Below are 143341 nucleotides of genomic sequence, written 5' to 3'. Positions count from 1 at the left end.
TTTGAAATGGGGTTTGAAAGTGGAGATGCAGGACTTGCTGTCAGATCTGGGGGAGAGGGAAGGGCTAACTCAGCATCACCACTCTTAGGGTTTGGTGTCATTGCCCAGGGTGTGGAGGACCTGGGAACATCCGTTTTGGGAAAGATCTACAGCTGGTCTTCGGTTTGTTGTAGCAACTATTAGGGAGCCAAAAGGTGGGCTGCATTTGGAGAGTGTGAACCCCACATTCTTACAGCTGTTCAAATGTGTGAACTGGAGTTTAAAACACACATATTAGAGATTCTTCCAGAATGTGCTCCGGGATCCATGAGAAAAAGTAGAGGAGAATTGCCTAGAGAAGTGTAAGTCTCCTCCCTTGTAACATGGAGCATGCAGAGGGATTGCTTAGACAAAGGGAACCTGAAATGAGCAGAGCTGAAGATGCCAGCAGAGGGGCTGGTACTGTGACATGAAGCCTAAAAGGGCCATGCTCTGGAACCAGCTGCTGACTGACTTTCCCTTCCAAGTCATTTGTCATAATCTTAGATATGTTAGGTAAATTAATCATCCTTCAAAGAATATGATTTTGCACATTATCACTGGATAACAAATGAGTGGAATATTTCCCAGGCTGTGTATGTAGAAAAAGTCACTCAAGCCTCCAACATCCTAGCCTCACCTCGTAGCATATTTTGGGTCTGAGTGTTCATGGTCCTAGAATTTCAGCTGACTTAGGTTTTTTCTTCATTTATGGTTCCTTCTAAGCAGTAGAGTATGTAGGCTCTACAGACAAATGCTGCTTTGTGATCTAGACAAACTATTTAACTTTGCTACATCTCAGTTTTCCCATTTGTAAAATGGGCTAATAGTTGTCCCTACCCTATAGAGTTTTTGTCAGCATTACATGAAGTAATGCATGTAAAGCTCTTAGAACACTGACATGTAGTCGGCACTCAGCACATGTGGTCTGTTACTTATAATTTGTTTTGATCAACTTTTACCCATTCCAAAATTTGGAGAAATTGAGATTAAGGAAGTTTTCATTCTTAGTAAAATTTTAAGTGAATTATATAATATTATTATTATATTTATATAATTATTATATTTATATAATTATTATATTTATATAATTATATTTATATTATTATTATATTATATTATTTATATTATTATCATTATTATATTTATATGATTATTATATTTATATTATTATATTTTTAAAATAAAGTTTTATTTTAGAACAGTTTTAAATTTTCCTAAAAGTCGTGAGGGTAGTTCAGAGAGTTCCTATATGCCCCACACTTATGTAGCATCTTACATTAGTATGATTTATTTGTCACAATTAATGAGCCAATATGATTCCATCATTATTAACTAAAGTTCATACTTCATTTGAATTTTCTTTGTTTTTACCTAATACTCCTTCTCTGTACCAGGACTCCATCTAGGATATCACATTACATTTAGCCATCATGTCTTCTCAGGCTCCTGTTGGATACAATGGTTTCTCATAGTGCCCTTCTTTTTAGCGGCCTTGACAGCTTTAAGGAGCCTCAGTCAGATATTTTTAGACAGTCTCTCAACTAGGACTTGTCTGATATCTTTCTCATGAAGATAAATTTCTTTTTAAGCTAAGTTTAACATAAAATTGATTATAATTATGCAATAAACCAAGTGTTCACTAATTTTTACTATTGTTCATATAAAGAAAATTAGCCAGATAACTGACAAATCTCACTTAAGTTTGAACTGAGTAAGCTCAATAAAAAGGAAAGCTTCTTTTTAAAATGAAGCAAAGCAAACATTTCTAATTAGTAAGGGGCTACTCAGGTTAGCATCGTGCAATCACTGTGAGTATTAGATCGGCAACAGAGACCAAGAAAGCACTGAGCCCCTGTTTGGGGCAAGTGTAGACTTGAACCCACTCTCCTCCCTCCCTAAGATAAGACAAGCCAGCTTTTGCTCACTCTGTGGACAGGTGGGAGTCCTTCGTAGTGTGGCCTGAGCTCTCCAGGGAAGTGGTTCAAAGCAGCACATTATTTTTCTTAGCAAAAAAAAAAAAAAATGACCTATGAAGAAGCCTGGTCTCCAAGTATGCTGGACTTTCATATTGGATGGAAGTACACCCTTCTCTGGCCTCTTCATCCCAGTTTGTACCTCAGATTTGGCATTTATGCCAGGCTGTCCTTGGATAGAGAGAAGTAAGAAACTCTTCTGCCACCTAAGGAGGTGGCCTTAAATGGTCTTGGCTAAGAGAGTCCCCAGGTCAGGAAGTGGACAGAATGAACTGTAAGACCACTGTGCAGAAAGGGCAGCAACTTGGTGGAAACAAGATTAAGGAACAAGGACAGGCCAGTGCCTGGGTGAGGTGGAGGGTGGATATGCTGTGAGGACAGCTGCAGGTAAGGGTTGAGTCAAGCTGATGGCGGCAGGGAGGGCTGTGGGTGTCAGGAGAGGTGGGATAAGCTGGAGGAGGGGCAGGGGTGCACTTATTTCTCTGGCTTGGGAGTAGCTGGCTTAAAGATGGCTGTTATTCTCACTAGTTGGATGAACTGATATGAGACAGGCCTTAAATCAGTATAGACTCTCTAGGTATAACAGCAGGCACAGAGCCCAGACACACTCACCTCATCATGGTGGCTATGCAGCTCAATCCTAAAAGAATGATCAGAGTTGTAGAGGACCCATGGAGGTTGTTAGGCACCTGAACTATAGGGATGTCTCCCCTCTCAGTACCCCAGGCCAAGGGGGCTGACTCTACTTCCCTAGGCAGGAGGGGAATTTGCCCTCAAAGAGAGAAAAGTTTTCCTATGAGAACAAAACTTTTTAGAAAGAAAATAATGTTGAAAGAAGATTTTTTGGAAGTTTAGCCATGTAAACCCATTGATGTCACTATAAGGAAAGATGGATGCCAGCCAGGATGGGCATATCTTGGCCTCAGGCAGGCTAAAATCGTCTCCTTTCAATGACCTCCCAAATGAGGATGGTAATGACTCATCCAGATGAGGAAAGAGACTGTGAGATGGGGGAAGAGGTACAACCCCAGGATGGTGATAGGAGATGACAGACACCTGGGATCTACAGGTGAAGGTGGTCACACTCTCAGACATCACCGGAGTCCTGAAAGGAAATCCTCCACAGCCTCTCCCATTCTTAGAGGGGAGCCTGTGTTTGTGCTCTAAAAGCAAGGAGGAAAAGCAACAAAGCATTGTATTTAGGCCACGGCCAATAGAGAAAACTCAAATGTACTGTAACTTCTAAGCTTCGGTTATTGTTCATGAAATCTGTGGGGCATTTTGTCTCCCAGACAGAAACGTCTCTTTAAATTAGCGATAATTTACAATACGCACTTAGCATTCCCCAGCACAATTTTAAATAAACATAGTAAAGCTGCCTTCGCATCTTAACTACAAGATGGAAGTAATGCCAAGGCCAGGGTTCTCATTAGCTCTTTAAGGATTTCAGTTGCTCAGGGCTGGCGGATGGCAGTGGGTAGAGGGGCTTGAGCAGGTGTCCAGAGTAGACATGGGAAGGACGCTGGGAGGACTCTAGCAGGCATGGATGGCAATCTGGCTCACTGTGATGAGGAAAACCTGTGCTCTGTAGATGGACACGGGCCCTAGTTTAATAGCCTGCTCTACAATGCAGCAGCCATTTAACCTTGAGCACTAACTTGCTAGAACTACTGGAAAATTGGGATCAGGGCAGTGATCTCCTCCAGGATCATCATAAGGATTAAGTGACATAATGAACCACCTTGCTCTGTGCCTGGCACATGGTTAGAGGTAGATAAATGCTGATTATTTTCCGTTCTATGAACTTGGGGCTGAAAATTCAGAATCTAGGTGGGACTTCTTTCTATCCTGGCAACTGGATCAGCTCATCCAGGTCTCAAAGTGCTGGAAATCCAATCATATCCGACTTCCCCAGGCTATATGTGTCCCAGGCCACACTCCCTTGGGCAGCAACCCCAGATGGAGAGGCTGCCTAGTCGTGCCTCTGAGCCCGCCCAGCCCACCCTGGGAGCCTCTGTCCACGTGTCTCTCTTCTCTGCAGCCAGGCCTGCTTGCCCAGCTGGCTTTGATCAAGTTCTTACTAAGCCACATTTCTCTGTCTCCAATTGTTCTTGTTTATGTTTCCTTGCAAACAAATGTCATGTATTTCCCACGGGGCTTCTTTCCAGCGAGTTTATTTTAACACTGTGTGAACATGAGCAGATTTCTACTCTTTGCTCCAGCCCTATTTTCTGTACCCAGTGAGCCAATGCTGCCCTCTGACCCAGAGGCTGATGCCTTGGGCTGAAGGACGTGCTCATGGGACCAGGTGTGGAGCATCTCAGGGATGGATGGGCAGGGGGCATGGGGCATGGGGCTTTGCAAAGTGAACTTATATTTTATTTTATTTTTTAATTTCATTAGTATTTAAATAAAACTAGAAGTAAAATAAATTAAGTAAAGAAGTAAAATAAAATAAAGCTTTTAAAAACATTTTCTTATATTTATTGTGCAAAAATTAGAAAATAAAGATAAATAAAAAGATGAGAAAACTCCTTTCTCAAAGATAAATGCTGTTCACATTTTGGTATATATCATTTCATTTCAAACTTTACATGTATGTGTGAGTGTGCATACACACACACACACACACACACACACACACTAGGTTTATAGAACTGGGATTACGTGATATGTTTTTACTTATACTGTGAACATATTTTTCCATGTTTTTTATGAGCTATATTGTGTAGTTGTCCCATAATTTATTTACCCCAGGGGTTCTCAAATTCTAGCAGGCATCTTAATCAATAAAAGAGAGGGCTTATTTAAACCGAGACTGCTGGACTACACTAGGGTAAAGCCTGAAAATTTACATTTTTAACAAATTCCCAGGTGAGGCTGATGAAACCCAATCAATTTAGCCCTCCTCCTGCTTGGGACACAGGTTGTTTCTGAGTATAAATAACACTACTAAAAATGAGCTAGCAAAATCTTTGGCACACTTCTAATTTCCTCAAGAATACATTTTTAGAAGTGGGATTGGCAAGACAGATGGTATCTCAGAGATGGTATCTCAGGTTTAAAGTTGTTGCTACATATTGCCAGAGAATCTGTTTCAATTTATTTTCCCACCAGAATATACCAGTGCTAGACCTGTGTTTAATTCTTTTTTAAAAATTTTTTTTAATAAAATGTGCTCACTTCATCTAGTTAATATAGTCAAGGAAGTTAGGTTCCCATCCTACAGAGTGTGTGAACCCAGGAAACCTCCTTTACCTTTCTGAGGCTCAGTTTCTTCATCTATTAAAAGGGAAAGAATACTCCCTTACCCACATTTCTAAGCTGCTGTGGAATTATAAAATGATGGATGGGAGTGCCTTTTCTAAATTATAATCCACTTGTAGGTGGAAGAGACCTGAGCACTTGTCTGAAGAATTAAGATGCGGCCTGTATTGTGGAAACTTAATTCCAGAAGGTTAGAGTTGGTGGGGAACAGGGGAGTTTCCTGAAGGGCTTGTCTTCACAGCCAGAACTGTGGGCTCCTGGAACTGGCTGTATGAGCCCCAGTGATCTGAATGTGTGAATGTTTCTCAACCCTTTCCCTGCTTGGGGTTAGGAGCAGGGTTAGAAAGACCTTGGTTTTAGCCTTCGCAGAGGACCATTGCATCAGTCTTTCCTCTAAGCACTCTTATAAGCTGCCAAAGTGTCACGAAATGTAATAAAATAATTAGGAATTGATGAGTTTTAAGTATTTACTACTTTTGTGTTTAATATAATTTGATTGTAAATTTACATGATTTTAATTTTGTTAATGACCACGTTTAGCAACTGGTTTGCAAAAAGGTATTAAAAGATTTAACAATTGGCTCTCAGAGCTAGTGCTAGCTGGCCCCATCATAGCACTGGAGGTCCCTCTTGGCCATGAACTCATTAAAGTCACTTTTCCATCCTCACGGAAGAATAATTCATGTTTATACTGATTTCATTTTTTTTATATTTTACTGAGGGCTACACAGTGGCAACCTGAATTATTTTGGTTTCAAACATTTGGCATTGTATATTAAAATAGTCCAGTATCAGGCTTTGTAAGAACTGAAATTTGGGGGCCTGCTAAGATGTCTGGCTCTTATGCAATGCAGCCAAGTTCCCAAGCACATGACTTGTGTGGAGAGAAATCTGGCAATTTGGGGAAGCATGTTTTGTTTCCAGAACCTCATCAGTGAGGTCTTAAGAGATCAGTTTTCAATTGCTGCTATTCTTGCCTTTTAATTTTCTTAGTTTGGCTTTATTGTGATCAACTTAATTTGCTGTGGGTTGGGTAGTGAATCTCATAGTGTGACTGTTCCTTATCACTAATATTTGTGGACTACAATTTTCCAATAAGCCAACTTGAATTTGTATATGCGCTGTGGTTCAATAAACCATTCATGCCATTTTCACTAAAGCAGATAAATAATGTAAAAAAATTTTTTGGCCTATACAGTGATGTTTCACTGGAATGTACCATTGCCTGTGAATTTGTGCTTTGTAAATAGCCTATTATATGTTGTATCCAATAAAGTAATAATGAATTTGCTGGGTTATCTTCAAGTTTTGGGAATTATTTTAAAACTTAAAATTTAAATAATATGCAAATGTTTATAGTCTTCTCCTATAAATAATAAATAATTCATACGTGCTCACCTTTGATCTTTAACATACAGTAGTCCCTCCTTATCCACAGGGGATATGTTCTAAGACCCCCAGTTGATCTCTGAAACTGCATATTTCCGAATCCTATATATACTGTTTTTCCTATACATACATACCTTTTCACTTAAAGGAAGCTCTTTGGCATATTCAAATTGCTAGCATCACTATTCTTGCACTTTGAAGCCATTATTAAGTAAAATAAGGGTTATTTGAATGCAAGCACTATGATACTGAGACAGGAGATCTGATAATCGAGAAGGCTACTCAGTGACTAATGGGTGAGGAGCATACACATCATGGATACGCTGGACAAAGGGATGATTCATGTCCTGGGCGGGATGGAGCAGGATGGCATGAGATTTCATCATGCTACTCAGATAGCATGCAATTTAAAACGTGTGAATTGTTTACTTCTGGAATCTTTCATTTAATATTTTCTGACTGCGATTGACTGCGGGTAAGTAAAACCACAGAAAGCAAAACCATGGATAAGGGGGGACTAGTGTAGTTGTTAAATTTCTGACAGCCAGGTGGATGAGGGACTGCTTCTGAAGATAACCATCTTTCCCTTGTAAAGTGAATCAAGTGAAGGTGACGACCTTATCGCCAACACAGGCAGGGAGGGCATCTCTTTCCTCCCCAGGAGTGGGTGTCCATAGTGCCCATACTGGTAGCTGGTTCAGGTGACAGGTGGCCAGGAGGGAAGCACACTGCTCTAGTCACCTTCTTCCCATTCCCTGTGCACTGTGGGCATGTCAGAGCCTAGTTCTGCCTCATCGAAGCCATTTACCCTGGCTATGAGCTCTTCTCACTCCGCTAACCTGAACGTACTTATTAAAGGGAGCAAAAAGGGCCTTTAGAACAAGACCCCCCTACTGGAGCAAAGCCAGGTGGGATTTATCCTGGATGCAAGAGTAATTCAACGTTTGAAAATCACGCCACTTAATGCACCACATTAATAGAATGAAAGGGGAAAAAAACCTATACACATAATTATCTCAACTGATGCAGAAAAAGCATTCAACAAAACCCAACATCCTTTTATGATAAAAATACTCATTGAACTCAGTTTAGAAGGGAATTTCCTCAACATGAAAAAGGCCATATATAAACACCCACAGCTAGCAACATACCCAATGATAAAAGACTGAAAACTTTCCCCAAAAGTAGGAACGAGACAAGGATGCCAGCTTTTGCCACTTAATTTCAACATTGTACTGAAGTTCTTGCTCGAGCAATTAGGAAAGCAAAAGAAATAAAAGGCATCCAATTTGGAAAAAAGAAGTAAAACTATGTTTGCAGATGTCATGATTTTATATATAGAAAATTCTAAAATATCCACCAAATCTTTAGAATTAATAAACAAATTTAGCAAAATTGAATAACAAAAAAGTTACTTCTGCATGACGGTAATAAACAATCAAAAAAATAAGAAAACAGTTCCATTTACATAGCATCAAAAAGAATAAAATATTTAGGAATAAATTCAACTAAGAAAGGACAAGATTTGTACACTGAAAAGTATACCCTCCTAACCCTGGTGTGGAAGAAAGCTAGAGCCAGTTTCACTACACTGCAGAGGTGCAGCTGACAGCAGACTGGTGTGGCTGAATGGGCTGCCTCACATCTGGCTCTTAAGTTTTGGCCTCAGATTCCTTTCCTGGGAATTTTCCTGTGGGAATTTCATGCAGCCTAATCTAGCCTTCCCAGAAGTCCCCACCTCACCCCTACTTCATTCCTGGAAGGCCTGGAATCAGATACAAGGCTTTGGGTGGTGTGCTGGAGAACGGACAGTGGCTAATCTTCTCTGCCATTTATTAAGGGACTGCATCATCTCACAAAAGAGAAATTTTCTCTAAAGGCCTGAACAGGAAGAAGGCAGTCAGAAGACGATGGTCTGCAATAGCCATTCTAATTATGGGGATAAAAAGAAATCCCCCCAGTTTTGTTCTGGTTATATGTGAGCACATATACTACTTTCCAGTGGGCGCTGATAATACTTTGGATGTGAGCTGAAAGCTGCACAGGACCAAGCCCAGAACACTTAGAAATCATGGTAACTCACTGTTGGCCTTTGAAGTCCTGGGACCTCACTTTCCAAGTTGGAGCCAATGTTTCCAGAAGTTCACTTAGGATGAGTTAGCAACTGGTGGCCTGAGAGCTGTGTCTAGGTTAGCCTATGACCAGCACATTTTGGACATGGAGCAAGGGAAGACCCTCCTCTTCTCCCAGAGTTCTCAGCATGGCTAAGAACATGTGCAGGGTGTGGCCGCCTGCTGGAATACTGGAGCTCCTGGGTCACATGTGTGGATTCCAGAGTGATGCCCTACCTCCCAGATGAGATCACCCTTCTGAGGAAGCATATATTGGAAAAAGGCACTTCGGCATCCAGAAATCTCGTTGAACATTTGCCATCCCACTGAGCCAGAGTGGAACATAAGAGAGGCAGGCTCTGGGCCAGGTTGGGGCTCTGGAGCCTGGAGCTCAGCCACAGACATGCTCGAGGGCCTAGCCTGAGGGGCGCCCTTTCCCTGTTCCCTGATGACAGAGAAGGCCTAAGCTATTTGTGTGGGCACTTTGAGGTTAAGGTCAAAACCCTGAGACAGCTCCAAACAAACCACGAGAAAAAGTAGCCTGTTATTAAGTCAGAAGAAAACAAAAGCAAAACTCCCGTCCCCATCTGCCTGGGGAGCCTGAAGAAGAGCCCTTCGTATTACATTTCTCTGTGGCTGAGTTTTTCCTTACATGGTCCACTGACTCACTTCTTTTTAAATAGTTACAAGAAGCAACAGAAAAGAGTAATACTTCCGTACTCTAATCCTCAAGGTGTCTGATAGCTTCTGGCACTTTCTCTGCAGGCTTGGCACAAGGTTGCAGTTGTCAATAAGTCCTGAAGATTGACCTTCACATAGTAGAGAAATTCTCTACTGTGGAGCCTAGCCTATACCTGGCTGGTAGCATCTGGCAGCTCGCCACTTATTTCTCTCTCTCGGGTTAAGTCTGATCACAGGAGTTCTTTGAGGAAGGGAATGGCAGAGTGGTTGGTTCCTAACTCCCTCTCCAGGGTGAAGAGAAGAGCATTGCCCATTTAAAACACTTGACGCAGAGGCTCAGCCACGTCAATGCAACCACCTATGCATGACCCAGGTAACATCAGGCTCCTTGGCCAAGTGGACATTTGGCTATTTCTGGATGCTCATTGCCTCTGGGATGAATGCTTTGATTCTCCCTGTAGCCTTGATTGTGGCACAAGCCAAATTCTGGAGTGAGAAGTTAAGGGAAGTGAGAGGTGGTGTCTCTGCTTCCTGCTGTGTCTGTGGCTGGTTTGTTTCCTGTTAGCCTCTGCCCAACTGAGAAAAACAGAGGCTGAGAAGATTAGGTTTTAGAAGAAAAATTAAGACTGGAAAATACTCCAGTCTTCTTGATGAGGTTTAGGGCTCGCATGCGATGTGTGAAATGAGTTGGCCAAGAGCTCTAACAAAGTGCTGTGTTGGTCCTTTTGGGATTTTGCACACTATCCCTGCTGGCTGCAGCAGTGAAGCATGGAAGTTCTTGGCAAAGCTGGAGAACCAGCTGGAAAACTGCGGGGGCTGGGATGCAGGGGGCTGGGCTGGCTTGGGTCATAACCAGCCTCCCCTCCCTTCCCTTGGTGGGCAGAAACCCTATATGGGTGGCCTCTGATATATATCTGCATGGAACAAAAGGAAGGGCTAGGATGGAGGGTCTTCCAGTGGCCAAGGCCGGAAGCAGCCCAGAGGCTATATGAGGGTGAAGGACATTGCACACCTGGTGGGGCTTTGCTCTAAGCCACCTCTGGAAAGCAGCCCAAGGAGACAGCTTAAAGCAGCCTGACAAAAGTAGCCATGCCTCTGGGCTTGAGATGTTAGCACCCCGCCTCATCCTTTTCACCTACTCCATCACTTAACTCTCAGAGCCTCAACATCCCTCTGTAAGGTAGAGTTAACAGTGCCTACCTGGCAGAAGTGTTGAGAAGGTTGGAAAGAACATACGTAAATTCTGGGGGAAAAAAGAAGCTGATCCAAGTAACTTTGGAAAATGATGCTTTGCCTAGGAACTGTAAGGCTAAAGACCAAAGTAACTGTATGTAAACACTGTATTTCTCATGGGGGTGCAATTTAACAATTCTGTATAGGAATTGCTGTATAGGAATATTGGCATTGAACAAATAAGTGGATGCTGGTGGGTGGTGGGGAACCACAGTGCTCAGGTGGGCCAGAAAGGCACACTGACAGTACAGATGCTGGTCAATGAGCTGCCTCACTAGAACATATTTAAACAGTACAAGGACAAAGTCCATCAAATTACTATGACTATATAACAAGTTGTCCCCAAATGTAGTGTTTAAAATACATTTTATCCATTGGATTAAACATGATGGAGTGAGAGACGTCCCCAGATCTCTTCCTTTGAAACAACAATAAGCTGAATATCTAAAACTCAACAAAAAACACCCAAACTGCATACCAGCATGTCTGAGCATGGGATCTGCACAAAAGAGCTACCACAGGTCAGAACCCCAGGCATCGAGTGATGGACTGGGAGAAATAAAGAAGCTGCCTCTCGTAGCGGCCTGAGCTCTCTGCAGGAGGAGGGGGAGGAGACAAGGTGTGGCAACTTACCTGAACAGCCCTGCCTGGGAGTACTGTGATCTCCATGCAGCCGACGGCAGTGCCGGGTCATCAGGGCAAAAAGCAGAGAAACAGGGATGTGGGGATGGCAGAGGAAAAAAAAAACGTTGATTTTTGCCAGCCACAGTTGCAAAACTGAAGCTGAGCCACAACCCCCATTCCCCAACCCAGAAGGCCCTTCCCCGCATACCCTTCAAGATAGATCACTGCAGAACTCCAGGGGAATATGAACAAACACTACCGAAACTGTCGCTAACACTGACAGGAACAGAGATTGAGGATAGTGAGGGTGATTAAACATCTATAAGAAAAGAAAAAAAAAGACTATATAAGCAGAGATCCAAGAGGATTAAATGCCACCTACTGGAAACCAAAAGAAAAACAACTTCTTTGCCGCAGGCTAGGGACCACTATATAATAAATCTTCTTTCTGGAAAAAAAAAAAAGCAGAACACAATTCCATTAATGCCCAGGCATTAATACCATGAATAACCAAGGTTACAAGGCATCTCAGAAAGCAGAAAGAAAGAGAAAAATCTCCAGAAAATAAGCTTACAGACATAGAAATATGCAACTTAAATGACAGAAAATTCAGGATGGTACTTCTGAAAAGACTCAATGAGATCTGAAATCAACAATTTCGGGAATTGAAAAAGAACTAGGTGAGAAGAATGAATTCTTTAGCAAGGAGATTGAAACCCTCAAAAAGAAAAGAATAGACCTTCTGGAGATAAAGAACACACTGCAAAAGTTGAAAAATGAAATAACAAACATGGAAAATAGAGCCGACCAAATGGAGGAAAGGATCAGTGAATCGAAGACAGAAATCTAGAAATAAATCAGAAGGAAGAGGAGAGAAACCAAAGAATGAAAAATAATGAAAGAGAAATACAAAAACTACCTGATACCATCAGGAGAAGAAACATAAGCATAATGGGCATTCTCGAAAGGGAGGAAAAGGAGCAGGAATTAGAAAGCATTTTCATACAAATAGTTAACAAGAATTTCCCAAATCTAAGGAATGAGCTGGAGCTTGGATTCAAGAAGTAAATAGAACACCCAATTATCTCTACCCAAAAAGGCTTTCACCAAAACACGTTGTATTAAAATTATCAAAAATCAATGACAAAGACAGAATTCTCAGGGCAGCCAGGGAAAAGAAGTTAGTAACCTACAAAGGAAAACCCATTAGATTATCATCAGACTTCTCAGCAAATACCTTATAAACCAGAAAGGAGTGGAATTAAATATTCAAACTATTAAATGAAAGGAACAACCAGCAAAGAAAAATAAATCCAGATAAGCTCTCCTTTAGGTATGAAGGAGAAATAAAGACCTTTCCAGACATACAAAGATTGAGGGAATTCTCCACTACGAGACCTGCACTACAGGAAATACTAATAGGGGTCAGCTCACCTAAAACAAAATGACAAACAAACAAACAAACAAACAAACAAAAACAAACAAACAAACAAAAATATTAGGAGTAAGGTGACTAGCAGGCTGATAAAAGCAGAAGAGTGCAACCATTACTAAGACAGGGCATTATAAGCTTAAGAATAAGAAGAGATTTGCTATAGCAAGATAGTAATGAACATTCAGCATACATAGGGACAAAGTGAGACAACAATGACTGAAAAAGGGAGGATTCGAAGATCCAAATTTGCAAAGGAGAATGGAGATAAAACACATGGAGAAGAAAACAAACAAATAAATATATACATACACACACACACACACACACACACACACTATCCTTTACATATTCATAATGATAACCACACACCAAAGATTCAGAACCGAAGTATATAACATAAAACGAGAAGAACCAGAGGGAAAACTCGCAAAAGCCAAGCAAAATAAAGAAAATAGAAACACAAGGAAAAGGAAGCAATGAAAACACTGAGTTACCAGAAAGCAAAAGATAAAATGACTATAAGAAGACCTCATATTTCAATACTCACCCTAAGTGTAAATAAATTGAACTCACCAATAAAAAGGCACAGAGTTGCACATTGGATCAAAAAACAAAACTTAACCATATATTGCCTCCAGGAGACACATCTCAGTTCCAAACACAAATATAGACTCAAAGTGAAAAGGTGGAAATGATATTTCAAGCAAATGACATTCAGAGAAAAGCAGGAGTAGCGGTACTAATATCAGACGAAATAGACTTCAAAATAAAAAATGTAAAGATACTGAGGGACACTTCATAGTGATAAAGGGAGTCATGCACCAAGAAGATATAACACTTATTAATACCTATGCTCCCAGTCAGGGAGCCCCAAAATATATAAATCAATTACTAACAGAATTAAGAGAGAGATAGACCAAAACACTATCATAGTAGGGGACCTAAATACCCCACTGTCAGATATGGACAGATCATCCAAACAGAAAATCAATAACATCCTTAAATGATACATTAGACCAGCTGAACATAATTGACATATACAGAGCCTTCCATCCCAACAGCTGCTTATACATTCTCTAGAGCACATGGAACATTCTCAAGGATTGATCACATATTTGGACACAGAGATAGCATCAAAAAATATAAGAGGGCAGAAATCATACTGACCATGTTCTCTAGAGATCAACTTGAAACTAGATATCAACTGTAAAAAGAAAGCGGAAAGAACCACAAATACATGGAGATAAACAACATACTAGTAAAGAACAACTGGGTCAGAGAAGAAATAGAAAAACAAACCAAGAGATACATAGAAATGAATGATAATGAGTACAACATATCAAAACTTTTGGGACACAGCAAAAGTGGTCATAAGAGGAAAGTTCATATCATTACAGGCCTATCTCCAAAAACAAGAACAAGCCCAAATAAACAACCTAATGCTTCATCTTTAAAAACTACAAAAGGAAGAACAGATGGAGCCTAAAGTCAGCAGAAGGAAAGAAATAATCAAAATTAGAGCAGAAATATATGAAATTGAAAAAAAAATAGAAAAATATATGCAACAAAGAGCTGGCTGGTTCTTTGAGAAGGCTGAAAAAATTGACAAACTTCTGGTGAGACTCACTAAAGAAAAAAGAGAAAGGATACAAATAAAATCAGGGATAAAGGAGGGGAAATTACGACTGACATTGCAAAAATACAGAAGATCATACAAGGATACTATGAAAAAGCATATGACACCAAATTTAATAACATAGAAGAAATGGACTAGTACTTAGAAAAATACAACCTTCCTAGGCTGAATCAAGAAGAACTGGAAAATCTAAATAGACTGATCAGTAGTATGGAAATTAAAACAATTATCAAAAATCTATCAAAAAGGAAAAGTCCAGGACCAGATGGCTTCACCACTGAATTCTACCAAACATTCAAAGAAGATTTAATACCTATTCTCCTCAAATTCTTCCAAAAAATTGAAGAGGAGGCAATACTTCCCAACACATTATGAGGCCAATATTACTCTGATACCAAAATCTGGTAAAGATAACATACAAAAAATAAAATTATAGAACATTATCTCTCATGAACACAGACGCAAAAGTCCTAAATAAGATACTAGTGAACCAAATACAGCAACATATTAAAAAAATTAGACACCATGATCAAGTGGGCTTTATCCCAGAGGCACAAGGATGGTACGACAAATGCAAATTGATTAATGTGATACACCACACCAACAAATTAAAAAATAAGAATCATATGATCATATCAATAGATGCAGAAAAAGCCTTTGACAAGATACTGCATCCATTTATGATCAAAACACTTAACAAAATTGGTATAGAAGGAAGTACCTTAACATAATAGAGGCCATCTATGACAAACCCTCAGCCAACATTATACTTAGTGGTAGAAAACTAATAACCTTTCCTCTAAGATCAGGAACAAGGCAAGGCTGTCCATTATTGCCACTGTTATTCAATATAACATTGGAGGTCCTAGTGAGTGAGTGCAATCAGGCAAGAGAAAGATATTAAAGGCATCCAAATAGGAAACAAAGAAGTCAGACTGTCACTATTTGTGGATGACATGATTCTCATTGTAGAAAACCAAAGAGACTCCTCAAGAACACTACTAGAAACAATAAGGAAATACAGTAAAGTTTCTGGATATAAAATCAATGTTCAAAAATTTATAGCATTCCTATACACTAATAATAAAGTGTCAGAAAAAGAAGTGGAAAAAAATAATTCTTTTTGCAATTGCAACAAAATAAAATAAAATACCTAGAAATAAATCTAATGAAATGTGAAGGACCTATACAAGGAAAACTACAAGACCCTATTAAAAGAAATTGAAGAAGATACAAAGAAATGGAAAGATATTTCATGTTCTTGGATTGGAAGAATCAGCATAGTTAAAATGACCATATTACCGAAAGCATTATACAGATTTAATGCAATCCTCATCAAAAGCCCATCAGCATTTTTTAAAGAAATGGAACAAAAAAATCATCAGATTTGTATGGAAGCACGAAAGACCCTGAACTGCCAAAGCCATTCTGAGAAAAAAGAATGAGGCTGGAGGCATCACTCTGCCCAACTTCAAATTATACTATAAAGGGACAGTAATTAAAACAGCATGGTATGGCAGCAAAACAGACACATAGACCAGTGGAATGGAATCGAGAGTCCAGAAGTAAACCCACAATTGTATGGGCAAATAATTTTTAACAAAAAAGCCAAAAACATAGAGTGGAAAAAGGAAAGCCTCTTCAATAAATGGTGCTTGGAATACTGGAAAGCCACCTGCAAAGGAATGAAACTAGACTGTTGTCTATCACCACACACCAAAATTAACTCAAAATGGATTAAGGACCTGAATATAAGACCTGAAACAATAAAATGCATAGAAGAAAACATAGGAACTAAACTCAAGGTCCTTGGACTTAAAGACTCTTTTATGAATTTGACCTCAAAAGCAAGGGAAGTAAAAGCTAAAATAAGTGAACGAGACTACATTAAACTAAAAAGCTTCTGCTCAGCAAAAGTAATAGTCAATAAGACAAAGAAACAACCATCATAATGGGAAAATGTATTTGCAAGCAATGCCTTCAATAAGAGCCTAACATCCAAAATATATAAGGAACTTATACGACTCAACAACAAAAAAACAAACGATCCAATCCAAAAATAGGCAGAGGACCTGAACAGATACTTCTCCCTAGAGGACATACAGATGACCAACTTATATTTGAAATGATGCTAAACATCGCTAGCTATTAGGGAAATTCAAATCAAAACCACAATGAGATATTATCTCACACCTGTTAGAATAGCTATAATCAACAGGACAAATAATAAAGTTGGAGAGGATGTGGAGAAATAGGAATCCTCATACACTGCTGGTGGGACTGCAAATTGGTACAGCCACTATGGAAAACAGTATGGAGGTTCCTCAAAAAACTAAGAATTGACCTATCATATGATCCAGCAATCCCTCTACTGGGTATTTATCCCAAAGACTTGAAAACTCATATTCGTAAAGATATTTGCACACTGATGTTCATAGCAGCATTATTCACAGTGACCAGGACATGGAAGCAACCAAAGTGTCCTACGATATATGATTGGCTAAAGAAGCTGTGGTACATATATACAATGGAATATTACTCAGTCATAAGAAGAAATGAAATATTGCCATTGCAACAACATAGATGGACTTTGAAATAATCACACTAAGCAAAAAAAGCCAGACGGAAAAAGTTGAAAATCACATGATATTACTTATATGTAGGATATAAACCTAAAAGCAACAAATAAACAGGACAAATTAACAGAGACTCATAGACATGAACAATGGACTAGTCGTTACCAGAGGGGAGGGATGGAGGGGAGAGAGGAAAGAAGTTGATGTGGGGGGGATTTTAATCATTTCTCCATTTAAACGTAAATAACTAACAATTAAAAAAATAAATAAAATACATTTTACTATGCTCGTAGTTTCTGAGAATCAAGACTTCAGTCAGGGCAGATGGCTGAATTCAGCAGGGATATCTAGTCTCTGCTCTAAGTTGTCTGGGGATCCAGCTGGAAGACTCAAAGGCAGGAAGCAAAATTTCCTGAAAGTCTCGTTCAGTCACACCTCTGGTAGTTGGTTGGAACTTTTGCTGGGGCTGTTGGCTGGAACACCTCCATGTTGCCTCTCCATGTGACCTGGTCTTCCTCAGAACATAGTGGTTGAGTCCAAAGGAGAGTGGAGAGAGTAAGAGGAGAGAGAGAGAGAAAGAGAGAGAGAGAGAGACAGAGAGACAGAGAGAGACAGAGAGAGAGAGACAGAGACAGAGACAGAGAGAGAGAAGAGAAGAATGGGGGAGGCAGAGGTAGGGGCAGAGACAGATAGGAGGAGAGGAACAGAGACCTAGGAAGAGAGCAGGCAGGAGAGAAGGAGAGAGCAGAGACAAAGGAAAGGAAGAGAGAGGAAAAGGAGAGAGAGAGAGAGAGTCATATCTTTTATGATCTAGAATCAACTATCTCCAAACATCACTCTTCTGCATCCTGTTGGTTGAGGCAAATCCATCCTGGTTCAGGAAGAGAAACCCTGTCTCTCGAAGAAGTATCAATTCACGATTTCACGTCTTGTGAAGAGCATGTGGGATGGAAGATATACTGGGATGGCCACCTTTAGAAAATACAATTTCCTACAGCCCCGCCTAATCTTTCTTCCCTGAGGTTATCATTACTCCCATTTCTTTATATCTCCTCTGTGACTTTACATACATAAGTAATATAGAATTTCATTTGGGGCTTTGGTGGGGAGGAGTTAGATGTAAGTGAGATTCCCTTGCATCTTTTTCACTTAACAGAATTTATTAGTACATGTAGGTCTTTTTCTATTTGTGACTATATAATATTTTACAGCTTTGTTATGCTGTAATTTATATTTTTGATGGACCTTTGAAAAGTTTCTTGTTTTTTCCTATTACAAACAATACTACAGTAAATATTTCTCTACGTGTTATTTTACTCACATAGCACAAAATGTAAATGTTTCTCAGGAAATACTTGACTAGTACAGTGCTGAAAAAGGGGTATGTCCACTTTTAATGTTAATAGGTAGTACCACATTCCCTTTGAGAAAGACAAGTTATACTGTTATCAAAAGCATGCAATAATGTTTATGTCCTCATGTCCTCATGAGGATGCAGTATTGTCAATATTTTTAACTCTTGCTTTATGGGCGAAAATGATACCATGTATATCATGAATTTTTAATTTGTAGTTTCGTTATTATAGTAGGTTGAACATTTTATATGTTTATCAGCCATCTGCATTTCTTCTCCTGGGAATTGCTTTCTCATTTCCTTTACTGAACTGTTCCTTTCAGTTTGACTAAAAATCAGAGAAATGCCAATTGAAACAGTAAGATTTTTTAAGCAATGAAGTTAAAAAGAAGATAACGAAGACTAAAAGATGTTTGTGAAGACTGATATCATTTAAGTATAGAAAAACACACTTTCATTACGAATGTTAGGTTTTACTTTCTTTGCCTACTTAAAAATATAAAGGCCTTTCAAAGTGAGAAGCAAACAAGCTTTTATTTGAGATAAATAAAAATAGCTACAGGAATCATTAATTAAGGAAGAAGCCCAAATAATGTTCCTATCAGAAAACAAAGGCAAGGGTTATTTATGAGAAAGGAAAGGGGAACAATTACATCAATAGAAGGAAGGCATTTCTATTGGTGCAGATAATATAACATAGTGATTTTAATTCTAAACAATGTTTTTAATTTTCAGTCCAGTAGCCATCAGTGCAGTAGTCACAATAACTGCTTTCTTGTTGTCTTTGCAAAAAGTTCTCTGGGACACAAAGTTGACCTAAGCCTAGTCTAGTAGAAAGGTTATTTGACCTGTTTTAACATTCCAAGGTTTGAGGCATAAGACAGGGAAAGCAATTCCTCTGGCACAGGAGCTCTGGCTTCATTTTAAAGTGGCCTCTTTTATGTTATTGTTTACATCTTTGTAAACATTTAAAATTAAAACATAACCCTGAACCATATGAAAATATTCTCAGTTGTTTCATATGAGATGAGATCAAAGTTGATTTAATAAGAATTGTCATTCTCATTTATTGACTGAGTCTTCTTTTCCTCTCAGACTTTTATTTACTTTCTCTGTTAAAGACTTGAATATATAATGCGATCTTTTTCTGGGCTACCTTTATCTTCCATTGATCTATTTATTTTTTTCTGCTGGTACCTCCTTGTTTTTATAAGACAAATCTCTGGATTTATTTGGTAAGAAATAACACATTTCCAGTATTTTCCTCTTCCCACAAGAAAACGCTGTCTTTGTTGGTGTATGTGAATTTCATCACTCTGTAAATTTCTGTGGGGTTTTCCTCCACACAGTGGCCTCTCATTCTGGAGAGGAATATGTTCCTAGGTGCTGGCTGTGGTGTCATGTTACTTTTGAAATATTGGAATAACTTTTATTCCATCACTTTTTGAACTATTTAAACACTAGGATATCCTGGAGCAAAGACAGATGGCAGGTGGGATGTATCTGGAGTGAGGTTTGTGCGGGTGGAGAAGCAGGGGATTATCAGAGTGGTAGGGTGAAAACAAGCTTGCCCAGGGCTGCAGAGATCTGAGGTGCAGAGAGAAGGCAGCGCCACTAGGTAAGCACATCCTTGTCAACAGCTCCTAAGTATTCATTTATTTGTTCCTTAATTTGACAATTATTTCTAGAGTGCTTGTTAATGTGTCAAACATCATTCTAGATGTTAGGGATATAATAGGGGAAACAAATGAAGCCTCCTCATGGAGTTTACATTGAAGGCAGTGGCAATGAATACAGAGAAGCCCATCATGCAGGTACACGCATCTGAGGGTAATAAATGCTATAATGAGAAATAAAGAAGGGTAAGGTGACAGAGGAAGATGGAAGCTAAAGAGTGCTGTCTTCTTTAGGGTGTCCAGGTGGGCTGCTCTGATAAGGTGCTGTTTCAGCAGAGACTGAAGTAAGAGAGTAAACCACAGGAGTCCTAGGGGAGAGGGATCCTGGCAGACAGAAGGGCAAGTGCAAAAGCCCCAGGAAGGAGCATCCTGTGTGCTGGGCGAATGTGAGAATCCAGAGAGGGGACTTGAAAGACGAGACGTGCCTGGGGACCCAGGCCATGGAGGGTTAAGAGGCCTAAGTGAGGCAGAGGTGGGAACTTTGGAACAATGTGGAGGAGACAAGATTATTCATTGCACACTGTTTCCCCAGTGCAAAGTAGGCCTATTTTGATGTTGGGGGATGACAGTGTGTATGTGAGTGTACGTGTGGTTTAGTGAATCTAGTGTGAATTTGTGTGCATGCATGTAAGTAGTTGAATGATATGTGTGTATCTGTGCGTGAGTATGTGAGTTTAAATGTGTGTTTTTATGCATGTTTGAGTGTGTGCATGTCTGACTATGTATGTGTGTCAGTGTGATTGAGCATATGTATGTTTATATAAATAGCTACGTGGGTGTGTTTAGGCATTTGTGTCTTTACGTATTACATGTTTACTTATGTCTGTGCTTTGTGTTTTTGTGTGTCGTTATAATATACAAGGCAGAAAAGATCCCAACGGGAAATGAGAACCTGGTGGGAAGCCTCTCCTGGAATCCTAGCTGGGTTTCTGTCTCTGCCATGGGTCATAGAACAGAACAATGTCACTGATGAGGTCACAGAATAAAGCTGGGATCCTAGTGACCATGGGGGCCCCAGTGATCACTCAGGCTGGGGTCAGTGGAGGGCTTCAGCACAACCCAAGCCAACTCTCAACAAACAGCTGGAACACTGAACCCCCTGGGCCTGGTGTCAAGTCATGAAACGCCACTTTACAGACCATAAGGGAGAAGAGTCACCAACAGATGGGGCCACCCTCAGCTTGGCCAGCCTGGAGCTCACAGAGGAGAGCGTGGAAGTATGCTGGCCAGGTAAGTCCAACGAAAGAGCTAAAGAATGTGGCAGGTGTGTTCCCTGGGAGGGAGGTCCTGGAGGAAGAAGATTAGGTGCCAGGTCACTCCTTGATACTGCTATCAGATTGTTGCTTTGGCCATTAAAATAGGTGGTGAGTATAACTGAGGCCAATGTGAGTGTATGAGGTGATTTCAGGAGGTATGAGGATGAAGATGTAAAATGTTAATCATTATGTGTTTTAATGTGCATTGGAAAAACTGAGTTGACATGTCAATCCTATGATTTCGGCAGTGATATAGAACATTCCTTTATAATAAATTGATTAAAGTTAATCTAGAACATCAATTCGAAGACATCTGTGAAGTGACCATGGGCAACACCTAAGGGTAACACACAGGCTCTCGGGGTGAACTGCTTGGCACCACCAGCTTTGGCTCCGTCGGTCATTTAAATGCTCTGTGTTTGTTTCCTTATTTGTCAGGTCGGAATTATAACAATGCAATTTCTTAGGATTTTTTGAGTACTTAAAGGAGTTAAAACATGGCAAACACTTACATGGTGATGAGGATACAATGAGAGTTCAAGGAGAGGGCAAGATGCTCCCTGGGTTAAGGTGGACACACATCAAAAATGCTAAAGGGGAAGGTGGAGCTGGTCGGCCTGGCCAAAGCACTTCTCATGCCTTTTTAAATTGGCTTTACTGAGCTGTAATTTCTATACACAAACCTCAGCAATCGTAAGTGTACCATCTGAAGAATTTTGACATGTGTACATTTGTGTAAGCACTACCACAATTATGATAACAGAACATTTCATCACTCTAAAAAGTTCCCTTGTCATCCTTTATGGTCAGTTCCCCTGCTGCCCAACATCTTTGTAACCTCTGATCTGTTCTCTCTTTGGATAGTTTTACCTTTTCTAGAATGTCAACTCAATAGCATCATATACTCTATGGCTTTTTTACCCTGGCTGCTTGTATGGAGAAGAGTGCATTTAGAGATTCACTGATGTTTTGCGAGCATCTGTAGTTCATTTCCTTTGGTCACTGAATAAGTTTGCATTGTACCATAATCTGTCTATTCACTAGTCAATGGCCTTTTTGAGGTTGGTTAAGTTTTGGGCTTTTACATTCATACATTATTTGATCTTTGTCATCATGTCTGTAATTTATAAAACATCCGTCTATACATTATTTGATCCCTATCAATACCCCATAAGGTCAGCATTGTTATCACCTCTATTTTATGAAGAAACAGGCACAGGGAGGTGATGTTACCTGCCTAAGGGCTCCTGGAGCCAGGATCTTTTCAGAGTCCTGAAGGTGGGTTTGGCGCTGATCTCTTGGAGACACTGATGAAAATCTTCTTTCACTTTTCAGGGAGCACAAAGAGGGAGGAGTTATCTCCACAGCTGGGGCCAGCTATTCCCCACCAGGAGGACATCTGTTTCACCTCCAGAGCCCAGGGGATGCTGAGCTGGAGCAGCTCCCCATCGTCCCAGTCCTCCTCTGAGTATCAGTCCTATTCCCAGTACCAGTCTTGCTGCTCCTACCCGTACGGCAATGAGGACACGACCAAGCAAAGTATGTGTGCCTTCTACACCCACGTGCAAACAGTGCAGGGTGTGGCCGTGGCCTGGGAGACTGAGGCTGGCTTTGAGCCCATCAGCAGGAAGCCCCGCATTCATGAAGCCGAGTTCATCAAGAGGCAGAGAAGGAAAGGCTCCTCCTTTGAGGTAGCTTCCAACACCGACCTGCACTGGGATCTGGAAGCCAGCAAGAACAACTGCTGCGCAGAGCAGGATGACACAGAGCTGCTGGGACCTCTGGAGAGCTGCCTGCAGGAGCTGCGGGACACCCCGGACTGGCTGGTCACCACCAACTATGGGCTGCGCTGTGTGGCCTGTTGCCGGGTCTTCCCCACGCTGGAGGCACTGCTGCAACATGCCCAGTATGGCATCCAGGAGGGCTTCAGCTGCCAGATCTTTTTTGAGGAGATGCTAGAGAGAAGGCGGGCCCAGAGCAAAGAACAGGAGGAAGAGGAGGAGCAGAACTCTTCAAACAGCAATAAACGTCCAAAGCCCCACAAAAGGGTGCTTCCATCGCAGCAGCGGAAGCAGTGAGCTGAAGGTGATGTGCCTAGCCCTGTCCTTACTTCCTGTATCTCGGTTGTTCCTTCCTCAGCCAGCAGGATCAGAGCCACCACTGGGGCAGGAAGAGAGGAAGAGGGCTGGCAGAAGGAACCAGCAGAACATAGAGCTGGGAGGGCCATGACAAGGAAAGGAGAAGGAACCCTTCCAACAGGCACAGCATTTCAAGAGTCCATTTCAAAATCTGAATCCAAAGAGGAGAGAGCTTCAAGTGTTTCTGATGGCAGATGCAAGATCTGAAGCCCATAGCATGTGGCCATGGAGATTTCTATTTTTGCTGGTGGATCAAGCAGGTCATGATTCACAGTAGAGCCAACTGCAAATGAAGCTTTGGCCCTAATATTTTCATTGTTTGAACCTATCATAGTCCCTAGTTCTATGTCTTATTATAGTAAGATTAAACTTTAATAACTCATAATTTATGGCAATGACTAATTGAATGAACCATGTTATTAGATTGAACCTATAGGAAATTGCCATTTCTGTAGGTTACACGCTAGCACAGACACCTGAAGACAGGCAGCTTTCCATAGGTGGAGATGGGGGCTGGGTGAGTCCTGCAGACCCATGAGTTCAGATATGTCAACTGTATGTTTTAAAATGTTGCTACAAAATTTTTCTTCACCCTCCTAATCATTTCTAGCTAAAGAGAGAGGAGGTATTCATTTAAGAAAATACATGGGCGGCCCACTGTGTGTTTGGCATGCTGATGAAACATACACTCCAACCTTCCAGTGTGAGGCAGATAGAACAGGCAATTGCAATGCAAAGGGGATGAATCACATAAACTCTTGCTTGTTGTTGAGGAAGGAAAACGTTCCAAAAGAAGTGATATTTACAAAGGCTTAGAGAATAGGTTTCTCAACCTTAGCACTGTAGACATTTTAGGTGGAATAAATGTTTGTCTTGGGGACGGTGGTGGTGGCTATTCTGCCCAGTGTAAGATGTTTAGTGACATCCTTGACCTCTCCACACCAGATGTCAGTAACACTTCCTCACCTACAATTGTGCCCATCAAAAATGTCTCCAGATATTAACAAATGTTCCTTAAAGGCAAAATTGCCTGTCGATTGAGAATCATTCAACGAAGCTAGACAATGATGAAGATTTTGAAGAGGGAATGGCACAATATATTTGGGCACTTGCCAGCCATTTTGCCTGGCTGGAATGTTTGAGACATATTTTCTTTCATGCACTCCACAGAGATTTAGCACCTACTATGTGACAGGCAATGTTCTGGGCATGGGGAATAAATTGAACAAAAGAGGCACAGATGCTTCTCTGTGGTGCTATGGCCAGTGGGCAAGAGTAGACTACATATTATTGGAAATAATTATGAAAGTACCCATTTCATTACCTACAGGGTCCTGCATGGCCTAGCTTTTGCTAACTTCTCCATTATCATTCTTAGCATTTACTACTTCACTCCAGTCTCATTGGCCTTAAATGCTCTAAGTTTTCATACTCAGGGACTTTACACTTGCTCTCTTCTCTGTTGCTCTTGTGGCTGACCCCTTGTTCCTCTTTGAGGTTTCAGCTTTGTCACTTTTTCAAATCATTCTACCTTACTGTATGACTTACTTTAAGTGCAAGTGGCTTTAAAAAGAGAATGACATGATCAGATTTATGTTTTAAGAAGCTCACTCTAGTTGTATATGAAATATGGATTGGTATAATGGCAAAAGAAGAAAGAAGTGGGAAGGTCACTTAGGCTGTTCCAGGTGAAGGACAATGTGGCTTGGATAAGGCTGGTCACAAGCCAAGATGGGGAAAAGTAGATGCATTCAAGACATATTTGGAAAATAGATCCAAAAGGCTTGATGGGTGGATGTGGAGTGCGGAAAAGGAGCTTGTCAAGGTGGACTTCCAGGTTCCTAGCAGGAATAAATGGTGAATTTTTTTCCAGAACACAATAAACACTTTTATTAAAATGGTAGATGGTTTTGCATTACCTGACATGGGAAATTTTGGAAGATGATCAGCTGTGTATACATGTACATTCGTGTGTGTGAACATATGTGTGTGAGTGTGTACGCACATGTGTATGTTTGCATGTGGATATACAGACCTAAATGCTGGGAGTGAGGGTGATAGAGGTTAGTCAGGACATGGTCAATTCTAAGTGCTAACGGCACATCCAATTGGAGCTGTTAAGTGGGAAGTGGTTTATGATTAGAACCCAGAAGATAAGTCGGGATTGGAAATATAAATTAGGAAGCTAAGAGCACATGGGTGGTACCATATTTAAAACCACAATAGTGGGGGGACGAGGCTAACTAGGGAGCTGGGGCAGAGTTAGAGTGTGGCCTCTGAAAGAAGGAGAAATGGGGATGGCGGATGCATTTCTCAGGAATATTCTTCAAAGTCAACAAAACTAAGAAAGATTGTTTCTAGGAGGGGTGAGCAGTGTTAAATATGGGAGAGTGAGAGTGAGCTGATGACACATTTTTATTTCATTTGGCACATAGAGGCTATTGATACCTCTGATAAGAGTAGTCTCAGGGCCCGAGTTGGGCAGAGGTCAGACGGGCATGATATGACAAACCACTGGAGACAAGCGTTAGACAACTCTGTTGGCAAGTTGGTTTATAAAGGAAAGCAACAATGGCTGTAGCTGGACAAAAGGAAACAAAAAGACAAAGATGCAGGAGAAAGTGAGTTTATAGGCTAATGTGAATGATGCAGTAGAGATGGGGAGACTGAGAGTGCAAGAAAAAAGTGGGGAGATCAAAGGAGTCAGCAGATGAGAGTGGGTTGAATCCTGAACAGATGTGGAGGAACTGGCCCTTGACAAAAGCACCTTTGTGTTCTGTGTTTTGCTCAGATGGGCAGTTAGGTCAAGTAGGACTTTGGAGCCAAAATTATGGAACTTGATTTTTTTCCCCTAAAAACTGTAAGGAGCTCCTGAGGAATTTTAAGCAAGTCAGGCTTGCTTTCATAAAAGGTTGCACTGGTGAGCCAAGTCAAGAGTGGATGAGAGAGAATTACTCGTGACAAATAGTGCAGTTAAAGAGTTGGAGGTAGGATAAGTTCAAGAGCTATTTAGGAAATGGACATCTTAGATTTTGGCTAGTGTTTGATGAGGGCAGTAAGAGGAAGGTGTCCAGAATGACTTTCAGGTTTTTTACCTGGGTGGCTGATTGAATGTTGGTGCCATTTGCAGATATGGAACACTGAAGGCAAAGATTTTCTGGGCTGCCAATAAGTACACTTTTGAATAAGCTCAATTTGTGGTAGAAACATTCCAGGGTTTTAGAGGGCGTTAAATGGAATGAAGACAGATTTGCAGTCACCTACGTTTGTGTGGTTAACTAATGTCATGAATATTTACGTGGGCCTCATGTTGGATGCATTCTCTCTGTTGGTCCCGGTGCAACAGGAAGCCATGAGATCATCTTAGAATGGACACCAGCCATTTTCAAGATGCTGCAGAGTCAAACATTCTAAAATCACCATGAAAAGGGCTGGAGGATCTTCGGGAAGAGAAAATAGATGGGGCAATGGCCCAAACTTTGTTAAGCTCCACTCAGAAGAGCATCTGGTGTTTGAAGGAGCTCAGTAGGCAGGTAGAATCCAAAAACTGTCTAAGGGAGGGTGGAGGAGCTGAGCCAGAAATAGTGAAGAGGAGAACACTTCCATTTAGAAATCAGTATGCAAGGGAACAGAAATGAGGCATAGCATCTTAGCTCTGGAATTTCAGTCTTTAAAAGACAAATGTGTTAAACTGTGATATTTCAAGGGCCAAGCATTGTTCTAAACACTTTACAAATATTAAGTCATGTAATGCTCTCCACAATCCAATGAGGTGGTTCCTATGATTAGCCCTGTGTTATAGTTGAATAAGCTAAGACCTTGCAAAGATAGTTCAGCTGGTGTACAGTGGAATAAGCCTTCACAGCTAGGCAGCTTGGTTCCAGAGCCTATGCTTTAAACATCACTTGAAAAGTCAAATTTTAACATAAAGACAGATGCAAGGTATTTAGAAAAGCAAACGTCAATTCCACTGGCCATATTTTCTTTAAAGTAGCAGCACCTGGAGATCAGGTGGAAATGGTGGGTAATCAGGACAAATGAAAGATGACAAGAACCTTGTGTAAAGAAACTTTTAATGTAGAGGATAACTTTAGGAGAGGGTACAATTGTCCTTAAGATAGTAACTTGTTCTTAAAACATAACTTAAACTCTGACTTAAGTATTCATTTATGATTTAAACGTATCACTTTGCAGAGACCTGGGACCTTCACCAAATAAGACAAGTATCAGGGTGTAAGGGGAAATCTTCCAGAGGGTTCAAGGGACCTCAAACATTTTAGATCTTGAACTACTTCAGACCCTTTATTATCTCAAACAATAGAAAAATTTGGAACTCATTTTATGAACCTTACAGAATGCTGACAGAGATGGCACTAAAAAGTAAGCAATATATTAATCTCACTTATAAATACAAAGTAATAGCTAATTGAATTTAATAGAGTATGAAAACGACAATTTACCATAATCGAGTTAGGGTTATCTCATAACTATAAAGACAAAAGTTATTAAACCTTGCAATACTTCATATTGAAAGAAAGATCTTATGATCATCTCAGTAGATACTAAAAACACAATATTCAGAAATAAGCCTACACATTTATAGTCAATTATTTTTCAGCAAAGGTACCCAGATAATTCAATAGGGGGAAAGAATAATCTTTTCAACAGATGGTGCTAAGACAACTGGATATCTGTACACAAAAGAATGAAGTTGGATTTCTACCTCACACCATATATAAAAATTAAAATGAAAAATATCTAAATGTAAAAGTTAAGACTATAAAACTTTTAGAGGAAAACATAGATGCAAATTTTGTGGCCTTGGATTAGGCAATGGTTTCTTAAACATGACACTGAAAGCACAAGACAACAGGAAAAATATATAAATTGGACTTTATTAAAATTAAAAACTTTTGTGTTCAAAGGACATTAATAAGAAAGTTAAAAACAATCCACCAAATGGGAGAAAATGCTTTCATATCACATTTGATAAGGATCTAGTATCCAAAATATATAAAAAATTCAACAATAAAAAGTCAAGAAAATTAAAAAATGGGAAAAAGATTTGAATAGACATTTCTTCAAAGAAGATACACAAATGTTCAATAAGCACATGAAAAGATGCTCAAAATCATTAGTCTTTAGGGGAATGCAAATCAAAACCACAATGGGAAACAATTTCATACCCATTGGGATGGTTAGAATTAAAAAAAGACATAATAATAAGAGTTGGTGAGGATGTAGAGAAATTTGAACCTTCATACATTGCTGGAGGAAATGTAAAATGGTACAGCCACTTTTGAAAACATTCTGGCAGTTACTCAAAAAGTTAAGCATAGAGTTACCATGCAACCCAGCAATCTGATACTTAAAAATACATGTCCACACAAAAACTTGTACATGAATATTCTTAGCAACATCATTTATAATACAAAAAAGTAAAAACAATCTACCATCCATCAAATAATGAATGGATAAACAAAATGTGGCATCCATCAATGGACTATTATTTAGCTATAAAAAAGAATAAAGCCCTGATAACATGCTACTACATGAATGAACCTTAAAAACATTATGGTAAGTGAAAGTAGCCAGACACAAAAGGCTATATAAGGTATGATTTTATTTATATGAAATATCCAAATAGGGAAATCTGTAGAATTAGAAAGCATATTAGTGATTGCCAGAAATTCAAGGAAAGGAAGTAATAAGAAGGGACTGCTAATGGACATAGGGTTTCTTCTTGGGATGATGAACATATTCTGGATGACAATGATGGATATACAACTTTGTGAATAACTACAAATCACTCTATCATATGCTTTAAAAAGCTGAATTTTGTGGTATACAAATATATCTCAATTTAAAAAGATATGTGGTAAAACTACAATCATTCCTATTATAAACTTTTTAGAAATTAAGAATAGAAATTTTCTTCAGATGATATGGAGTATTAATCTCAAACTAAACAGCACTGAAGTCAAGTAAAATACATCATTGATTATAATTTTTATTTAATATTGTGCTGGAAAGACAGAAATTTTATATATAATGGACAAGAAGTTATGATTTTCAGAAAAAGACAATATACTTATCTTGAAAACTCAAATAAATGAACTAAAAATTATTGTGGGGGGAGGTAATCAAAGGATTGGAATATAACATGATATCAAAAGCTTTCTTTTGTATAGATGTGACTTATTAGAAAATAATATGGAAAGTATTCCATTCACTAAATAAACATATTCCTGGAAATACTATGAATGCAATGAAATGTCAATGTGATTAGCTCTAGCTGAAAATTATTGATAATTTTTTATTTTTCTGTAATTTGCAGTATTTTTTTAGAGTTTTATATATTTATCAAGTATGACTTTTATAATAAAAAGGCAATGAAACATTTAATTGAACATTACCACAGGTTAGAAATGACTTTAGAGGCCTTTCCCATCCATATTTGTGGTCTACAAACCACATTTTGAGAACCCCAGTTCTTAATATCTTAATCCTTGGTCCTTCAGAATTAAGTTAGCTTTGATTTTAAGTATACTTATAGTGGATGAAGACAAAGCTAACTCAAGATAGTTAAATTACAAAACTCTTTTTGTGGTGTGTCCTCATTTCTTAAAAAGGTTTAAAACTGTGAGTGAGAGGGAGAGCTTGAGAAAGAATGGTGGTAGGAGCTCAATGGAGAGAGAAAGGGTAAAGAAAGTGAAACTGGGAAAGAAAACAGGGCCCTGCAGGAAGAAGAAGGGGAAGGAGTTGAAGGAAGATGAAGAAAAGTTGAGGAAGTTGGAGAAGAAATATAGAAGAGGAAAGAGAGAAATGGCAGATGTTAAAGGATAATACATTGACTGGGGAATGTGACATCACAAAGGAGGTCCAGGTAGAAGGCCGATGGGGAAGAAAAGGGTCCCTGATTCATCTTCCATAGGAGTCAGCGGTCTCTGAGGTGCACAGAAATGGATGCTGTTTTGGACTGAATTGTGCTCCCTTCAACCTTCCATTTATATGTTGAAATCTTAACCCCTAGTACCTCAGAATATGACCATTTTTGGAGATAGGGCCTTTAACAAGGTAAATAAAATAAGATTATTAGGGTCGTCCCTGCCAACACCTTGATCTTAAACTTCTGGACTTCAGAACTATGAGACAATAAATGTCTGTTGTCTTAGCCTCCTACTCTGCAGTATCTTGTTATAGCAACCCTAAGAAATGAATACAGATGCTGAAGAAGAGAAACCAGAGGCAGGAAGGCAGCAACCAGCAAGGCTGGAGTAGGTCCATGTTTTCAGTATAGAGTCTTCCTGGTCTTAGGTCCTTAAGGGAGCAAGCATATAGTGTGTGCTCAAGCAGTTTTTGTTGATTTGAATGGCCGGAATGGCATAAGTACATTTGGGAACAAGCAGCTGACCTTTGGCAACCACAGAATGGCCTACTGGCCCTGAGCACTCAGAGTGCTTTGGGCAAACACAGAGAGTTTTACAGAAGGAATCTAGTGTGTGAGTGTGGGATGGCATGGAGATTGGTGAAGAAAACATAATATGTTCTTCTTGATTCTCTTCTAAGACTCACCTGAAGGCCCCATGGGAGAATGAGCTGGGCACAGGGACAAGGAGGACCTGGATGTACTGAGTTGTAGGAAAAATGGAACAAGCAGTTAATGAAAATACCCTGTCTAGAGCTCAAAGTCTGGCACCAGGAGCAGACCACATGTGCACACATGTGTATGTGCATGAGCATGAGTATGTATGTGTATGTGTGGTATGTGCTGCTCTATACTGGGTCCTGCTGTACCTGGCATGGGGCAGAGCACAAGAACCTGGAGAGAAGGTCCATGAATGATGCTTGAACCCCTCTGAAGGCTTGTTGATGCTCTGCTGCTGGACTTCTGGCAGTCCCCCCACCCCCACTCCCACCTCCAGCGTTCACCCAGGAAGTGCAGAGCTGAGGTACCACCAGTCTTAAGAGAAAAGAATGACAATTCTTCTTGACAGTGTTTTGCAAACCTGAGTATTATCCTTTCAAAGTCCAAGAACATTCTTATAGAGCCTGTGCTGACTTAAGTTATTGCTGTTAAACAAAGATTTAACACAAATAAAACACTCGAGCTTGTAGTTGCTTTAAAACAATAAAATAAAAACAAATTTATAAATTAAATACAAACATGTTTACAACAGCAATAAAATTCAAACTAACAACATTAATTTTATGTGACTATTGAGTTTGGTGTTTACAAAACCAAGTTGTCTCCTAAGTGAATATGGGGCTGAATATGAAGCAGATTCTTCTTGAGGTAATTGCTCTTCATTGCTAGGGGCTGAGATGACACAATCTACCAATCTACCAGTATGAATGTTTAAAGCCATAACACTTGAGGTCACCCTAAATTTCCAACCTAAATGCAAAAAAGGGCACAGAAATCAGGTGCCACCAGGTATTTATATGGTGCCTATTCAGATAATCAATGTGCTTTAAAAATATTTCTGGATCTTCCTAATGCATCAAGAATTCCATTAGGGATCGTGAAGAGCCCTGGGGTTGTTCGTGGGACCCCTGTTTGAGAAACAACCTGGGAGCACTCATATGGAACATCCTTCTTTCATTCTACAGACATTCACCCACCACTTCCTCCCAGCCCAGGGCCTAGGCTCAGGCAGACGGAACACAAAGATGACTAATAACCAGTGGCTGACCTTGGGGTCGGACAGTCCAGCAGGGACATTTACTTAAGTAACAACAGTGCTGTATGTAGAGGTTTGTACAGGAAACTGGGGGCTCAGAAGAGAGGCCCTAACTCAGCGTTTTGGGGCTTGGAAGGCTTCTTGGAAGAGGTGATGTTCTTTCTTGCTGAGTCTTGAAAGGACAGAAGCCTACTAGCCCCCTGGAGGGGCAGTTAGCCAGACATCCCAAGTTGAGTTAGGACTGGATCTCTGTATATTTAGAAAAAAGGCTATACTTATGAACTGGGGAAAGAGGGTTTATTTGTCCTGTAGAGAGCTCATCCCATGTCACTACAATCTTTTTCTCCAGCAGTTAATGATTCAGCAATTTCATCATTATAGAGCCATTTATTGACTAAAAATTTGTCCTCCTCTATTTTAATATTTTAATACCTTTGGAAAACTCGTATAATAAAATAATACCAGCCTTTCCCATCTTAGCATAAATTAGTTCATCAGTTGGCTATAGGTTCAGAGAAAATTCCCAAGGGAATGGAAATGGAGTCTGGGTGGGACTGTGGAAGAGCAGTTGGGCCAGATCCTGCAGTTTACCTGCCTAGGGGTGGGTGCCAAGAAGAGGGAACACTCTTGAAGTTGTCTCATCCGTCATTCATCCAGGTATAGAGTGGGTGCATGTGTGCAAGCAGATAGAAAGCAAAAGGGTAGTAGGATGGGATGTTTTCCCACTTAATGAGCAGTCTCAGCTTTCTCTACCTCCAAAGGAGGTTACTCTAGGTGCTGCAAAAGGACTAGCTCCATGAATTCTGTCCTTAACCAGACAGGAAGTCTGGGAAGAGCGACCTGGCCTGCTTGTGATGGAGGCCTGAGCTTAGGTCTAGCAGCTGCCTGGGCTTCTGCAGTCTGGCTTCTCCTTTGGCCAGCCCTGGGTCTATTTGGGCCAGTGTTTGGGAGGAGCCTAAGCAGACCCGAATCTGATTTTCTTTGTTCGCTCTTGGTCCAGGATAGCTGAGAGCAGTGCTCAGCTAGCCCTGGCTGGATCCAGAGGGGAAACTACTCCTCTGCAAAAGCAGAATATATTCCAGGGAGAAGCCAGTCTGGTAGTGGCCTTCTGAGAGAAGCATTCAAGGTGGGTGCCAGCAGCGTGATCACCTGGAGCTGTTAGAAGACAATCAATAGTCAATTTGTACTTGGACATGACTTGCTGTATCTTGTAAACCTTCTCAGAAAACCCCAGAAGCCTTTGGTTGACCCAGAGTGCTGTGTCTGTAACTTCCATTCACCTGTCTCTCTGTTTCTCAGTGTGGGCACAACTGGCACTTTCCTGTGCAGTTGAATTGTAGGACATTCACATTGTGGCTTCTGCCCTGAATGCTAGTTATGCCCCCACTTCCAAGATTGTTATAATAATCAAAAATGCCCCACACATTTCCAAGGACTCCTAGAGGGTTGAGGGTATGGGTGCTGCCCACTGAAGGGTGCCAGTTATGTTTTTCCAAGGATAGGCCTGGCCAAATTCACATCAAAACTTTCTTAGTTGATTAAGCCAAAGCATTAGCATCCACAGTGCACAGTGGAGTTGGAGCATTGTGGAGGGGAGGAGTATGAGGGAGATGAGGGGCAGGATTCTGGCATGAAAGCTGCTCTTGACTCTAGGTCTCCCAATAAAGGCCATTATTTTGGAATACCTGAAATGCATGGGAAATGTGTCTCTTCCCAGGCTCCTCTTTGTTTTGAAATTCCAGTTTAAAATGAAAGGATTAGGAGTTTCCTTGATTCTCTTGTTGCCTTTTGTTTTGGGATTAGTTTCCCTTCTCTTTGATGGCTGACCTTGGTGACTTGGGCCTCCAGGGGACAATAATCTCTTGGCTCCCAAATCAAATCTCTATTTGTCATTCCCCTTCATCAGATCTCTCAAATAATACCTGCCTTCCTCTTCCATCTCTCCCTTCTTCCCTCCTGTCATGAACTGAATTGTGTTCCCCCAAATCTATATGTTAAAGTCTTAACCCTCAGTACCTCAAAAAGTGACTATTTGGAGATAGGGTCTTTAAGGAAGTAATAAAGTTAAAATGAGGTCTTTAGAGTAGGTCCTGATCCAATATGACCAGTGTACTCATTAAAAGAGATTAGGATACAGACACCCACAGAGGGAAGACCATGTGAGGACACGGAAAAGATGGCCATCCATAAACCAAGGAGCAAGGCCTCAAAAGAAACCAACCCTGGTAAGACTTTTATCTCAGACTTCCAGCCTTCAGAACTGTGAGAATAAATTTGTTGTTAAATCCCTTAGTCTGTGGTAGCTTGTTATGGCATCCCCAGGAAACTCATATACCTTCATTTCTTTCTCTATTTAATAAGTCATTGATGCACCCCTAAATATTTATTGATAACCCATCCATGTGCTGCTCAGTGACTAGGAATAGATTTTCTAGGGCTTAGTACTCACCTTCTCTCGTCTCAGAGAACTGGACAATGGCATTCCTTCCCATTGCATCCCTCATAGGCTTGAGGATGACTCAGTTGTCTTTCTCTGGTTCCCCCCTCGCAGACTTTAAAATGCAACATTTCTCTTAGATCTTCTGCCAACAGTATTGGACATATTAGACTCAGTGTAACTGATATGGAACATCACTTGTAAAATTCTTATCTTTTAGCAGGAAATGAAATGGGACATCTCTTGCAGAGTTCTTAATCTTTTTAGTAAATCTAGTTAAGTTTTCTTCCCTCCTTCCTTTGAGAAAAAGGCCCTGTTCCTTAAATCTCAATAATTGCCCCCAAACTGGTGACTCAGATCCTCTGGCTATTGATAAAGGTCATCTGCCCATTGTTAGCAGAAATAATGTTAAGCCATACAGGGCCCTTGGAGTCTGAAAGGGGAGGGGACTTTAGGCCAAAGGTCTTTTTTTTTTCTCTAAGAAATATATTAACCAAGCCTGTTTCTCTTTACTCGCTTAATAGGCAAATCTATAATAGAAATTAATAGATATATGATTCAAATAACAAGTTTGTATCTTCTTTTCCTTGTCTAGGGACTGAGGTGGCACTTCAGCAGGAAACCCAAGACCCCATCCTGACAGGGGCAGAAAGGGAAAGAGCTCCATGAAACCCCAGTAGACAGGGACAACGGCCCTTCTCAGTAGGAAGCAGATATGAAAGAAGAGACCTCCCGTCCCTCAACATCCATACTAATAATAAGGGGGTTCATGGCTCTTAGAAAAGAGGCAGGAAAGTCAGAGGGTTTTGGGTCTGCCTGCAAAGACACTGAGGTCATCCTATCCTAGAAGGGGTCCGCCCTAATCCACCCACAATTAAGCAAGTCAAAAGGCATTTTTTAAACTCACACAAAGAAACAAGCAGAATTAGGTACCAGTTTAAGCCAGTCACTTGCACTTGCACAATGAAGACCCCCAACAACCTTCAACTCACCTGAACCTCATTATACCATCATTATAATATGATGCATTTGCCCAGAAGTTCATTAATATCATTATAACAGATTGAATTCTGGAAATGAACACGCACGGAAAGCAAATGATGAATCACTGAGTCCTATCAATCTTAGTTGTCAATAAGGAAGCCCATTTCTCTAAGAAAAGTAACCACCCACAGCAAATAGGGATAAAAACCCCAAAGGCTTTGTTACCGGGCCTTTTTAGTCATGCTTCTCTTGCTCAGACCCACTTCCACTTCTGGAAGTGTACTTTCCCTTCTAATAAAACTTCTTTTCTACTGTATTTTGGTGTCTTGCTCAATTCTTTGTTCAAGACACCAAGAACCTGGACGACACACTGAGAGAGGATCCCCACTCTCCAGTAACATAGCCACTTCCTCCAAATCTACTCTTCATTTAGTGGTCCCCTGCTCTGTGATGCCCAAGGGACACTGTGCAGAAGAAGGTACTTTCCTCTACCTTCGAGGTTCTTTTGTTTGGTCTAATAATCAAAGAGACAAGAGACAGATTAGCAAAATAATATAATCAAATTTCATACATACATATGTATGGGAACCCCACATACATGAGAGAGTCAGAGACCCCCACATGCATAAAAGGTATATAAGAAATCCTGAACTCAGGATGAGGTAAGGTGCCTTGGGGGCTTCAAAGGGTCATTGCATGATGATAAGAAGAGCAGATGTTTAGTGAATAGAAGTTTGCCCTGCCTTACAGACAGGTCAAAAGAGATTATTTCTGATAATGTCTCATTATGGGCAAGGCCTAGTTCAAGTTTTTCCAGGTAATCAAAGGAGGGGCAGAAGTTTCTCCTGAGCCCTCAGCTCAAAACGATTCTCATACTACAGAAGCACATCTTGGGGTAACTAGATCTGATCCCCCACAACACTTTGTGACATCTCCCCTCATTCAGTGAAACCTACCATCATTGGAATGAAATAAAAGCTCTTTGGCCAGGTATTTGAGGGCCTCTAGGACTTCATTATTATCTGCCCCTCCACCCATTTCTCACTCACCAGACACAACTGGTCCTTTAAGTCCCCCAGAAGCTTTCTATGAAACTTGAAAGTCCTATATCCTTTAGCCTCTGGGCTTCTATATACATTGTTCCCTGCCTCACACTGTCTACTTTCAGGAGTCTCCAAGCATCCTTTAAGATTCAGTTCAAGGGCTATCTTCATTGTAAATGTTTCCAGCACAACTAGGAAAATGAGGTGGGCATGGCCTCCATTGTGATCAGTAATATAACCTGTTCAGTTAGTAATTTCTCCTTTATGTCATTTCCTTCCATCAGGAGCCTTCTGAGGGCCATTTATTTCTGCATCTAGAAAGCCTGCAGAGTCCCCTGACACCAAGTTCACAAAAACTGCTAAGTTTGTGAAATGGCACCAATTTATCAGAGTCACCAGTCAGGTTGGTCTGGAGAAGCTGTTTTTATCTAGGTGTATGGTCAGGCTTACAGCTTCATATTTCCTTAACTTTAGGGGGGAAAAAACAACACACTCCACTCGCCTTCCCCAGTTGTGCAACAGAAAGATGCCGCAGGTTTCATAAAAGTTCTACCATTGGTGGCTCATGGCTTTTTCTGATTGGACGGACGTGTCCTCTATAACTGTGATCTCTTCTCTCTTATTCTCCCTCTATCAGTTAGAACTGAAAATCCTTTAATCCAGAGTCACTCTTTGATCACTCCCCTTTCATAAAAATTCAAGCATGGAACTACTTTTAGTGGGAAAATGCTTATGAGCAATATAGAAGAAGAAAACTTAGAAATTACTTGTATAAGTTCAAATTTAAGAAGCTACACAGTAATCCACTGAATACCTTAGAAGAAGGTGTTTACTTTTCCTTGGAGTTTTAAGTTTAGGAAGATTGTATTATTCTTCTAATTCAGAACACAGGCCTGTTAGAGCCAGAAGATAGACAAAAAAATCAGTAGCAGGCTTTCAAATTGTCCTAAGCTGGTGAGTGAGGGTAGGTGACAAGGCAAAGGCCTTTGCTATTGTAGCCCACAGCAATTGAAATACTGAGTTTCATCAGGGTCTTTGGCTGCATCTCCCCTGGAGACTGGGTATATTTCCCTGTTCCTGCATCATACAACAAAGGTCTTACCATGATGGTCTGGTATATTTTTTGGGAAGCTGAAAGTACTGAGAGAGCACACAACTGCAAACAGAATAATGTTATGTGTCACAGAACTGCAAGGAAAGCACTGTCCAGCCCTAAATCTACAGCACAGAATCAGTTTTGGCAATAAAAAAAAAAATGCCAGAAAAAGGGTGGGCATTTAGGTTTAATGCTAGGTTGAATGTCTGCTTAGTTCTGTAAGGAAAAACAGAAATGATACAATGGAATTTCTGGTCCAGATGGTGGAGTAAGCAAACACTATGTTGCCTCCTCTCATGACCATATCAATATTACAACTAAACTACAGAACGACCATCATTGTGAATCACCTGAAGTCTAGCTGAACAGAAGTCCTACAACTGAGGACATACAGAAGAAGCCATGTCAAGACTAGTAGGAGAGGTGGAGATATGGAATGGAATGGTTCCACCTCTGCATATGGCGGTTAAAAATCTCGAGGGATATCTTGGCTGTGGAGGTGCCCCTGATGAGTAAGGGATCCCAGCCCTAAACCAGGCTCTCCAGCCCAGTGTTCCAGCCTTGGGAAGAGAAGTCCCAATAAGTTTTTGCTGTGAAAACCAGTGGATGTTATGACTGAGTAAGACAGAGGGTGGTGGGAGTTGCAGACTCCTAAAGGGCTCCTAAAGGGCTTGCACATGGACTTACTTGCTGATGGACTCACTCGCTCTGAGCTCCAGGGCTAAGGCAGCACTTTGAAAGCTGCCATGGACATATGGGGAGGAACTGAATTGTCTGGCTTCAGGGTGAGGGCTAGAAGGGCAGCTTTCTCTCAGACAGAAGTGTTGGCAGAATCTATCGTCTCTTTATTGAGCTGTTCCCTCTCCCAGCAAACAGACTCAGGTGGCTGTCATATCTGCATTTCCATCAGCCTGGCTAACACCAGTTACCTTGCCCTGATGATACCAGGAAATCTCACCCCACCCAACTTGAGGGCCCACACCAGCTACTTCCAGTGGCTTTTCCATACAAATGGCCTGCTTTGGCTCATGCTACAGACTTTTCTAAAATGTCTCAAAGGTTCACAAAACCCAGACAAGCAGCATTTGGCCTTTGTGTGCCCCATACCTCTTGCCGAGCACCCCCAAGCACAGCACTATCAGCAGCCAACCTAGGTTCATGAGTTGGCTCCTGGAGGGACCTCTAAGCCAAGCTCAGGTGGCAGCAATCTATGGATTGCTTGTGGCTCATGCCAGGTAGCCTAGGCTGTGGCTAAACTTGGCCTGCAGCGGGGTCCCTCCCAGGAGGTCCCAGGCTGGGACCAACCAAGCCAGAGCACCACCTGGGGTGCATCTAGGGATGACACACCCAAAGAATAGACTTGGCAGGCACCCTGCTGAATTGAATCCTGCTCTATAGGGTCAGACCCTGAACAATAGCTCCTCCACTGTAATAACAGCCAGTCCTCTTAACCAATCAGTCCAAGGGTCAATCCCTCCCACTGATGTGCAAACAGCAACCAAAGCTCAACTACAACAGGAGAGTACACACCACTCATATAAGGGACATACCTGGAGCACTCAACTTAGGTAAACTCAGAGATTGCAGCACTGGGCTCCACAGGACACTTACTAATAAGGCCACTAATAAGACCGGGAGACATAGCAGCCCTACTTAATACATAGAAACAAGCACAGGGTGGTAGCCAAAATGGAAAGACAATAAAATATGTCCCACATGAAAGAACAGAACAAAGATCCAGAAAAAGAAGTAGACAAAATGGAGATAAGTAATCTACTAGATGCACAGTTCAAAACATCGTTTATAAAGATGTTCAATGAACTTGGGGGAAGAGCAAATGAATAGTCAGTGAACTTAGGGGAAGAGTAAATGAACTCAGTGAGAACTTTAACAAAGAGATAGAAAATGTAAAAATGGAGATAGAAAGTGTAAAAAAGAACTAGTCAGAAATAAAGACTGCAATAACTGAAATGAAGAATATGTTAGAGGGAATCAATAGTAGATCAGATGAAGCAGAGGTTCGAATCAGTGATTTAGAAGTAAGATAGTAGAAAACACCCAAATGGAACAGCAAAATACATACATACATACATAAATACATTCATACATACATACATACATAAAATTAAGATAGTTTAAGGGGCCTTTGAGACAACATCAAGTGTGAAAACATTTGCACCATAGGGATACCAGAAGGAGAAGAGAGAGAGTAAAGAACTGAAAATCTATTTGAAGAAATAATGATGAAAAATTTCCCTAACTTGACAAAGGAAATAGACATACAAGCCCAGGAAGCAGAGACAGTCCTAAACAAGATGAACTCAAGGAGACCCATGCCAAGACACATCATAATTAAAATTCCAAAAGTTAAAGACAAAAAGAGAATCTTATAAGCAGCAAGAGAAAAGCAATTATTTACCTATAAGGAAGCTCCCACAAGCATAAGACTGTCAACTGATTTCTCAACAGAAACTTTGCAGGCCAGAAGAGATTGGCATGACATACTCAAAGGGATGAAAAGCAGGGAACTACAACCAAGATTACTTTACCCAGGAAAGCTATCATTTAGAATGGAAGGACTGATAAAAAGCTTCTAATGTTCGAGCGACTTTTGAAAAAGAAGAAAAAAAAAGATTAAAAATATGAATAATAAAATGGCAGTAACTACTTATCTATCAACAATTACTGTAAATATAAATGGACCGAATGTTTCAATTAAAAGATAGAGTGGCTGAATGGATAAGAAAACAAAATTCTTACATATGCTGCCTACAAGAGACTCATTTCAGATCTAAAGACACACAGACTGAAAGCAAAGGGATGAAAAAAGATGTTTCATGAAAACAGAAATAATAATAATTAAAAAAAAAAAAGGCTGGAGTAGCAATACTAGTACCAGACAATATAGATTTCATTATTATTTTTTTTTTTAAATGCCTACAGCACTCGATGTTCCCAGCTGGTCTCCCATCCAAGTACTAATCAGGCCCAACCCTGCTTAGCTTCTGAGATCAGATGAGATCAGCACGTTCAGGGTGGCATGGCCATAGCAAAATAGACTTTAAAACAAAGGCTATAACAAGAGACAAAGAAGTACCTAGTAATCTCACTCTGGGTATTTATCCAAAGAAATCCAAAACCCTACTTCAAAAGAACATGCGCATCTACATGTTCATTGAAGCATTATTTACAATAGCCAAGATATGGAGGCAACCTCATGTTCATCAATGGATGAATGGATAAAGGAGAGATGGTACCTATACAGTAGAATATTACTGCGCCATAAAAAAATGAAAGCTTGCCATTTGTAACAATATGGATGGACCTAGTGGGGATTTGTTCTGAGTGGAGTAAGTCAGACGCAGAATGACAAATGCCATATGATTTCACTTACATGTGAAATCTAAAGAACAAAATAAACAAAACAGAAACAAACTCATAGATATAGAGAACATTTTGATGATTGCCAGATGGAAGAACGGTTGAGGGTGGGCGAAAGAGGGGAAAGGATTAAGAATTACAAATTGGTAGTTACAAAATAGTCATGGACATGTAAAGTATAGCATAAGAACTATAGTCAATAATATTGTAATAATTATGTATGGTGTTAGATGGGTACTAGATTTATAAATATGATCATTTCATAAGTTATATAAATGTCTAAGCGCCATGTTGTACACCTGAAACTAATATAATATTGTATGCCAACTGTAATTGAAAAATAAAAAAATATATATATTTAAAAAAATGATACAATGACCAAAGTGAGAATTGGCTCCTCCAGGTGTGGCCAATATATGTAAAGGGCCCCTTCTACTTTCCACCAACTGAGAGCGTAAACTGCAATTGAGGTAGGAGGTCACGGAGGACACCAAACAGTCCTGCTGCTTCCTTAGCAACCTGCCCAGGTGCAGTCGTGCTGACATGTCATTTTACACACGTCACCTTCATCAGGTAAATCAAGTTCAGAGTACCCACAATGGTTACCTAGGGTGGGATGCCAATTTGCTTTCAGAAACAGCTCTCCTCTTCTGGCACGTATCTGAGTTCCCAGTTCAGAAACCTTGTGGCCCACAGAACCCTGGACAGGTCTCTGGTCCTCTTTGAGCCTGAGTTTATTAATCTGTAACATGGAGCCTAGGACCTCACAGGATTAGATAAGAGGATTAGTTGCTCACACATGCAAAGTGGTTTCCAGGTTCTGGTCTGGAAGTCTCTTAGGTATGTTTCTATTCCTGAATTGTAGGTTCCAGTTTGACACCAGTTCTTGTCCTCACTTCTAGTCTTTGGCATCAGATCTATGGACCTTGAAAACAGCTCACCCTGGACTTCTCAGTTCCTTTCACTAGCCTGGCTGAGAAGTGGGGCCATTCCCTCCAGTCTGGCTGCCTTGACGGTCAGCCCAGTCTCTACAGAGACATGGTCCATGTGAGGGTCTTGCAACTAGAAGACCATGGGTGCCAGGACCCCAGGATTTGGAGAGATCACAAAGGCTTGTAACCACTGGCCTGGACTGTAGGGGTGGTTGGTTCCTCTGGGACATGCCCTGGGGCTCAGCACTAGTAGGCAACACCACCTATCTCTTTATGCCTTCCTCACCCTCATCACTGCCTTTAGAAGGAAGGAGATGGGGACCCTGTTCTCCTCTTCCTCCAGGGACCAAGTCTTAAGCAGGACCCATCTTTTCTGAAACTCCTCAAAGACCTCTCCTTGTAGACACACACAAAACATAACTAACATATACTGTTCTTGCTCTGGAGATCCTGAGCAAGATGTGAACTGGGCTAACACATTAGTCAGGCTCAGACCCCAAGTTCAGAACCATGGTGAAGAGACCAGGCATTACCTCAGAGTGATCTGGGCTGAGTGACCTCATCATTGCTCCCTGGCTGTGTGACTTAGGTCAGCTCTTTCATCTCCCTGCCTCTGCCTCCTTATCTAAAATAACACTAATGATAATTGACACTCATAGGCTTTAACTAGAACTGTCTCGCCTGAATTTCTTCGACATCTCATGAGACACGTGTCCATTTCCCCATTGCATAGATGGAGGAAACTGAGGCATATGGAGATTAAGGAGCTGTCCCAGGGTCTCACAGTGCCAGGATTCAGTAACACGGTACCAAGTACCTAGTCCAGGTTATGGCTGAGGGCACGCTGAGTGATCACTATTTTTAATAGTATCCACCTACTCTGAACTTGTCTGTGGATCCTCTTAATTTTGCAAGGGTCCCCATACCTAACAACCCCCATGCCCAGCTCAGGGCAGCAGAAGAGGACTTCTCCCTCAGCTGCTCCTTGGCTCACAAAGTTCTCTGTGGAGCGATGGCAAGGGTCCACCAGGCAGCAGATTAGCCTCACAGGGCGGCAGCCACTGCGTTTGGTAGTTTCACCCCACCCCATAGGCAAGCTCCATGATGCCCTCCCCTTAGCAATATCTGTGTCTGATATGCAAACAGACCGCGAATCCCTTTATCGCTGTGTATTCCATGTGTCCAGTCATCACCTCTCAGAACCTCAGTTTTCTCATCTGTGAAATGGGAGTGATGAAAATGAGACACCCGCAGATATCGAGAGAATGATCGCGGGGAGCGCGCTCTTGCCCAGGGCGGCCGGAGGCACACCGAAGTCCGGCCAGCGGGGCGGGCCGGGCCCGGCCCGGGCCGGGGCCGGGGGCGGGCGCGGGGCGGGCTGGGAGGCCAGGCAGGGCGGGCGGCGGCGCGGCTCCGCGTCACAGCGCCGGGCCGCGGCGGGGAGATGCGGCTGCTGGCACTGACCGCGGCCGTGCTGCTGGCGCGGGCTCCGTCCCCAGGTAAGCGCGGCGGGCCGGGAGGGCAGGGCAGGCAGACCATGGCTCCGCGACCCCGCGGGCTGGGCGGCTGGGCCTCGGGGCTCGGGCCTGCCGCCTCTGGGCCTCCCTCTACCCGTGCGCGCCGGAGGGCCCGGGTTTGCGCTGTCCCTGTCGCCGCGCGGATGCCTGACAGAGGGCGCAGACTGCGGCCCCCTTTCTTCCCTCCTCGGCCGGGGCCCCAGTGCTCCTCAGAGAGGCTCAGAACAGCCCCCTTCCAAGGGCCAGGCCTTTGAGTTGAAGATTTAAGCCAGAACGAGCGAGCCCAGTTGTTGGTTTGTCTTCTTTTTTCTCCAAAACAGTTAAGACCGACAACTGTTGGCAGGTTTGTCTGAGCAGCAACTTCTCTTTAACTCTCTTCAGAGCTCTCCTTAGCAGACTCTGTCTGAAGGAACTGGATCTCCTGGATGGTGTTGGGGACTGGGGCAGTGTGCGATGACCAGACCTGGCGAGATAGAGTATCCACTGCTGGATGAAATGGGGCCATTTACAAAGCACCCTGCCTTAAGGGCAGCCTCTAACCACACTGCTGGCTTTCATTTCAGGGTTTCTGCTCTCATTTTTAAGTTGCTAAAGAATTTTCTCTCTATTCCTCAGGGCTGAAGGGGTCATGCTGGCTAGAATAATAGTAATAATAAGTGTATCAATGTCTCTCATGTTTCCCAGGAGCCTGGAGCCTATTGGTTGCCAGGTGTAGTGCTGCACAGTTATTTAATCACAACAAAACTTCAAAGTAATAATGAGGAGCAAATATTTCTATATCCAGGTACTTTGGAAACATTAACTCGGTTAAACTTGCCAATAACTTCTGAGGGAGGTGTTATTATTGTCCCCATTTTGTAGGTGAGGAAACTGGGGCACCGCGTGAATTAACTTGCCTTGAGTTACAAGCCTTGTAAGTGGTGGAGTTGGGATTTGAACCCAGGAAACCTAGCTCTAGACTCTGCCCATACTGGCTAAGCTTTGTTGCTATAGTTTTGTAAACAAGAAGGCTGATGCTCAGAGTTAAGTAATATCCCAATTATGACCCAGCTACAAGTGGTGGAGCTGGCCTTTGAGCCAGCATAGATCAGTGTCTGGGGAGGAGTGACTTGGATTACCAGGGTGGGAAGAAATTCACCCCTTATCCCCTGGGTACCAGTGCAGTGCGGTTTCCAGTGAACCTGAAATCAGCACTGTGGGAAATACTCCATTCATCATTGCCACTGTCTTACCTGACAATGGCTGCAGGTTTGACTGGGATGGGCCAGGTTTTTGTCTCCCAGGCTCCATTAATACCTTCCTAATTGTAGGTACTGTCAGAGAGGGTGCCCCCACAGAGTGACTTTTGGGGTTAGGGACATTCTCATGTTCCAGGAGACATCAGGAGCCTTAAGAGCTGGAATTCAGGATTCTTTAGAGTCTGCCCTGGCTGTGCCTAAGGTTATGCCTCGATAACGATGACAGTTCCCACTTGTCTAGCACTCACCATGTGCCATCCATTCCTCTAAAGTTTTCACCTACGACTCCTTGTCACCATCCTCCAAGGGAGGGCCTAGCAGAGCCACTTTATACATAAGTCTGGACTCTTAACCCCTGAACTTTTCTACTTCTCTATTTTGGGACAGAGCAGGACCTTAGCAATCACCTGGTCCCACCTCTCATTTTACGGAAGAGCAAACTGAGGGGCAAAATATTTACTAGAAACCAAGCCATTCTTCAGAGTGGTGGTTGAGAGTTGCCTCTGAAGCCATATGGCCTAGGTTTGAATTCCAGCACTGCCACATTCTGTGAGTTTGAGCAAGTGGCTTAGCCTCTTTGAGCCTCAGCTCTCTTGTCTGTAAAATGGGGATAAACATAATATGAGAGTAAATTGGGAAAATATATCTAAAGTGGAGTTCACACCCAGCAAATGTTAGTCTTTATCACTGGTCAAGGCCATGTGTTTTCCTTGATGAGAGCTGTTTTCAGATGATAGGCTTATTATGAATGCATCACCCCACAGTCTAGGTTTGGTAGCACCTCTGCTTGGTGCTTGGTAAGCACTAGCTCCTAGTGCCATGGGTTTTTAAGTAATGCAATGGTATTATTTTCAGAGATTTATTTGTCATGAATTTAGAGTACCCATTTAATAAGAATGAGATTTCCGTTGCAGGGTGGTACACACAAGTAGCATTTCTTATAAACCTAGAGGCTCCTGGCTCCCTGAAGTGAGTGGGGCAGGGTTCTCAGGATAGAAAAGAAGTATGGGACACAGAACCACTAGCACATCACTGGCCAAGCTGGAACAGAGGGACCTGGGTTTTACCCACCTCTGCATTCCAGGCAAGGCAGGTGCTTTGTCTCTGTTAGAAGTCCTACATTACCCTGCTAGGTGACTATCTTCTCTCTGTGTCTTCACATGGTCCTCCCTGCGTCTGGAAGTTGCCATCCTCCACTTTACGATGAGCATTAGAAGAAGAGAGAGAGAGGATGAAGAGTTAGTATCCTAGATGAGTAGGTTGTGTACTATTTCACTACATTGATGTCCTTTTTAGGCTGTTTTCTGAGCTGTTAGTCCTTTTCATGACATTATCCAGATAGAACAGGAAAGTTAGACTCCATTAATCTTATCCAGGACCGGACATACAATTTGTGGCATCTAGTACAAAATAAAAATGTGGAACCCGTTACTCAAAAATTATTAAACCTTCCAGAGAGCGACAGCAAAGATTAACCAAATAGGGAGCCCTTCCAAGCATAGGGCTCTATGTGACTGAATACCCAGTTTGTATACCCAGGAAGCTCTCCCTATTGACAGGACAGCATGTGTGTCACTTTCTATTGCTCTTACTTTCCCAGCTCTTAGGGCATACAAACCTCACAGCTTATGTGCATGTGGCTATGAGAGGAAGTACCGTTGGAAGGAGGGTTAATGTTAGCTGAGCTGGATGTTTAGTTAAATATTAGGAGAGAGAGGCACACAGCTTCTGCTGCACCACAGTCATCAGGCCTTGTGTGGCTCAGCAGAGAGCACAGCAGTGGAGGTCTGAGTGACAGCACATGCACACCCTGCAAAGCATGGGGCAAGCCAAAGAAACCTGGACCAAGCCAGCTACAGGATACCTACACCTGGTAAGGTAAGGGATTAGCCCTGGGCAGGGCAGAGTCTCTCCTCTCCTGGCCTAGGAAGGAGAATCGTGGAAGTCATTCTGGCCCAGGGAAGAACTAAATTTCTTGATTTGTGACCCTGCATTACAGGAAATTGAGAGCAGAGGAAGAAGACCTTTCCACTCCCCCAGGGAACCTCTGCACTCAAGAGTTCCTGGAGGCCAGAGGTCTGAGATCAAGGTGCTGGCAGAGTTGGTTTCTTCTGAGGGCTCTCTCCTTGGCTTGTAGACGACCATCTTCTCCCTGTGTCTTTACATGGTCCTCCCTCTGGGTGTGTCTGTGTTCTAATGTCCTCTTCTTATAAGAACAACAATTGTGTTGGATTAGGGTCCACCCTAATGGCATCATTTTAACTTAATCACCTGTTTAAAGGCCCTGTCTCCGAATATAGTTACATTCTGAGGCCCTGGGGTATGGGATTCAATACACAAATTTGGAGAGGATGCTATTCAGTTCATAACAAGGGTCTTTGCATTTCAGTGGGAGAAACGTGGTGAAGCCATTTGTGAGAACATGGAGCTGAACAAAGGCAGAGAGACACACTGGCAAAGAGGAAAGGAGGGCTCATCTTAGGATGAACCCATTCTCTTTTGTGGGAGCTGCTGAATTCTGGCCTGAGCTACAGAAATAGAAGGGTTACTGGTTTGCCTACAGGATGGAATCTGGCCTCCCATGGGGACTCGAGAACTTGGCACATTCCCCCGGTTTGAGTGACTATAAATAATCCCTCCTTCATGCAGTGTTAATAGGAGGAGACTGGGATGTGGGGCCGTCAGTGCTTTCATCCCACCCATATTGTTTCAATTTCCTGCCTTCCCCAGCTTTCTTTGCTTCCAGTGGGGAGCCCTTGGGGGTGGGTGGAGCTGGACTTCAGTTCTAGAAACCAGCTGCTGCATCTCTGCTGCTCTCCGCCTGCTGAACCCTGGGCAGCTGTCAGAATGGGGTCAGCCTGGTGTCTTGGTTGTGTTGCTACTCACCAGGAGCCCCCTTGCCCCTGCCCATCATGGGAGAGGGCCTTAGCAGCCAGGGAGAATGCTCTTGGACTAATTTAATATGGTGTATGGGCAAGGTGAGATTCAGGTGGGCAAGCTGGGGCAATTCCTTCCCTTTTGTCCTGGGTGAGTGACTTGTGTGGACAGTGAGATTGTTAGAGATTGTTACTAGAGAGTGTGTGCCTTACTTGGTCATCTGTTGATCTGCATTCCTGGAGTAGCTGCCTGGGCCAGCTTTGTCTTTTGTCACTGTAGGCAGAAAACCTCACTCTTATTCACAAGCTGCTTAGAGACTAGATGAGCATCAGTTCTTTTCTTCTGAATTTACTTCCATCTATTTTTTTAAGGTAATGAAATGCTGTCATGGTGTGGTAAGCTGAATAGATGTCTGTGCCCTTATCCCTGAAACTGAATGTTACCTTATATAGCAAAAGGCACTTCATGATGTGATTAAGTTAAGGGCCATGTAGTGTCCCTGTAGAATTCTGGTAGGCCTGGCTTCTAAGAGATGAGAAAATTAAAGGACATTGACCTTCAAGTCATGTTTCTCAAGGTGTTCAGTTTATTAAATCAATAGTGGAAACCATACAAGAGGAGGAGCTTATTGGCACCCCCACCCCACTCTGACACACACAAGGCCTCACCTTGTTGACTCACAGCCTCTTCATAGTGTAAGGTTCAGTTCTCTGATCTCTTTGTCATCCTTTCTCCTTACTCACCTGCAGCATTGACTAAGGTTCAGAGATTTTGGTGACTCTGACATCAGGGCCCAAGCCTCTACTTTTGACCAGGTAATCTTTGAGAGACATTTATAATCTGAGATGACCCCAGGATATTTGCTTTTGCAGTGGGGTAAGCAGGGAATGGTGCTTCCTGGAATTGTGCACTGGGCCTCACAGGGGTGAAGATCTGGAACCTGGTGAGAAGATAGTCCTACTTGGACAGAGCTGTTTCTGGTCATCCTGTGCAAAGCATCGTTTCTGGGCTCTTACTGCCAGAGAATGGCGCCACCCATGAGGGCAGCCCAGTAGTTACCTTGCACAATCCAGAAGGGCAGCCCTTTGAGTGGGTCTAATTAAGCAAAGAACAGGAAATGGTCTACAAGGCCTGGAATTCTGGAGCATCTTTTGTGGGGTTGGGAAGTTTTCTCACCCCTCCCTGTTCTTGGGCTTATCATTCTTTATTCCTGCACTTCAACTCTGAATCTAAAGAGACTTAGAGCAAGAAACTGAGAAACCTCTGCGGTTCTAGTTCCCAGTACTAGTTGAACTCATGGCTAACCAGTGAATGCTGCTAATCTGCCTTGTTGACAGTTGAAATAGCTGTGATAGGAAAAGGGCTTAGAAAGGCAGCACTTGGCATTGCCCACTCAGGTAGTTTGTGAAACTGATCCAAGCAGGCTTTGGGGAGGAGGGCAAGGGGGATGGACAAGGGCTGGAAATGTTTAAGATATTCCAAAAACCAAATATTTATGTAAAATCTCCTGAATTTTAAACATCAGTAACTATAATTAAAAAAAAAAGTTAAATACCTCTGGGCCAGGTGGTCAATGGCAACCCACGTGAGTGGGATCCCCTCATAGAAGAGGACATGGGTGCTCACAGAGGCTCCCCGAGAAGGAACTCTCCTTCTGGCCATCGTGAAGGCAGAAGTTGAGCATGGAGGGGCTGGGGCAGCCTAACTCTCTGGCCATGCAGATCACATTGGCTCCTGAGGAAAAGACGCACTGTGTATCAACCTGTAGAAATGCTGTGGCTTTTCTCATTTTCTTCCTTCCTTTTTTTTTTTTTTTCCTGCAGAGGTCTGTGGGGCCCTCAATGTCACTGTGTCCCCAGGGCCCGTGGTTGACTACTTGGAGGGGGAAAATGCCACTCTTCTCTGCCATGTCTCTCAGAAGAGGCGGAAGGACAGCTTGCTGGCTGTACGCTGGTTCTTTGCACGCCCTGACTCCCAAGAGGCCTTGATGGTTAAGATGACCAAGCTCCGGATAGTGCAGTACTATGGGAATTTCAGCCGCAGCACCTATCGGCAGAGGCTGCGCCTCCTGGAGGAGAGGCGTGGGGCACTCTATAGGCTCTCCATTTTGACCCTTCAACCAGCGGACCAAGGACATTATGTCTGCAAAGTTCAGGAAATCAGCAAGCACAGGAATAAGTGGACGGCCTGGTCTAATGGCTCCTCAGAGATGGAAATGAGAGGTAAGTGCATCTGTTTTCTGCGGAGAGGTGCTGGGAACAGGTCAGTGGGCCTCCCTATAGTCAGCCAAGCAGGGGCCTCCAGGATGGCTCTGCTGAGCTAGAACACATCTTCTTGGCCTCTGAGGGCCACAACCATATGAGCTAGGCCATGGAGGTGAGGAAAGATTTTTTTTGTGAATGCTAGGCTGACTCATATTGTAGATGTGAAAGCCAGGACAGAAAGGAACAAGAGCTTAGCCCCATGCTGCCCTGTCCACCCTCTAAGCAAAATCTCCTTCAATTCTGAAAGATGCGACTGGCCGTCTGCTTCATCTCCAGCTTAAGTCTATGCAGCCTTGATTGCTTTGGCCATGGGGTGCTGGGAACCCACGGGAGGTGGCACCCATTGAAAGGTCCTGATGTCAGTTGCCAGGCCTCCGAGCAGGGAAGACTGGTGGCTCTGATCTGTTGCTCAAAGGAACTGATCGAAGACCCAAGCTGTAATAGCTCACTGAGAAATTCACCCAAAGGTGGGCAAAGGACCAGAGATTGCCCTCCCTTCCTGGAGAAAGATAGAAGGTGTGGGCCGTGTTCTGGAATATCATAGCTACCAAGTGCCATATTTGAAGGTTATCATTTTTTATCATAAATGTTCTATCCAAGAAGATGCGTCTCACAGTTTTAATAAGAATTGCTATTGTGTGCTAAAGTTACATCTTTGATTGCTTTGAATTTAGTCTGGCACAAGATCAGAGGATCATAAAATAAAGCTGATAGTCCCAAATATGAAAAATAATCTAATTTTATTATATACAATATTAAAGGCATTAGTGATGTTGTTTTGATAAGCTTTTTTCAAGGAATAAAGCTCATTCATGAAAAGTATTTTTAATATCCTATATGAATAAAGTACATGTTAAAGTTAATAATTTGCATAGTCTTTAAGCAGTCAAACTTTGTCCTTGGAGTTTGCTTATTGTAATGTTCTTAAGCACAGAATGATATATTATCTGAAATGTTGTGTGCCTTTTCTCCTTAAACCAATTAATTCAAGAGAATCAATGAGTATTAATATAAATATATATTTTGGCACAGAAAACAGAAAAATACATCCGATGACCAAAAGCTGAGGAGGAAATCCACTCTGAAGATCACTTGGCTCTGAAATATAAGATTGTATATATGTCCTTTTGATTTTTATGTCACAGTATATTCTGGAGCTGCACACTAAATCTCTCAGCAGTAAGGGCTCTCTGTCAATTAGAATAGATAAAAAGGTTCCCTACATTCAAATGAATGCAGTCATTTAGTTCATTAATGTGAATATACTTTCAGTGAGTAAAGCAGATTCCTTCCAGAACATTTAGATGTGTACTTGTTCCAGAAAGCTGAGGTAGTTCATAAGAGTTTACTGGAAATAAAACATTTACATCCCCTTCCTCTCCTCCTCTCCACTTCCCTTCTCCTCTTTCTTCCTCCCAGCCCTCCACTGTCTTCTTCCTCCTCCCCATGGCCCTGCCAGAGGCTAAGGAAGTGTGAGGAACAGGAAGTTCTGTGGCACAGCAGACACAGCAAGGGAGGCTCACCTCTCCCACCTATGGCGTCCTATGGCTTCTGTTTTAGCACTGTTTATACAACATTGTATAGTCATACCAGTGTTTTTGTAAGCTGCTGTGGCACAGGGATGATGTAAAAGACAATATATGTAAAAGTTTCAAACAGTGTTAAAACTAAAATGTGAGTCTTTTCCCTGCTTATACCCTAATATCATTTCCATTGCCATTCCCAGAAGTAATCATTATCAATTATTGGTTTAAATTTTTCAAATCCCTCTCCTATTGGCATTCATGCATACCCACAGACATATATTTTAACAACACTACACTTAATGCTTTATAAGTATTGGTGATGATATTATATGTACTTTTTTGTAATTGATATTATATAGCAAGACAATACCAAACTACATCCCACCATTCCTCAGTGATGAAAACTTAAGGAACTTCTAATTTTTTATTAACACAACCAGTGCTTCAGTGAACATTTTTGTATACTTTTCTAAGTGTTTCTGTTGGTTATATTCCTAGAAAAAGAATTGCTGGGCCTAAGGCTATGCATATTTAAATTTTTAATAAATAATGCCAAAATGCTCTCCAAAAAGACTTTACAAATTTATACTCTGATCATCTTTGCATGATAATATCTATTTCTCTGAAGCCTTATTAACTATGAATATTATTAATCTTTTCCATTATTTATCACAATGATGAGAAAAATATTTGATTCTTTTAATTTCAATTATATTCAATACAATTTAATTTAAATTATTGTATTCAATTAGTAGTGAAGCTGTACATCTCTTCATGTTTAATGACTATGAAAAATTTTCTTCTATCCATTGCCTGTCCATAACCTTTGCCTATTTTTCAACTGCATCCTGTATTTTTCATATATATATATATATATATAAATATATATATATATATATATATATTCTGATCATTAATTAGTTAGCTATCGTATATGGTGCAATTTTTTAATTTATTATTTGTCTTTATGCTTTATTTATTTGTTTTTACCATATAAATATTTTACATTTTCAGGATATTTATGTAGTCAAATTTGTCATTTTTTTCCCTTTATGGTATTCCTTTTTCCAGTTGTATTATTTTATTGAGATATAAATTATATTCAATAAATTGCATAGTATCTTCATTTTATATCTTATCTAGGAAGGTATTTCTCACCCTAAGCTTATAAAGTGTTTTACATATTTTTCTTCAATATTTTTTTCTGGCTTTATTGAAATGTAATAGACAATTAGTTGCTCATATTTACATTGTACAATTTAACAAGTTTTTTTTCAGTTATAGTTGGCATACAATAATATGCCAATTCAGTTGTACAGAATAGTGATCAGAGATCCATATGCTCACAAAACAATCACCCCACTAAATCTAGTACTATTCTTCCCCCTTACATATTTATTATAACATTATTAACCATCTTCCCCATGCTACACTCTACATCTCCATGTCTATTCTGCAACTGTCTATTCGTACCTCTTAATCTCTTTGCCTTTTTTTTGCCATCTCTCCCAATTCCCCTCCCATCTAGTAGCCCTCAAAATATTCTCTTTATCTATGAGTTTATTTCTACTTTTGTTGTTGTTGTTTATTTTGTTTAGATTCCACATAAACATGAAATCATGTGATATTTGTCTTTCTCTATCCAACCCATTTTATTCAGCAGAATATCCTCTAGGTCCATCAAGGCAATATCTTTTTCCATTCCCTTCTTTTTAGTCTATGTGTGTCTTTTAATTTAAAGTGAGTCTCTTGTAGGCAGCATACATAGGGGTCTTGTTTTCTTATCCATTCAGCCACTCTATCTTTTTGTTGGAGCACTTAAATCTTCTCCATTTGAGGTACTTGTTGATAGGAATGTAGTTATCACCATTCTTTATTCCTGCTTATGATACGTGGTTTTTCTTCTTAAAGAAGTCCCTCTAACATTTTCTGTAATACTGGTTTGGTGCTGATAAATTCCTTTAGCTTATTTTTGTCTGGGAAGTTATCTGTTCTTTGACTCTAAATGACAGTTTTGCAGGATAAGTATTCTTGGTTGTAGATCCTGGGTTTTCATCACGTTGAATATTTTGCGCCAAGTCCTTCTGTCCCACATAGTTTCTTTCCAGAAATCAGCTGACAGTCTTATGAGTGCTCCCTTGTAGATAACTAATTGCTTTTCTCTTGCTACTTTTAAGATTCTCTCTTTGTATTTAACCTTTGGCATTTAAATTATGATGTGTCTTGATGTGGGCCCCTTTGGATTCCTCTTTCTTGAGACACTGAATTTCCTGGGGTTGTATGTCTATTTCCTTCACCAGGTGAGGGAAGTTTTCTATCATTATTTAAATAGCTCTTTAACATCTTTTCTATCATTATTTAAATAGCTCTTTAACATCTTGTTTCCCTACAAGTACCCCTATGACATGGATATTTTTATATTTAATGGTGTTCCATAAGCTCCTTAAATTATTATTATAGTCTTGGCTTCTTTTTTCTTGCCATTCTTATGACTGTCTTTGACTTCCCCATCCTCTATATCAGTGGTTTGATCCTCTTCTTTATACATTCTCTTTATTCCATCTAATGTACTCTTCATCTCAAATAATGTTCTTCATTTCTGACTGGTTCTCTTTTATAATTTCCAATTTAATTTTTATGTTTTTTCTTTTTAATCTCTTTGTTAAAGTTGTCACTAAATTCATCTACACTTCCCCTAAGGTCATTGAGCATCTTTATCACCAGTGTTTTTAATTCTGCATCTGTTAGATTGCTTGACACAATTATTCCTGGATCTCTGTTCTGTTCTCTCCTATGGTTTCTGCTTCTTTGTCTTCACATTTTGGCTGCCTTTCTGTGTCTGTTTCTATGTACTAAGCAAAGTTCCTAAGTCTCATGGTCTTAGTAGTGCAGCTTTGTGTGGTAGGTGTCCAGTGGCACAGTCCTGAGAGAAGTTCAGCTGCAGGCCAAGTTTAGCCCAGGCTGTGCCCCTCTGGGGCTGCCTGTTAAGATTCATCAAGCAATCCACAGATGCTGTGCTTATAGTTGTCTCAAGAAGCCATGCCAGAAACCATGGTCAGCTGTTACCAGTGTGTCTCGATGTGCTCAGTAAGGAGCACCTGACTCGCCTAGACCACACCTGGAGGTGGATTGGGTGGAGCCGCGAGTTGGGAGAGGTGGAGTTTCAGGGAATTCTCTGGGCTGAGCGAACTCTATTATTCAGTTTGATGTTGTCTCAGCTACAGCGGCGCTGGGTCCATGCACTGGGTGAGAGGAGAGCTCAACAGAGGAAAAATGGATACCCTGACACTTCTGCCTGGGAGAGAGCCTCGCCTCCGTCCCTCACTCTGACAACTCAGTGTCCCCCTGTAAGTCCCTGGTGCCCCCGAGCAGCCGACCAGACACTGGTGCTCAGAGCCAGCAGGTCTGTCACTACAAAAATTCACTCATGGACACAGCCCCTTTAAGCTGTTGGCTGCCGGTGCAGTAGCTTCTGTCCCACTCAGCCACTTGGGACTAGGCAGTCTCACATCTTTGCCTCCTCCTACTGTCTACCATCCCAGGTTGATTAATTATTTCTCTCCCTAGTTGTACGGCTTCTGTTTGTCTAGATCCCAGGCAACTTTGCTTGCTCTTTGCTCTGTGTTTCTGTCACAACTTTGATTTGGTCACAAGAGGGATGAACAAGGCCTCTATCATCTACACCATTGTCCAGGGCCAACTCTTTCTTCAATATTTTTAAAGGATTAAAAGAAAGCTTTATTCCTTTATCACTTTGGAATCCACTTTTATATAAGGTATGGAGTAGCTAAGTTACTTTTTGTTTCTAAATGACTATTTTGTTGTTCCTACATTCTGTGATGATCAGATAAAATTTTCCTGTCTTGAATTGGCACATTTTTCATAAGCTAAATTCCTACATTTAAATGTAAACTCTACCTACTTCACCAATATAGCATTATTTTAGTTATTACAGAATAGGGCAAGTCTCCTTATTATTCTTTAAATACATGTCTTGCCTACTCATATACATTTAATTTTCCCTTCAGATGATTTTGCCTAATTTTATTTCTTTTTTATTTTTTTAAAATTTTTAATTAAGTTTAATGGGGTAACATTGGTTAATACAATTATAAAATTTTCAGGTGTACATTATAATTTGACATCTATATATTCTATTATGTGTTTACCACCCAAAGTCCAGTTTCCTTCAGCTACCATATATTTGATCCCCTTTACCCACTTTACCCTCCCCCTTCTCCCCAATATTTGATACCCTTTACTCCGTCTATTTCTCCCCTCCTCCCCTACCACCTACCCTCTGGTAAACACTAGTCTATAGTCCATGTCCATGAGTCTGTTTGTCCTGTTCATTTGTTTAGGTTTATATCCCACATATAAGTGATATTATGTGATTTTCAACTTTTACTGTCTGGCTTATTTCGCTGAGTATGATTATTTCAATGTCCATTTATGTTGTTGCAAATGGCAGTATTTCATCTCTTCTTATGGCTGAGTAATATTCCATTGTATATATGTACCTACAGCTTCTTTAGACAATCGTCTGTTGTAGGACACTTTGGTTGCTTCCATGTCCCAGCCACTGTGAATAATGCCGCTATGAACATCAATGTGCAAATATCTTTTCGGATATGGGCTTTCAAGTGTTTGGGGTAAATACCCAGTAGAGGGATTGCTGGATCGTATGGTAGATCGATTCTTAGTTTTTTGAGACACTTCCATATTGTTTTCATAGTGGCTGTACCCATCAGCAGTGGATAAGGGTTCTTTTTTCTCTGCATGCTCTCCAACATTTGTTATTATTTGCCCTGTTGATTATAGCTATTATAGCTATTCATTGTGGTTCTGATTTGCATTTCCCTAATAGCTAGCAATGTTGAGCATCTTTTCACATATTTGTTGACCATTTGTATGTCCTCTAGGGAGGAGTGTCTGTTCAGATCCTCTGCCCATTTTTGGATTGGATCATTTGTTTTTTGTTGTTATTGAGTTGTATGAGTTCTTTATATATTTTGGATATTAGGCTTTTATCGGAGGTGTTGCTTGCAAATATATTTTCCCATTCAGATGGTTGTCCCTTTACCTTGTTGATAGTTTGTTTTGCTGAGGAGAAGCTTTTTATTTTGATATAGTTCCATTCATTTATTTTAGCTTTTACTTCCCTTGCCTTTGAGGTCAAATTCATAGAATCTTCTTTAAGTCCAAGGTCCTTGAGTTTCGTGTCTATGTTTTCTTCTATGCACTTTATTGTTTCAGGTCTTATATTTAGGTCCTTAATCCATTTTGAGTTAATTTTGGTGTGTGGCAATAGACAACAGTCTAGTTTCATTCTTTTGCAGGTGGCTTTCCAGTTTTCCCAGCACCATTTATTGAAGAGGCGTTCCTTTCTCTGTATGGTTTTGGCCTTTTTTGTCAAAAATTATTTGCCCATATAAATATGGATTTACTTCTGGTCTCTCGATTCTGTTCCGCTGTTCCATGTGTCTGTTTTCCTGCCAATATCATGCCATTTTGATTACTGTCATTTTGTAGTATAATTTGAAATCGGGCAGAGTGATGCCTCTAGCCGCGATCTTTTTTCTCAGGATGGCTTTGCAATTTGGGGACTTTTGTGCTTCCATACAAATCTGATGATTTTTTTCCCATTTCTTTAAAAAATGCTGATGAAATTTTGATGGGAATTGCATTAAATCTGTATAATGCTTTAGGTAATATGGTCATTTGAACTATGTTGGTTCTTCCAATCTGAGAACATGGAGTATGTTTTCATTTTTTGTATCTTCGATTTCTTTCAATATGGTCTTGTAGTTTTCATTATATAAGTCCTTCACATGTTTCGTTAAATTTATTCCTAGGTATTTTGTTCTTTTTGGTGCAATTGCAAAAGGAATTATTTTTTCCACTTCTTTTTCTGACATTTCATTATTAGAGTATAGGAATGCTATGGATTTTTGAACATTGATTTTGTATCCAGAAACTTTACTATATTTGCTTATTGTTTCTAGTATTGTTCTTGTTGAGTCTTTGGGGTTTTCTATATAGAGAATCATGTCATCTGCAAATAGTGACAGTTTGACTTCTTGGTTTCCTATTGGATACCTTTAATATCTTTCTCTTGTCTGATTGCACTTGCTAGGACCTCCAATATCATTGAGTAACAGTGGCAATAGTGGACAGCCTTGCCTTGTTCCTGATCTTAGAGAGAAGGTTTTTAGTTTTCCACCATTGAGGGTGAGAGTTTGTCATATATGGCCTTTATTATGTTAGGGTACTTTCCTCCTATTCCGATTTTGTTAAGTGTTTTGATCATAAATGGATGCTGTATCTTGTCGAAGGCTTTTACTGCATCTATTGATATGATCATATTATTCTTATTTTTTAATTTATCTGTGGTTTATCACATTAGATTTGTGTATGTTGAACCATCTCTGTGCCTCTGGAATGAAGCCCACTTGACTGTGATGTATAATCTTTTTAATATGTTGCTGTATTCAGTTCACTAGTATCTTATTTAGGATTTTTGCATCTGTGTTCATGAGAGATATTAGTCTGTTGTTTTGTGTGTGTGTGTGTTATCGTTATCAGATTTTGGTATCAGAGTAATATTGGCCTCATAAAATGTGTTGGGAAGTATTGCCTCCTCTTCAATTTTTTGGAAAAGTTTGAGGAGACTAAGTATTAAATCTTCTTTGAATGTTTGGTAGAATTCACTGGCGAAGCCATCTGTTCCTGTACTTTTCCTTTTTGATAGGTTTTTGATGATTGTTCCCATTTCCATACTGCTGATCGGTCTATTTAGATTTCCCAGTTCTTGATTCAGTCTAGGAAGGTTGTATTTTTCTAAGTACTGGTCCATTTCTTCTAGGTTATTAAATTTGGTGATATATGCTTTTTCTTAGTATTCTTGTATGATCCTTTGTATTTCTGCAATGTCAGTCGCAATTTCCCCTTTCATCCCTGATTATTTTATGTGTGTCCTTTCTCTTTTTTCTTTAGTGAGTCTAGCCAGGGATTTGTCAATTTTTTTAACCTTCTCAAAGAACCAGCATTTGTTTATTCTATTGTTTTTTTTTCAATTTCATTTATTTCTGCTCTAATTTTGATTATTTTTTCCTTCTGCTGACTTTAGCTTTCATTTGTTCTTCCTTTTCTACTTTTTTAAGATGAAGTGTTAGGTTGTTTATTTGGGCTCATTCTTGTTTTTAGAGATAGGTCTGTAATGATATGAACTTTCCTCTTATGACCACTTTTGCCATGTCCCCCAAATTTTGATATGTTGTGCTATCATTATCATTCATTTATATATATTTCTTGATCTCTCTTTTTATTTCTTCTCTGACTCAGTTATTCTTCAATAGCATGTTGTTTAATCTCCATGTATTTGTGGTTCTTCCTGGTTGCTTTCTGCAGTTGATCTTTAATTTCAAAGCATTATGATCAGACAAGATGTTTGGTATAATTTCAATTCTCTTATATTTGTTGAGGTTATCTCTGTGTCCCAGTATGTGGTCAATTCTTGAAAATGTTTCATGCACACTAGAGAAGAATGTATAAGCAGCTGTTTTGGGATGGAAGGCTCTGTATATATCAATTATGGCCAGCCGGTCAAATGTGTCATTTAAGCTTGTTATTTCCTTATTGATTTTATGTCTGGATGATCTGTCCATATCGGACAGTGGGGTATTTAGGTCCCCTACTATGATAGTGTTTTGGTATGTTTCTCCCTTTAGTTGTTAGTAATTGCTTTACGTATTTCGAGGCTCCCTGATTGGGAGCATAGATATTAATAAATGTTATGTCTTCTTGGTGCATGATTCCCTTTATCATTATGCAGTGTCCATCAGTATCTTTCTTTACATTTTTTATTTTGAAGTCTATTTTGTCTGATATTAGTACCGCTACTCCCGCTTTTCTCTGAGTGTCATTTGCTTGAAATATCATTTTCCACCCTTTCACTTTGAGTCCATATAAAAGTCTTTGGAGCTGAGATGTGTCTACTTAAGGTAGCATATGGTTGGGTTTTGTTTTTTTGATCCATTGTGCAACTCTGTGCGTTTTTATTGGTGAGTTCAGTCCATTTAGGGTGATTATTGAAATATGAGGTATTTTATAGTCATTTTATCTTTTGCTTTCTGGTAGCTCAGTGTTTTCATTGCTTCCTTGTCCTTTTGTGTCTGTTTTCTTTATTTTGGCTGGGTTTTGTGGGGTTTCCCTCCAGTCTTTTGTTTTGTATTATATACAACAGTTCTGAATCTTTGGCATGTGGTTGCCATTATGAACATGTAAAGGATAGTTTTATATATATACACAGTCGTCCATTTTCTTCTGTGCGTGCCTTATCTCCATTCCCCTTTGAAGTCATTGTTATCTCAATTTGTTCCTATGTATGCTGAACGTTCATTACTACCTTGTTATAACAATTCTCTTATCACAATTCTCTGTTCTTAGTAAGGGTTGCACTCCTCTGCTTCTATTTGCCTGATAGTCACTTTACTCCTAATTATGTATTATTATTTTTTTTTGTCATTTTCTTTTAGGTGAACTATTTTCTTTCAGTATTTCCTGTAGTGCAGGACTTGTAGTGGAGAATTCTCTCAATTTTTGTATGTCTGGAAAGATCTTAATTTCTCCTTCATATCTAAAGGAGAGCTTAGCTGGATACATTATTCTAGGCTAGTAGTTCCTTTCATTTAATAGTTTAAATATTTCATTCCATTCCTTTCTGGCATATAAGGTTTGTGCTGAGAAGTTCAAAGATAATCTAAAGGGTTTATCTTTATGTTACTGTTTTTTTTTTTCTCCCCGGCTGCCTTGAGAATTCTGTCTTTGTCATTGATTTTTGATAATTTTAATACAATGTGTCTTGGTGAAGGCCTTTTTGGGTTGAGATAATTGGGTGTTCTGTTGACTTCTTGAATTTCAAGCTCCAGCTCATTCCTTAGATTTGGGAAATTCTCATCCACTATTTGTCTGAAAATGCTTTCTAATCCCTGTTCCTTTTCCTTGCCTTCGATAATGCCCATTATTCTTATGTTTCTTCTCCTGATGGTATCAGCTAGTTCTTGAATTTCTCTTTCATTATTTTTCATTCTTTAGTTTTTCTCTTCTTCCTTCTATTTCTAGATTTCTGTCTTCAATATCACTTATCCTTTCCTCCATTTGGTTGACTCTATTTTCCATGCTTGTTTCATTTTTCAACTCTTGCAGTGTGTTCTTCATCTCCAGAAGTTCTATTTGGTTCTTTTTGAGGGTTTTGATCTCCTTGCTCTGCTTATCTAGTTGTTTTTTCAATTTCTGAAATTGTTGATTTGAGTTGTTTTGGATCTCATTGAGTTTTTACAGAAGTACCATCCTGAATTCTCTGTTATTTGTCGCATATTTCTATGTCTGTAAGCTTATTTTCTGGAGATTTTTCTCTTTCTTTCTGAGATGCCTTGTCACCTTAGTTGTTCATGGTGTTTAATGAACTATTTCTCCTCCTGGGCATTAATGGAAGTGTATTCTGCTGTTTTTCCAGAAAAAAAGATTTATTATATAAAGGTCTCTCTTTAGCCTGTTGCAAAGAAGGTGCTTTCGTTTTGATTTCCAGTACGTGGTGTCTAAGCCTCTTGAATCCCTGCTTTATATGAAGTCTTAATAATGCTTTTTAAATTTTCTTGTAGATATTTAATCACATTCACTTCCCTCAGTTTCAGTCCCTGTCAGTGTCATCAACAGTCCCAGCAGCGTTTGCTCAGATTCTCCTGGTGCTTCGCAGTGATCGGGTCGGAGGATCTGGGTGGAGGGGCCCTCTGGGTTGAGAGTTTAGGGCTGTGGCTCAGCCTCGGTTTTTCAGCCAAAGCCCGTAAAAATCAACTGTTGTTTCTGTGTGGTCTTGTTTCTCTGTTCTGCCCTGATGACTGAGCCCTGCTGTCTGTCTGCCATGGAGAGCTCACTGCAGTCCCAGGCAGGGCTGTTCAGGGAAGTCCTGCACCTTCACTCCTTCTCCTCCTCCTGCAGGGAGCTCTGCAGGCTGCGAGAGGCTGCTGCTTTATTTCTCCCAGTCCATCACCTGACACTCGAGATTATGACCTGTGGTAGCTCTCATGTGCAGATCCCATGCTCAGACATGCTGGTGCTGCAGTTTGGGTGTTTTTTGTTGAGTTTTAGATGTTCAGCTTATTGTCGTTTCAAGGGGAGAGATCTGAGGACGTCTCTCACTCTGCCATGTTTGCAAAGATAGATTTTGCCTAGAGTTGCCAAAATTATATTAGGGTTTGATTTTAACGAGATTTTATTGACTTTATAAATTACTTTAGGGCAAGTATACATATCTTATACATCTTTATGATTTTAAATGTTCCTATACAGGGACTTGCTGTGTTCCTTCATGCATTCAGGATGGTTTTATAAAATCTTGAAGGAAAGATTTCTTCATTTGAATCTTGAACATCTTTATTATGTTTATATTAGGTATTTTACACTTAAAAAAATTAAATTACAGTTGACATTCAATATTGTATTAGTTTCAGATGTACAGTATAGTGGTTAGACATTTATATGGCTTACAAAGTGATCTCTCTGATAAATCTTATACCTACCTGACACCATATGAAGTTTTTACAGTATCATTATCTATGTTTCCTAAGATGTACCTTACATCCCGATGACTATTTTATAACTGCCAATTTGTACTTCTTAATCCATTTGTCTCTTCACCCAGTCCCCCATCACCTCTCTCATCTGATAACCATCAGTTTGTTCTGTGTATCTATGAGTTTGTTTCTGTTTTGTTTGTTTTTGTTTGTTTTTTAGAGTTCACATATAAGTGAAATCATGTGTCAAGTGGTATGTCTTTCTCTGTCTGACTTATTAGACTTACCATAATACCCTCAAGATCCATCTATGTTGTCAAAAATGGTAAAATTTCATTCTTTTTTATGGCCGAGTAATATTCCATTGTATATATGTACCACATCTTCTTTATCCATTCTTCTTTTGATTAGAGCATTTAATACATTTACATTTGAAGTAATTATTGATAGTTATATAGTTATTGCCATTTTATTAATTGTTTTCTGATTGTTTTTTAGTTCTCTGTTCTTTTCTTATTTTCTTGCTCTCTTCTATGTTGATAACTTTCTATAGTGTTATGTTTGGATTCCTTTCTCTTTATTTCTTGTCTACATAGATTTCTGGTTTGCGGTTACCATGTGTTTCACATATATCAAACTATGTTTATAGCAGTTGATGGTCATTTAAGTATAAACACATTTTATACTTAATCTTTATTTTATTTTAATCTTTATTTCTTGTCTACATAGATTTAATGTAGATTTAATTTATTTCTTGTCTACATAGATTTTTAATGTAGATTTAATTTAGATTTAATGTAGATTTAATGTAGATTTAATTTATTTCTTGTCTACATAGATTTAATCTTTATTTCTTGTCTACATAGATTTCTGGTTTGCGGTTACCATGTGTTTCACATATATCAAACTATGTTTATAGCAGTTGATGGTCATTTAAGTATAAACACATTCTAAAATCACCCCGTTTTACTCATCCCATCCATGTTTATTTTTTGTCATTATTTTTTTATTCTTTTTTGTTGGTGTGTATCCCTTAATTTACTCTTATAATTCACATGATCTTCCTACTTTTGCCTTTTAATCTTTATGTTAACTTTAGTATTTGTTGATCTACCGCTTTTATTATATGTTTGCCTTTAGTCAGTGAAAATGATCTTTTCTTTGCAATATTTTATTTGTATTTTTGATTTTTTTAAATATTTTTCTTCTTAAAGAAGTCTCTTTAACATTTCCTATAATACTGGTTTGGTGATAATAAACTCCTTCAGTTTTTTCTTGTCTGGGAAGCTCTTTATCTGTCTTTTGATTCTAAATGATAGCCTTGCTGGGTAGAGTCATCTTAGTTGCAGGTCCTTACTTTTCATTACTTTGAATATTTCATGCCAGTCCCTTCTGGCCTGCAAAATTTCTGTTGAGAAATCAGGTGACAGTGTTATGGGAACTTGCCTTTAGGTAACTAACTGCTTTTTCCCTGCTGCTTTTAAGATTCTTTCTTCATCTTTAACTTTTGGCATGTTAATTATGATGTGTCGTGGTGTGGTCCTCTTCATTTTATTTGGGACTCTGTGCTTCCTGGGCTTATATGTCTTTTTCTTTTGCTAGGCTAGAGAAGTTTTCTGTTATTATTACTTCAAATAGATTTTTAATTTCTTGCTCTTTCTCTTCTCCTGGTACCTTTAAGATGCAAATGTTGGTACACTTGATGTTGTCCAACAGAGGCCCCTAAAACCATCCTCAGTTTTTTCAATTCTTTTTTCTTTTTGCTGTTCTGACTGTGTGTTTTCTGCTACCTTGTCTTCCAAATTGTTGATTTCATCCTCTGCTTCATCTAAGCTGCTGTCGATTCCATGTAATGTACTCTTCATTTCAGTTCTTGTATTCTTTATTTCTGACTGGTTCTTTTTTACATTTTCTATCTCCATTTTTATGTTTTCTATTTCTTTGTTGAAGTTCTCACTGAGTTCATTGACTCTTCCTCTAAGTTCATTGAGCTTCCTTATAACCACTATTTTGAACTCTGCATCTGGTAGATTACTTGTCTCCATTTTGTTTAGTTCTTTGTCTGGACTTTTGTCCTGTTTTTTTCATTTGAGACATGTGTCTTTGTCTCCTCATTTTGGTTACTTCCATGCATTTGTTTCTATGTATTAGGTAGATCTGCTATGTCTCCCAGTCTTGGCAGAGTGGCCTTATATAGTAGGTGTCTTGTGGGGCCCAGTGACGCAGTCTCCCAGTTCAGTTGAGCAGGGTGGGTGCTCTAGGGATGTCCCTTGTGTGGATTGTGTGTACTCTCCTGTTTAGTTGAGCCTTGATTGCTGCTGACATGTAGTGGCCGTGACTACAATGGATAAGCTGTTGTGTAGGAGCTGACTCCATGGAGCAGGATTCACTTTAGTGGAGATCTGGTGTTTGCCAAGTCCACCCTTGGGTGTATCATTTGTGGTACTAATTGGGTGGTGCTCTGGTATGGTCTGAAACTGACCACCAAGTGTTTTGGTTCTGGGGCCTCTGGGGAGGGGCTCAGGTGCAAACCATGATCTGCTGCTTCCTGTGCCTGGCCCGGGCCAACCTGGTAATAGCTACAAAGTGATCTGTGGTTGGTAGCTCTCTGTTCTGGGCTTGGAGGCATCTAGGAGTGGTTATGCTGTGAACTGAGGCTGGATGCCACTAGCGCCCCCATTTGGGGCTACTTGGCAAGAGGTACAAGGCACATCAGGGCCAGCTGCTGCTTATTGGGGTTTGTTGACCTTTGAGAGAATTAGGAAAGTCTGCAGTGTGGGCCCAGTCCAGCTGCTAGTGTGGATTAACTTCTTGAAAGAGGTTTGTGATGGGAGCATGATTGGCTGGGGCAGGTCTCAGAGAATTACCAGTGATGGATGTTAGCTTGGTTAATGAAAAGCTCAGATTTGGCACCTGCCTGTGCCTGCAGGCTGTGTGGTGGGAGGGCTCAACAAAGGAACAGTGGAACCTACCAACACTTTAGTCTTGGAGAGATTCGCCCTTCCAGCCCTTGCACTGAAGACAATTCTGTTCTACTGCATATATTCCTGGAACTTTTTGAGTTATTGTCCCTTCACTGGAGCTTAGGGCTAGTGTTTGTGAGCAAGTGAATCTGTGCTCAGGCCCTTTGAGAAAAAGTCTGGGTCTACAGCAGCACTCCATCTCACCCAGGCTGAGTCTTTGCTGATTTTCACAGCTATCTGTTGTGGGGCTCTTCTTCCCGGCAGTGGTGCTCCCGGCTGGGATGCCTCAGTGAGGACCTCTGCATCCGAGATATCCCTCCCGATTCTTACTCACTACAAATTGGTGGGGGACCAACACGTTTTGCATCTCTGGCCCTCCCACCAGTCTTGATGTGGCTTCTTTATGTCCTTAATTATAGGAGTTCTGTTCAGTTAGTCTTCAGGTGGTTCTTAAACATGGTTCTATAATTTAGTTGTAATTTTGATGTGGTCATGGGAGGAGGAAAGTACAGCATTTACCTACCTCACCATCTTGATTGGAAGTCTAGGATCTATCCCTTTTCTTTCCACGCACACAAATACACATACCTCTTTTGAACTGGTTATTCCTGGTTTATAGAAAAGTTGCTGACTTGTATTTGGCAACATAATGAGTTATCTTAATTTTTTGAATTTAGTCTTTTTCAGTTGCTTCTCAATGATGTCTACAAATATATATCTTGTTACTTTTTCTAAGCTTATTGCATTGGCCATTATTTTAGAGGCAGAGAATTATCTATCTACCTGTGTATTTCTTGTTAACAGTACTAGGAATTTTAACTTTACCATTTGGACTTTTATCTTGACTGTTTTTCCATCTAGCCCACATGGCTACTATTAGAAACTGTTATTTTTCTCATTAAAAAGCCAGCTTTGAGATATCTGTGACTTTGTCATGATTCTCACTAGTAAAACCTATCAAAAAAGCAATTTAGATTGGCCTGACAATGTCTCTTAGTAATATACCTTTTCCTTTTTTAATTTCTTAAAACCTTTATTTAAAAATTCGTTCTAAAGAAATTAGCTATGGAGCTATGAAAAGACATAGAAGAATTTTAAATGCATATTACTAAGTTAAAGAAGCCGATCTGGAAAGGCTACATACTATGTGATAACAATTCTATGGCATTCTAGAAAAGGTGAAACTATGGAGATAGTAAAAAGATTAGTGTTTGCCAAAGTTAGATAAGAGGGAGGGATGATTAGGTGGGGAGCACAAATGATTTTTACAACTGTGAAAACACTTTGTATGGTACTATAAGAGCTTGCATTAGGGTTCACCAAGAGCAAACCCTAAACGTAAACTGGGGATTCTGGGTGATATGAATGTGTCAATATAGGTTCGTTGATTATAACAAATGTACCAGTTGAGTGGGAGATGATGATAATGGGGGAGGCTTTGCATCTGCGGGGTCTGTGGGTATATGGGAAATCTCTGTACCTTCCCCTCAATTTTGTTCTGAACCTAAAACTACTCTAAAAAATAGTCTTAATAATAATAAAAAATCCATTTTAGAAACCTGTTATAGATAGACATAAAGTTCATTAGCCTATAGTTTTAAAACCTACTTTTTTTTTTTTAATCAAGACACTTGCATGACTCTAGCAATTTGGTATTTTCTATTTTTTTATTTTTCCGATACATCTCACTCAGCTGGAGTTCTTTATGACCTGTGAATGATCACCACTTTAAAAAGGCCACAAACTCTTCTTCTCTGAGATGGAAGGGATGAGAATGTGGTCAATGAGCCCACCAGCTACAAAGGTCATTATTGAGAAAGTTCACTTGGCAGGTTGTTGAATAAATTAAGCTCATAGATATTATTTGAGTGCTACAACTAAATTGTCATGGACACTGATTAGAGTCTAGCATCTTTAAATTGTTTGTATATATTACAGTGGATTCAAGTCTATTACCATAACACCAGTCCATATCACTTATCCTTGGCTTTGCTCTTTGGAGGATCAGAGAAAGGGATGACTTACAAAAAGTGTCCAGTGAATTGGGCATAACCTGCAACCTGTCACTTTCATTCAGTGTACCTAAGATGGTAGCTCCTGACAAAGTCTAACTCATTAGATATGTGCTTGTAAAATGCATTATCAATGTCATGAAAAATTTAAAAACCAGAACAAAAACCTAAGACCAAACCAATTAACTGACCCACCCTATATGCATATTATATTATATGCTTTACTTTGCTCTATATATTTTTGAGTTTCCCCCAAAATGAGGTTATACTTAAGCATATGTGTGTGGTGACAAAAAAAAATTAGTTGCAAATTATTGTGAAAAATTACACTAATAAATGAATTAGTCATAGCTTTTTCCTTTTGATACCCCTGAAAGCATTTGGCTAAGAAATGTAGGCTGTGTTAATTTGGGGTAAAGCATAAGTTGCTATTTTATGTTTTAACTGTGTAAATTATTAAAATATGATAGAAAATTGAGGATTTTGAAGAAAGGGGAAGTATTAAATTGGGGTTTATTTGCAAACCATTATGTATAGCTCCTGGCTATAGGGTTATTGGTGTCGTGTAGCACAAAAAGAAATGATAAATAATGAAGAATGAAAATATATGACCCTCTAGATGACAGTGGAGTCATGCTTGGCATATTTTAGAGAATTTGTCATATCAGATGAACTTGTCAATGTCATTTTTATAACACAGAGTAGAAGGAAAGGCAAAGAATGTTACACAGTTTCTTCGCTTGCTTGTGCCATGCTACCATTTCACTGAGTGAGAAACCCTGCCTGCAGAGAAAATGAATCGAAGTGTCCTAAGTGACACAAGGCGTTGGAACCCTCTGGAGAGATTTACAAGGGATACCAGAGGGGTCAATGTTGGATTTGATTTCATTTAATTGTTTTATCAATGACATTGAAAAAGGAGCACATGGCACCCTAATGAACTTTACAGAAAATGCAAAATTGGGAAATGTTCTTAACGTCAGTGAGAAGTAAAACTTAATAAAAATGAATCCAGAGAGGTAAGAAATACAGGCAGGAAATAACAGAATGAGATTCAATTTGGAAAATGGCAAAGTAATACATTTTGGGAAAATGAATCACAGGCACTGTCGGATAGTCAACAGGAGGCTAAGAAGCTGTTTCTGTGAAGGGACTTCAGTGATGACAGTGGTGAATTAGATGTGCATCTGCAATGTGATATGGCAGCACAAACAGCCGGTGTCATTTCCGTCCATGTGCAAATTGGCCTGGTGTCCCTGAGAAGGAAGGCGATTGTGTTGTGTGTACTGTGCTAGTGAGACTTTAATGTGGACTACACAGTCTGTTTTGGGAACCTCATTTCCAGAAAGATAGATTCAAACTAGAGAGGAGTGGCAAAAATGATAAGGAAATGAGTGGCAGCCTTCAGAGACATGATCATTTCAGCTAAGGAAGTTTCGCTGGGCTCAGTGAAGAAATTGCATTGGAAAATAATATCAGCTATAGTACATTCAGCAGTGCTCGGTGGATTCATTTATTCCTTCACTTAGTGGGCATTTTATCAAGCACCCACTCTGCACCAGGCCCTCACTATGCTGAAAACTTGGGGGCATATGTGTGGATCTGTCCAAAGGGGTGGCAGATGCACAAACAAATATGATGTTACAGTGTAAGTGCAGTAATAAAGGTGCAAAGAGGGCATCATGGGAACACACAGGAGGGCCCCAAGGATAAGGGAGAAGGCTGTGCTTAAGCTGACACTGGCCATTTGCACAGGGCAGGGAAAGAGAAGGAGAGGCATCTCAGTGTGTAGTGGGTCAGGACTGTTGGAGTCTGTGCTGGGAGGCAAAAGCAGCTATGATTAACTAGGGGAGTGAGGCAGGGCTGATGGCGGAAGGGCTTGTACCAAATATTAAGGAATTTACACTTCATTTTGTGGGCCAGTATTCTCAACCTTACCTCATAATAAGCATCTCTGGGGCCACTGTTAGTATGCGAATTCCCAAATATGCGGATGCCCAGGATACTCTGGTCTGTCTGGTCTGGGATGGAATTTGAGTATTTTATCATCAGGCAGTTTGGGGAATCTCTGCTTTAAGCCATGGAAAGCCCGTGAGTAAATCTTTTGCTAGATCCCTCTGTTGGCTGCTTGGGACATGGATTTGAGGGAGATCAGACTAGAGGGTGAGTAGGCAGTCTTTTATAGTACCAACACTTGAAATGACAGAGGACTAAATTTGGCAGTAGGGATGGAGAGACATTAAGAGGTCAAATGAGAAGCCTTTAGGGTTGACTGGATGTAGGCAAGGGAGAGAGATTTGGGTGACACCTAGGGTTTCCTTGTCATGCCTCACCTGTCATGTACCCACAGTTGACAGAGGAACCACAAGAAATAGAGCTGCTCCATAGGGGAGGTTTAGGATTGAGAGTGAGATGACTGGAGGCCGTCATGCACTAATGTCCATTAGGTACATGGGACTAATGCTCCTGTCTGATCTGGCTACTGAGAACTGATTTCTGGGTCAGGCAGGTGAAACCATGGGGGGTGGGTGGGATCCCCAAAAGGCAGGGCCAAGGATGGAGGCCTGGGAAACACCAACATTCAGACAGCAGGAGAAGCTACCTCGGCTTGAGTTCTGGAGAAGGTCAAGTGTCCTTAGTGGAAAAGCAGCACTGGAGGGTAAGGATACATTCAGCAGCTTTTCTCCAGGATTCCAGGTCAATCTGTGTGAAATCCAGACAGTGTTCCAGGGAGGAATGAGGTGTACTCACCTCCATTCCTACAGCCCGGTGAGCCCTGTGTCCTCACTCCAGTGGCAGCCATCCCAAGGTAACTGCTTCTCATTCATTCATCATGAGCAAGTGAATGCAGGTATAGGCTCCACTGCAGGTGAGACATAACAAGGGAACCCACCCAACCCAGGGATAGCAGGGAGGTCGATCCTGAGTGCCCTGCACCCAACACTTGGAGGTACAGCAAGGCTGGAGTTGGTGGAACAAGGAAGTCAGGATGGAAACAAAGGGAGTATGAGCAGAGGTTTGGGTACTTTCCAACTGGGAGATGAAGCTGTTCAGCTTCATCGCTCTCTTTCAGGAGGTGTCTTATTTATTTTGGGGATGTTCAAAGGTTTCTGAATGGAAGGTATCATAGATAGACCAGTGCAGAGATTTCTAAGTGTTCTTGGTTCTTAGTAGCCTTAGGCCAAAAGAAATAGCTAACAGTTTTGCTTTTTAAGTAGTGGAGTCCATCAACTTAGTATTTCTGTCATAAAACCTGGGATCATATGTCCCTAGAGACTGAGACAAGCTGTTCTTGTTCAGGTAAATTCCAAAGTCACTTTTGAAATGAGGTAAAGATTTTATATGTAAGGGGGGCCAAGTCTCTCCAATAAATGCAAAATAATGTATAGCAAGTTGTGCTAAAATGTCTTTGCAATTAATGATACTTTCTGAAGACATTTGTTATTCTGTCCCTGCAGACACGAAGGAGTTTGTGACCCTGTGTTTGTTCTCCACACTCAGTGTTGGCAGGTTACTTGCTGTACATTGGTTGTGCGGTTTATAAATTAAGCCGCCGCCTTCCCATTACTGGGATGTTGGGGTCCCCATTGCTCCTGCACATCCTTAACCATGTCTACCTGGAGTCTCTGCATCCAGGCATTGCCATTTGTGTCTTGTCTCTGCTCTTTGACATTTCCTTGACTTCCCTTTGCTGCCTCTGTGCCCCAAGCTTTGGGAGTCTTCCAGCCTGTGTACCTTTTCTATCCTGCTTGATGTCCCTGTGACCTCCCACAGTTGTCTTCCTCAAACACTTATCTGGTCTGGTCCCTCACAGGACATGCAGATCCTGTTCAAAGTTTGATGACAGCCTGGGTGGGGATGGGAGGGTGGACTAGTTCCAAACCTAGTTTTTTTTCAGGTGCCAATAGGAAAGTTTCTGAGATGAAAGCTGAGGGTTTGGGGGCTGAGGGTTTGTGGTCTCTGGTGCAGTCCTGGGTACCACATGTCCTTAGCTGTCCTTGAGCTTTGAGATGGGCCAGCTTGCAGGGCTCAGCCTGTGGGCACTGCATGGGCCCTTCGCAGCAAGGAACATGAGCCCCTGGTATTCACAAGCGTGGCATTGTCATTCATTTTAGGCTTCTGCTCTTAGGGTTCAACAGTTTTGATTCCCCAAACTTCATAATACATTATCCTCAATGGCTTTTCAGCCCAGCTGTGCCAACCACAGACTCAGAAGCAGTCTGATATTCTGAGCCGAAGTAAAACTCTACTTTTAGGTGTAGATGTCTTCAACAGTGAAAAATGCCTATAATAGAAGCAATTTGCAAGGACCATCTCCTGAAGTTTAATCAGTATTTTAATTTAACACCAAATAACATATTTTAATAAGCCAAACTGTTATTTGACTTACAATCATATAAGTTAGCTTTAAATGTGAAGAGTAGACAATGCAAATGGAAAAAACTGTTACCTAAAAGTATTCAGGGACAAAGATGAAATTATAATATAATTTCTTATCTGACTATTTAACCTCAAAATGTTACAGGGAATTTAATAATTGGATCTGCAAGTACTACCACAGGGAACGGATATTTCAAGTTTCAGTGGAAGAAATTAAATAATTTCTTTTTCTCCGGAGACATGGAAGAGATAATTAGGAATGAGATTAACTAAACATTTAGTGCCACTGCTTAATTAAACAAGCACACATCATGATGTTTAAAGTGTCAACAGGTCCAGATACTCAAAGAAAACAAATTGACAACTGGAGTGCAATTTAAACACCACTACCTTTATTCCAACTGCCTTTTTCTTGGAAGAATTTAAGAGCTATAAAATATAAACTGAGCAAACATGTATTCAGCCCCAGCTGATGAGCCTGTGATCACTACGACTTGCCCAAGAGAGGTGAGAGTGGAGAGGTTTGATCTCTACTCTCCTGGGGTCGCAGCCTCATAATCTAGGGAAGGAGACATATGTAGATATGAGTACAAATCTGGTAGACATTATCAAGGGCTAAAAAAATGAGGGTGTGAAAGGGCCATATAAGAGGGTGACTCTAGCCTGGGAGTAAGGGAGAGACAAAGGTACATTCTTGGGGGAATATGAGAAGGTCACCTGGGAGGATGTGGGATTCTACTGGGGCCCCAGGGTGAGAAGGGCTATGATAGTTATGGGCTATGCCATGTCAGGAAATGAAGTAGCCTGAGCAAAATGTAGCCAGGGAAAAGAGGAGTTTGCAAATAACTTGATGGAGTTGTATGCATGTCTGTGTTTGGTGAGGGCCGGGGTGGACAGTGATAAGAGGAAAGATTGGTATGGTGAACCTGACCAGGGACTTCAACTCCAGGGACCCTGCCAGATACTTCTTAAATGAATCCTCACACCTGGTACACAAAAGGCTTGGTAACATTTTTTTTGGGGGGGTGAGGGGGTGAAAGAAAGAATGGTTTATCTAAACTCTTTGGTAAATGTCATTTTAATTAATGGCCACAAAGAGTGGAAAGTGATAGCAAGCGAAAATATAGACTTATCCTGGAGTTGTATCAAGCCCTAAGTTTCAAAATTTCCTAAGGACACACATGGCCTTTGTATTCTGTAGCTGATTCCATCTCAGAATGCAAACTTCCAACTGCCTTGTCACAATGGGAAGTCTATTTATTATGCTTTTTTGTTTGCTCTTTTGGTTTATTTTCTAGAATTTGTCATAGAATACAAAAGCAAAGAGTGGCTTGAAATAGACAAAGCTAGAGCTTTTCTGTTTCTCATCAGCAGCTCCATTAGTGCAGGTCACTCAGAGGTCCTACTCACATACATGGCTTTGTCCAAGCCCCAAGAGAGATTGCCTTTGGCCTGAATCTTGGAGAGGCGACCTCAAATGGAAGCAATAGGCAAATTTCTAAAGCAGAAGCAGAAAAGGTCTCTGTGTTTTTTTGGGGCTGCAGTTGTCTTCTTTGAGAACAACTGTTCTCAAAGTTATAAATAGTGGGGACACAGCTACATTAATGTTTTTCCTTGGGAACCATCATTGAATAAGAAAGGCCAGTGAACCAATTATATTACCTTTTTTTTTTTTTTTTTAATTTGGAGCAAAAGTGTCAACTCATCTTTGTTTTATTTAAGGGTCTTTTCTTGTGCATATTTCATATCACTAACCTCTTCTGGTCCCCATAGGTTTTTCTTTCCCACTGATCTGTGCAAAATGCTGCCTGTGGAAACTGAGGCAGAATGGTGTCTGCTCTCCAGATTTCTATACCCCTGGGTGGAAATTAGCAAGATCTACATGCCAGGGACCAGGGCCTTAAACTTTTGCTCCTTTCCTTTCACCTTGAAAGAACTTAAGAATTGTCTTCTCCTTAAGATTTGAGGACTTCCTGCCTTCATTCTGTAAGAAACTAAGAACTCAGAGGCTATAAAGTAAATCGTAATAGTCCCAAATCATGCAACTCCAAGGCCAGAACATTGAGAAAAAGGCAGCGTTGACAGCCTGGTGTGCTGATGCTTTCCCACTGCTTCTGAGGCAGGGCTTCCGACTGAAGGAGAGTGGCTGCATAGGACAGGGCCCCGTCCCTGGCCTCTCCTCCCTTCCTCCCAGAATATAACAATGTTGTGGTCCCAGCATCAAGTTCCCTTTGGAAGACCTTAACCCACCAATAGGGCATAATGTTCATTCTATTCATTCATTCATTCAAAAAGCAGCTATGATTATGGGCCAAGAAGGATTCTAGGAAGTAAAGAAAACAGATGCACTTCTTTCCCTTCATCTTGGGAAAGGGACAAGGAACAAGATAAACAAGTAAAGCAGAATGATGTATTCTAAGGCAACACGTTCAGCAGGTAGTGAGGGTGCAAAGTATTAGATAAGCATTGAAGGAAGGTCTCTCTGACTCAAATTCTCTCGTTTCCCAATTCGAGCCACATGGGAAGACACATCAATCCTTATAGATGCCTGCCCTTTTGAAAATAACTTCCTCTAAAGCCATGTTTTTCACTTCGTATTTCTCTGTACTAAGACTTGCTATTTAAAGGGACCCTTTTGGAGTCCTTTGTAAACAACTTGTGAGATAGGCTTAGTCCCTATGTTTTGCTCTTACTTTTGAAATTGTAGAGGCATTGGCTTAGTTCCTAGTCTGGGACAGGAGATTGAGGCCTAGGGCCCAGTTCCTCATGAGCTGGATCCCTTCTCCCATGTGCTCACCTCTCTACCAGGAGTGTATGAGGCAGGGCTTCCCACATGGGGCCCTGGGACCTCGAGCTCAGAACGTCCTCAGTGGTAAGTTCCCTAGTCAGGCGGATTCCTAAGCTCTCCCTAGATATCTCGAACCAGAAGCTCAGGGTGATGTCTGGAAATCTCCATTGTAACAAGAATCCCAATTAATTCTCCTGCACGCTGAAGTTTTAGAAATCTTGGTTTTGGGGTACTAAATGAAGGCAATACCCTGTACAGTCAAGATCTGGAGAATACTTTAGCCTTGCCTGACCAACAGTAGAAAGAGAAAGGTGAAGATATGTCTCCCAAACTTGGGGTCTTTCCCTGCAGTCCTGCCACTGCTCCCTGCAGCCTCTTACTCCTCTTTCTGTGCCAGGGCACTCTCTATGCCCCTCTCCATCAATACTTGCATCCTGGAAGGCTTTCTGTATCAGAAATACGCACCTTACTTTAAATGGATGCAGTTTAAGCTCTTTTAATTGTAGGATTTTTGGTTTTTTAATTTAGAAAAGTTAGGCTATGTTTATTTAGAGTCACAAGCAGTTGACTGGGTCAGTGTGACTCAAACAACAAGAAGGCATTTCTTCATTCCATTATGAGTCCTGAGGTTGGGGCCCAGCATAGCAAGGGTGCTGCTTTCACAGGTTTACAAGTTTCTCATTGAAGGCAGTCTGAGACTGCCAGGTAGGTCATCATCAGCAGGTCATTGATGCTGCTGTTGAGCATGGTCTTGATGTCATCAGGAACTGGCTTGGATACTCGGTTAACTAGACTAGTCAAGAAGCAGCCTACAGTTTGTCAGCTGACACCTTTCCAGACAGTATGTCTTCCACATACTGCAACACTGTGCTTAGGGCATCCGGGATGCGAGCCAATGACTCTGCTACTTGCTGCAAGTCACTTGAGAGTCCAATTATCCAGTTGGGGCTAAAGCAGGTCTTCATGGATCAGGTCAACTCCAATGCATTCAGTGTCCAAAAATGCATATTTCATGGTCAGAGGTGGGAACATCACTCCCATGGTCCTCCCAGGGATACCCATTAAAGTGCTGACATAGGTCTTGATGTTCATGCGGCTGTTCCAGAGGCTCCAGTCCACCATGAGGTGAATGGGTTTGGGGCTTCCCAGCTGTAGTACTCATGGATCAGCACAGACTGCTCTGTGATATCATGGCCTGTAGCATATCAGCTCAGGATGAGCTCATTTGGGAGGGACTTTCCTGAGCAATTCATACATGTTCTTAGCAAATTCCATGTCAACAGCAACCTCTTCTTCTGACTCATTGGCACTGAAAAGCAATTGGTGACTTCCACTCTGTGCTTGTCAGCAGTTCCCAGCAGGGTCCTGATAACTTGGGCTGCACCTTTGTTGCATCTCTCATAGCCATTCATGATGGAGGCCAAAGTGACTTGGTGCAACTGGACTATGGCTGCTGGGGGCCTGGTAGAGCAGGACCAGCCAGTAACTATGCTGGGGTCTGCACTGGGCCTGGCATTGAGGCAGGGTCTGACCTAGAGTTGTGGTCATACCTGCTACTGCAGCCAGGTGTGGGGATGAGGATGCAGTTGGAGTTGGAGCTGGAACCAGCACTGGAGCTGAGGTTGGGGTCAGGGATGGGGCTAGGGCTGGAGTGGCTGGAGGAGCACTCACTGGTACTACTAGTGTGGCCATCTTATCGAGAGAGCAATTGTAGGATTCTTTACTAAAGGAACTAGAGACACAGGTGAGCAGGTAGCAAAGAATGCTGAGAAAAAGGGGCCCTTCCCAGGGCTTTTAAAATTGTCAGCCATCTGTTCCATGGATGGCAGGGTCAGTTCTTCAATGCAAGTTCAGATAAAGGTATCAGTATCATCAGTGAACATGAAACCAGGAAGAGAACGGGAGGCCCCCCATCCAGAGAGCATTGTCACAGGGTCTTGGCATGAACTCAGGGGACACTGTCTGTCACAGCCTGTGAAAAGGCATCAAGGCTCTTCATTTTCACACTTCTCTGGGTGACAGTTTCCCCACAGGCCCCTATCAGAGGGGATTTGACTAAGATTCATTCTTTCCACCCTGCTCCCTCCAGACATAAGGCTGATATAATCGGTGTGTCTCAGTACCTCTGCACTGCATTCTTCAGGACTGTTTGATCCTGTGGCCACTTTCAACCAGTTCTTCACAGAGGAGCTGAGACATGGTGGCTCTCACAACATGCCGCTTATTAGATTTCATCTGACTCTGCTCTCAGGGATGGGAGTGGAGCAGTACAGCCTACAGCTCAGTCATCTGGCCCACCACCTCACCATAAGGGCAGATGGGCTGTGTCCCCCAGGCACCGGGTCCCCAGGAAATTACAAAGTGGTCAAATAGGTCAGCTTTGGAATGCTTTTTGCTCTCCCTCTCCATTGTGACCCCATCCGATTCATAAATAGACATAGGAGTCCGACAAAAACCAAATGCCTACCCTATTTCTGATGAAGGTGTATTGAGAAAAGTGGTTTGGCACTGAGGCCAAATGGGCTTCCTTCTGCTTTTCTGATCATTCGTACTACCCTTGTCTTTGCCTTCTCCCAGACCCCGCACCCTGTGGGAAGAGGGGGTCCTTGCACTGCTTACCCTCCTGGGACCCCTGGAGAAAAGAAGAATAGAAGAGGAGGATGCACATGAGTGGCCCCAGACAAGGCTCCCTGGGAAGCAGAGCTGACAACACTCCCAGCAACTGGGATAACGAGACCTTCCCAAGGCGACAAACACTGCCCACCTTCACATTAGCTATTTGTCGAAAGGCCAGTCTCAGAGAACAAGGCCACCTTGAGGGCACTGACCATGTTCTTCTCACTCAGAAAGGGGCAGTATGTCAGAAGCTCACCTGGATCAGGGGCCCAGCTTCCCAGGCCAGGTGTAAGAGGGAGGGTGAGTGAGGATGGGAGCCTGAGGAGTGTCAGGGAATGTTACTCTCATCAGTCATGCTCCTTCCTGAGCAGGGACTGTTGTCCTGTTCCTCTTCCCCTCCTCAGAAAACCCAGCACAGAGGAGTGCGGCCCCCACCCACCATCAAGACCCCATATGACAACCCATTGGTTAAAAGACTGGATGAATGCACATGAATCCCTAATCTTTGAGGGATTAAACTGAGAACTGTCCAAATGATAGGTAGCTGTCAGAAGGTAAGGACTTTCAGTTCCCCTGCACTAATGCTTAGGAATAACCAGGACCTGGGATATGAAAGATTGCATGTTGCCTTTTCCCCAGTGGTCTCAGAGTCTGGCTGGATCACAAGGTGAAGTGAACAAAGATTGAAAGTGACAGATAAAAAGCTGTTACTTTCTAAAGTCATTCATGCTCTTTCATCAAGAGATTTGCATTTTATTTCAGAGAGTCTTTGAGCAACATTAATAATCAGTGATTGAAAAATTTGCCACTCTTTCTTCAGTCAAGCAAAGTATTACCTTGAAGTATATCATCCTCTGCCATCCTGTCTATTCTGCTGTGGCCTCTTACACTCAGCATCTCCAGGCTGACTGTGGTAAATTATGTCAGCCACGCACAGCTGTGTCATGGAAGGGGGTGCATTAATAAAGTCGGTGAACCCACTTCTGTCCATGACAAAGCCCTGATGTTGTGTCAGCCTGGCTTTATATCACGGTGTTTCTTTATGGTTTGTAGACTCAGACACATGGCTTGACAACGTATCAGATTTACTTTGAGATAGCATAGGATTAGCAGCTGAAACAAGAAAGTTATGTGGAACCTTGGGAAAACTTCTGAAACTCTAGCAGAATTCATGTAAAGATTTCTCTTTCTTGTAGGAACAGATAAGATTATGATCAGTGTTGCTGACAAAAGTTGCTGCACTTTCCCATGAAATAGTTGCACTAGGGGAAAATGGAGAGCATCCATGAATTCCTTGCTTAGAGCCTCATTAGCTTAGAATCCCAATTTGCTGGCTCTTTCAGCTCACATCTCCTGAAGGTGATTGGGGAGACCTTGTTATTCTTCTTTCCCAAATAAGGCAAAGGGAATTGTATTTGGACTAAACAAAGGGTCCACAATTTCTCAAAAGAAAAAAAGTGAAAGATGAATAAAAAGTTGTCTGAAGGCACTTGCCTTCGTTAGAATGATAATAGCTTATTTGAGCTGTAGACATTTAGCCACAAGAACTCTCTTTATTTTTGGACCATTGGGACAATTGAAGATTCACAGTCTAGGACAAAGTCTAGGCTGCCAACAAAGGACCATGTTGGAATTAAGTGCGGAAATTAAAGCAGGTCATAAAATAGACTAAAACTCCTATCTTAGGGAGCTAACATCTTTATGGTTATGAATGGCTTACTAGGTCTCAGGCACTGTTCTGAGCATTTCTCATATATTTACCCATTTGATACTCACATTTACCCTGAAAGTAGGGACTTCTTGTAATCACTACATAATAAATAAGGCTACTAAGGCACCGGGAAGTTAAGTGACTTTCCCAAGGTCACATAACCAGCAAATGACCTGGATTGGGAATAATGTGATTCTGCACTTCTGACCAGCCCCAAGGAGACACTGAAGCTGCTGTTCCATGGACCACACTTGCAGTGGTAAGGCTTTGGACCACAATGGGCATCCTTGACCTCTCGAAAACAAATTCCTTAGAGATGCATTTCTTTCTCATTCCTGTAATGTCTTCATTAGGACTCTTCATGGTTATCCTAGCCTAGGCTCAATTATTTGAAACTATGAAACCCATTCAAGCTAATTCAGAAGAGAGGAGGGGATAGTTTAAGGATACAGAAATCATAGAATGCAAGGATAGCAAACACAATAAATCAACCCTTTTGAGATCCAAAGTGCCATCAAGATCAAGTCTTTCAGTCCTACAGGTCCTCTTACCTCTACCTTTCTCTTACAGGTTTTGCCCTTTGCTCTATTCCGCTTTCCTATTTTCCAAACAGCTGTCCACCCCAAATCAGCCCCAGGGTCCACAATAACCATTTATACTCTGTTTCTTAGTTTAAATTCTTGAAAGGGGAATCTGATTGGTTGCTCTGGCAGTCAGCAATTACAGGGGCTGTGTGGGGGGCAAATTAAGCAAGAAGGATGGCAGATAAATTGTCTGACATATCTAATATGTGTAAGACCAAATATCCACTAAATTCTTTCTTGGATGTCCAGATTGCTTACTTTGTGGGGCTGTCAGAAATAGATCATTTATTTACTAGGCACCTGCCAGTTGCCAGGCAGTGTGCCAAATTATGGGAATATAGAGGTGGAAATACAACTTTTGGTTTTAGGGAATTTAGGTTCTAATGGGGAGGAGTTCTTTGGTAATGATAGACTAACTTATAGCATACTAAAGCCCCCCTGGGAACATTCGAAAAGCTGAAAAATCTGGAAAAAATCTGCATTTCAGCTTTTCTAACTAGATATTTATATTTCATAAATATATCTGTATTACATAATTATACAATTATATATGTGCATATATATTTCAGCTACCCTAACTGTTCTCTGAAGGACAAAAAAAGATAGAGAGGGAGGGAGACAGGGATATAAATAGGTAGTAGATAGATAGATGATAGATCATTTTTATTTGGGTCCTAGATTCTCTTTTTCTAGAGTTCTTTAACATAGTAGCCACTGACCACATGTCCCTATTTAAATTTAAATTTATGAAAATGAAATACCATTACAAATTCAGTTTCTCAGTCCCATATGGACTAGCTACATTTCACATGCTAAATAACTACATGTGGCCAGTGGCTGCTCTATGTATACAGTGTAGACATAGAATATTTCCATCATCTTATAAAGTTCTGTAGGACAGTATTTTAATTCCCTGACATTTTAATTTTTAGATTTTTACCAATGATTATGTTACCCCTTTGCCCAGAACCTTTCCCTGGCTCCAGACTCTTGAGTATGATGTTCAAGGTTTAACACAGTATAACTCACTTCTGTGTCCCTGACTGTTGAAAGCAGGCACAGTGAGTGCAGTGATCAACCACTGACTGAAAGCAGACAACATAATCTCAAATCAGATGTCCATTGCTTTGTGTGACTGTCCTGCACAGAGAATGGTGCTTAGAGCACTGACCCTGAGTCATCAGATGACCTCAGCCTTCTCTATCTTGTGATACTAAATGGTAAAATAAATAATGTTTTGGTTTTGGTAAAATAAATAATGTTTTGGTTTTTGGAATTCCTATTGGGAAACTATTTTGCAAGTATAAGGGGCAAGTGGGATTTCTACCATACTGGGTCCCAGCTTAGCCATTTATTGGCTTTTAAACAGAGAATTTAATTTTCCTCTCTGCTGCCTCAGGACTCCCAGTTGTTATGTGTAAGTCATCACACCTATCCTTGGCATGTGACTTGTGACACTTAAATGTGGTTTTGCAAATGTGAAAAATTACTTTATAAATCTAAGTGCCATTTAAGTCGTATGGCATTATTTTGGATTGCACTGTGGGTCAGGTCCATAAGCTACTCTACTACATGCTTTGCCATTTCTTTTTTGTCTTACAGTGATTTCTCTCAAAGCTTCAGAAGACTCATCCTTTGATAAAAAGAAAGCGACTTGGGCATTTTTTGAAGGTAAAGCTTGCATATTTCTTTATGATAAGATGCTATCTCACTTTTAGATAATTAAAAAAAAGGAATAGAATAAGAGGAAAGACCTTAACTTTTTAGTTTTGCCACATCAAGTTGTTTTCTTGTCCGAAACTTAAGAGTAGGACAGGAATTTCTGGTGGTATGTGCCCACAGGTTTTGAAGGAGTGAAAGTGAAAGCCCCAAACTGCATAATTTAGGGTTGTTTGTTTTGTTTTGCTCCAGAAAGTCTACTCCCAGGTGATATTAGGGAAGGATCGTCAAGTAATATAAAAATGGAAAGTACATCACTCTAACTAATTTTATCTTAGGTTCTTAAGGAATTTAGGATTCTAGCAATAGTTTGAAAACCTTAAGCAAGTGATTTTCAACCCATTTGGAAATCACTGGGGATTCTTTTAAAACACTGAGGCCTGCATCACATCTCTAGAGATTCTGACTGACTTGGAACTTGTTTAAAGCTCTCCAGATGACTCCAGGGTGCAGCCAGAGCATAGAGTAGTGTTTCCCAAAGTTAGTCTCAGACCAGCAGCATCAGTATCAGCATCACCTGGGAGGCTGTTACCAATGTACTTTGTTTGGCACCATCCTTGCTCACAGACTCAGAAAATCTGGGGGTGGTACCCAGCCATCTGGGTGGTTTTGATGCAGGCTCCAACTTGAGCCTTGGAGCAGTGATTCTCAACAGGAGGTGAGAATCCAAGGGACATTTGTCAACCTATGTATACATTTTTGGTTGCCACAACTAGCATTTTGATGCTATCGGCATCTATTGGGTACAAGCCAAGGATGCTGCAAAACAGCCTGCATTGCACAGATTAGAACCCCACAACAAAGAATTATCTGGCCCCAAATGTCAAGAGTTCTGAGGCTGAGAAAACTAACCTAAGAGAAAGAAAAGTTCACAGAGATTGTTATTAGAAAGAAGTTGAAGGTTATGACCGTAAGTAATGAAAGAATGTACATTGTGAGTTCTCAGTCAGAGCCTTTGATCTGTACAAAACCGATTAATGTAAGAGATGATCAGGAAATTATAAAGGATTGCATCTTGTGGCATTTATTGATGGGGATGACCTTGTCAAAAAGATCTAAGGAGATGTGTGTGTCTTGGGGCCTCGCAATCCCTTTTTGGTACTTCAACAGGTGTGGAAGCAGAGCTAGCCCTAGAAGAGAGCATTTGGTCAAACCTACCCTTCTAAAAGCTAATTAAAAACAGTTGGTTGAGGTACTTTCTCTCTTGGAAAAATGTAACCATAACTATGAACATCATTTGCAAACTATAAGATGTCACCTAGGTAGGCCATTATGATTTATTGTTTCATTTTAAAGTCATAAATATTGTGTCTCTCAGATTGTGATTTACTCTAACAGTGATTCTTTGTATTCTCTGATTTTCATCTGCATGCTTTGTAGCTGCCTTTTTTTTTCTTTATTTGATGACCTTCTTCTAGCAAAATAATCCCAAATTCCCTCCCTTAGCCTTTCATTCAGTGAATGCCTGCTTGTTCATTAGCAAAGACATGAAAGTGACTTTACTCTTCCTGGGGTGAAGCAGTAGAAAAAGCTATTAATTTAGTCCATGTTTCTGGAGCTGCCCTATAACCCAGGCACTGTGAAGGTGTGTTATGGAGATGTCTGGGTGGTGCCTCGAGGCAGGTCATTGGCAGCTATGACAGCAGGAACCCTATTTATCATCAGATGCCTAAGGATCTTTTCAGGACTTGTTAGTAACTCAGACTCTGTGCTTCCCTCCCACCCTCCCTCCCCCGCAAAAAATTCTGGTTATTACATTTAGGAAGTGATTAAAGAATTTGCACTTTATCGAGGCTCCAAGTGTTTCCAGTGCAAGTGGTCTGAGGACCATATATTGAAAATACCAGGGTACAAAGACCCAGACTTTGTATATTTGGAAGGATTGTAGCATTTAGTCCCCATATACATTGCAGCATAATTAGCATCCCTAAAACACTTTGTGTAATTAATATTTTATAATTCATGTGTAGCTACAGAATCTCAGGATTACCCTCTACCTAACTCTCTGCACAATGTCCATGGCCCAAATTGCCCTTTCTTCTCAACACAGAAAACTAGGTCCCCTCTGGGCAGCAGAATTAGCACTCTCACTCTGCATAATGCCTCAGAGCAGCTGTTTCCACAGTGCTCTTTTCCTATGATTTCAGCAGCAGCTTTTGTGGGTTTTGCTTTCTTAACCCAGCCATAGTGTTGGTCAGGTCAGGATATGGTTGAAATTCTCTGGCATGTGATCCCGGGCCTTTGCCCTTTTGTTCCTGGACAGTGAGCTGCAGTAGTTCTTGATGAGGGATATCCATCCTCCTAGGCTTAGTTGGGCCTGGCTGTGTGCCAGCAACACAAAAAAGGCATTGTCAGGCCTCTTGGTAAGATGCTAGAGTGAGTTAAAATCCCTCTGGGCTGTTGCTCAGGTATTTTGCCCCAAGTAAGATGATATTACAGGCTAGATTTTAAAAAATACAGCAGAAATACAAGTTTTCTTCACAGAACTGTGATCTGGACATTTGCATTTGCCTTAGAAATGGAGAGGACTGGCATTGACTTTCTAGATTCAGTGTGGTTCAAGAGAATTGGGTTCCTTCATTCTGTTGAGGAATGCTGGAGTTACCAGGTTTCAAAGCAGCTCTGAATACCCCTGTAGGCCTCGGGGTTGCTGGGCAACAGGTGCTGTGCTGTCTGCCTTTTGTTGAGTCTACTCGGACTGGCCTGCTGTGGCTTGGCTTTCTGGAAGCAAGGGAACTGGCACGCGGACACTGTGCACCCCATCTCTGCCTCCCTGCCAAGTGAGCATCACGCCAGCCTGCCGGCTGGCCCCACCATCTGCTTCAGGGAGGCTTGAGCTGGGGGCCGTGGGGAGACATTTTCTGCATGGCGGCTTGCAATTGAGCCTAAAAATGACACTGATGCCTTAGGAAGTCCAATGGCAAAAGACAAAACTGCAAATGAATTTGGGGAATATAACAAGATTTTTAGAACTATTTTAAGTGTGCAGGTATAAGTAGTATTTTAAAAGTGAATCCCAGATTTGGTTAAGTGCAGACGTTTTGTTAAATTTGGAACTGAAAGCTTGGATTCAGTCTTTGTACAAGCATTGTTTGGCCTGGTCTGTTTTAAAACCTTTGAGTCAACATTTATAATTAGAAGGGTGTTTACATAAAAGTTAAGGAAAAGTCAAAAGATAAGGCAACATTGGACAGGCATTTCAGCCTCAGAACGGCTACCTGGAGCAGAGCCGAAGCTGCCTCTGTGGAGCAGGGTACAGCTTTGCTCTAGCTCACCTAGAGAAAAGTGGCCCTGGAATGTTAGGAGTTTATGACCCTAGCTTAAATGGCTCAGATTTCAACCTTTGTTTGCAGAGAAAGATAGGGGAGGTAGTTTCAGTGTTTTGAGTAGATAAAGCAGGACGATCGTTCTTAAGCAGCAAAAGAAATATTTGGAACAGAGAAAGAAATGAGAACTTTGGGGTAACAGTTGCTGCCCAATCCAGGAAAACTCAGATGTTCTTTTTTAGCTTTTCTCTCTGCAAGGTCACAGTAAGGTTCATGTAGCTTCAAGAACACAGCAGAGAGCAGGCATGATCCTTCCGAAGCCTGTGGGGACCCACACACGGGTGGCTAGTGCCTGTTGGCCAGGGTTCACAGCCTGGAGGGCCTGCGTGCTTTGTGGTTAGCTGAGCCTTCCAGACTGGCCAGATGTTTTATGATTCTGTAGCCGCAGTTGCCTGTGGAGAGCCCTTTTGTGCCACGTTAAAGAAGCTGTGATCTAAAACCATAACGTGGGCCTCTTGGAGCCCCTCACCTCCTGCCAGGGCAGAGTGGACCATAGATGTCTATGATATGCTTCTGTGGGAGATTCTCACTTTGGCCTTGTTTCTCCTTGGTTCCTGCAGTCCCAGAACCAAGGAAAGTGTCCTGATGAAGAGGTGAGCTTGTGGATCACGTCACTCTGCTCCAGTGGCTCAAAAACTTTAGTAAGACAGTGGCTCAAAAACTTTAGTAAGACACTTTTTCTCCATGTCAGCGATGAGACTGAAACCAAATTGCCCTTTTTGTCCAGGGATCCATAACTGCGGAACCCTGAGAGGCAGTGTCGCGCCCACCTGCCTCATGCCTGTGGGCCTGACAATGTGACCGCATTGTTCACCATCTTCTTGTGCCAGAAATGAATCCGAAACCTGGACTAGTTCTCTTAATGGTGTGTAAATCCAGGATTGGTCATATGTTCTCCATGTTTTGGCCTGGCCTGTATCTTGTCACGAATTCTGCTCTGTGACCTCTCCTCTGTTCTTTAGACTTTCAAGTTGTTTAAACGGAGGCCCAGGCCTCTTTCCTAACTGACCACTTGCAGAATGCTCTGTTGTATTAATCTATGAAGTCACACATCTGAGACAGAGACCTCTCTATGGAAAGGGAGTTTTCATTTTGGTTATAGAAGTTTTCTCTATTTCTATCTCAAACTCTTCATATACCATTGAATTCCTTGACCCTGTATTCTGGCTTTGTTCCCCACCATCCTGCTGAATTGGCTTTCTCCAAGACTTTTCAAGCAGCTTCCCAGTGGGAAAACCCAATGGGTGTTTTTCAGCAGCACTTGATGTTATTAAGGAATTTTTATTATAACATTTTAGTTTCTTGGCCTTTGGAATTCTATGATGCTCCCAATTCCCCTCTGTGGGAGACATTTCCTCATTTCTACCTACCCTGCTAACTTAAATATTAGTGCAGGTGCTCCCTTCACCCGCAACCTTGTTCTGTTGTGATTTCCACTTATTTTTGTCCAGGCTTCTAAGTTTCTAGGAACAGAAACCCACTCACAGTAGCTTAGGCAAGAAAGCCGACTGAGCCTAAGACCATGGGAGTTGCTCATGGGCTCCAGGGGCAGAATCTGCACTGGGCTTCCCCGGGGCAGGGGCTCTGGAGGGGGAGGCGGAAGGAAGCCGAGATGTCTGATTCCATCCCATTCTCCCTCCTCCTCTGTCGTTGACCATAGCCTTACCTGCTTCTGCAGGCTCGCTGAGGAAGCCAGCCACTCCACCACCCTTAGCATGCTTACTTTTTCAGTTTAAGCACTTAACTAACTGCTTCTCCAGTTCCCAAGGGCTTTACAAAGGTACATTCCTATTGACTCAGCAATTCCACTTCTAGGAACTTAATCATAAGCACATGATGTGAGAGGTACATTAAGGTTTAAGCTTATGGATGCTCTTCATAGAATCATTTGCTATAGAGAACATTTAGAAACAGTTTGAGTAGCCAATAAGATATTTAGCCACTTATATTAATATGATAAACTTTTATCACATTTTAAAAACAGTTCAGAATCAATTTTGAATAGAGCTTAATGAGAAATTGAGATTAAATAAAAAGCAAAATATGAAACTACGATTTTAATTCAAAAATATATACATATGCATCATAAAGTAAACCAGGGTAATGGATACTGAATACTTTATTTCTCTCTACATATTTTTTCTCTATATATTTTTATTCTCTCTATATTTGCATTTTCTGTGTCATTTTAAATACAACTCATTGTAGAGCTCCTGTCTTCTAGGAACCCTTCTTGGCCTCCCCACCCTGGGTCGGGTCCCTTTTCTGCCTGTTTCTAGTACTGGGCACACACTTGTATTGTCACAGGTGCTGTGCAGCCTCTGATTTCTTAATGAGAGGACCTTTGGATGTTCATCGTTACATTTCTTGCTCCATGTAGGAGCATGGCCGATAATAAATGTGTATTGACTGAAGAAACTTAAGTTGGCAGAGAAACATTTTTTTGAAGTTCAAACATTTGCCAAGTTCAAACATCTGTAGCTTTTTGCTGCATAGAAGGTTAACATAAAGTTTTTAGCTTCCCTTCCTCTTTCTTAGCATTTTATCAATCAGATTGGTGATAAAGTTGATCATTGGAGTTTAAGAAATGGATGTATATTGTTAGGGGTTGAATGTTTGTGTCCTCCAAAATTCATTTGTTGAAATCCTAACCCCTAATGTGATTGTGTTAGGGGGTGGGGCCTTTGGAGGGTAGGTCATAAGAATGGAGCTCTCATGAATGAAATTCATGTCTTTGTAAGAGGAGGTGCCATGAGGGTTTGCTTGCTGCCTCTCTGTTCTCCACCATGTGAGGATACCAAGAGAAAGGAGGAGATACCAGGAGAAGAGCTCTCACCAGACACCAGATGAGCCAGCGCCTTGATCTTCTGAGAACTAAATAAGTGTTTATTATTTAAGCTACCCAGTCTATATTTTGTTATCATAGCCCAAACTGATTAAGACATATGTGAACATGGTTTTACTATTGGATCTTTAAGTTTATTTTGAGAAAACTGTATATTAACATGTATTTCTAGGAAATAATACAGAGAGATAGATCTTTTGTATCGGTTTGTATCCTTTACCTAACTTCTCCCAATGATAATATCTTGTAAAACTCTAGTACAATATAGCAACCATGATATTGACATTGATACAGCCAAGAGACAGAATATCCCCATCACTATAAGGGTCCTTTATAGCCAAACCCAATCCCTCCCATCCCCAATTCCCTCCTTAACTCCGGCAACCGCTAATCTGTTCTCCATTTCTATAATTTTGTTGTTTCAAGAATGGTATACAAAGTAAACATTATATAAAATAAAATCATACAGTATGTAACCTTTTGGGATTTTTTTTTCACTCAGCATAATTCTCTGGAAATTCATCCAGGTTGCTGCATAGGTCAATAGTTTGTTCCTCTTTATCACTGAGTAGTATTCCATGGTACGGATGGACCACAGTTTGTTTAACCATGCACCCACTGAAGGACATTTGGACTGTTTCCATATTTTTGGCTATTATGAATAAAGCTGTTATAAACATACATATACAGGTTTCTGTGCGAACCTGAGTTTTCATTTCTCTGAAACAAATGTCTTGGAGTATAACCGTAGGGTTGAATGCTAGTTGTAGGCATGTCTTTTAAGAGACTGCAGCTGTACCATTTTACGTTCTCACCAGCAGTGTCTTACGGGCCCAGTTTATCTTTATCATCGCTAGCATTTGGTATTTTCATTCTTTTTTATTTTAGTGATTGTCATAGATGAAGTAGATCTCATTCTGGTTGAAATTTGCATTTTTCTAATGGCAAAAGAAGTTGAACATCTTCTCATGTGCCCCCTGTGCATTCTCTTTGGTAAAATGTCTTAAGTTTCTGCCCATTTTATAATAGGATCGTTTATTTTTACTGTTGAATTTTGAGAGTTCTTTAAATCTAGATACTAGTCCTTTGTTTGATTTATGCCTTGTAATAATTTTTCCCAGTCTGTAGCTTGCCTTTTCATTCTATTCATATGAGTGGTTCAGGAGCAAAAAAAAGTTGTAGTTTGTGAAATCAAATTTATCAACTTTTTCTTTTTTGGATGGTGCTTTTGGTGTCAAGTCTAAAAATTCTGTTTAGTCCTAGATCCCAAAAATTTTTCTCCTATGTTTTTTTCAAAGGTTTTCTAGTTTATATTTTACATTTAGGTTGGTGGTTCATTTTGAGTTGATTTTAGTTTATTGAAGTTTATTTTATTTGGTGTATCTTCTCTGATGTGAGCTGTCCTGACATTAACCCTCTGTGTCTTTGCCTTTTAGATCTCTATGTGTATGCCGTGTTTGTGTGTTGTGTGGGGATTCTCAGTGTTCTGCTCTTCACCCTGACCATCATCTGGCAGTCGGTGTTCAGCAAGAGGAAATCCAGAGGTAAGAACAGATAAGATCATGTCTAGAATGAGAGCACAACCAAACCACAGACAGCAGAAGTACTCTGGGCAAAGTATCATCGTGGCTGAAAAAGTTTTCATAAATCAGGGATTTTTTTTCCTGTGACTGTTGAGCAAAGTGAGTGAGAAGATGTGTCTCCCTTACACTCTGCTAAAATCAACTGTGATCATTGCTGATATCATTTAAATTCTCTTTTTGTCCCCTCAAATTCCTTCCTTCCTTTGTTTTAAGGACCCTGACCTCTGTCATTCTCCTAGATCAGATGAACTTGGATTTGATTCTGGTTCTGCTACTTAAGACTGAGTTTTTAGACACTTTCCTTAACCACTCCGAACTTCAGTTTTCTCATTTATGGAATGAAAGAAGATCGACACCACCTTCCTTAGACTGAATGTTCATAGAGTGTTCATAATTTAATTACAGTGCTGGTGCTGTGCCTGTCAGGCAGGTGGGATTAGAAAGGCTCCACTTCCCCTTTTTCTCATCCAGTCTGAATGTCCACTTTTTCTTGTTGGTGTTCCTGTTCCCCTGGACTATCCTCCACCCCTTCTCATTTCACTCTTTCTTTTTAGTGACTACGGTTCTTATGGCTGTCTGTTTTCTGTCTCTAGCCTTGCCTCTCACCAAGCCTCAATGTCACATTTCTACCAGCTTGTGTGCATTTCCTCTGAGGTACTCTCCCTGCAACTCCCTTCAGAATTTCCAAAACAGATGGGGATGCTATAGCTCCCAGAGATGACATGGGTAAGAGCAGGGCTCTAGAATTAGACCACTTTGGTCAAAGGGCAACTCTTCACTTACCAGCTGATAACTTACCATGCCTCACCTTCCCCATCTAAATAATGGGGAAAACAGTTGCATACCAATCTCATAGGATTGTCGTGATGATTAGGGTAACAAACAAACAAACACCCAAACAAAAGCCCTTAATACATTCTGGCTCCTTGTAAGTGTCCTGTATTTATGATGACATATGGTTATAGTTATACATAATAATTATTATTAGCCCAAGGTCATAAAGCTGAGAAGTGTTAGATTTGGTGGTCACAACTTGAGGGGACACTCAAACAGGGAAATTGAGCATTGTTTCCAGAGGGAGCTCTCCCCAGAGGTGTAAGCAGGGCTAAGGGAATCAGGGAGGGAGGGAGAAGGAGGCACTCAGGGACCAGTGCCTGCAGGAATCTGTTTTCACCCTAGACCTTAGAGGACAGAGAAGGAGAGATTCTTAAAACTTGCAAGACCTGCAGCTGCTGGAGAAGTGTCACTAGCAGGATCCTTAAAAGAGGGACTCAGGCGATGCCAGACCAGGTGGCTACAGGAAGAGGGCCAGGAACATGCATTCCTCAGACCTTCCCTTCACCCTCTCCTTCAGATGTCCTGTCACTGCTTTGGTTCCACCAACCAGAGGCCACAGGCAGTGCATAGGAGTCAGCCTCCAGGGGCCCGAGTATGGTGGAAAAGGGTGGACGGGGATCCGGAAGGATACATGGAGATTCCTAGCATAGTCAGCATAGATGGGGTGAGAGCTATAACTAGATCTTTCTCCTCCCCAACCTGCACCCTTCCCGCCAGGCTTTATGTGTGTCTCTGTGCTGTGCTCTGTGAGCCTTCCTCCATGGTGTCTGCCCACCTCATCAACAGTTGCCAAGCTTTCCACCTGTTCCAAACCCTCGACTCTTTTTATGAGCTTGTGGCACATGTGCAAATGCATTTGTTTCCATTCAAGAGGACAGTGTGTAAGGCAGGGACCCTTCTCCTTGGAATTTGGCTCATGACAGCTGCTCAACAAATGGTGGACAAATGGTTTTAATTTTTTTTTCAGCTGCTTGGCCCGCAACTGTGGGAGTTCGGAAGCCGCATAGGCAGTCTTTAAGCCTATTTTGCTCTAAAGACACCTACTTCTGGGCTCACGGGCATGATAGAGAATCTGCTGTGAGTTGCAGGCTATGTTAGGCTTTAGGCAGGATGAAGAAAACAAAGCAAGGTAGTTAGTTAGTTAAGGACACATCTATATCCTCCAAGGCCAGCAAAGGCAGATGGACACACTCTCCAGGCTTCACATAGAGCCACTGAGAGTCTAATTCTTAGCTGCCCTTGTCTTCCCTGGAGTGGGCTCCAGACGGCCTCCTGTGCTCCTGTGCACAGTGTCCAAAAGCCCTACTGAGCTTTCAAGAGCTTTGCCTGAGCATCTGCTGTGGGCCAGACTCTCACTGACTCCTCCACATTCTCATGTAATCCTTGTCACCAGTCCAGGATGACAGTTCAGTCACTCCCATTTTACAGAACATAGCTGAAGAACTTGATAAAGTCCTGAAACAAGGAGTGGCCAAGACTAAGCCCAACCTGATCCCTAGCTTCCCACATTTCTATTCAAGAAAACCTCACCCATCTAGGGGCTGACGTTGCCCAGGAGTTTTCCTTCTAACTTTCATGGCAGTTGTTGGCGAAGTCCTTTCAGAACAGCAGTTCATAGCTCCTGCAGCAACTGGGGAGCTCGGCTTCGGTCTGGTGCAGCTGTACCATTAGGCTGGCCTCAGATAGCCCTGGCAGGGCAAGTCCTGCCCCATGGGAGTCCTGGTGATAGCCGTTGCCTGGACCCCTTAGAGCAGCACCGCCCCAACCTGCAGTAGCAGACCATTCACCTGGAAACCTGCTCAAATGCAGATTCTGATTCAGTGCATCTGGGCAGGCCTGAGAGTCTGCATTTCTGATGAGATCCCAGGTGGTGCCACCTCTGCTGGTGCGAGGCCACACTTTGAGTAGCAAGGCCTTAGTGCAGATTCTTAACTCTATCCCAACCAGCACCCTCTTTTACAACAAATATATTGAAATGATCCTATTACTATCTTGAAATGAAACTCATAGATAAGATATGCTACCTCTACCCCCTCAAAACAATTTAATGCTCTAAAATATGAAGAAATAAATAGAAAATAATTTGTAACACAATATAACAAAGTTTAGTACTTCTTTTGCACTTCATCTTTTGAATAAGTTTGAATTTCAGAGAAAACTTTCTGTGTATGTGAAAGGATTTTACATATATGTATATATTTATATATGTTACATTTACATATAACATACATACATGATATATATTAAATGTCTATATAGTCATGTGCCATATAACGATGTTTTGGTAAATGAGGGACCATATAGATACTGGTGGTCCCATAAGAGTACAATGGAACTGAAAATTTCCTATCACCTAGTGACGTCGTTGTGCTGCCAGTTGTATTAAAGTATAGCACATACAATTTTGTCTAGAACGTAATACCTGATAATGATAAATGACTGTTAGTAGTTCATGTATTTACTATACTAATACTTTTTATCATTATTTTAAAGCGTCCTCTTTCTACTTTAATAAAAAAAAAAATACATTGCTATAACAGTATGTCATGTTACCCTGGCAGTCTCGTACATCCCATGTTTACCACGTCTCTTAATTACATTATTTTCCCTTGTGCTTGATTTAATCTCATGTTGTTTTATAAATTTAGTGTAGCCTAAGTGTGCAGTGTTTATAAAGACTACAGTAGTGTACAGTAATGTCCTAGGCCTTCACATTCACTTACCACTCATTCACTGACTCACCCAGAGCAACTTCCAGACCTGCAAGCTCCATTCATGGTAAAGGTACGGTCATGCCCTATATAGGCGTACCATTTTTTATCTTTTATATTATGTTTTTAGTGTACCTTTTCTATGTTTAGATGTGTTTAGATACACAAATACTTACCAATGTGTTACAATTGCCTACAGTATTCAATACAGTAATAGGCTATAAAGGTTTGTAGCCTAGAGGCGATAAGCTGTCTCACACAGCCTAAGTGTGTAGTCGGCCATACCATCTTATAGTTTGTGTAAGCACACTCTATGATGTTCTCACAATGAAATTTCCTAACAACACACTTCTTAAAACATATCTCTGTCATTAAACAGCACATGACTGTATATTACATTTATATTACATATATTATATTTACATGAATTTATATATCTATGTTTTATATAAATAATATATATGTATACACATATATATACACATATATATATACATATGTATATACATATATATGTGTATACATATATGTATACACATATATATACGTATACACATATATATGTATACACATATATACACATATATATACATATATATGTGTATATATGTGTATATATGTGTATACATATATATGTGTATACGTATATATATGTGTATACATATATGTGTATACGTATATATATGTATATATATATACGCATACATGTATATATATGTGTATGCGTATATATATGTGTATATATATGTGTATATGTATATATACATTATTACTTATTTATTACTTATATATTAATATATTAATATATAAATAATATTGATATATTATATATTATATATTATATGTGTGTGTGTGTCAATGTGCATGTGACAGGGACAAGTATAGACTGAAACAGATATACCTTAAAGTCCAGGAGTGGCACTGCTCATAGTGATGAGATTTCTAAAATACCAGTTATTGATAAGGTTTCAAATTTTAAAAAAGAAGCATACTTTCTGATTTTCATGTTCTTCAAACATTCACTGTGTATTAAAATGAGGGAAAAACCTACCTTGTTTTTATATGTAAAATGGATTTAGGTCCCAGGCTCTGACAAACAGGTTTTTCTTCTCTATGTGAATGTCAGGAGGGTCATTCAGAGTCCTGTGGGGCAAATCATTTGTGGACTGTCTTGTATATTGCTGGATATCCAGCATGCCCGCCCTCTGTCTACCAGTTGTCAGGTATTGTCCAATGTGATAATCAGACACAACCCAGAGAGTTCCAATGGCCCTCACAAGTGGGACCATCCCCACTGAAAACCCTGGACTTTGAGCATGCTTTTCCTAGATCTGATGCTCTGTCCCTTGAGTTGGAGGAGACGAGGCTTCCAGGAACCCCTGGAGATAGGTACAGTGGAGGTCTGCTTCCATCCTAATATTTTCTCTGGCATGTAAGTTGTTTTATTAGGTCTATTTCACAGACAAAAAGTAGGGGCATGCAAAGTGCAGGTGAATTGCTCAGATATTGAACCGGACCCCAAACCTATCCTTTCTAGTTCCAAACCCTGTGCCTTCCTCTGCAGGACATCAACAGAAGCCATCCTCTGAGACCACTGTCACCACTGCAGGCAGGTTTGAGACAATTCAGTTGCCTTTATCGCGCCCAGGATGGCAGCCCCTGGCTCAACCAGTGGCATTCCAGGGGCAGGTTGGCAGGTAGAATTGCAGTGAGGAGCTCAGGCCTCCAAATTGTTTTCTTAATGAAATTTAAAACAAACAAACAAACAAACAAAAATGATCTGAATGGATGGAGAGGATCTGAAAACTATGGCCTTGTTTAGGTCAAAGATCTTTCCTGGTTCTGAAGATGTAACTGAACAGTTGTGTTTCTTGTTATTGAGTGAGCTCTTACCCTGAGCACATACTGCTAATCTCCAGATATTCCAGTTATCTATTGATGCATAAAAAAACATCCTGAATGAAAAGACTTTCAACATTTATTTTCTCAAGTTTCTGAAATCTGGGCTGGGCTCAGGTAGGCAGTTCTGCCAGCAATCACCTGGCGTCTCCATGTGGCATCAGTCATCTGGAGTTGACTGTGACTAAAAATCTAGGGGGGTGCCCCTCTCAGCCTTGGGTCTAGCCTCTGAGACAGATGGGACAGCAAGGTTGGCAGCATTAGTTCTCTCTCTCTCTTTTGCTCTGCTCTCTTCAGCAGAGTGGGTGGCCAGACCACTCTACTTGGCAACTCTGGGCTCCAAGAGCATACCTAGACTGGATGCTGGCACAGTTGTCACTCTGCCATATTCTGTTGCGTAAAACAAGTTGTGAGGGCAGCCCAGACTCAGGGTAGGAAGGAGAGTCCACCTCTCTGTGGCAAGAGTGGCAAAGAATTTGTGGTCATCTTTAAATCACCTCACACAAAAAAACTTGATTGCTGTCTTTGCCATTTCCAGACCCAAAGGGAAGTTCTCAGCTGAAGGATGAGTGAAGGATACACCCCAGTCATTCTAGGTAGCTGGAGCATAATTGTGACCGCTGTGGGCCCTGAGGACTGGTGGTACTCGGGTGTTTACCAGGCAAGCAGCTCATTCTCAGGGAGCACTGCATCATTCGTGCCCAGGCAGGGTTGGGAAGGAGTTAGGGGGAAAGTGTGGCAGCAATTCCAAAGCAGTAGGTTCTAGCAGGTGCCAGAGTAAGACCAGGGACAGGGCACAGCCCTTACGTCACACTGCACACCAGGAGGCTGCTCCTTTTATAGGCTGGCTACAGATGGTTATGGAGCTTACTGGGGGCAGTCAGGCATTTGTGGGCCAAATCACATGTGTCTAAATAAAAACCAACATCACTCTTATAACTCAAATATAGTATATTCTTATATTCAGTACATCATAACTTGCATCATGTTGATTAAAACTGTTAATATATATAAAGGGTTTATAAACAGTGCTTGGTGTGTGGAGGGCCTAGGCCTTACTAGGGACCAATAGCAGTATAGACTCCCTTGTTATATTGATGGTTTCTGAGTTTTCTATGCAAGTGTGTGTTTGTTGGGCCTTCTGCATCCCGACCACACAGGAAAACAAAGCCCTCCTGCCTATGTGGGAGCCACAGAGCATCCAGGTTTGTAGGCTTCTTATACACATGTGGAAAGCAGAGATGAGCCCAGCGCCTGTTCTCCCACTCCCTCGGCACATCAGAGTAGGTGCCCCACTCCTGATACGATCTTCCATGGACCCTGAGATAAGCAAAGCCCATCCTGGAAGCCAGGGAGCCAGAGGCCTAGCCTCTTTCTCTCTCAGCCTTTCTGCTGTGCTGCCCTCACCACTGGCCTTGCACTGCCTTCTTTTTCAGAGGCACTCATTGTTTCCATGAACTCGAGTTAATGGAAACCATGTGCTGCTTGCCAAGCACAAACATGCTTTCCACTCCCCTCCAAAGCTATGACTTTCTATTCCTGATCTTTGTGCTAGGGGGCCCAGAACTGCATCCCAGGGCCTCTGCATTTCAAAGTCAACTGGAAAACACCAACCTGGTGGCCCAGAGCTGAGCCCCAAGTTATTCTAGTAGCTCCTCAAGCACAGTGGTTTCCAAAGATCTTTGCTTCTTGGGAAGTTTGTCTGGACTCACTGCTTTGGTGTGGTCCCAATTATCTGCCAACCTTTTGTGTGTGAGCTTTTCAAAGGACAGTTTTGAAGGCACACCAGAACCAGACAGGGAAGAGAGCAGCCTAACCTCTTTGTGTCTACTCTCCGTGTTCACTTTGACTCAGTTTATCTTGCACTCCTTGTGCTAGCTCCAGAGCCAGGCCTTCTTAGGGCCTGCCTAGACACCTACATCCCTTTGTCATAAGCGTGCTCTGTGCTGCTCCACCATGGCCACAGGAATGAAGGCCCTGTGATCTTTTCTCCAAGACCTACAAGAAAGAAGGAGCTTGGGGGCTGTGTCCCACTCATAGGTACACTTATGGGGCAAGACCACAAAGCACAGAATGGGGTGGCTGTGAACAAGGAGGAGCAGGGGGCAACCTCGGGGCCTCAGAGAGAACAAAGGGCTCACTAGCATGGCATCAGTAACACTCGGTCATCCTAAGCATGAGCTTTCCTCTCTAGCATTTCTGAGGTGCAGTCTTGTCTGCAGAGTGTGTGGGAAGGCTTGTTGGCTCTGTGGGCCCACTGGGTCTTCAGGAGAAAGCCTGTCTTCCCTGTGTGGTGGCCCGTCAGCCTCCCCAGGGGCTAAGTAAAGAGAGCACTGGAGTTAGAGCCTGGGTTCAAGCTTTTGCACTTACAAAGCTGGACTTCTCAGGCCCCAGTGTAAGGGCCTCTTTACCTTGCAGAGTTGTTGGTGCTGTATAGTGGCCAGTCCTGGGCACGGGCAGCTCTGGGGAGCCCTTCTCCTGTGTGCAGTTCACCTTTCCAGGTCATATTCCTCCATCGTAGTCATGAGGACTGCAGCATTAACCATCCCAGCTGCTAGGGCCCTTCACACTGTCCTGAGTGAGCCATGTGTATAATTGGACATTTCTTTTTAGCAGTCACATTTAAAAAGGTAAAAAGAAAGAGGTGAAATTAATTTTAATCTATTTTATTTAACCTGATATATCCAAAATATCATTTCAACATGTAACAATATAAAGATTCTGAATGAAATATTTTATATTCCTTTTTTCACACTAAGGCTGAAATTGGGCATGATCTCATACTTCTAGCACCTCTCATTTTGGACTAGTCACATTTTTCAGTGCTTGATAGCCACCTGGGGCTCATGACTACCACACAGGACACCGTGACTCCAGATAGGCAACGTTATGTGCTGGTGCTTTTCTTTGAATGGCTCTGGCCATAAAATAGCTCTTTGTACCAAGAGAATAAGAGGTAGAAAACTTGGTTCTCCTTCTCAGCTTTACACCTGGTGACTCAGAGAGATGACTTGACCTGTCCTTGTAACTGCGCTTGCCTGGGAACATTGCTTTGTCAGGCTGCTTCCTGAAGGGAGCTGTGCTTCTGAGTGTGGCATGGTAGGAGCCCCTGGGCAAAGGAAAGAGCTGGCAGGAAAGGGGGAACACCCAGGTGCTTTCTGTCCCCCCAGGCTGCAGGGCTCCCTGCATGTGCTGGGGCCAGAGAAGGCTGGAGTTATGCAAATACCTAGGGCCCTGTGCAGGGCTGCCACAGTGCTGACTGTGAATGCAGGACACTCAAGATAACAGATAAGGTTCTATCTTGGGGTCACTGCAAGGCCTGGGGGTCTGAAAAGGGTGTAAAGGAGGGTGGGGGGATTGGTGAGGGAAGGTCAGCCACACATTGGAGGCTGCAGCACTGCTACAGGGCCTGACAAGATGGGGGAAGCATGGCTGCCGCCACTCCAAGTCACCAATCTTGGGGTGGTGGTGATGACAGGGAGAGGCCCATGTAGAGATTAGAAAGCCTTCAGCCTGGACACATCACCTGGGAGGTATGGCCATGAGGCAGGAGCTGGGAGCAATGTGGCCCCAGCTGAGGAGGCAGAGAATGGTGCTCACTGGTGTTTTCCTTGATTAGACTCTTCAGAGTCCTAAAGATTATTTTTTACGCCTGCAGCACCTGGTTTTCCTAGGTGGTCTCCCATCCAAGTACTAACCAGGCCCAACCCTGCTTAGCTTTCGAGATCAGATGGGATCAGGCTTGTTCAGGGTAGCATGGCCGTAGACATAAGATCACAATTTAAACAGAACTTTGTACTGCATTTTTATTTCTGTGCAGGATGGTCGAGTTGCTTGGAGCCAGGGGCCTCCAGGTCAAGCACCCTGGGTAACAGGCCATGGCCCATGGTGGCACTGATTGCAGAATCACTCTTTACTGGCTTCCTTCTCTCCCTGTTCTCACTTCCTTACTCTCCAGTGGGTTTCCTAGGATCATTTCCCACATAGACTCTGCCCTTGAATCTTTGTCTTACCAGCTGTGCTCTGGGAAGCCCAAGGGAAGATAGGTTAACACATTTACGCAATGAGCACTGATTATGCTCCATACTTAAGGTTTATTCTGGGCAAGCCCTATTTCTCAGATGCTCATAAATCTCACCTTTGGTGTCTAGAATCACTTTTATCCTCTTGGACAGTCCTCTTCATTAAACAGGCATTGGCCCTGCATTATGATGCTGAGACCTCATAAGCATCTATTGGCAAGTGCCAGCACAGGTGTATCTTCTGTGCCTGGCCCTGACCATCCTCGTTGGGTTTGTGGTCCTTCTAAGTCAGCCCCTCACCCCCAAGGCCAACTATTATAGGAGCCCTTTCTGATCTCTAGGCTGCTCATCTCACTGCCATTGGATTGGACTTCTCAAAACACGTGTCAGGCAGCACATGGCATTTCCTAGGGCCCCAGTCCCATCTGTGCCCTGCTCCAGCTGTGGCACTGCAGGCCTGCCATTTATCCTGTGAGACTCAGTTTTGTCTATAGGAACCCTACCACCAGCTGCCCAGTTTCTCTGAGAATAGTGCAAGAGGAGTCAGGCTGCCCAGTTTTGTCCTTTCTCAAGTGTATTAGTAGCTCAGGCTGCCATAGCAAAACTTATAAGTGGCTGTCTTCTTGTGACTTCATGTGGTCTTTCCTCTATGAATGTCTGTTTCTTAATCTCCATTTCTTATGAGGACACAGTCATATTGGATTAGAGCCCACTCTAATGACCTCATTTTAACTTAATCAGATCTTTAAAGGGCCTATCTCCAAATACAGTCACATTCTGAGGTATGAATTTTGAAGAGTACAGCTCAGTGCCTAACACTAGCTGTGTGACATTGAGCAGTCGTTAACCTCTCTGTGCCTCAGTAACCTACACTGTAAAATTGGTGTAATTACAAGGTTATTATGAATATTAGAGTACAAAGTAGTGGTCTTCAAACATTTTTGCTTGCAGAGCCCTTAAAATCATTTCAAAAATGGCACCCTTGAATGTGTTTTGCTGACATCTGAACTTTTTCATCATAAATATAAATTGATGCAAAGGATGTAATTTCCAGAGCATCACAAATATTAACATCTTAAAATGAAATGGTTAAATCTTTCTTTTACATCTAACTAGTAACTACCTTTGTTGATTTAAAAAGACTTTGTGAATAAATGTTAGCTATTAGAAATTTTGTATTGTTTCTTTTTCGCCTTGAGCTTTTATCTTCAATTCACTTCCCCCACAAAATTTTATCCTACTTTAGTATATCTTTTCTGTTGAAAGTTTTTTATTGTTCACCTTATTATACTTCCCTGTAAAATAATGTGTATATACAAATTTAAATTACGTTTTTTATTTCATTATTAAGTCTCTAGGTTTAAAAAAAATTTTTTTGGATTGAGTTATCAATATTGCACAATTAGTAAGATTTGGAAAATGAGTATAAAATTAATCAGAACAACATGAATGGAAATTTAGATAAATAACTAATTATAAGAAATAAAGTTTATTAGAAATATATTTCTATTAAAATGGATTTTTATTTTACTTCATATACCCTTGTGTGAATTTGGTTAGTGATAGAATTTAGCATCATTTTTATTCCTGTTTTTAAAAGTAGATGTTAGCTTTGAAATACCTCATGCAATATAAAAAGAGACAGGGATGAAGTTTTTTTTATGCCACTCAATACTTTAAACTGTTTACAAGTTACATGTCACAAGCCATAGAGTGATCTAGCATCAAAAATGATATTTTTAAAATGTTTTTATTAAGTTTATTGGGGTAACATCAGTTAGTACAATTATATAATTTTCAGGTATACATTATAATTTGACATCTATATATTCTATTGTGTGATTACTACCCAAAGTCCAGTTTCCTTCAGCTACCATATATTTGACCCCCTTTACCCTACCTACCTCCCCTCTCCTCCCCCACCCGCTACCCTCTGGTAACCACTAGTCCATTGTCCATGTTCCCGAGTCTCTCCTTGTCCTGTTCATTTGTTGCTTTTAGGTTTATATCTCACATATAAGTGATATCATGCGATTTTCAACTTTTTCTGTCTAGTTTATTTTACTTAGCATGATTATCTTGAGGTCCATCCATGTTGTCGCAAATGGCAATATTTCATCTTTTCTTATGGTTGAGTAATATTTCATTGTATATATGTACCACAGCTTCTTTAGCCAATCATCTATCAGTGATTGAAAACTTCGGCCACTGTGAATAATGTGAATCCTGGCCACTGTGAATAATGCTGCTATGAACATCGGTGTGCAAATATCTTTTCGAATTAGGGTTTTCAAGTCTTTGGAGTTAAATAGAGGGATTGCTGGATCGTATAGTAGATCAATCCTTAGTTTTTTTGAGGAACCTCCATTCTGTTTTCCATAGTGGCTGTACCAATTTTCAGTCCCATCAGCAGTGTATGAGGGTTGCTTTTTCTCTGCATCCTCTCTAACACTTGTTATTACTTGTCCTGTTGATTATAGCTATTCTAATAGATGTGAGATGGTATCTCATTATGGTTTTGATTTGCATCTCCCTAATAGCTAGCATGTTGAGCATCTTTTCATATATTTGTTGGCCATTTGTATGTCCTCTAGGAAGAAGAGTCTGTTCAGGTCCTTTGCCTATTTTTGGATTATATTGGTGCCACTTGTTTTTTTGTTATTGAGTTATATGAGTTCTTTGTATATTTTGGATATTAGGCCCTTATCGGAGGCATTGCTTGCAAATATATTTTCCCATTTAGATGGTTGTCCCTTTACCTTGTTGACAGTTTCTTTTGCTGAGCAGAAACTTTTTAGTTTGATGTAGTCTCATTCATTTATTTTTGTTTTCGCTTCCTTTGCCTTTGAGGTTAAATTCATAAAATCCTCTTTAAGTCCAAGGTCCTTGAGTTTCGTGTCTATGTTTTCTTCTATGCATTTTATTATTTCAGGTCTTATATTCAGGTCCTTAATCCATTTTGAGTTAATTTTGGTGTGTGGTGATAAACAACAATCTAGTTTCATTCTTTTGCAGGTGGTCTTCCAGTTTTCCCAGCACCATTTATTGAAGAGGCTTTCCTTTCTCCACTGTATGGTTTTGGCTTTTTTGTCAAAAATTATTTCACCATATAAATATGGGTTTACTTCTGGATTCTTGATTCTGTTCCACTGGTCCTTGTGTCTGTTTTTCTGCATATTCCATGTCGTTTTGATTACTGTCACTTTGTAATATAATTTGAGGTGGGGCAGAGTGATGCTCCAGCCTCATTCTTTTTTCTCAGAATAGCTTTGGCAGTTGGGGGTCTTTTGTGCTTCTATACAAATTTGATGATTTTTTTGCTCTATTTCTTTAAAAAATGCCAATGAAATTTTGATGGGAATTGCATTAAATCTGTATAATGCTTTAAGTAATATGGTCATTTTAAGTATGTTGATTCTTCCAATCCAAGAACATGAACTATCTTTCCATTTCTTTGTATATTCTTCGATTTCTTTTAATAAGGTCTTATAGTTTTCATTATATAGGTCCTTCACATGTTTCATTAAATTTATTCCTAGGTATTTTATTCTTTTTTGGTGCAATTGCAAAAGGAATTATTTTTTCTACTTCTTTTTTTGACACTTCATTATTAGAGTATAGGAATGCTATAGATTTTTGAACATTGATTTTGTATCCAGAAACTTTACTATATTTGCTTATTGTTTCTAGTAGTGTTCTTGTGGAGTCTTTAGGGTTTTCTATATAGAGAATCATGTTGCTGTATTCAGTTTGCTAGTATCTTCTTTAGGATTTTTGCATCTGTGTTCATGAGAGATATTGGTCTGTAGTTTTGTGTGTGTGTGTGTTATCTTTACCAGGTTTTGCTATCAGAGTAATATTGGCCTCATAAAATGTGTTGGGAAGTATTGCCTCCCCTTCAATTTTTTGGAAGAGTTTGAGGAGACTAGGCATTAAATCTTCTTTGAATGTTTGGTAGAATTCACTGGTGAAACCATCTGGTCCTGGACTTTTCCTTTTTGATAGGTTTTTGATGATTGTTTCCATTCCATACTGCTGATCGATCTATTTAGATTTTCCAGTTCTTCTTGATTCAGTCTAGGAAGGTTGTATTTATCTAAGTACTTATCTATTTCTTCTAGGTTATTAAATTTGGTGTTGTATACTTTTTCATAGTATTCTTGTATGATGCTTTGTATTTCTGTGGTGTCTGTCGTTTTTCCCCCTTTTTCATCCCTGATTTTATTTGTGTCCTTTCTCTTTTTTCTTTAGTGAGTCTAGCCAGGGGGTTGTCAATTTTTTTAACCTTCTCAAAGAACCAGCTCTTTGTTGCATTTATTTTTTCTATTGTTTTTGTTGTTGTTGTTTTCAATTTCATCAAAAATGATTTATAATACTCTGCCAGCTGACAATGGATTAGGTCATTATTAAATCCTTGTCAAAAGCAAAATATTTGAAACCTCCCTTTAGTGAAGTTAGTGGCCCAGTCATTAGTCATTTGCTTTCTCAGCAGTGGCACCAATATTTCAAATCATCTTTTGTTTGGTGCCCACTGGTTTTGGGCCCCAGGCTGGACCTCTATAGTATAAATCAGGGTGGGTGACAGGTGTTCCTGGGTTTTCTGAAGTAGAAAGGATGATATGACAGGAGGGAGGAAAGGAATATAGCCTGACTTCAGATGTGTTCCAGGAGAATGAATTATTAGGCAAGAATACCATGAAGGCTAAAGATCTAGAAATAGATTTCCGTAAAACCATCCTTTCTAAGAGTGCCCAGGGTATGCAAACCTCATATGAAGACCACCGATCTGGATAATAAGCTTAGAATATTGCCAGGAACATATGACATGTTCAATAAATACTAATTATGGCTTTATTTTTGTTGCATCTATAAATTACCCAGCACATAGTAGTTGCTCCGTAAATGGAATACAGAGAGAGGTTAGATACTAATAGGGGGCTGGCCCAGATAAACCTAAAAAGCCCCCTCTAAAGTTGAGATTCTGTCATCCTAGTCTGGACCTTGCATTGGTCACCTGCCTAACAGATCACTCCAGATGTGTAACTTAAAACAACAAAATTTTATTTTCTCATAATTCTGCAGGTCAGCAATTTGGGTTGAGCTCAGCTGAATAGTTCTGGTCTCAGCTGGAGTCACTCATGCAGCTATAGTCCAATGGTAGATCAGCTGGGGCCTGGCTGCTTTGGGGCCTCAGCTAGGATGACTTGCATCTATCCCATGTGGTCTCATCTTCTAGTAGGCTAGCCAGGCTTCTTCACATGGTAGCAGAAGAATTCCCTGGCAGGAGGCAGGGTAGGGAGGGATGGGAGAGAGAAGGAGGGGGGAAAGGGAGATAACAAACTTTCGAGCATAGGGGCCTTTTATGCCTCTGCCTATGACACATTGGCTAATGTTTCATTGGCCAAAGCATGCCACGTGGCCAATCCAGAGTCAGTGTGGGAGGGGGTTACACATGGGTGTGGATGGATATAAGTAGATACGATCATTGGGGCCATTGATGTAACAATATACCACAAAAACCTAGGGCCTTGTGGCTGCTTCAGCTTTACTTCTGTTTGAGGTGAACTCAACTGTGAGTTTAGATTGGACACTTGGTAGGATAACTACTTAGATATTCTTATTTTTCCTCTACATCTAGACTCTTGTTTTTCTCAAGGAGACCTACTGTGGAGGGTATCTTTCTTTAAGAATATTTTTCCAAGAGCATCCTCTTAGTCCTAGAAGAATGTAGATCAGAGAATGAAAACCCATTTTATAGAGAAGAGCATCTAAGTGGAGACTGGTGGTCTCAAAGGCTTTCTCATCACTAAGGCAGACCCCAGAAGTTGGGTGACCCTGTTACTCCAGGACCCTTCAGTTTAGAACCCAACTCAACCTGGCAAAAAATTTGATGTTTTGAGCTATGTAACCAGGAAATGTGGGCTGTATGGCTTCATGGCTGGCTTGATCCAGGTGTGGAACAATATCAAGTCACTGTGGTATCCATGTTCTGGCTCTGCTGTATTCATCCAAAGAGAACTATGAAAGCTCTGAGAGGTATGAAAAATGAGAGGTAGCTTGTGCCAACATCTGGGCAACACCTGGGCATCTACATATCCTCATAATCCCTGGAGCATATATATCTAAAGTAGCATTTATTTATCATCTTCTATTTCTTTTTCCTTTCACAGCGAGACATTATTTGGTGAAATGCCCTCAGAACAGGTAGGAATATTTTCTTTCTTTTTTCAAATAAAACTCTTTGCTATTTTGCTTTCTTTTTATATTACCAATAAATTGGTTAAATTTGTATCTTTACCTGAAGATTTGCATATTAGTTCACAAATTAGCCTTAAAATGTGTTCTGCATTCATTTGCATGTTTCTAGGCTCCATGCTCTAGCTGTTACTCCCAGAACATCCCATAAACATGTGGTTATTGCTGGTGCAACATGCATGCTTGAGGAGGCTAGGCGCCTGCTACTGGAGTACTGTTCCGTCAGTTAGAAAGGGGTTGGCAGCTGAACTGAACCACTTTGATGCCTTCTGACCACAAGCACTCTTAACCTTCCAACAATACCTGCCCATTCTGCAGAATATAGCCATTACTAATATAAGTGCTAAGATACTAAACTTTTTAAATGATGGGACACACTTCACAGGTAACATAATAGTTATAGTAGATATTACAAACTCATAGTGATTAAAAATGTTAGACTTTCAATTTAGACAATATGGCACAGGTCAAATTCTCCCTGCTCTTCCATGCTAAGCACAACTATTAACCCCAAAACTAATATAAAAGACAACCAAAGGAGGACTCTGAAAGTTAGTGAAAAGAAAATTATGAAAACCAAAGACAAAGAAAAAATCTTAAAAGCAGCCAGAGAAAAACAATGCATTACCTATAGGGGAACACAAATTTGAATGACAGTGCCTTTTTCATCTGAATCCATGGAGAGCAGAAAGAAAAGGCACAACTTTTTTCAAATACTAAGAGAAAAGAACTGTCAAGCACAAATTCTATACACAGAAAAACTATCTTTTAGGAAAAAGGAGAAATAAAGACATTCTCAGATGAAGGGAAACTAAAAACAATTGTCACTATTATTACTACTTTAAAACAATAGCTGAAAGAAATTCTCAAAATAGAAGATAAAATCTTGGTGCATTAGGAAGGAAGAAGGAATACTAGAAAGAGCATAAAAATATGTATATGAGTAGACTATTTTTTCCTCATGAGTTTTAAAAATAGTATTTTATGATTAAAACAAAAACGATAAAACCATCTGATACTCAAGAAGAGTTTTATATTTAAAAGTTAGAAAGATAAAGTGAACTAAATAAATTGAGGTTTCTATACTTCAAAGTGACAGAATGTTGGTACCAGTAGACTATGCAAATCACATGTGCATGTTGTAATGCTCTCTCTCTCCTCTGTAAGATCTGTCTGAAAGAGGATATCAAAGTAGCTGTCCCCGCCTTTGATGCGATCTCCCGTGAGATCCTGAGATACACAGAGCCCATTCCCAGAAGCCAAGGGACCAGAGGGCCAGTCCCCTTCTCTCTCAGCCTTCCTGCTTCTCTGCCATCACCCCTGGCCTTGCTTGCCTTGTTTTCCTGGGGTGCTCATTGTTTCCATGAGTTGTAGTTAATTGCGCTCATGTGTTGCATGGTTGTGATTGGGACAAGTGTATTTCTGGCTGGGGCAACATACATGTGCAGTAAATGGAGAGTGCCCAAAGGATGGAGGAAGATGTACCATGCAAACAATAATAATAAGAGAGGTGGTAACTTTCAGATAAAAAAGAATTTCATAATTTAAAGAGTCAACACATCAGGTAGATATAACAATTATAAATGTATATGTTCCTAACAACAGAGCCTCAGATACATGAAGCAAAAACAGAAAATTGAAAGAATAAATAGATAATTCTAGAATAATTGCTGATTTCAATGCTCCATTCTCAATAATTGATAGAATACCTAGACAGGAAAACAATAAGGGCACAGAAGATTAAGCAATTTTACCAAACACATAAGAGTTCTCCACACAATGACTGCATGATACATTCTTTTCAAGTGTACTTGGAACAGTCTCTAGGATAAACCATATGCTAGGTCACTAAACAAATTTATATAAACTTAAGAATATTATGTATGTAAGAAATTATACAAAATCTGTTCTCTGACAACAATAGAATTAAATTGAAATTAATGACAAAGAAATCTGAGAAATTCCCAGACATTTTGAAATTTAAAACAACATGCCTCTAAATAATACTGGGCCAAATAAGAAATCACAAGAGAAATTAGAAAATATTTTGAATTAAATAAAAATAAAAACTCAACATACCAAAACTTACAGGATGCAGCTAAAGCAGTGCTTATAGGAAAAAAAAATGGCTTTAAATGCCTATATTAGATAAGAAGAAAAGTCTCAAATCAAGAACCTTAACTTTCACCACAAGAAACTAGAAAAAAAGACTAGAAAAAGAAAGTGGAATTCAAAGTAAGCAGAATAAAGGAGATAATAAAGATTAGAACAGAATGCAATGACATGCGTGTGCACACACACAGAAATGTAATGAAACCAAAAGTTTCTTCTTTGAAAAGATTAACAGAATTTAGAAACCTTAAGTTAGACTGTCGAGGTAAATAACAAGAGAGAAAAAGCACTATCAAAATTAGGAAGGGAAAAAGGAATCAGAACCTACAGAAATTAAAAGGATTGAAAAGAAATATTATGAAAAAGCTTATTCTAAGAAATTAGACAACATAAATGAAATGTAAAAATTCCTAGAAAGAAACAAATTACCAAAACTAATATAAAAAGTTATAATTTGAATAAACCTATAGCAAGTCACAAAACTGAATTGTTAGCTAAAACTTTCCAACCATGAAAAGCCCAGGCCCATGAGTACTTTACTGGTGAGGTATATCAAGTATTAAAGAAAAATATAATGCCAATCCTGCACAAACTATTTTTAGAAAATTGAGAAAGCATAGTCTTTTCAACAAATGCTGCCATGATGAAATAAAGAACTCTCACAACTCAATGATGACAAATACAATTAAAAATGGGCAAAAAGATTTAAGTGGATATTTCTCTAAAGAATACGTACAAATGACTAACAAGTTCATGAAAATATGTTCAGTATCATTAGTCATTAGAGAAGTGCAAATAAAACCACAATGTGATGCTACTACATACCCTACACACTACATGTTACACCCACTACAATGGTTATCACAGAAGAGACAGGTAATGTCAAGTGTTAGTGAAAAAGTGGAGAAACTGGGATCCTGTAGATTGCTGGCAGAAATGTTAAGTGGTATAGCTACTTTGGAGAAAAGCTTAGTGGTTTCTTAAAACATTATACATAAATTACCTTATTACCCAGCAGTTGCACCTGTAGGATTCTACCCAAGAGAAAGCATATATCCACACAGAGACATACATGCAGTTGTTCATAGCTGCTTTATCCATCATAACTAGAAGCTGGAAATAACCTAAATATATTCATCGACTGGTGAATGGATAAATAAAACTTAGTATATTCATTCAATGAAATGTTATTTGATAATAAAAAAGGAACAAACCGCTGATATATGCTACAACATGGATGAACCTCAAAAACTTTAAACTAAGTGAAAGAATTTAGATGCAAAATATTACATATTGTATGATTCCATTTGTTTGAAATATCCAGAAAAGGTAAATTTATAGAAACAGGCAGTAGATTCATAGTTGCTTAGATCTAAAGATGGGAGTAGAGATTAACTATAAATGGGCAAAGAGAACTTTTAGGGTTGACAGAATGTTCCAAAACTGTATCACAGTGATGGTTTGCACAGCTTTATAAATCTATTAAAATTATTGAATTGTACATGATGATCAGTCAATTTTATGGTGAGTAAATGATGACGGAATAAAGCTACTTGTCTCCATTTTAGAACATATGTCCCCATAAGGTCTCAAGGACTAGCATTTCAGATGTGGAGGCAGGTTATGGCTAGGTGGTCAAAGCTGTGGAGGGCCAGCCTGTAATGTTTTTCACGATTTGCTTGCTGTAATCTAGTACCTAGCCTTTCATCATTAGCATGCAGTGCCAGCCCTTCAGATCTGCTTCCTTTCACTTACAGGCTTTCCCCTTTGGTTGCCCCTATTCTGAGCTGGTGTTGACCAAGGCTGGAAGTACAGAAAAGGATGTCACCCCAGCCTGGCAGGCATTGGAATTTGGTCTCCCTCCATCCCAGGATTCCAACCAGAGGTCAGGGATGACCACACAGTCCTGTTGAAATGCTCTGCTTTCTAACAACTGGTGCTGTCAGATTGGTTAGGTGCCCAAGCTGACCTCTCTCTGTGGGCATGTCTTCTGTTGGTCAGCCCACAGATCTGCCTCTGGAAAGCCCACCTTTATTCTACTGCACCCCAGAACCTTGCAGGGGCCAGGCCCATTCCCACAAAGCTGGTAGTGGGCTCTCTGCAGACTTGCATTCATCTTCCTGATTAGAACCTCATGTCAATTTGACTAGGTGTAGCCCAGATTCCCTTCCATGGTCACTTGCTAGTGAACAGGTCAATCCTTGCCTTTAAATCAGCTTTAGTTTGTGTGCTCTGTTTCATATGCAGTTCCTCCCACCCCTGTCCTGCCAAAGGACTCTCGGATCCCAGCTTTATCATCTGTGCTATGGCAGTGGTTGTCTGGGCCCTTGGAGCCTCAATCTGTGACCAAGACAAATGTCCTTCTCTGTCCTCTGACCACTTCCTCCCAAGGGAGAATGGACAGAGAGCACAAGACCAAGGCATGGTGCCAGGAACGGGAACTCTCAGGCGGGAGCAGGACCCTCAGGAAGAGGCCATGTGCTGGCACTGAACCTGTGGTGACCAAGAGAGGGGCTTTGCTAAGTGGCTGGGACAGAACCTGGAAACTCTAGGGAATTCAATGACTTTTTGAAAGAAGATCAAATGAAAGAATGTAAGTCTTATCTCAAGTTTGCATTATCCCTGAAGTTAGAAGTTGCCATCTCCTGGGAAGGGTGGCCCTGATCTTTAGGGTTAGGAGACTTTGTTTTTCCTCCCCCACAAAGTTCTTCCTGGATCAGAGACCCAGGCCCAAGCAGGTATCTCAGGATTCAGTAAGATTTGAAATGTGCCCTCCCCAGGGAAAACAGCTTTGAGAGCAACTCAACTGTATGAAATTCCTCCAAAAGTTCCCATAAAATCAGATTTAAAATGAAATGCCACCACTTGCATAGAATCATGATATGTTCCCACACCGCAACACACCTCTTTAGTGGATTCAGATGCCTTCTTGTAGGTCAGGTTCAATAAAGTTGTTGAGAGGATGAACAGGAGCATAGAAAAGGCAATTCCCAGCTAGCTTGTTTCCTGGCCCTTTGTTTGACTTCTTCTTATGGGTTTAAGATAAAGTATTTGCAAATGGGAGAAATTAAACTTAACATTATGTTACCTGTGCTAATAAGACTTACAACTGAAGTTATCCAAACTTTCTTCATGTTTTCTGGTGCATACACTTTCTCAAAGATAAACATCAGGCACAGGCTCTTTGTGTGTTGGATAAATTACAGGCACAGCTTTACTGTGGTTTGTGAGCTCATTTCACAACATTTTTCAGTCTTTTCTTAACAATCAGAGATTTTTAAACATATCCTGACAATCATAGCATGGGATTTACTTAAACCGTAATTTGTTCAGGATCTTAGAATGAGAGCAGAGATTCGATTTCAAAGAGAACCTAAAGATATGTGCTTAGATATGTAACAAAACTTTCATTCCTCTGTGAAAGGCAATCTGCTATGATAGTTAAAATCTCTGAGGCCAGCTGCCTCAGTTCAAATCTAGGCTCTGCTACTGATTGCTGTGTGCCTTTGAGTAGTTTTTCAACCTCTCCGATAAACTGGGACAATAATAGCCCTAGCACATAGCATCGTTGGAAGGATTAAATAAGTTAGTTTGTATAAAGTGCTTCCAACAGTACTTGGTATATGGTGAGCTCTATGAAAATAGTTCTATTATTATTCAGTCAATACTTATCAGTGAGTCTTCTGTATAGGATAGCTTGTAAGGACCTGTAGAGCAAGGATGAAATAACACACAGCCCCTTGACATCTGTGTTGAATGGGAGACCCAGAGAAGCAAAACTGTGGCAGCACCCCTGGGATGCCCACAGAGCTGTCATGGGCACCCAGAGGAGCCACTCCTAACCTCATCTCAGGGGTCTGTGGGTAGGGAGAGCTTACTGGAAGTGAAATGTGGGCCAAGTCATGAAGGATAAGTTAAAGTGTTCCAGGAGAAGAGGGTTTGGGAGGGCAGGCGCAGAAATAAGGAGAGAGTAGCACACTGGGTAAAAGAGGCCTGGGGGCTGTAGGAACTTGGTTCATGGGAGTAAGGAGCCCTGGAGATTTAGGGCAGAGCAGCAATGAAGAGAGGCTGGAGACGGGATAGGGCCAGATGCCAAGGGATGGCAATCACATTAATGACAATAACCAAGCTGCACTTTTATTAAATTCCGTTTTGAGCACAGTTCTTCACTCCTCGCAACAACCCCATGAGCAGATCTATCTTGTCTCCACCCCAACCACTGCCCTTCTTCCACAGCCCCCAGGAGGAACAGGGGAGGATGGACCTGTGAGGTGAGTCTGGTTGTTATTCCTGGTATAATGTAGAGAACAGTCCACCTAGATTTGGCATCAGTTCCCACTGTGCCACCAGGCAGCTTGGTGACCTTGAGCCAATCACTCAGCTTCTCTAGCCAGACACAAACTTGCCTTTGTCCCTCGCTCAGGGTCATTGTGGGGATTCAGTCAGGTAACACCAGCTGAGGGAATTCCTCACAATTACCTACTGTGTGCCCATGAACCTCCAATGCTGAACACTTTATGGGATTTATTTCTAATCCTCCTAGAAACCCTGCAAGGCACAAATTACTCTCCCCAGATGAAAAACATGCATAAAACTGCCAACTATTAGAGAAATAGCTAGTCCCCTGTACTATTTACAAATCTTTTGATTCCAGGAGACAGAAAAGCCAGCTCAGATGATCTTATCAAGGAAGGGACTTGGCTGGCTCACCTAACTGGGGATGCTGTTGTGGGTGGACCTCGGGGCAGTGGCTTCCATTTCTAGGTCTTTTCTTGGCAGTCCTGCTTCCCAGTGTTGATGCGTCCTCAGGCTAGGCTAGCTCTCCTCAGGAAGGAAAGTGTGGCAACAGGTACATTTACCCCTGACCTCATGAAGGAGTTGTCTCCTTTCCTAACTAGCAAACACAATTGCACTTCACTATTATGGCCAGAGGATAAGATTATGCTGAGCAGAGGGGTGGGTTCAGACTCACTGAAACATGTGGCCTCAACCCTGGAGGTGGGGAGTATATTCTGAGCAGGTAATCTCAATGACCTTTCCCTGCCATTATTATGACCCATGACTTTGCATGGAACCACTAAATATTAATGAAGAACCTCCCCATCTTACCAGTTAGCATTCAGAGATTTTAAGTTCACAAACAAAAGTGCTAGCTTCACAAAGCTGGCAAGGACTATAAAGAAAGACCTCTAACAATGAGGCCCCTGTAGAACCTCCGGGGGATGTAAACCATTTATGATGAAAGGCCATGGGAGGTGTAGACAGAGAGACATCTCGGCAAATACCTCACAAAGGAGCAGCGTTTATGCTGATCCTGTTCAGAATGTGCATGCCAAATGGTCGGAGGACAGAAGCAGCAGAAAATAATGCATCTTGACCCTTTGGGGTCTGCTGGTGTACCCCTGGGTTCTACACTTGACGTTGCCAGGAGCAGGGTTATGGGGTGATGAATGTGCTGCATGCAGCCTTGGAAAAGGGAGCATAGAGCTGCTTAGAAAGGAACTAACTCCCTCAGAGATCTGTGTCAGGCATTCTCATTATCAGAACTGGGACATGCAGGCAGGAGGAAAGGAAGCATGTAGACATTTCTGGAGGGAAAAGAGATCAACTGAAGCAACAACTTTGAAAGCCAGTGTGGAGCCAGAAGGGCTCAGGCAGAGACAGCTCAAGGAAGCAGGACTGGAAGGATGCCAGCAGGACTGAACCACACACCTTCCTAAGCTGCACCATAATGGGCTTTCTTGGCTGGGATCTTTGTTCTGACAAACCACATCAGATCCCTTTGTAGCACGTGACAGCTCTGCACCCAGGGAGGAGGAACATCTACTCATTCAACAGAATAGAAGATCAAACAGCCCTCAAGGAAGCATTTTGATTCATACTTCGTATGTGGAGGCAAAAAGATTGCCTTAGACCAAAGGAAGCATTTGGTGTCTGTGGGACAATGCTTGGATATATGAGAGCCCCTCGGTATGAACAGTAGCAGCAGCTTCAGTATATCCTGGGGAGAGCAATGTTGGGATGGCCCTTTGATGATGGGGCAATCCCTCATGCCCCAGGTGCTGTGGTTCAGTGCGAGAGTGTTTTAATCTCACTTTCAGTTATGAAAACAAGGTGTGGTTGGGTCTATGATTCTTAGTTATAATTATATTCTTTGGTAAGATCAGCTCAGTTTATGTTGTTTTATTTATTTTTTCTACTCTCCAGCACTCAGGTTGGCTCATCCTCTTCCCACCAGGGCAGCTGTAACAGTCCTAGGAACTCCCCACCCTAAATTTAGTACCAGCTTAAAATGCAGTGGAGTGCTGATATTGCCTTCTGGAGCTGGTGTAAGTCTGGAGGAGGCTTTGTGGATCTGGCTTAATTTACCTTCTTCCTGTCCTAGTTTTCTTATTCTCTATTGTCTGGTCTGGGCCTGGAGTCCTTGCTTCATGGCCAAGGAGGCAGGCCGACCTGCATCAGATCCCATGTCCTTACCAGAACTCTCTGAGGTGTCATTTTCCCATATGGGAGGGTCAGATATTATGGACATCAGCACTTTCACAATATCTTGCATTGGACAGAGACAAACATAGCTGTTATCAACATTAGCTTCAGCAAAATGTAGTTGCTTACAATTTGTTCAACACCTGGCAAAACCCAGGGTGCCCGCTTTACCTGGTGTTTGAGACCAGCCATCTACTGCTCAGGGTCTCTCCTTCCATGCCTGCTCTTCCTGTGCTGGTACTTGTACAGCACTGCTGTATCTGTGTCAGTGGGAGGGTATAATATACTATCTTGAGCAGAAAAACTATCTCACCAAGGTTTAAGTTGAAACTTGCAGACCTCCCCTCAGGGCCAAGACATGGAACATGAGATACCCAAGTGGCAACATTGTTCTCCCTGAGTAGAAATGTACTGCACTGCACCCAAATAGGGGATGTTAAGGTCAGTGCTATTTAGCCATTTCATACCCCGTCTAAATCAGGCTACACTGTCTCATCTGACCCTCATAATAACCCTGAGAGATAGATGGCAAGATTATATATCATTTTATAGATTGTGGGATTAGGCTTGGGAAAGTGAGTGACTTGCCCAGGATCATTTCTCTATTCAGAGTAGAACCAGCTTTAGTGCAGACCTTCTATCCTTGGTCCAGTGCCCATTCTCTAAATTTGGCCACCACGTTCCATGAAACAGAGGTGCCCAGCCTGTGTGAGATGAAGTCTCCTATAAGAGGCAGCCAGGCCGGAACCTCATACATGTCACAACACAGGTTTCACATGTGCGCCCCACCCTTGTGGAGCCAGAAAGACAGCCCTGTTCCCCACAAATAGCACTTCCTTCATCACACAGCTCTCTAATTTAGACAGAACTCCCAGCCTATTTCCTATTTCCCTTGGTTTGACTGGCTCCAGCAACACTCCCTTGTGTCGAAGACAAAATACAGTCTTGTTCCAACTAAAATGTAGAATAACTTTCTTGTAAGTGAGTCATAAAATGGGCTTTCTTAGTCAGAAATTCCTACCAGCCCTGCTGACTTAATGGGAGACATAAAATTCTGAGGGAAAAATTGTCTATTATATGTCATTGTGATAACTCATTGTAATAATTTCCATTGTTGAAGTATGACTTAAAACTAATTTTAATTTAGTGCAGTTTTACTGTTTTGAAGGAAAATGGTGATGACAAAGCAGATCTTTTTCAGTTTACTAAAAGCCCTGGGCATAAATGCCTAAGTTCATATCACTGATATCCCAAAAATTTTATATTAAAGAGCTAAAGAATTATATCTAAGAAAAATGAACAGGAAGGGGAAATATTATTTGATTCTTCAGAGTAAAGTGCAGCTGGTGAGGAAGATCTAACCTCAGAGGTGATAGATAGACAGAAAGAAAATATTAAATGGTTTTAGCAAAGGAAAACAAAATTACCATGTATTTAACAAAAAGCTAAAATTCAAAGGGAATTGGGGGAAGTGTTTGAAATAAACACGTTAAACTGATGTGAAAGGTGCATGCATGTAAGTCTGTAAGAAAAACTCAAGATCCTAGTAAATAAGAGCAAAAGATGCCCATACATCATTCATAAACAAGGAGACACAATTAGACAAACACAGGAAATGTTCATCCTCACTAGCAATCAGAGAATTGCAAGTAAAAGAGGATCACAATTATCTTCATTAAATAAGTAATTTTTTAAGCTGATAAACCTGATGTTAAAGAGGGTGAAAACATAAATACCTTCATTTGCCCAGTGAGTGGCTATAAAGTAATACTAACTTGTCATGAATCATTTTGACAGTGGGTATTAAATAGCCTTGAAATGGTCTGTCAACTAGTAATTCTAGCTCTAAGAATTCAACCTAAAAACAAAAGTCTAGGAATGGAAAACCATTACGCACAAATATATTTATAGCAATGTATTTATACATCAAACTGGGAAACAAATTAGATGTATAGAAGTTAGAGAATGGCTAAGTAAACTGTAGCATATCTTCTCACTGGAATAGTATGAAAATGTAACAGTAAGGAAGATGTAGATTAAATAAAAAGCAGAGTGTGAAATTGAAATACAACATGGTTAAAAAAAATGATGTATAAAAACAGAAGAGTTGAAAACATGTCTACCCATAAACACGCATGTGGATGTTTATGGCAGCTGTATTCTTAATTGCCAAAACGTGGCAATTAAGACATCCTTCAGTAGGTGAATGAGTAAATAAACCCTGGCACACCCAGACAGAGAACTATTATTCAGCACTAAAAAGAAATGAACTATCAAGCTATGAAAAAACATGGGGGAAATTTAAATGTGTGTTACTAAGTGAAATAAGCCAATCTGAAAAGGCTACATACTGTATGATTCTAACTATATAACACACTGGAAAAGGTAAAACTATGGAGAAAATAAATAGATCAGTGATCGACAGGGATTGAGGGGTGGGAGGGATAAATTGGTAGAGCACAGAGGATTTTTATGGCAGCAAAACTATTCTGTTTGATACTACAACAGTGGATACATTATGTACTTGTATAAACCCATAGAATATTCAACACCAAGAGTGAACTCTAAGATAAATTGTGGACTTTGGGTAATAATGATATATCGATGTAGTTTTATCAATTATAACAAATATACCACTCTGGTGAGGGACATTGTTAATATGGGAGGCTATGCATGTGGTGTGGAGGGCAGGGGTATATGGGAAATCTCATTTTGCGATGAACCTAAACCTCTAAAAATAATGTTTATTTTTAAAAAGTACAAGAAAAAGACTAGGAATGAAGATTTGTGTTATGTATTTACAAAGGTTATGTTTCAGTTATATTTATTTTCTTCTGTCTCCATGCCTGTAATTATCATTTTAAAACAGGACATGCATTAATTTATGATTTATATTGGAAGAAAAAACATTTTAAGAGTTTTAAAAACTTTGAAATGAAGCTATACATGCGGTTGTATATTTGAGCAATTCTGAGTTTCTAATCCCTTTTTTCTCTTAGCAATCAGAGTTTTGTAGACACATTCTTTTTGGCTATTTGTAAATTTACATCATTCTTCTTGTACTCTAAAGCAATAGCCAGTTAAACTTTCTGTTCCCAATAAAAATAAGCCATCTTTAGGGAATCTCAGTGCAAACTGTATTCTTGGACTTTTTCCCACAATGTGTGTGATTCAGTCTTTATTTACTTTTAAAATTCTAGGATTATATTAGAATAGCCAATTTTCTTTTATTAAATATGTGTTGATATTTATTTGTGTTTAATTTACTGTTTTTCAAAGATTATACAATCATATGGTTTAATAATTAGCATTTAAAAATTAAATATTACTTAATTATACACACACACATAATGATAATTTTTCCTATACAGTCTCCCATCTGTTTAGTCCATCAGCACTCCATTCTAAGAAACCATTATTTTAAAATTCCTATGAATACTTCTAGAGATTTTTTATGTATGTATATAGAAACATTAATATATATATATGTATATATATATATACACACACACACTCTTATTTCGCCCTATTTTTATGCAAAAAGTAGCATATTTTACACATTGTCTAACACATAACTTTTTCACTTAACAATCTTATCAGTACAAAGAAATTCTTCATTCCTCTTTACAACTGCAGAGAACCCCATGTGTGGATTCACTAGAACTTCCTTAACCGGTCCCCTGCTAATAGACAGTTGGGTTGTCTATTAGCTATTACCAACATCAATCTATTTGCTATTACCAACATCACTGTAATGACTCATACATACGTTTCATACACATGCAAAGATATATACCCACAGAATAAATTTCTGGAAGTGAAACTGCCAGGTTAAAAGGTATAAATTTCTGTAATCCTGATAGCCCAAGTTATTCTGATTTCCAAGTTTTTCTCTATCAGGAAGAGTTTACATTCATACCAGGCATACTTCTGAGTGCCCGATTCCTCACACCCTTGCCAAAAGTGTACTTTGCCTTAAATTTGATCATTGCTATTCTGATATGATGAGAAAAGAGGAGTAGTGTGTTTTAATTTGGATTCCTTTCATGAGGGAGTTTTAGCATGTTTTCATAGGTAAGAGCCTTTCCTCTTAAGTGAAAACTGTTTACCACCTTTATTCATTTTGATTATTAGGGAGTTTGTCATATTCCTATGGATTTTCACAAATTCTTTATGTATCAGAAAGATAACCTCTCTTGGTAATTGTACCTCCTTGGCTGGAACATATACCCAAAGAGAAGAGATTCTAAAAGGGGCTTCCCTCTGGGTTGCTAGAGCCAATAAGATACATTTGAAATAAGACTGATGGCCATTCAAGAAAGTATACAGACTCTTCTATCCTACATGTAGGGTCAATAACAGATTTCGCATCAGGAGAGTCTGGGCTTGCAGCTTTCGTATTAGCTGCTTATTGGCATTGTCATTTAAAGCAAGTAATTTAGCATCTCTGAGTCTTGGTTTTCTTACCTGTAATATAAGGTTTATCAGCCCCATCACTTTGAGTTATCATGGATGACACATAGAAAGCAATACAGTGATTACACAGGGTCAGATAATTGAAAACAACACTCCTGAAGTTGAACTCACTTAGCCTGTACTGAAGATAAAGAAACAGCAGGAGGAGAAACCATAAACAATCATAGGGACCCTTAGGACTTCCGGGTGCAGATCCCCAGCGTCTTTTCTCACTTGCACAGGAGCTGCTCTGTTTTGGGGTTGTGAACCACAAAGATATGTGCAAGGAATCTTGGTTTTAGGGGAGCTTAAGTTTCTAGTGATATCTTAATACTGTACTGGTGATGTAGCCAATCCAGACTGTGTAACCAATGGAACCAGGTGTAAACCATCAATCTGTACATCCCTAAGGAATGTAGACAAGCTGGCCCTGGGTGTATCCAGGGATTTTTGAACTTTGAACAGCACATTATAAATCAATAACTGGCTCATCTCATTGTTATTATCTCAGCCAAGGGTCATTACCAGACCTCCAGATATCCCTGGAGATAAGCAAAGAGCAATCAATTCCCGTCCAGCTGTAAGATAACCCCTACCTTACACAGGTACACAGGGAACACTTGGAAACTATTACTTTCTCTCCTTTTCCCTGGAACAAACCTACCTTTGCCTTCATCAGGATGTTTTTCTTCTACAGCTCGGGGGAGACTGTCACCAGCATGACCAGCTTGGCTCCGTTGCAGCCCAAGAAGGGGAAGAGGCGGAAGGAGAAGGCTGATATTCCTCCTGCAGTTCCTGCCAAAGGTAGGAAGCTAGCCTACAATTACCCATGAGGAAAATACCATGACTGATCCAGAAGTGAGTCTGGGGTTTGATGTGGGATTGGGGCAAGGAGAGTAGGCAGGTGGAGGACCTGACATCCAATGATTACACAGTCTGCAGAACCCCACTTAGATTCTAGTCATAACTGAGCTTTGTCCCTGGGCTGAGGTTGGGGTCATGCCATTGGCCCAGCATCCACCGACTGATTACACAGTGTATTTCATGTTGAACTATCAACATACTCTATACATAGTGGGGTGGGGCAAGGGTGTGTCATCATTTTCTTTGCTCATTCAAGGGAAAAAGGCTCTGTTCTAAAGATGTAAACCAGATACATAATTTATTTTGGATTTGTTCTGAGGATAAAATAAGGGTTATTTTTTGAGTCCAGTTATGACTTAAGAGCCCCATAAATGAGAGAACTGGAAGAGAGAACTACACACATATTAGGAGAACTAAGATCATCTATAGATAGTTTCTAAAATAACTTTGGTCAACTTAGGAGAAGTTCATACCTCAAAGAATTTAAAATATAGTTTGAAGTACTAGGATTGCCTGAGTGAATAATTTAATAACAAGGCAAGATACATTTTTTTCCTCAGTGAGGGCTTCACAGGATGTTCCCTAGGTCCTAAAGCTGCACATATGTTGGGTGGGCAGAGGGGCTGGAAGGCATGGTGTTCTGCGAGACATAACAAGTGTAGATCTGGGGAGGTGACGGGGCAGAGAACCCCTGCCTGGTCCAGGCAATAAGCTGCCATATTGTCTCATTCAATCAGTGTAGATAATACCCTCCTTTACAAAAGGTGAAAGTGAGACTCAAAGAACTAAGTAGTAAGGCTTGGCTTTGAAGTGAGGTTTGTCTGACTTTCAAGGCCAAGTTCAAGTCCAAAATCATCTAAATACTAGTTACATGACATTGAGGAAGCTTCAATTTCCTCTTCTCTTAAGAGTCTTAGTTTCTTCCTACGTTTCCACCCACCCTGATGACCAATCAGGGCTGCCTCGAGGGTCAAAGGTCACTACTGGCGGTGTCAGTGTGCTGTTGGTGTGAAGCTCAGGGAATGTCCTAGCCTCAGCCTTTACCAATTGCACCTGTTTCTCACCTGCGCATCTGATTTCTTTGTAAAGGGCAGTGTTTTATACAGTTCTTTTGTTTAATTCGATGAGGAGAGAGGATGACATGTCCAAAGACTAAGGGAGGATCGCCCCCACTGATACCTAGATTAGAAATTGAAGTTCTTCCATGGGGAGAGGAAGGAGTCCATGAGTCTTCACAGAGTATGTCTGTGATGTTCATGATGTGTGGATGTTAAGAGTCCTAGAATGACTTGCAAGCTGAACCCTTGACATACTTCCACAGCTCCCATAGCTGCCACGTTCCATAAACCGAAGCTGCTGAAACCACAAAGGAAAGTTGCCCTGGTAAGTAATTAAATTCTGTGTTTTTATTGTCCTCTCAACCTTTGAACTCTTCAGGGTGTCCAAGTGGTACCTTTATTGACTCAAAACATGCTGAAAGTTCTTGGTGCTTTTGTCCCAGATTTTCCAGAAACAAATCATTTTGGAAACCAGTTTATACCTATAACAATTCACAATAAAGTAAAGAGCTGACTTCAAATGGGCCTCTGTCTGACCAGCAGTGCAGAAGGAAAAATATCAGATTTAGCATCTGTAGGTTTTGGTTAATATTAAGATTTATTTTCCCAGGAGGCCAGAATTGACCTCAGTCTCAATTTGATCGATATTTATCTCTCAGATCAATAAGTCTTGATGGTCACTGAAAATAAAATCAATAGCTACTTGTTGACTCACAAAGACCTTGGTGGGTAATTTAGAAAATAACTCGGAGTCATCTTTTCTTGGGAACCTGGTACTGGTGTAGGTATTTAATTCTGTAATTGTTCCATTCTGCCACAATCTCTAAAACAGAGCAGTCATAGGCCTCAGAGCTCCACGGTGCCTCTTTCCAGAGTGATGTTGACACATGCTCACCCCAAGAAACCAACCTGACCGCTGCCTCCACTAACTCATTGACAGGGAGGGAAAACATCCATTTATTGAATACCTACTGTGTGCCAGCTCCTCTGCTAGGTGCTTTATGGGCTCCATTTGTCATCTCAGCTGCACACACCAACTCCTGGTGAACCCTTCAGACTCCAGACAAAAACGATAAGCCTGTGTCCTTGCATTTTCACCCTCAAAGCATTAACAAATGGTAATTTTTTCTTGTTTCCAAGATAACATGGTGTTTAACAAGAAGTATATGTTCTAGAGACTAATAGTGGTTGGAAGGCTTAAAAAAAATGATAGTACTCAAAGGAAAAAAGAGGCAAAAAAAATATTTTAAATATTTTATAATCAAGGTATCAACACTACCCCCCGCTTTTTAACAAAGCATCCAAGTACAACAACCTGCTTTCAAAGTTAGCCAATCAGATAATGAGGCCAAACTGATCATGCAGGCTCTTTCTGATGGAGAATGTAATCAGTTTGTCTAATAACCTTTAAACATTGAGAGTGAGTCATTCTAATATATCAATGGTTTTTCATCCCTTTAGGGGCCAGGGAACACTTTCACAAAACTCAAAATGTGTAGTTTTCTTTTAAATTGAGGGTAGGGGTGGGCATTGGCTCAAAAGCCAGCTGAAACCTTCCGGGAACCCCCATTTTCGCTCTATGGCTAAGCGGCCCCACAGCAGAGGTCCCAGTACCTACTGAGCTAATTCACACACTTCCAGGAAAAGCTGCCACTGCTTCCTTGTTTCAGAAGAAACAGAGAAAGCCAGAAGCACATTTGATTTATTTTTATTGTATTAGATCAGTTATTGATTTAGAAACCCAGTGGAGGAAGAGAAAACAAACAGTTTCTGTGACATAGAGGCAAGACCTAACTGTTGAAAGGAGAATAGCAACAGGAAATGTGAGTTGGAGAGGATGGTAGTCAGTATCCTAAAACTAATTAAAAGAGAAGAGAGTGCTGTCCTTTAGGCTAAATGAAATTTTATACACCCCTTCTGCTTCAGTTAGCATCCATACCCTCTTCACTGAAGATCGCTCGCTGTCCTCTCCCTCATTAAGCCGCTCGTGTATAACACTCATTAGTTGGAAGGGTCACCCTTGTTCTCTAAGGAGAAGATGATCTCTTATGAGCAAAAGACTGAAGACAGAAAAATCAGGAACATCATGGGCTTAACTACAAGCTTCCTGGTGGGCCTCTTGTATCCTGGCTCTCCCACTCCAATCCATCTTCCACCTTACTGCCTAGGGGTTTTTCTAAAACATAATTCTAACCATGTCACTTCCCTGCTTAAAATACTCTCCTGGCTCCTCCTTGTATCCAGGATGAAGTATGGCTTCCTGTGAGTTGCATGGGGCGGGTGGGCTGTTATCATCTGTCTCCTGCTCCATTCTAGTACCCCACAGGTCTAGGTCCTATTACCAGTGGCCCCATGGGCTCTGCCTTGCACCCTCCTATCCTCTCACAGATTGCCACTCACCTACAAGATGTGGCTCACTTACTACCTTCTGCCTCTTTAGCCCCATTTCTTCACGAATCCAGGTTCATCCGGACATTAAAATTATGCTTCTGCATGTCAATGACCTTCCCATCGCCAACTCTTATGGCACTTCTCAGTTAATCTGTTATTTCTTACTCCTTGATGCACCGATGCCCTTGTCTCTGGCTGACATCGCCCCAGCTGACTGCTTTCCTGGCTGTTGCCCCTCCCCAGAAGGTCAGGCTGGCTCCCCTCCTCCACCTCTCCAGAATATTAGCTGTCTTCGGGGTTCTCTTCTTGACCACATTGCCTCAGAGAATCAACACTCTCACAGGTACAGTAGCCACCTTTGCAGGCCATGTGTTACCCAACCCAGGTCTTCAGGTCCATTCTGGACTGTTTCTTCTGATTGTTTATGAGGCACTCCCCCAGTGGGCCCACATGCACCCAAAATTTACCCCAGCACATATTGAGCTCGTTACCTTCCCTAGTCCTGCTCCATCTGAGAAATCTTTGCTTCAGGGCATGGCTGTCTCATCCAGGATCTAGGTGCCTCCTCCTTCACTCCCATGTCTACTGGTGACCAAAGCCTGTCTGTTATTTTTCTATGTACCCAAGCTTATAGCTTTCCTCCTACTTGCCTCCCCATCCATCTGATATCAGGGCCTCTCCTTGGGGCTCCCACAGCACCTGGCCTTACCTGTATTTTAGCACTTCTCATTCCACATTGAAATCATGTTTATCTGTCTGACTTGACTTTCTCCTCCACTGGACCCATGTGGTTCCTTTTTACAAATGACTTCTACATTTCTGATACTACGAAGGCTATATATACTGTAGACACTTTAGATAGTACAAACAGTTGGAACTGTTTTTTTTTTTAATTGTGCTAAAATACACATAAGATTTACTATCTTAACTATTTATGAGTGTACAGTTCATTAGTGTTAAGTACATTCATATTGTTGTGCAAACAATCTCCAGAATTTTTTCATCTTGCAAAACTCTGTACTCATTAACAACTCTTCACTTTCCCCTCCCCCAACCCCTGAAAACCAACCTTGTACTTCTGTCTTTATAAGTTTGACTACTCTAGGTACTTCATATAACTGGAATTATATTGTGTTTGTCTTTTTTGTGACTGGCTTATTTTGGTTAGCATAATGTTGCCAAGGATCACCCATGTTATAACATGTATCAGAATTTCCTTCCTTTTTAAGGTGAATAATGTTTCATTGTATGCACATACTATATTTTGCTTATCCATTTATCCATAGACACTTGGATCGTGTCCACATAGTAGATATTGGGAATATGCTGCTGTGAGTATGGATGTACAAATATCTCTCTGAGTCCCTACTTTCAATTCTTTTCGATATATACCTAGAAGTGAAATTGCTGGAGTGAAATCTATTTTTAGTATTTAATTTTTTGAGGAAATGAAATAATACGGTATTCCATACCAGCTGTATCATTTTTACCATTCCTATCAACAGTGCACATCTGGATCTCTCTACATCCTCACCAACACTTGTTATTTTCTGTTTTTTGATAATCACTTTAGTGGGTGTGAGGTAGTATCTCATTGTAGTTTTGATTTGGATTTCCCTGATGATATTCTCCAGTGATATTGAGCATCTTTTTATGTTCCCTTCAGACATTTTTATGTCTTCTTTGAAGAAATGTCTATTCAAGTCTTTTCCACATTTTTTAATCAGGTTGTTTCTTGTTATTGAGTTGTAGGATTTCTTTATGTATTCTGGATATTAACCTCCTATCAGATATATAATATGCAAATTTTTGTAGGTGGCCTTTTCCCTCTCTTGATTGTGTCCTTTGATACACATAAGTTTTATATTTTCATTAACACTAGTTTTAAAGTCAGTGAGGACCTATCCTCTTCATTACTTTTCCAAGTAGGGCACCTAGAATTTGCAGAGTGTGTGTGGAGTGAATGAACAATTGAAGACAGAGATCTGAGACTGGAGCTTTAAGTCTTCACTGTTCTACATGTAGTCAATAGACCAGCATCACCTGGGAGTTGTAGAGATGCAGGCCCCACACTAGACCTACTGAACTCGAATCTGCAGTTTAACAAAAGTCCAGATAAATCTGAGGAACATTGAAGTTTGAGAAATGCAGTTCTGAATTACTTATCAAATTCAGTCAGCTCCTTTTGGGTCACCTGTGGAGGGGACTTAGCTACATTTTTGTAAGATAGTTCAACCCACTTAGGAGAATGGTGGGTTTTTCTTATCAAATGAACAAAGAGAAAATTACACATGAGAATCTGCTTCTAAAGGGAATTGTGACTCTCCTTCATTCCTGAAACCTCTCCCAAATAGCTTGTCTCCATCTCAGCTGGGGGTAGCCCTGTCCTGTGATCTCCCATGACTCCACACAGGCTGAGAATTCTCACTTGTAGGGAATGTGTGACCAAGACCTGCTTGTTTGAGATGCTCTTGAGTTTAAAGTCTGAAGTAAACCTGCTGAAAGATCAGAGCACCTAGAATGGACAGGAGGGATTATTATATTCCATGATAATTGAGAGGAGACCTGTCTCAGGAACTAGCCTTCTACCCAGTGGTCAGCCTAGGACTAAGAGAGACTTCATGCCCTATTCAGTGTTTGTCTTGTGTCGGAAAAGAAGCCCCATCTCCCAGCCCTGTTTTCATGATCAAGAATATACTGCCAGGACCAAAAAGAGTGCTTCTCTGATCGGTGGCAGAAAAAGGTTTTGAGGCACACTAGGCACCAGTGATAGAATTCTGAGAGGATTTTAATAATAACCCAAATCCCAGCAAAATTGTTTCCAGAGGATGCACATTTCAGGTTTCTTGAAGGATGTTTATAATAAACCGGAGAATTTCTCTTGTCATTTATGTGCTAGAACTGGTTTCAGTTAAATTTTACATGAAAAGGATATATTAACCTGCATAAAATATGTTCATAATCTCAATTTAAAATTAAAAAGAAGGAAAAAACCCACAACCACATGTACAGTATATTGCCCCAAGTAAAAGCCTTGGGAAAAAAACAAAAACTTTGCTTGTACCACGCTAGTACCATTTTTACAGAGATAAAAATTCTATGCTCCCCTCGGTACACATGCACATCCCATTATTGTCACCGGGAGTTATGTATGTCGACTGGAGGGAAGGATAGATGCCGAGGCTTCTGAAGGGATGAGAGTGGGGAAAACAGAAGTCATTGATTTCATGGGCTTCCTGCAGTCCAGAGACAACAGACAGAGGCTCTTTCATAAGTGAGATGCTATCATCAGGGAGAAGAGATCAGACCTCCAGAAATGCAAGTGGGAACATCTTGTATTAGGGACTGTTGAACCTCACATAGGCTGGTATTTCCTGGCAGACTTGAAGTTAATGCCAAGGACCCCTGTTGACTCATACTGTCCACGAACAGCTACCAGGCTGGATGCTTCTCAGCCATGTGAGAGGTCAGTGGAGGTTGGATGAGGCTTCTGAATTTATTAACGATGGGCCAAGTGAAGCCTTTACTTCCAGGGAGTCTTTTAAGCCTGGCAGCATTTTAAGCACTCCTTAGGAACCCCCTTATGAAAATCACGGGATATCTACTCTAGAAATGCCATGGAGGAAGTTGCCTCACCCCATAATGTGGCTTTATGCTCTGAGGAAGCAGGCAACTTCAAAACTGGCCAACTCAGGACTGTGTTTCTCCTGTACTGTATCATTGATTCACTGACCATTTTGCAGTCATCCACATATCTATTCTTCAGGCATTTACTGAGCACTGGCAATGTGCAAGGTGCTCTGGGGACAGGAGCATAAACCTTGCAGCCCTGTCAGAGATGAATAGGTGGCAGAGAGGTGAGCCAGGCCCAGAGGTCCAACAGGCCGAGCCCCATGAGTGACCCCTCCTGGCTGCACGGGCCCTCCCTGGAGTTCCGGAGATCCAGTCTAGGATCAGCCTGTCCCTGTGTGTCTGCAAGCAGTGTCCCTGCAGAGCAGTAGCTTGTTTTCCATCTCGGCTCAGCTGATTTGCTGCCTTTATTGGGCACCTCATTGCTGCGATCATTGCACTGCTGGGAAATTTTTTTTTTTCAAATCTTTCACTCTATTTTATTTTTGTAATCTCATAGAACAATATCATTTGTGTTCACATTCATTTCTTTTTTTAAAAAAAAAAGCTTATTTCATTTAAAATCTCAGTTTTAAATGCAGAGCACTTCAGAGTTGTTATAAAAAGACTTTTTCAGTCTCAAATTGAGAATACTAGAAATGAAGTGCCATTTCAGGAAAAAAAAATAGAAAAGAAAAAAATTATCAATGTATTTGTAACATCAGGCTAGGCATCCAAATTATCAGAAAGAAAAATCTCTATTTGAAATTATGAGTTCACAACAAACTAGCAGTACACTTATGGGGATTTTGTTTCTCTGGCCAGTTTCAATTTTAGTTTATTATTATAACTTTCTATAGCTGAATTTATAAATTTCAACAGCATATGTGATGTCCAAAAGGCAGTAGCCTTGTGAATTTCTGATTAGACTGTGTATGGAAAGATGAAGAATGCAAACTATGAATTCAATCACATATGCCCATTTCCCACATTACATATGAATTCAACAAATGAGCTAGCATATCTACTGCTATTTATATTTCGTCTTAACACTTGGTTTGTGCCATGTACTTTGTATCAATGACATAATGCTGGTGGTGATGGATGGTGATAATGGTGATGAAGGTGGTGATGATGATGGATGATGATTGGTGGTGATGATGGTGATGATAGTGATGATGATGGTGGTGATCATGGTAATTATGGTGATGATGGTGATGATACACATACTTCATTTCTATGGTACTTCCTCACTCAGGCATTAACCAGTGCTTATCAGTATAAACATGTAAGCAGTATACTGGTAAGCACAAACATTGGGACAACCCTGACCTAAGCATTGTTATTATCACCATCTCACAGATGAAGCAGAGAAGACATATGGATGTAAACAGCAGTGCAAGCTCCTACACCTGGAAGTGGCAGAACTGGGTCTGACCAGGCACTTAGCTGCAGGATCCTGTTCTTGCCCACTGGGCTCTGGGCTCTGCTGCCTCTCAGCAAAATCACTCAGTAAAGTCCAAGTCCACTGGGTCTCAGGGTAGTTTCTGTCTTGACCTTACTGGAAGGATTTTTACATGAGGAAAGCTGCAACGGTGATTCCAAGTGGGTTGTAGGAATGGGGCTGGCAATTCAGAATCTCCATTTGTTAGACTAGAAAGTGAAATTTCTTCCATAGACTCATTTCTCTGAGGTGGCCTCTGTTAGAAATGTGACATATATAAATAGATTCACACACACACACACAGACGATAAATTAGATAGATAGATGATAGATTGATAGAGAGAGAGAGAGAGAGAGATACAAAATTACATTTCTATGTATATATTCCCAAAGTGTATGTATAATCAACCCACAATCAATGTAGGTGATGGCTACAGATTATGACAAATACATTTCTTTATGCAGAGTTTTCTAAAAATTAGAATGATACTAAACAAAATGTTCACACATTGAATTGTTTTTTCGTTAACAACATATCAGGCTCATATTTCTACATTAGCATATGTAGATCCACCTCACTCTTTTAATGACTATAAAGTATTACAGTATCATCATTTCTTCTATCTATCTATCTATCATCTATCATCTATCTTTCATATGTCTACATTTTAACCTATTAAATTGAAAGCCACATGCAGATTTTATATGATTTCAAGTAGTAGAACCCAGGTATCCTACTTCTTAATAGAGTGTCCTCATGGAAACTCTAGATCAGCTGAAAGAGAAGAGTCCATGGTTCTGTTCATGATTTCTGAGAGCATCCCATTTCTACATTCCTGAGGCCACAGATACTAATAGGAGGGTTTTTAATGACTGTGTCAAACTGGTTTTCTTTGATTTTGTCTTAAGCTCATTCAGTCATTCATTTAAAAATGTGTGTTGGGTACCTCCGATGTACCAGGTAGTTACCTGAGCTAGATTATATCGGTGGTGTGCTTCTGCCCACTCCTATCCAGTAGAGAGAGCAAATCTCCTTGACATCTTGAAATCAGCCATTACAGGAGGATTTACACATGTAATCAGCAAATGCCACAAATTAGTTTTTTTTTTTCTTGGAGAGCCAGTTGCTCAACAACTTACCAGAATATCACTGGCTGCAGCAGTGAATAAGTCTGACAAAGTCACTGCTTGTGTGGAACTGAGTGGTGTGGTCAGAGGCTGGCTCTAGCACTAGCTCTGCTGCTTACTAGCTGTTGACCTGAAGCTTGCCATTTCTGTGCCTTTATTTTTGCATATGTAAAATGAGAATGATAATAAGAGTACTTCCTGCATAGAGTTGTTGGTGCCCTAAGTAAACATTCTAGTGGGAGAAGGAAGAAGGTAACCAGGTAACCAAATGGACAGCATGCTGTAATGCTAAGGGGTGATATATGCTCTGCAGAGCAATAGAGCAGAGAGACTGTATTTGATAGGGAGGGGGCTTCCTTGGAGCAAAGGCATTATAAATAAGGGAGCAAGCCACACTACTATGTAGGGGAAGAACATTTCAGGCAGAGAGCACAGCCTGGGCAAAGTCCCTGAGGTGGGCCCTGAATAAGAAATACTATCCAGGTGTGTCCAAGAAACACAAAGAGGCCCTTATGGCTGGAATGCTGGTCAGCGAGCAGGATGTGTGCTACGATCTGAGACTGGAGGAGTGCCAGGGAGAGATCAGGACAAATCAAGACCCTGATAGGGACTTTGGATTTGATTCTAAGTGTGATGAGAAACCACTGGAGGATTTTGTGCAGAGCAGTGAGTGGCAGAGTTTGACCTATCTCTTTAGAAAGCTTATCCTTCCCACTATTAAAAAAATATGACTGGATTTATTTGGCACTAGCCCAAGGTCCAGTGGGATCCATCAGAGTCTGACACATGATGTTTTCCAAATGATCTCTGAATACCTTCTTCTTTCCGCTTCTAAATATTTCAAAGGGACCAATTGTTAAAAAAACAAACAAAAACAAACAAACAAAAAAACCAACTTGTTTATATTCTACAGTAAAAATTATAGTGATAATAATTTGAACACTTTTGTAGCTGTTTACCTATCAGGTAATTTTCTAAATATATTACACGTATTAATGCATTTAATCTTCAAAATAATCCTATGGGATATGTACTATTATAAGTCTCACTTTACAGACGAGGAAATGAAGGCACAGAGAGGCTGAGTAACTTCCCCAAGGTCACATAGCTACTAATTGGTAGTTTTTCTGTCTCCAAGAGTCCATACTATTCTGTAAAACTAGGCAGATGCTTGCACAGTCCGATGAACCTAGAAGAGTGTTAAAGCTTGCAGTTAATTAGAACACTAAGAGTGTTCAAGATTGAAGATTCTCAGAGTGGACTCCTACATAGAAATAGAAACCAAACAGTCTTTTTCTAAGCATAAACATTCTCTTGAATAACACTGCCAGTAAAAGTACTTTGGGAAGGCAGCTGGGAAAACATACATCTACAGTCCATGGGGAAGAGAAAATGAATGACTGTATTCGATCATGAAGCTATCATTGTGCCACTATGAAAGTTTCATGTATCAGGACTCTCCCCAAGAGCATTATCTATAATCACATTTTAGTTTCCAAAACATACAATGGTGAAATCTAGAGACATCTGTCTGATGACTTGTAAAGCCTCAGGCCTTTCCGTGCATGGCTTTAGTAAGTTCTACAGCTGGTCACCTCAGTCTGTCTTCAAAGCACTTAGCCAGGGGCACATGACTTCTGTCTTGTCAAATTCATTCTTGGAATGTACTTTGCTGAGCATCCTTTGATTTCTCTAGACTTAAGAATGTGATGTGAATTTGCTCTTCTCAAGATTTTTGATTGACTTCATCCAACCCGAGATGCCAACAAGCCTGGAGAGAACTTTGAAATCTTTATCTCTATCCAGGACTTCTCCTGAGTTCTATATTTTTTTCTGATTTATCCAAAGTCCGAGAAAACACTGGGTTATTTGTTAGCCATTAGTCACTTGGTAACCATTTGGCAGCCAGGTGTGGGGTAGGAATCTGGGCAGATGTAATCCAAGGTTTATAAATGTCTGGAGCAACAGAGGAAGCAGGCATTTTGAGCCTCAGAAAGCACCTGTGTCCCCATGTGCGATGATCAAGGTTTCTAGTCTCTAGAACCCAGCTCAGATTGTCAAGACATGCCTAAATCAGCAGTCACAGTTACATGCTGCATTTGGGGAGTGCAGCTGATTTTAGCCCCCACCTCTGAGTGAGGATTTATGCTGATAGAGCCAGAGGTCTCAATGGACCAATGATCTCAGCAACAAGGAGATGGTAAGAGTAGACCTGGATTGTGGCTCCAGCAGTTACCTCAGAAAATTCCTCTGGACTTTCTCGCTCTACTCCATAATCACTTAACTTCTTATTTTCACCTGTTCAGCAGTCACATCTAATCAAGAATCTGTTGCCACCTCACACACAGCCTGATCAAAGCAGAGCCTACACCCTTATCACCTCTATCCCATGCTGGTCAGAGGTACACCTGCACCTTTGAAGGCTAAGAATCTTGGGGAGATGAGACTGTAAAGAGTATCTAAGGGTTACCTATATATAGGCATTTTGATGGGATTCTCTCCTTCATCGTTCACTCCAATCAGTGACACCTCCATATATCTGCTCACAGAGGGTTTTGGGTTCTGTACCTTTAAGTTCTCCGTCTCTCCACACCATGCCAGGCTCCCTTCTCCCCATAGCCCTTTAGCTTAAACTCACACTGCCCACTGAGTAGTGCAAGACTGTTCTGAAAATTCACTTTTCCATGATTTGTGGATTTGTGCCAGAGAAGCTTTCCTGCTGTCTTTGGAAGGTCACCATTTTCCCCTTGGGATTTCAGGGATTGCTCTCTGCCTGGCTAGCTCGCCTGGTTACTAGGCATTCACAGCAGAGCCTTAGTCACTTGCAAGGCTGCGGCATTTTCAATGAACAGATGTGGATGCCGGACAGAACTGCCTGGCTCTGAGTCCAGACTCTACCCAGCAATAGCAGCATGACCTTGAGTAGGTTACCTGCCTTTTAAAGCCTATTTGCTCATCTGTGAAGTGAGTATGGTCATTGGACCCATGTCACAGGTCTGGTGTAATGAGATGGTGAAGATCAGTTAACATTTGCTGAGTTCTGATCTCAGAAGGACCAATTTTCAACTACCGCACTCTGCCACCTCTGAAGGTCACTTTTGGATTGTTTCCTTTGAATCATTATTTAACATCTAGGTGTGGGAAAGGTGTCTCTTTGGTTTGTTTTGATTCTTTATTTTTATTTAACTTGCACTTCAGGGAACTCGACTTCTCCTCTTCATACTATGTTTAAACATAAATAGATATGCCAATCAGCAGGCCTGTGGAACTTAGAATTATGTCAAGTTGGTATCCAAGTCATGTTGATTCCAACAGGACCAATAGGGACCACAACATGGTTTTATTTCCTGAGTTTGGACCCGTTGAGGCCCTCCATCAAATAGAGCTTCACAGAATATACAGCTTCCCCTTTTCTCGGTGGCCATAGTTCTGTATGTGTGGATGTTGTGAGGGGAGAGTTTGTTTTACCAGATACTACTCTGTTGAATAAAAAATGAGCACTTATCTTGAAGGGGGAAGAGGAAGTCTGCCCTTGATAATATGTAATTCTCTCTTGGGTAAATAGAACCTGATAGTGCAACTCTAGTAGAACTGCAATCACATTTTTTAACTCTAAGGTGACGTTAGCATAAACATCCCATGTCCTAGTTATTGATCTGTTGCTGTGATAATGGTATTACCCAATTGAACTTCTGACATTGGAGAACTTGCAGTGGCTGCAATTGCATTTTTTTTTTTTTATTTCTGCAACTTAATTTAACTTGCCCATCCACCTGTGATCTCTATGATAAAGTATTGTTTTGTAGGAGTCTGCATAGAATGCTAAATCTCTTTCCTTCTCCTAGTAGGAATGTTAACTTTTGGCTTGAATCCTGGAAACACACCCACAAAATGAAATACTCAGAAACTACAGATTAGGAGCTTAAAGAGTTGGGGTGTTCCCAAGAGGTGCACAACTTCTGAATCCTATAGGTTGACTTTTCTAGTTTTAGCGCCATCAAGTAAATTATACCCATAGACATATTTTCCATAATCAACACTCCAAAACTGAGGGAAAGAGGTTTAAATAAGAAGTGGGAGGTCCAGCCTGGAGGCTGTCATCTGCTGTTACAGTGTCTCACCATTGGCAGAATAGATGGATGGGGGTGAAGACATGGCATTTCAAACTCTAAAATTTGCAGAGTCCAGAGGTTTCAACACTATATTAGAATACTAGTCTTTGTAATAATCCTTTCCTAATTTTTCTGAGGGGATGTTGTGTTATGTGGAGGTTTAATGTGGCTCAGTGGCCATTGTTGAACACTTGAGTTCAAGTCTAAAATCAGTGAGGTCCTTAAGGACTGCAAAAAGGTAGCACCTACTAGCACCTACTAAGATGGCCAAAATAAAAAATGCCGACAATACCAAGTACCAACAAGTATACAGAACAATTAAAACTCTCAGACATTGCTGGTGGGAGAGAAGAATGGTGATGATACTCTGGACAAATAATTTGGCAGTTTCTTATAAAGTTAAACATATACTTTTCATATCACTCAGCAAACCCACTACCCTAAGTAATGAAAACAACTTGCAAAAATCCACACATGAATATCTATAACAACTTTATTTATAAGTACCAAAAACTTGAACAGCCCAGATGTCCCTCAGCAGGTGAAAGGATAAGCAAACTGGCACGTGGTACACCATGGAATACTCCTTAGCCATCAAAAAGAACAAACCACTGATACACCCAATAACTTGGATGAACCGAGAGAATTACACTGAAAGAAAAAAGCCAGTCATAAAAGGTATACACTGTATGATTCCTTTCATATCACATTCTCTAAGAGACAAAACCATAGTCACAGAAAACAGATCAAGGGATGCCGGAAGGTAGGGCTGGAGGGAAGACATGACCACAGAACGTAGTGTGAGAGGGTGTGATAGAACTATTCTGTGTCCTGTCATGGCAGTGGTCATAAATCTGTACATTTGTTAAAATGCAGACAACGGCCCACCTAAAAGAATCATTTTTAGTGCATGCCATTTAAGAAAATTAAATTTAAATTTTTTTTTTTTAAATCCTCTTGATGTCACTGTAAGACATAGCAGGAGGCATGAATAGAAAAATGATCTTAGAGCTGGGCTACACAAGGTCAAGTCAAACCATAAGGGGCAGGGAATCTGGGAGTGAGAGGTGTGTATGTTGGGGTGCTATCCGAAAGAGCCCCAGAGCCTCTTCTCCAGCTTTGTTCCTCACTGAATATGGGAGTAAATGCATCAGACCTTAGTCCCTTTCCTCCCCTCAGGAGAGGATGGCTCTCTGGTGATGACACAGAATGTGTTGATATCTTGTATGCACCTACCCTAATCAGGTAGTTCATTTCCTCTCCCCTGAAGGAAGGCTATTCTCTCTTCGTCCCTTCTCTTCCAGGCTGCTATAACAAAGTAGTGCAGACTGGGCAGCTTAAACAACAGAAATTTATTTCTCATGGTCCTGGAGGCTAGAAGTCAGATCAAGATGTTGGCAGGATTTTTCTTCCTGATCCTTCTGTTTGGCAAGGAAAGAGCTGTCTTCTCATGTCCTTACATGATCTTTCCTCTGTATGTATCTGTGTCCTAATGTCCTTTTCTCATAAGGGCTCCAATTATATTGGATTGGGGCCCACTGTAATGACCTCTTTTTACCTTAATTACCTCTATAAAAACCTTATCTCCAGATACAGTCATATTCCGAGGTACTAAAAGTTAGAGCTTCCACATGTGAATTTTGCAAGGAAACAGTTCATCCCATAGCAACTATTTTTCTAGAATCTATTTCTTATCTGTCAGAAGATATCCAGGGCTGTTTAGTTCACATAGTTCTTGGAAACTCATAAATAATTCTGAAGATAGACAAATAGATGATATTTTAACTGGCCGAAAGAGAAAATGATGACACCAAAACATTTATTTATTCCGTACACAAATGTTTAGCATCTTTTATAGGGTAAGCACTGTGGTGCCAAAATCGTTACATACATCATTTCATTTAAATCCCCATTAACACCAACAAGATGGATCCCTGAAGGTCAATGATAGACTGGCCTGAGGTCACACAGCTGACATTTGAACTGAAGTACAAATTCCTCTTGCACTCATGCTCTGAAGTCAGCTGCAAGTTGATGGCCTCAGGTCTTCTTACTTTCTCCTCAGGAGCATTTCCATTGAACTGAGAATTAGAAGAATTTTCTTTTATTTCAGCCTTCCTTTGATGTATCGACACATGTCTGTATCCAAACCTCCATCCCTTCATAGAATCCCTTATAAACTAAGGAATGGGTTCTCCATGGCTGGGAGGAAATGTATGAGAAGTGGGATTAAAGATAAATAAAACAATGGGGTTTAGAACATACAGAATATCAAGCAGTTGAACACAAATAGCAGGCCTTTATTGGAGGAGTAGAAAGAGAGTGACCAGGAGTCTCTGCAGGCTGGTAAGAGAGAAAAGAAAGTAAAACCAAACAGTCCTGGAAAAGAGGAATGACACAGTTGCTTCTCACATGTTTAGAAAGTTCTAGGCTTTTTCTAAAGGACCCTACCAAGATCTCCAGCAGTTGGTCCACTTCTGCAGTCTGTTCCTTTCCTCTCCTGACTTCCAGTTAATACAGCAATGTCAGATAGAAGTGTCAAACTCATGTCTGAGGCCTGAAAATCCTACTTTCAGCAATTTTCTTTGTGTTTCAGTGTAACCTAAAGCTGTTACAGTAGTGTTTGTGAACAGCCAGTTCAAGAATATTAAGTTTGTAGTCTTGAGTGCTAATGCCCCATACACTTCTGAACTTCCTTCACCCCCAAAAGCAGGATAGGAGCCTGACAAGGGTCATTTTGAGGGCTGGCAGATGGCAGGGAACTAACAGAAAGCTTCTTGATTCAGAGACCCCTTGCTGTGCTCCAGTCCTTGAAATGCCATAGGCGCTAGGAGTGATTCCTTAGCTTAAACCCAGGATGGGTTTGAATTGTCAAGGTTTCAGACATCACCAAAAATACAGGTGGGGTCCTGCAGCAGGTTCTGCCTCATTGTAATCACTTTAACCTTTACATTCTGCTCCCTACTTCCAGTTCTAGAGTCTTACCTAGTCCTACTGATATACCAGTACTTTTCTCTAAACTATTTCCCAATGCACCTAAACCCTTCACTGAAACATTGGTGCAAAGAAAAGTAGCATGGTGGAAACTGGTGAGGAGTCTACACTTGCCCCCTTTCACTGGCCTTTAGGAATTTATTTCCAGTTAAACAAACTGGAAAATGTAATTAAGCACATGGTTGATGGTGACAGCCAAGTCTGCATGCCAGAAAATCAATAGGTTCTTTAAAGGTGCCAAGGATGGCTATTATGCATCTTCTGTTGGAAACTGTATACACTTACAATTCAGAGCCTCCTGTGTGCTGCCTCATATCTTCAATCAAATTATTATATCCCAGAAATATGCATAAGGGAAATGATTCTACACATTTTATGGGGGGGGAGGGGGCGTTGGTGCTTGTAGCAGTAATTGAAGTACCTTTCCACTTACGAAAGTACTAATTTTATTTGTTTTTATTGCTTTTCTAGATGCAATTATTTATTTAGTGTGCTTTGGCTTTATTAAATTATGTTTACTATAGGAACATCATAAAAATGTATGAAAATAACACACTAGCCAAGCCAGCCTGGTGACCTGTATTGAGAAAGCCAGTGTTGTTTTTCATATCCAAATGTAATAGAATAACTTAAGAATAAACATATAATCTACACTAGAAAACAATGCAATTTCAAGGTAATGTAATAAAACACCTGGACAAAATATGATTTCATAAATCTTGGTTCTAAAATTTACATGAGTTGGGTTTTCATGCTTATTTGAGGACACATGGCATTTCTAAATGGAATCATTATAATATGAAATGTAATTAAACTGAAGGCAAGATGTAAACGGGATTTTTGTTGGCTTGCAAAATATGGACATCTAAATGTAGATTTTGGTGTCAAAAGACAAAAAAAAAAGGCTCTCATGCCCATAAATGTTCTTAACTTTGAAATTTAAAAGTGTCCAGACGATTTGTGGAGGTCATCTGTCAACTGGCCCTGACCAGTATACACTGGCTTGAAGGAGTTCTTGTCAAGTTCTCTTTGTCTCTGGCTCCGAGTTCCTATTAAGATGCTTCACTGCAAAAGAAAAGGGGCTTTTGGCTTTTGGCTCTTGGCTCTTGGCATTCTGTTTTAAGAAACTTAAATTGAATGCAAATGGTTTTTTTGTCTTGAATTTTGGTGTCATAACCAAGGCATAGGCACAAAACAGCAAAAATCGAAACAAAACTGTAGCACAGCCAAAGCCAAAAATCAAAAAACAAAAAAAGCAGGGCTGCTTAAATGAGTCATGCATCTTTTATGACTATAAATTAGTAACTGACTTTTTCTAATTATGCATTAAAATTATTTAATGTGTTGCTTAAATATGTGTTCCTACCATAAAATTCAAAAGATATCAACAAATGTGTGCAGCAAAGCAAGAGGCCTCCCTCTTGGTCATCCAGTTTACTTCTCCAGAGGGAACTATGGATACCAGGGTCTTGATTTTCCAAGCAGGTTCCAATGGTTTTCTGAGCAAATAAATACATACACATATATTTACACACATGTGCACATATTTTCACAAATGATAGTAAAACACACAGTATGCATACAGCTCTACCATTCCTTTTAAAGACTGCAGCACATACTAGTGCACTGTATGAATGCACCAGTCTACTATTGATGTTCATTTAAGAGTTTCCAGGTTTTTGTTTATATCAATGAACACTTTCACCAACAATACAAGAAGACCTGTTTGCTTCTATTTCGTTTGGCAATATTTTATAAAATTTATTGAAGTATAGTTGTTATACATGTTATATAAGTTTCAGGTGTACAACATAGTGATTTTTACATATATCTAACAATGTGATCACCATAATAAGTCTAGTAACCATCTGTTACTGTACAAATTTATTACGATATTATTGACTATGTTCCTTATGCTGTGCATTACATCACCATGACTTACTTATTTTATAACTGGAAGTTTGTACCTCTTATGCCCCTTTATCTGTTTCACCTATCCCTCCAACCCCTTCCCTACTGGCAACCATCAGTTTATTCTCCCAAAAGACAGAAAGTGATGTCTAAGTGTAATTTTAAATCACAATTCTCCTATTATGAGGGAGGTCGACTCTCATTTTACATGTGTCAGAGCCATTTATATTTCTCCTGTGAACTCACTGGTCCTGCCTGTTGCTCTTTGCTTACTTTTCTGATGCATTGTTGGCCATTATCTTTATTGAATTGTAAGGCCCTTTGATATGATTTACAAATATTTCTTCATTTTTTCAATTGTCCTTTGACTTTATTTAGAGAACATTTTGCCATATATAGCATGAAAATGTCCATATCTTTTTTCTGTTGCTTCTGGATTTTGCATCATACTTTAAAATGTATTCTGTATGCTGAGATTATATATTCTTTAATTTCCCACATGTTATTCTAGCACTTTTATGAGTTCATTTTCCATATTAAAATGTTTAATTCATTTGGAACTTCTCTGGTGTAAAGAATGATATAGAAATATAATTTTTTTCACACGGCTACCCAAACATCCCACCACCATTTATTGAACAACAATATTTGTATTCATTTCAGGAGGGTCTCATCGATCCCACTGATATATATCTTCGTTTGCCAGTACTACAGTGTTCTAATGATTGTAGCTTTATATTTTTAATACCACCATAATTGAATCACTAAATATTTATTTCAATAATGTTCCTTAATCATAGTAAGAAAATATAAACCTATGACTACTTTATTCAAAATTTTTTAACAAAAATGTTTTTAAATTTTATTAGATGACTTTCCAATATCTATGAAAATAACAATATAGTTTTTTTCCTCTATTATATTATGAACTATGTTAGTGGATTTTTCTAATATTGAAGTATCCTTGCATTCTTGAAATAAAATCAACTTAAAATGATTATCTTAACTTTTAATGTGTTTCTTCATTCTCTGAGTAAATTTGATTTGAAATTTATATTAATAAATGAGATTGTTTTAATATATGTGAAATTTTTCTTTCAATGCACTAGATCAGTTTAATTACATTCAGATTATCTGTTTCTTAAAGGCATTTTTTTTTTTTAAGAAATTCTCCCATAAAACTGCCTGGGCCCAGTATTTTTGAACAAGAGCTTTTTGACAACATCTCCCCTCCCTTTTTCCTTCCCTTCCTCCTCGTCCATCCCTCTTTCCTTTTCCCTTTCCTTCTTTCACTTTCTTTCTTTTCTACTTTTTTAATGATGATTAGTATATTGGTATTTTTTGAGATTATTGTTTATAATTTATATTTTTCTGGAGTATTACCCATTTATCCTGTATTTCAAAAATTTTTACAATAAGTTTAGCAAAGTAATTTTCTAAATTTAAAATATTTTCTTTATTTACGTTATATTTCTTTTCTTATTTCCCATTTTACTTAATTTTGTTTTTGTTTTTTTCCTTTTAATCTCAATTAATCTATTTTTCAGTTTATTTTATTGGTGTTTTTCAAGCATAAATTTTGCATATTTTTATTTCTACTGTTTTTTTGTTGTTGTTTGTGTTCTGATTCATACAGTCTGATTTTAATTTTATTGGTCCTTCCTTCTGTTATTTTTTTTTCAATTATTTTGTTCTTTTTCTAACTTCTTCAGTTGGATATAAATATTTACATCTATGATTTTTCTCTGAATACTGCATTTTTTTAGGTTCTGGCAATATTTTCTTTATCATTATTTTAAAGATATTCTGAAATTTTAGTTTTATACAGGTTAAGTCATTTAAGAAAATTTTATTTAAGATGATAGCATTCTAGTTTTGTTATTAATTTCTAGGATTTTTGTTTCTGTCTCCGTTTTTTTCCTTCTGATCAAAGACTGTTAGTTACATTATTTTTACTTTGCAGAATTAAAATTTACTTTGTAGTCTAATGTTTAATCACTTTTTGTTAGTGTTCTATATTGACTTGAAAATAAATCATAGTATCTCTTTGCAGGGCATAGTGTTCTTTATAAGACCTTGAAATCTATGAAAATAAATCATAGTGTCTCTTTGCAGGGCATAGTGTTCTTTATAAGACCTTGAAATCTATATTATTATGTTATTTAGGTTTTATATATCTTTGTAAATTTTTTTGTCCATTTGCTCCCCTTTGAATTCCCAAAATGCTATGAAAATGCACACTTGATGAATGAATGTATGATGTAGAACTCCGTGTGGTCAGCTAGAATTGTGCTGTGTTTTATCTTACAGCCAAAGATTGCTGAGGAAAACTTGACCTATGCTGAGCTGGAGCTGATCAAACCCCACCAGGCTGCCAAAGGCATCCCCACCAGCACTGTCTACGCCCAGATCCTCTTTGAAGAGAACAAGCTGTAATTCCATGTTGTCTTCCGTGATCCTATTTAATACATGCCACCTCAGTTATTTATGAAAACTTATTTTTATATTTTCACATGTGCCTTCTGTGTGGTGCAGAGCCCCTTTCTTATGACATTTCAGGTGCCTTCAGAGAGGTACAAGGCTCTTTGAAAAATAGCAGGGGACGCAGCCCTTGAACAAATCTTCTGGAACAAGATGTTTTGGGTCTGAGCCCTGAGGGATAAGGACGCTGATTCTGAAAGCATCTAAGGAGATTCTCTGCTGAGCCAATCCCCTTCATGTTTTTGTCTTCTTTCTCTGGGTTTTGATTTTCTTTTAAATCTTAATTTTAATCTTCTAATCTTCTACTCTTCCTGTATCCATGATATCAAGCTCATAGTAGATAGCTAGAGGAAATGCCATTATAGCCCAAAGCGTGAGATGGTAGATATGTACTAATTGGTTTTCAAGGATCAGATAACATTGTTAGGGCACCAAGAGCAGAGCAAACTGCCATCTCAAGCAGTACTCAAGATAACATCTCTTGTTTTAAATAGATGCACTGACCCTAGCAATTTAAGGGCAGAGAGGCACATTATGGGGAAGTCTGAGGTCTAAGTGGACAGGAATGTCTCTGAAAACCCAGATGCTTGTTTCTCCACCTGTGATCACCCAAGGCCACAGGACAAGTAGAACACTATGCTAAAGGGCTCCCATCCCTTTGTCAGTGTGGACCTCTACTGGTATAGAAACTTATATTCTCCAAGAAGTTCTTACTCACCGTTTTCCAAAGGAGCAGAGGAGTTTGCTGTTAATGACACACTGGAGGAAATGGGCCTCCTGGAAGTGTGCCAAAGTGACCAACTCCGATTGAATGCCCACTTGTGTGAGAGCAAAGTCTTTTGCCTGGTTCCCCTGGGTAGGAGAGTAGGAAGTACAAACTGAGCTGGAAAAGTCTGTCCTAAAGACCCTACTGTTACAAAGTGCCTTGTCTAACTTTGCATGTGAATTCTAGTAGGTTTGGGTGGGGATCGGGTGGGGATCGGGTGGGGATATGCAGCATATACATATGTGTGGAAGTGGCTTTGTGGACTTAGACAATATCCAGAACCTCACTGAAGATGTATCCATTCTTGAAGAAGGCCATCCTGTCAACTGTGTTGTTCAAAACACTTCTTTCTGTGTGAGTGTTACTTACTGCACACTATAAAAATTGTTTGGTTTTGTAATGGACCATGTATATATGGTAAATTATATATTTTAAACACAACCTTGAGTGTGAGGTGTGCCCCTCTGTATAACCATGTGAATTAAACTTGGTTGAGTCTCTTATCTCAGACTCATCTTTATATAGAGGTGACTTAACCTCTTTAAATGGGTTAATGAATACTGCAAGATTCTGGGCACCGTAAATTGCTACACAAATACACTGTGTTAACATTCATGCTAAAGCCAGTTTGCATTTTCGAAATGAAAATTTCTTTACTGTTTAAGGCTCTTATTGCAGTAACTTTAAAATGGAAATATTTGTCCATGAACTTAGCTCTCTAGTAACACTCACAAAGACCCATGATAGCTTGTGAGTGCCTCTCATGGTTTATTGGAAAGAGTCCAAATTGAGAGCAAGTAATGATTTTCCAGAAGCAAAAACAGCCTGACATTACAGAGAGGAAGTCGTTCTCTCTGGTGTACACGTACATCTCATTCTCTCTTTCTCTGCCAGATTTAAAAGGTAGTGAATACACCACATAGCTTTTGAGGAAGAAAGATCATTTGGAAGAACTCACTGGAATTTCCTCAAGCATCTCTTTAGAGAGGAGGCTATCTGGTTAGCACACCATTCACATCATAATTATCATAGGCATCAAATCATATTTTATCATGACAATGTTCTATCCATCAGAACATGGTTATATGGTGTTTTGAAGAAGGGGGGAGGTGATTTCCTGATTTGCACAAAGGCATATGAGCTATGTAGAGCCCTGGGGGTTCCAGGTGGGAGTGGAGAGTGGGGCATATGAAGAGGAGATAGTGGGAGAAGGCACTGGGGTAGGAGGCCCCTAGGCCTCTGCAGAACTGACGTGAACTTCGATCACCCCCAAACCCGCCCACTTAAATTCATTGGGAACTTAGGGCCATCATACATGGAAATGAATACATTCCATGTATTCATTCCATGTATTCTAAGAAGAACACAAGCTCTTAAGAGCTGACAGCTGTAAGTTGGTCTAAGGCATTGTTGTTATTAAGTTCCAGTTCTTTCTCCAAAACTGAGGTCAGAGGTGCACAATTGCATACTAAGGTGTGCAAGTGGGGGGACCTGCTGCCATAGAATATAAAATGAAGCTGTATGACCATCTCTTCCTACTGAAAATGCTTTCCACAGGAAATGTGGAAGCTGTTGACAGCATCTAAGTAGAGCTTGTCCTACTATTATCTACAGAAGCAAACCAAGTAATCTCTGCTCAGAACTGGAAGCAATGGATGATTTGTACCTGGTGCTTCTTTGGAGTGATAAATCTTCACGTTATTATCATAGTAGACTTAAAAAATGAGTCTACTCATTTATTCTCTACCAAATACACTAGTAAACATGTATTGACATTTCTAAGGATAAATAAGTAGTAACATAATTCAAATAGAAATTAGGAAAAGATTTTTTATTTGTTTTTACTACAAGGCATTTGTAGGAACAACTATATACAAGCAGTTTTCAACATGCACAATTGCTTGTACTTTACATGAAGTTAAAACAAGAGTCTATTGCTTAGCATGCAGTGAGCAAACATGCTCAGATTTGATGGTGAATTTTGGCCTTCGACATGGACATATCAAGCTTAAGCTGCAATGGGATGTGCAGATGGCTAGGAGAGACTAGTGTTCCCTGAATTTTAGTGTATGCAAGAATCACCTGATCTTGTTTAACTGTGGATTATGGTTCAGGAAGTCTGGATGGGGCCTGGTAGTCTGTATTTCTACCAAGGGACTGCCCATGCCTCTGGTGCCCAGACAAAGATGTAAACTGTTAGGAAATGTGGATCTGGACCCCCCTGCAATATGGGGGCATTCTCTGAGTGTAGGTCACAGTGGAAGCCCTGACAGTAAAACCCCCAGGGAAAGGTGACCCAATGGGAGGGAAATTACTCAGGACTGAGTGGTGGGGAGTGCCTTGCTGGCAGGTGCAGAAGCAGGCAAGGAGCCTGAAGAAGACCAAAGAAGAGCAAGCCATCAGAGTCGTAGGAGTGGCCAGGAGAAAGCTGCATCTGGGAGTTTTTCTAAAGAGGAAGGTGGTCTTAGCAGCGTGAACTCTGCAGAGGTCAAGTAGAATAGAGTTTAAGCCTTGGCTTATTCTGAATTACCTATACAGTTCACATTTTAAAAAAATGTTTTTTTATGCCGGGGAAAACAATTTTCAAAGTGAGCAAGGCTAAAAGACTTTGGCACTGAGCCACAACTGCCCTGCTCAGTGTATTTTCTCTAAAGCAATCAGTGTCTTTCCATAGAGTGGTGATTTGGAGAAGACTCTTAATTAATGCATTGGGTGGGGTGTGAGTGTGGACAGGGTAGTTTTCTGCTCCTTCTGTTGTCATTGATAAAAGATGACTTGGTGCCTGCATTCTAATAAACACAGCTCAGTTTAGCTTCACATCAATTTAATGTCTGATTGTTAAATGTTAATGTACTGCACCCTATAGTTTTAAATAGAATTAGAGATGTTTACAGCTTTGGTTAAATGCACCTTGTTCTTCCACATTAAACTTTATTACGAGTGTCCTCCATCAGCAAATGGGAAAAAAACTCATTAGCAGTTGGTCTGTGTGGGGGCCGTGGCTGCTGCTGAAAGAACCAGTGTTCCATTTTCCTTTATTACAGTTTTCTAGCTGGTAGGGCGGTTGGGTGTGATTGCTTTATATTTATGAGTATGATTAGAACCTCAGACTCCTGGGTCTACAGGGGATCTTAGGGAATCCACAAACACAGGAATTGTTATGCAGAAATTTGTGTTGTGTGTGTGAGAGTCTGATGTTCTCAGTTTCCTAAAGGGGTCCGTGATCTGCAAAAGATGGAAACTAAGAGACCCTATGCCAGGGTCCTAACTGCAAGGTCCCCTATGAGCACCATGATGAAGCCTGTCACTTTACAGCTGGGGAAACAAAGGAGATAGGAAGAGACCTGCTTCCCTTG

At 40.6% G+C, this 143341-nt stretch overlaps 2 protein-coding genes and 3 pseudogenes across 2 annotated transcripts; 2 read left to right on the top strand and 3 right to left on the bottom strand.

Moving 5' to 3' along the window:
- The first annotated feature begins 19298 nt into the window (after window positions 1-19298).
- FAM170B (family with sequence similarity 170 member B) lies at window positions 19299-24189 on the top strand. Its single transcript, XM_039872353.1, has 2 exons — window positions 19299-21206; window positions 22568-24189. Exons 1-2 carry the CDS (start codon window positions 21095-21097, stop codon window positions 23308-23310), a joined length of 855 nt encoding a protein of 284 aa, XP_039728287.1. The 5' UTR covers window positions 19299-21094; the 3' UTR covers window positions 23311-24189.
- Window positions 24190-40548: 16359 nt separating this feature from the next.
- LOC120609900 (uncharacterized) lies at window positions 40549-40666 on the bottom strand (annotated as a pseudogene).
- Window positions 40667-43337: 2671 nt separating this feature from the next.
- VSTM4 (V-set and transmembrane domain containing 4) lies at window positions 43338-140488 on the top strand. Its single transcript, XM_039872352.1, has 8 exons — window positions 43338-43426; window positions 49383-49781; window positions 80580-80648; window positions 88304-88411; window positions 104090-104123; window positions 117925-118031; window positions 119413-119474; window positions 139049-140488. Exons 1-8 carry the CDS (start codon window positions 43372-43374, stop codon window positions 139172-139174), a joined length of 960 nt encoding a protein of 319 aa, XP_039728286.1. The 5' UTR covers window positions 43338-43371; the 3' UTR covers window positions 139175-140488.
- On the bottom strand, window positions 74726-75825 carry LOC120609643 (eukaryotic translation initiation factor 3 subunit F-like; annotated as a pseudogene).
- LOC120610204 (uncharacterized) lies at window positions 97547-97665 on the bottom strand (annotated as a pseudogene).
- Window positions 140489-143341: the final 2853 nt, after the last annotated feature.

Source organism: Pteropus medius, unplaced genomic scaffold, assembly GCF_902729225.1.
Source record: "Pteropus medius unplaced genomic scaffold, Ma_sr-lr_union100, whole genome shotgun sequence".
Lineage (NCBI taxonomy): Eukaryota > Metazoa > Chordata > Mammalia > Chiroptera > Pteropodidae > Pteropus > Pteropus medius.
This window is presented reverse-complemented; position numbering and strand designations above follow the sequence as displayed.

Bases quoted from the DNA above. Each gene is read 5' to 3' on its own strand.
- FAM170B (XM_039872353.1), top strand. From the start codon at position 21,095: ATGAAACGCCACTTTACAGACCATAAGGGAGAAGAGTCACCAACAGAT. The intron at 21,207-22,567 runs GTAAGTCCAACG...TTCACTTTTCAG, and splicing joins CGTGGAAGTATGCTGGCCAG to GGAGCACAAAGAGGGAGGAG.
- VSTM4 (XM_039872352.1), top strand. From the start codon at position 43,372: ATGCGGCTGCTGGCACTGACCGCGGCCGTGCTGCTGGCGCGGGCTCCG. The intron at 88,412-104,089 runs GTAAGAACAGAT...TTCCTTTCACAG, and splicing joins CAGCAAGAGGAAATCCAGAG to CGAGACATTATTTGGTGAAA. The intron at 118,032-119,412 runs GTAGGAAGCTAG...ATACTTCCACAG, and splicing joins TCCTGCAGTTCCTGCCAAAG to CTCCCATAGCTGCCACGTTC.